Source organism: Loxodonta africana, chromosome 8 (assembly GCF_030014295.1).
Source record: "Loxodonta africana isolate mLoxAfr1 chromosome 8, mLoxAfr1.hap2, whole genome shotgun sequence".
NCBI classification, from domain to species: Eukaryota; Metazoa; Chordata; class Mammalia; order Proboscidea; family Elephantidae; genus Loxodonta; species Loxodonta africana.
Genome location: NC_087349.1, coordinates 77,531,098 through 77,675,276, shown reverse-complemented (window position 1 = coordinate 77,675,276; position 144,179 = coordinate 77,531,098). Strand labels below are relative to the sequence as shown.

At 37.2% G+C, this 144,179-nt stretch overlaps 1 long non-coding RNA gene across 8 annotated transcripts; it reads right to left on the bottom strand.

Moving 5' to 3' along the window:
- Positions 1-37,355: 37,355 nt before the first annotated feature.
- On the bottom strand, positions 37,356-134,347 carry LOC111749721 (uncharacterized). 8 transcript variants are annotated; one of them, XR_010322704.1, is made up of 13 exons: positions 134,246-134,347; positions 133,961-134,104; positions 112,147-112,253; positions 105,692-105,805; positions 103,128-103,175; positions 86,079-86,242; positions 85,795-85,996; positions 83,700-83,849; positions 81,022-83,432; positions 59,874-60,023; positions 51,489-51,592; positions 42,624-42,759; positions 37,356-38,284 (listed from the first exon to the last, which is right to left on the bottom strand). It is a non-coding gene; the product is annotated as an uncharacterized LOC111749721 (long non-coding RNA). The 8 variants fall into 8 exon arrangements; XR_010322705.1 differs by having other exon boundaries at positions 112,192-112,253; XR_010322700.1 differs by lacking the exon at positions 112,147-112,253 and having other exon boundaries at positions 37,360-38,284; positions 81,022-81,087; positions 83,348-83,432.
- Between the last annotated feature and the right edge of the window lie 9,832 nt (positions 134,348-144,179).

The following is a 144,179-nucleotide window of genomic DNA, read 5'->3' as shown; positions in this document are numbered from 1 at the left end:
TTCTATAAGTTAGGTTAGTGGCTATTTGTGGAAAGCAAGGGGTAGTACCTGGAAGGAGGTAGTGGGGTGATTTGGGTGAGGGTAATGTTCTATTTCTTGACTTGCATGCTAGTTACTTATGTTCTCTCTGAAAAAAAAAAAAAACCCATCAAACTGTATACTTGGATTTATTTTCTTTGTTTACTTTTTGGAATTGTATTAACAAAAATAGGTTATTTTTTAAGGGCCATGATCATGTTTGTGTGTGACCAAAAAAAAAAAAATCCCTCTGGAGGCAACATTGAGGTGAATTAGAAAGGAACAGACTGGTGTTCAGAGGCTGATGTAGTAATTAAGGAAATAAATGATAAGGAATTGAAATAGGGCTGTAGTTCTAATTATGGAGAGGAAAAGCGGAGTATACACTTTTTAGGTGACAATACTGACAAGAGATGTTTCTAGTGATTGCATGTTAAGTAAGAATTAGGGAGCCTAGGATTACTCCAAGATATTTTGCATAGATTATTAGGTGAGTGGTGGTAAGGGCCACCATGTATGGATGAAGAGTTAGTGTACTGCACAATCCTAAAGAGTAACATTAAAATCTCAGGCATCATAAATTTCTGTATTTTTTATGGAAAAAATGCTGGCAAACATCTAAGATACTCCACTTGTCTCACCCCTTCGGTAGCAATGGAGAATAAAGAAAACTGAAGAAACAAGGGAAACATTAATCTGAAGGATTAATGGACCACAACTACCATGGCCTCCACCAGACTGAGTCCAGGACAACTAGATGGTTCCTGGCTACCACCACTGAGTGCTCTGACAGGAATCACAAGACAGGGTCCCAGATACAGCTGGAGAAAAATGTAGAACGAAAGTCTAACTCACAAAAAAAGACCAGACTTACTGGCCTGACAGAGGCTGGTGTAACACACCCTTTTAGCTCAGTAATGAAATCACTCCTGAGGTTTACCCTTCAGCCAAAGATTAGACAGGCCCATAAAGCAAAACAAGACTAAAGGGACACAACAGCTCAGGGGCAAGGACTAAAAAGCAGGAAGGAGTAAGAAAGCTGGTAATAGGGAACCCAAGGTCAAGAAGGGAGGGTGTTGACATATTGTGGTGTCATTAACCAATGTCATAAAATAATACGTGTACTAACTGTTCAATTAGAAGCTAGTTTATCCTGTAAACCTTCATCTAAAGTACAGTAAAAAAATTAATAAATAACAAGATTTTTTTTTTTTTTTTTGGAAAACAGTAGTAAAATGTCTTATTCTGAAAAGATCTGATTATAAGATCTTTTTTCCCCTCACGGATGGAGGTAAAGTAGGAAGGCACATTTTCTAATTCAAATAAATGTTCCCTATGTTTTTTTTATGGGCTATAGTAGCCCTGATGATGGTGCTGGACATTCAGAATGAGAAAAGGAATACATTTGCCTAGGTGGATGAGAAGGAAAAAAGAACAATGAGCTTTTAGCTCTTATGCTTGCAATGTTCATGGAATATTTAGTTAGAGATGCACCACGGGAAGGTGAACATACACGTATGAGTTACAGGAGGCTGGTCAGGGCTAGCCATATGTATTTGGAAGTCATCAGTGTGTAGGAGTTAATTCGTGCTCTGAGCAAAGATTACTCAGCAAGAGTTGTAGAGTAAAAAGCAAAGAGGACCAAGGACAAAATCCGGAACAACCCTGTAATTTAAAGGGTGGAAGGGAATAGGAAGAAATCTAAAGATGATGCTGAGAGGCAGGTATGAAATTAAAACTAGAAAAGAGTGGTGAAGAAAAACTGTAAAATATAAACTGAAAAATGTTGTTTGGACTTGGTAAGTAGGAACCTCTGCAAGAGCAATTTCACTGACATGATGTAGGTAAAAGTCAGTTGAGTAAGTTGAAAAAGGAGTGGGAGGTGGGAAAATGAATTTTTTTTTTTTCTAGAAGTTTGGTTATTAATGGAAAGAAAACTAGAATGATAGATGATGACTCAAAACAAATGGAGTGTTTTTTTTTTTTAATGGAAGAAACTTAAATATGCTTGTCTGTTGAGAACCAGTCAGCAAAGAACTTGAAAAGAGAGAATTTGAGAGATGGGTCAAGATCCTGAAAGAAATGGAAGTGTCGGTGACCCAAAACATAAGTGAAAAAGTTGACTTTGATTCTGAGATGGGACACGTCAGCCTGAACTTACAGCAGATGAATTTGATAATATGAGTGATATGAAATGGGAAAATTTATTTCCGAGCCTTCAATTTTGCCCATAAAATTGTATGGAAATTCATGTGCCAAAATTGAGAAACAATACAAAATGGTGGGCACTGAGTTTAAAAAGGATGGTAAGTTTATAGTAGTTATGGAGTAAACGAGAGACTGAACTGATGAGGCAAAGTAATAACAGAATTGCTGAGGGAAATTAACAAACATCTGCATTTAGAGGCCATCCATTTTCATAAAAACCAAACTCCACAGAGGTGTAGTCACTCTCAGCAATGCTTAGCAGCTCTGAAGATGAGGAAGTGTATTGTGATCCTTGGTGGGGGGGATTCAGTGTATAGATGATACAACTTGGGAGAGGAGGGGGTTGAGGCATTACCGAGACAGTGGTTTAAATGATGCCCCTGGGGAGCAGATGAGAGTGAGGTGAATAAGAACCTTTTGGGCTTGCAGGAAGGGAAGTTATGGAGAAGGACTAGAGATCAAGATGATCAAAGAGGAAGCATCTTGGGAGTAAGCTGTGTGAGGGCACAGGAAGGAAAGGGTGCTATGGTCAAAGTGTGAGTTCTTGTAGTTATAGATTTTGGAGATGGAACTGTTCCAGTTAATCATTCATTGAAACAAATGGCCCTGAGAGTTGTTACTGAAGTAGCAGAAACCTTCTGTAGAATGAATTACACAAAGGAACTATGAGGTTACAGTGAAGAAGGAATCAGCCTTAGAAATGCTTCAGCTTCCCCAGCACACTAGTAACAGCCATTATTAGAGGAGAAGATTATAACCCAGGCATCAGAATCCTTGATAAATGCTCAGAATAGTGGAAGTCAGTAAAGGCCAAAGGAAAACTTGGTTCACAGTAATTAAACTCAGTGATGTATATATCAAAGATGATGGTGTAAAAGGGTTGAAAGGGAAGAGCATGGATTCAGTGCTGTTGAACTAGGAGAATGTTTTTGGAGAATTTTAGAGAGGCAGCTTCTTCTTAAGTGAGTTACAAAGAAAGCACTACCCTCTGAGAACAGTCAGACTTCAGAGAAGGCAAGTAGCTGGCGGGAGCACTCTGCAAAGAGGTGGAGTACAAGGAAATTTATTTCTGATGGAATAGGGGCTTAAAACACCGTGGGCTGGAGGAGGAGGAAGGTTGGCAATGAGAAGATAAATCCAGGGAAAGAAGTATGGAACAGTGTGGCAGAGTATAATAGAAGATAGGTTGCAGATTATATATAACAGATTAAGCACTTTTGCATTTTGGACAGTGGCTAGAGATATCACAATGAGAAAGAAGTAATTAAACAGTTTTCAGTATCCAAGTGGATCTTTTGCCTCAAGGTGTTTGTGTTATAAAATATACCTTCTTCCAAGTGCCTGGGTAACATTTGAGCATTACAGGCAACTGTCTCCTGTTGTCCATGTAGGCGTGAAGAGATGTGCTTAGCAGTAAAGTAGAATGCTAGGTTCTTGGGGTACCCTGATAGCCAAGTGTGGTCAGCAGCCCATATTGGGAGAATCAGAAATGAAGTAGGATGTTCATGGTGTTTTGGGATCTTTTTTCTCACATATCTATAGCCAGGAAAAATTACATTTGTTATTCAGAATGACGGCCCTAAGGCTACAGAAAATTCTCAGTGATCAAAGAAATATTTAATAACATTCTTCCAAGAACAAACATTAACAGAGCATAGGTTGGGCTCTGTCTGATAATACTGGGAATTCAATAGTCAACATGATTTATTTCCTGCCCCCAAAGAACTTATAGGAGGCAGACGTACAACAAGGCATACTCATATATTGTACTTGATAAGCCAAGCAAGTGAACAAAGATTATTTTAAAAATTAGTTTCAAAAAATGGCTCAAAATAAGTTATTTGGGGATTAAACACTGGATACCCAGAAAATTCATTTATTGAAAAGATCATTCCATTTGAGAAAGCTAAACTATGAATAACATTTCTTAATGGTAGACTAAAAACAGGTGACAAGATAAAAGACTGAATAAATCTTTTGGGTATGCAAAAGAAGCAAAGTACATTGGTTATGATGATGTCTGAACAGTCATGACTGTTGAAATCTATTAGGATATCATCACGAAGTGCTAGTGAACATTTACATGAGCACGCAGAGATCAGACGTGAAAGAGCTCCTGGCTGGTGTGAAAAGGAAACAAATGAAGAAGAAGGTATAGACTGAGGATTTTTCTTTGTTCCTACTTTGAAAATCATTCACCTACATAGTAGAATGCCTGCCATAAAGGTACCCAGAATGAAATTATAATTCTAAGAGTACCTCAGCAAAGGGAATCATGCCTTCACCATTTAAACATACACCCTCACACATACTCAGATTGAAGAATTACTTCTTCAATCATCTTTGACTAATATCAACTAAACCATATGTTACATAATTGGGGAGCTTGTTTGGGAAAATAGTTGTATAAAGGCCAACCTTATAGCTACAAATCAACATTGACATCAGTAGTTGTGAGTCCAGGAGGGGGCTTATGATGGAATTTACCAACTTGCTGTAAGTACATTTAAGGTCAACAAAATGTTTGGCTTTAATTCTGAAGAGACTTAATTTCCATTGCTTGCCTAGACTTTGCACCTTTAACGAATGCAACAGAGTCTTAAAGTATTAGTGCTAAAAGAAACTTAGAAAACGTTTCGTTCTACCTGCGTTTTTTTTAACAGATTAAGAAAGTGAAGGCTAGGAAAGTTAAATAACTTGCAAAGGTCATGACATCAGTTAGCCTTGACTTCATATAGAGGAAAATTTTAATGTAAAAATAAATATTACTTTGGCAACAGTCAAAAACATAAGAAGAAACCCCCAAAACAAAAATCTGTTGCCGTCAAGTCGATTCCGACTCATACTTGAAAAGAAGGGAATAAATGAAAGAAAACTGGCTATTTGGGCTTGAAATGTCTTATTCCTTTTGTAAATCTCAATTGGAATACTCCGAAATTAGAGTGTTTTGGTTAATTAAGTGTTCTGGTTGACTATATGTTTAACCAAAAAAATCTTTTCCTTCAATCCTTCATGCTGAAAAGATTTTCTTCAAGTCAGTAGAGAATTTTCTGGCCTTCAAAAAGAGAATATGGTACATCCAAGGAAATCATTTCCTTATGTCTGAAGGAGGAAATTTTCTATTTCTTGTGCTTACGCCTACCATGGCCCTTTTAATGCTCTTCCTCATGTTGTGGCTGCCTTCTCATCCCGGGCACTCAATGCACAGATAAATCCCTGAGATCCCCCACCTTGATGGAACTTTGCCACGTGAGCCCACACTCCATAAGAGGCTCCCAAATCTACCTGCTGCACATTACAGTCGAGAGCTTATTAAGCATAAAATAAATAAAGCAAACTGGGTTTGGTTTATTTATCTGGGTATTGTAATCATTGTGTACACCAAACACCCTAGGTGATTCTTACGCAGCCAAGTCTTGTACCTCGTGTTAGAGCACAATTTTAGATTAATCCCTCCCTGTTTACTCCGATGAAAATGCAGTATTTGTGTTGGATGGCTTTTTAATTATTGTTGTTTTATTTTATTTTTTGATTTTCAAGGTGTCAGTGGACAGAAACCCAATAAAACTAATCAAAGCTTCTACTAGTCATTAAATTCTTCAAAATTTACCTATCCCAGGGTAATTTGCAATTTAGCTGCTAATCTGTTAAAGTCAAATGTTTGATTCTAAGGCATAAATAGCTTAAATGGAATTTTAGGCCCAAAAGCAGCCAGGAAGGGGTGATATTTGGAAGAAGGAAGAATTATAACACACAGCTTATTCTTAAGGCCAGGTCTGATTTTTGCAATCCTTGGAATGATCATTCTGAATGGAAATTACTGTTCACCAACTTCATGAACTTATTTATTTCCATCCTTATCACAGAAAGAATTTCAGTCCACCTTTAAAGGTACATCAAATATAATTTAAAATATATAATCTAGAAGTGAGGAAGAAAAAGAACATAAAATAGAGCCGAGATGAGATCGAAACATAAACACTTGCCAAAAAATGTGAAGAGCTATGATTTTTTAAAAATTCATTCATTCATTTATTCATTCATTCACAAGTTATAAGTATCCACCATTATTCTGGCAGCAGATTTTGCGGCTATGCAATGTTACAGTCCTACTGGTTGTTCGTAGCTGGTGTCTATTCTGACTGATTGGTGCCTAAGTCTTACTATTCATTTAATATTTTGAACATTGCCCCTTAGTGCTGAGAATACAACACAGAGAAAACAAAAATGGACCCTTACTTCATGGGCTTCTAGTCCATCAGACAGATAGACATATATACTATAAGAAATTACAATACCCAAAACCAAACCCACCGCCATTGAGTCGATTCCGACTCATAGAGAAATTACAGTAGAATACAGTAAAATCCAAAGGAGCCCTGGTGGTGCAGTGGCTAAGCACTCAGCTGCTAACCAAAAGGCCAGTGTTATGAACCCACCAGTTGCTCTGCAGGACAATGAAGTGGCAGTCTGCTTTGGTAAAGATTACAGCTTTGGAAATCCTATGGGGCAGTTTTACTTTGTTCTATAGGGTCACTGTGCATTGGAATTGACTCTATGGCAACGGGTTTGGTTTTGGTTTTGGTATGGGAAAGTCAAATACAGTGCATTAAAGAAACAAAATAAAAAGAAAACTATAGCAACAAAACAAAACAAAAACATTAGTATGAATTAGAAAGATAGGCAGAGGCCAAGTCATAAACGGCCTTGTAACAACATTTGCAGGGAAGTTTGGACTTGACCTGACTCTTAACTGGATTTTAAGCAGAGGAATAAAATGATGAGAGTTGCACATTAGAAATATCACTCTAATAAAGTGTAAAATATCTCCTGCTGCCCCCACCTGGCCAAATTCCACCAGTCAAGACCTTGCTTAGGACTCTGAACACAGACCAGTTCTGAAAAGCAATGGTTAATATGGGTTTCTCTGAAGCTAGAATGCCCAGTTCAAATCCTGACTCTAACAATGAGTAGCCGTCTTACTGTGGGCAAGAAACGAAAACATCTCTGCACCTCAATTGCCTTGTCTGTAAAATAAGTTTGAGTCTGAAACCTTATAGCTGTGAGGATTAAAAAAGTTAACTCAAGTAAAATTCTTAGAACCTTGTCTAGTACTTAGGAACTCTCACTGGGTGCTTATATACAGCTTTTTCATTCTTATGACAACACTTTAAGGGGCAGATCATTATTCCCATTTTACTTTATTTATAATCTCTCATTATGCTTTTCACAGTATCAGACAAAAAACTGGTTTTTAGATTTAATTAACTTTTTTTTTTTTTTTTGGAATTCCTGTCTATTCCTCCCTGTTTTGATTGTATTTGGTAATCAACACTCATTTTGGCTTTACTTTCTTTTTTTTTTTTTAAGTCAGCCTAAATTTGAAAGTTTCAGTTAGTAAAAAGCATGCATGATTCATGTTTACACTGCCTTGTCTGACCCTCAATATGTCATCCCTGAAGCGATAGAGCCTCTTCTTTTAGGTAGAAAAATAAAGCGATATTAGCATTTCCTATGTGTCTAGGGAGCTCTGGTGGAGCAGTGATTAAGAGCTTGGCTGTCAATCAAAAAGTCAGCAGTTTGAATCCACTTTGGAAGCACTACGCGGCAGTTTTACTTGTCCTATAGGGTCGCTATGAGTCGGAATCGACTCAAAGGTAGTGGGTTTGGTTTTGGTTTGGTATGTGTCTAAAACAGTGAAATAAGATGAGTTCTGTGTAGTTTGCTGTAGAACGTGTCAGATCCCTAAAGTTGAAGTAAGTGCCAGTGAGATCCACTAGCAGGTTGGTCTTCTCTGGCCTGACATTTTATACAACTTCTGTAGAAGGAAAGGAGTAGCATAACCTGGTTGAGCTAAGACCTGCCAAACTCAAAGTGATATTGAAATAAATATTTCAGCAGACAAAATATGCAGGCTGTCTATGAAATTTGGAAAACATCTGTGGGAAGGACACTAATGAAACTTCCACATTTTTTTTGAATTTGAGGTGAAAACAGAGCACTGGGCAGGTGGCACATACTTTGTAAAAGGCATCACTGAAACCAGTGTGCTTTATGTCATTGTGGTTGGACATGATGAATTAGTAAAGGCTTTTTATTAGGAATTTTAGTTAACAGAAAATATAATTTCAAAGACCCACTTTTTCTCTGGATGATAAACAGCACGTAGTCACTAAATGCTTAGCGAAAAGGAGCCTCATTTAAGACGCTGCCTTGTTGTTATTAGTTGTTGTCGAGTCACCTCTGAATCATGATGACCTTATGTATAATACAATGAAACACTGCCTAGTCCTGCATCATCTTCACGATTGTTGGTAATCAGACAATGTTCTGTTGTGCTCCATAGGGGTTTCATTGGCTAATTTTTGGAGCCTTGCTTCCTAGTCTATCTTGGTCTGGAAGCTCTGCTGAAACCTGTCCATCCTGGGTGACCCTGCTCATATTTGAAATACCAATGGCACAGTTTCCAGCATCGTAGCTACATGCAAGCTAAAGCCGTACGACAAACTGACAGATAGTTGGTGGGATGCCGCCTTAGGTTAGGCAAACCAGATGGTTTCCCATCCAGGAATTAAATCACAGCACCTCTGAAATCTTTCCAAGCTTTGCCTTTATTGAAAAATCAGAACTTACTAGGCTTTACTTTTTGTAATTGTAGGCCTACTGTACCTTATACCAAAAAACCAAACCAAACTCACTGGCTTCCAGTCGATTCCAACTCATATCTTACAGATTTTTACATTTCTGACTAGTCCCTTTGGTTTGAAGCTGCTTTTAATCATCTATTTTTATTCTCACTCCACCTTTGATTTGGATATTTTTTCTTGGATCCTTTTTCTCTTCTTTTCTTTCTTTTTTTTTTTGCAGGAAGGTCTTTGGGGGTACAACTTAACTCAGAATCAAAACTCACCTCCACTCTATTCTCCAGCCCAGGGTCTAAAGAGTCCTATTTAACCCACTGGATTCAGATTCAGGTTTAGCATAGAAGACAAATCTGAACTCAGTTTTGGGTGACACGTCATTGCTCTGTGACAGCCTTTAAGGCCACGGGAAACCAAGTATTGGTTCCTGTTGCAGTAACTGTGTAGGCTATCTCAGTTTCAACATCCCCTTTTCCCAAATCCATATAAATGCTTCCCCTGCAGTGATTGTTTATCTGACTTTGTTCCACTGTATCAGCATGCTGTCCAGGCCTCTGAGATTATTCTCCCAGATGTGTTTAAGGAGCTCTGGTAGAGCAGTCCTCTTTATATTATCCAGTGTACCCTAAAGCAGAGCCCTAGTGTTGCAGTGGTTGATAAGTGGCAGCTAACCAAAAGATCGGCAGTTAATCCACCAGCCACTCCTTGGAAACCCTATGGAACAGTTCTGCTCTGTCCTATAGGTTGCTATGAGTCGGAATCAAGTCCACAACAATGAGTTTGGTTGGTTTGGCACCCTGAAGCTATAAAATAGAACAAAATGTGCTCAGTAAGAGCTAGGCTCTGGGGGCATCAGATCTGTACTCTAACCCAAGTCTTCCACCAAGGCCTCAAACAACTGACTTTTTAAATTATTATTAGAGTTTTTTAAAAGTAAACTTTCACTGAAGTGTATTATATACATATAGGAACCCTGGTGGCACAAACCTTTAAATATTTGGCTTTTTTTTTAACTGCAAGGTTGGTGGTTTGAACCCAACCAGAGGGTCAATGGGAAAAAAACCTTGCGTTCTTTTTCCATAAAGATTGTTGTTGTTGTTAGGTGCCGTTGAGTCTTACGCGCTAGAAAATCTGTAGGACAGTTCTACTCTGTAACATGGGGTCGCTATGAGCTAGAGTCAATTTGACGGCACCCAACAACAACAACAATATACATACAAATCATGTAAAGAGTGATAAAAATTTCCAGAGGGAACACCAGTATGTAACCAGAACCCATATCAAGAAAGAGCCCCCAGAATGTCTCCTTGTGACACTCCCTCCAGTCACTACCCTGAACAGTAACCACTATCCCAACCCCAAATGCTGTCGATTCTTTGACCCTGTATTTAACCTTTCTAAGCCTCAGTTTCTTCATTTTTTTTTTTTGTGAAGCCTCAGTTTCTTCATATGTAAAATCAGGGAAACTAGAACTCCAACTTCCAAAATTTGAGGATTAAATGAGATATCCAATACAAAGTAATTTGAAGAGGATTTGATATATAATAAAAATTAAGCTCTTAAATAGTTGGTCTTATGATTTCTTTTGATTATTTTTTTGTCAGTTGTTTCAGATTGGTCTGTTACCCGCCTGCCTGACTCAGTGGGCAAGCCCCATCTCTTTTCAAGACTGAAAGCAATTTTTCTTACAGCCATCCAGGTTTTGTATCTGGTCAGAAGAGGTGGAGTTGCTGCAACTGTCACGTAGAGAAGAAAGGAAAAAGTGATAATACACACACAGGTAAAGAGTGGGTCTGTCTTGAAGAAGTACGGGAAATTTGATTAGCAGAACAAAGAAAAAGAATAGAGTGGGAATGAAGTGGGTTTTGCTAGCAAATAGTAAGGGGAGAGGGTCAAATACTAGATTTCCGAAACCGTGGACATTAAATACAAGTTGAGCAGCCATGAAACCATGGCCATGAAAAGTTCTGATAATGACTAGACATTGATGCAGAATCAGGGACAGGAACTCTGGTGGACTCTTAACACGTCAATAATAATATACCAAAATAATCAATATATCAATTAATATATCAATTTATTTTTAGGAGTAGGGTATTTTCAGCATATAGCTTTTACTGAAGGCTTGGCTCCATGCTTCCTTGAAGGTGATATCATCAATTTTTGAGGTATAGATTCACTTCTAAGAATCTCTGCCTTCACCTCTGGCCATCCAGAAATTTCTTTCGTGTTACCTCTCCTTTAACCTTCCAGGCATTGCCTGGCTCTCCTGATTATAGTTGATATGCCTCTATCTCCCTCGCCAATTGAATACCATTCAGGGCCTTGTGGGTCAGAGGGAGATGTTTCCTGGCCTATTCATATTTTGCCCTGCAAAACTCCTTCATCCCAGATTTTGTAAAGCAGCCTAACAATGAACTAGAGACATCATTTCTACTTTTGCACAGAGGTGAGTTGTTCATTTTGGGAACCCAGAGCTGCTAGTTTAGAGCCACCATACATGATAGGACTTTTTTTCTCTATATCCTTTCACAGATCAGGGAAGTAGGTTGATTAAGACTTAAGAAGCAGCACAGGTAAATGGAAAGCCTGTTGCTCTTGTTGTTGTTGAGTGCCATATAACCCAGGAAATAACAAGCTCTGAATAAAGGTTCATTTCTTTAGCTTTCCCTTCTGTCAGACTCTGAATAGCAGCATAGGACAATATGCAAAGAGTGCTGGCTTAGTTGTCTAACATACCTAGGTTTGAAACCTTGCTCTGCTGCAGAATCTCTTTGATCTTGAGCAATTTTGCAACTTACCTGAGTCTTAACCTCCTGTTTTTATAAAATAGGATTGCTAATACTTACACATGGTATTGTTTCGAGGGTAGATAAAGTTGTTTACATGCAGTAGTTGATCTTATGCAGAACTTGGCAGAGAGTGGAAAGCAAATATATCAGGTCATGTTAATGATAGTAAGAATCTTCAATTGGCTCTGCATTCTAAATTATTTGTATTGCCATTAATGTTCCTTAAGCTAGAATTAAAAATAATAATAACAACAATTATACTGCGTCCTTCCAACATGCTGGTGGTGCGGTGGTTAAGCATTTGGCTGCTAACCAAAAGGTTGGCAATTCAAATCCACCAGCTCCTTGGAAACCCTAATGGAGCAGTTTTACTGTGTCCTATAGTGTCGTTATGAGTTGGAATCAACTTGACAGCAGCAGTTTAAACTTCACAATTACCCTTTGAGTTTGGTATCTCAGGTCTATAATGGAAAAACTTAGACTAAGTAACTTAGCCAAAGTCACAGAGGAGTGGGGGGGAGTGGGCTTTGAACTCTAGAAGTTTGCCTACAGCGCCCTTGATTTTAACCACATATCCACACACCTATTTTGCTGTTCTGCTTGTAGAATCGGTTTCAGAGCTTGTCCAATATATCTGTAACTTATAAATAAATAAATAAATAAATACACCACATACACATGGTTTTGCAAAGTGCATGGTTTCAAGGTTTTGATTCTGACACACCTGCCAAACATGTGTCAATGGGATGTGTGAGGGAGGTACTTGGGTTTAAATGGTTCACATTTAATTTTCATTTGTATTTTCTAAAGTTTCATGCTTATTCTTTTGAATTACAAGTAGTAACTGACACTTTAAACTGTCTGACTAATGCCATTCTTTCATGAGATAAGTATAGTTTTTCAACATGTTGGTCTTACAAACTGCCTTCCATGATATTCATGCTGTTGTTGTTAGGTGCTGTTGAATCAGTTCCAACTCAGAGCTACCTATAGGACAGAGCAGAACTGCCCCACAGGGTTTCCAGGGAGTGGCTGGTGGATTTGAACTGCTGGCTTTTGGTTAGCTGCTGAGCCCTTAACTGTTTCACCATCAGGGTTCCAAATATTCATGCTATCAGGTCAAGTTCACAGCACTTGAGAAAAATGATTAAATTTATTGGTGATCAGTTCAGGACCAATTAAAATTGTCAATGTTCAAAACAAAGCTAATGGAAGTTTTCATATAAGGGTGGAAGCCTGGAGATGGAAAGTGTCCTACCATGTATACTTGTTATTGGATATTCAGATATTAGACTTATTACAAACAAAACAATTCTTATTATGAACTGATGTTCTATGCTTAATAGGAATGACAATGTCATGTCTCCCACTTGCTTATCCTATAGTTTCTTCTCTCTTAACCCCTTTACATCTGAAGTTACCATTATTTCCTTTCTAAGTAATACAACTCTTCACATGAGTTTTCCTGTCTTTGGATCACTCAGTCACATCTGGCACTACTCTCCAACTCCTCCGTCTTAATCACCACCTCTGTTGGCTTCTAAGACATTCAACTTCCAATTCTGCTTCTAGTTGTTGAAAGTTTGATGTATGCCAGGTACTCTCTGAGCTCTCGGAGACAAAGAATAATCCCTTTGGGCCTTTCCCTCAAGATTCATAAGGTCTTATCAGGAGGTATAAATAAAGGGGTGTGGTACAGTGAAATAACAGAAGCATGTACAAGGTCAAAGCACACCCAGAGGCAGGAACAGTTAACTCTATGGAGGGGAATTTCAGTAAGGAGTTGGCCTTTGAGCTGTTCCCTGATGGTTCACAGGACCTGCCATTGTTGCACCACGAGGAGGACACTTCAGGCAGGAGGAACAGCATGAGCACATTCAAGGAGGCATGAACAGTGCACCACCATGTTTAGGGAAATAGTAGTTTCCCATTTCTAAATGATAAAGGAAGATGGAGAATTCCAGAAACATAGGCTAGAGAGGTACTCACAACTCAGACTGAGAATGCACTTTTATGCCTGTGAAAAATCACCAAATTATTCTCATTTATTTGTGCATTCATGCATTCATTCATTCAAAAAAATCCTTGAGCATTTACGATGTGCCAATCTCTGAAGTAGGCCCTGTGCAAATAATACTGAGCAACATAGTGTAAAGTCTAGTGGGGAAGACAGACCCTTAAGCAAGAAATTAGATAATGTGTGATTGAACAGGGACCCTAACCTAGGCAAACGGTTCAAGATAGGCTTTCTGGAGTAACTGATGTTCAATACAAGGGAGATGAGTAGGAGTTAGGCAGGTAAAGACTGTGGGGGCATGAGGTGGAGGAGGGGAATGATTAAATAAGAGAAAACAGCCCCTTCAAAGGTTTAAAAGCAATGGGGAGCTTGGTGCATCTGAGTAACAGAAAGAATTTCAGTATGACTGGAACTGGGGGTTTTAGGGACAGAGGCTTAGGGCTTGGTGGCAGAGGACTAGGGGCTGCTTGCAATGAAAGCCCTAGTAACCATGTTTAGGAGTTTACACTTTAAGAGCAAAGAAGGACCTTCAGGAGGTTTGAGGCAGGACATTTTTGAAAGATTACTCTGGCAGTATGACAGAGGATGGATTAGAAGGGAGCAAAATCAGCGGCTATTAGATCAGTTAGACTAATGGGCATAGTAATAGCAATCATAAGTAAAAATAATGATAATAAAAATCCTTGCTGACAATTCAGGTAGTCCCTGACTTACAACAGAGTTCCATTCTGACAGGGTTCTATTCCAACAGCTCCATCGTAAGTCAGCTCCGTCGTAAGTCAAATACCTCATTTTTTTCTTAGTTTTCATTATTATTGCCTTTTATTATCAGTATCTTTATAAATCCAATCTTTATTTGTCTTTGGGGGTTGGCATAAGAATGATAACATCAGCAAATTACAAACTGCATCATTGTGTGTAGTATTATTACTAATGATAAGATGTACAAAAAAAAATCAATAGTCAAGTGCAGTTCAACATAACTCAAATATGTCATAAGTTGGGTATTACCTGTATAGGCTTATTATAAACCAGGAACTGTTTCAAGGGCTTTTTTTTTTTTTTTAAACACTTTTAATCCTAACAACAAACCTATGGGGTAGATACTAGCCCCCTTTACCAGATTAGAAAACTGAGGTCCAGATTAAGCATTATGCTCAACGCCATACAGTTGGTCTAGCCGGAATTAAAATCCAAGCCACCTGGCTTTTAGGATAATCTCTAAAAATTATCCTGATTAATTGTGATATTGGCAGGAACTAAAGTAGAACAATGAGAGTTTAGAAAGGTGGGTAGAAATAAGAGAAATCCTGGACAGAGAATCAATAGGATTGAATAAGGCAGTGAGGAATAGAGAAAAAAATACTTCAGTTTTTACCCTAGCAATTTTTTTAAATACTGTGTTCGTATTAACACTCAACAGGAAAAAATGGCTCTCTGATACTCAAAATATCAAACCCAAACGCATGCTAGGATTTACAATTCTCTGACAATTTAAAGCTCTCTCTTATCATTCATTAAATGAATAAACATTTATTGACCTGCTATGCCCCAAGTTCTGGAAATTGCATGGCATATGTAGCTCCTGCCTCATGGATTACTTAGAGAATGTGTTCCAAGTCTGATTGTGAGTTTTGTACATTTAGTGTCAACTATTCAAAAGCAAGGACTAGATTATATATTTTCTGAATCCAATGCATCTGTTACAGTGCCTTAGATATTAACTAAAAAATAAATATTAAATAAATGATGAATAAAAGATATTTAAATCTCAGCAATTTACAATAGTTTATTTTAAAGCACATGGTGTTACATGTGTCTAAAAATGAAAAAAATAAACATCGTATATATTTTGTTTATCCTTTTTTTGTGGCCCAATAATGAAAATGCAATTCAGTATTTAAGATAATACTCTTTGTATCATATTTATCAACATTTTCATTATCTATCAAATCCTGTCATTGTTGTTGGTTGCTTTTGAGTTGTCTCCAACTCACGGAGGCCATGTGTGCAACAGAATGAAGTGTTGCCCCGTCCTGCACCATCTTCATGATCCTTGATATGCTTGAGTCCATTTTGACTATTGTATCCATCCATCTCATTGAGGATTTCCTTCATATTTTTTTTGCTGACTCTCTATCAAACATGATGTCTGTTTCTAGCAATTTGTCTTTCTGGCTGACATGTCCAAAGTAAGTGAGACAAAGTCTGCCATTCTCACTTCTGGCTTTATTCCTTCTAAGACTGATTGTTGGTTCTGGCAATCCACAATATTCTTCACCAACATCACAATTTGAATGCATCAATTCTTCTTCTGTCTGCCTTTTTCACTGACCGACTTTTGCATGCATATGAGGTAACTGATCTGAATTTAAGTAAACCCTTGGAAATAGTTGCCTGGTCAGCCAGATAAGCTGATAGGAATTTTCACTGAGTGATACATTTTGCAAACGGATTGTCCTATTGACATAAGAACAGCAGTAATTTAGTCACTACTGTTTAAAATGCATCAACTTAATTGGAAAAGTTGTTTGTTAAATTCTTAGAAGAATTTAAGTGTCTTAAAAAAAAAGGCTGATCACATAATTTTGTTAAAATTTCATAGTTTCTTAATGAGTTTGAAGATTTGAACTATGTATTGACATTCTACTTTGAAATAATAAACATTTTTGTTAAACAACATGAACTCTAAAAGCTGGGACCTTTATTAAGTTTCCAAGGATTTACAGCCAGAAGGAAAGGTCTCATTTCAAAATTGACATGGACTTATTATAGAAAAATATAAGTTTTGATTGTCCTGTGTTCGCACTTTTTTATCTCCTGGTGAGGATGAAGGGTACCAATTGCCAAATTATCGTATCCAATAGTCTTTGCATAAGTACTGGTTACCTTCCTGGTGAGCGTTCCTTGGCTCCAATTTTAGATTCATCAGTTTGTCAAGAACCAACTTTTCATTGTATTTTATTTTCCCGATAAGGAATACGTTTTCCTTCAAGAAAAATTTGAAGACTTTCTGGTCACAAAGTTGGGTGAAACTTACTTATTATACATTTTGAGCTAGAAAGAAATAAGAAACTTAGATACAAATATTCTCAATATTTTATATCCCGCCCCTCACCACCCCATTCTTTCTTTTCTCAAATGTTAAAGACCGGCTTTGAAGGGATTTTTTTTTTCTTTTCAATAACTACATTTTGAAATGTAATTTCAGCTAGAAATCAGCTAAACTACAAGTCAACGGGATCTTTTACCTTACCAATATTTTAATTTGTATCCTAGCCTTTCTGTGTTAACACCTGTAGTTTTTCTTGGAATATTGATCAGTAGTAAAAAAAAAAAAAAAGTAGTAACTTAGCTAAATAAAAATGAAATCCCAATATAGTATAGTTCCTCACACTCTGACTCAATTTGTTCTACTTCAGGTACTTTATCGCTGATCTCCATATTTCAAATTTTTTTAAAAGCACAGAAATATGCTATCCAAGTTACAAAGCTTTAGAAATGTTTATTAGACATTCAATTGCATGAGGAAATTGATCTGAATAGTTTCCAAGTTTTGGTTCATCGTAATTTTGATTTGTTGTAATCCAGACTCCATGAGTTTATTTAACTTTGGGAGTGTGTTGTGAAGATGTGAAAATCCTCAGCTTTGCTTCGTACTGAGCTGAATTAATGTTCTCGTATTCAGACAATTCTTCAATCCACATCATGTCTGTTAGAGGAGTATTTGAACTATTTCGATCCATAACTTAATATATTTTCTGACAAAACATCATTGACACATTTCTTTGGTATCATGAATTAACTTTTCCTAATAAATTGTTGAAAATATACCCCTCCAAAAAAAAAAAAAGATCCTTTTTGTAGCCCATTGATTTTTGCTGTATAGCAAGAAATGATTTATTTTTCTCCCTCTGCGTTTAGTTCTTCACTAAGATGATTGTTTACAGCTTGTGGAGTGCTTGACTCAGTTCCCCTCTCCCTCCTTACATCACTGTAGGCAGGGTGCACCTAATAAGACTTAGATTCCTCTAGTAAGAGCCCATCAGGCAGCTCTTGTTTGGTGACTCTGTACGCATACTGTATAACAAAAGAAAGATTTCTTTTCTCCCACAGATAGCATGGCTGAAGTTGATGGCCTAGAGCTAAATTGAAAACATATTAAACATGTATGAACCCGTTGGGCCCAAACTCTCTAAAATGATACTGTTGTGTCATTATGACTTTACTTTTCCATTATGTTTGTTAAAGATTTATGATTTAATGAATCAGGGCCAACCATAGTTTAGGAATAGAGTCCCTGGGTGGTGCAAATGATTAACATGTATGGCTACTAACAGAAAGATTGGAGGTTCAAGTTTACCCAGAGATACCTTGGAAGAAACGACCGGCAACCTTCTTCTGAAAAATCAGCCATTGAAAACTGACACACAAGGGTTTCCTTGAATCAGAATCAACTCCATGGGAAGTGGTTTATAGCACAGTCATCCAGCATCCCTTGGTATCATCTCTAACCCATTGCTGTTAAGTCAATTCCTACTCGTAACGACCCTATAGGACAGAGTTGAACTGCTCCATAAGGTTTCCAAGGCTGTAAATCTTTTCAGAAACAGACTGCCACATCTTTCTCCTGCAGAGTTACTGGTGGGTTTGAACTGCCAACCTTTTGGTTAGCCATGGAGATCTTAAACACTGGACCACCAGAGCTCCAATCATCTCTAGATTACTTATAATACCTAATACAATGCAAATGCTATGTAAATAGTTGTTATACGATACTGTATTGTTTAAGGAATAATGATAAGACACAAGGCAAACAATGCTCAAGCAAGTGTTGGAGAGAGACTGAGGATCTGTGGGAGGCTACAGCAGGGTATGCCTAAACATCATTTCATTCTAGTGGATTCAACATAGTGCTCTGTGTGTGGCAGATTCAAGTTTTGGTTTTTGGAATTTTTTTTAATATTTTTGATCTGTGGTTGGTTGAATCCTTGGATGTGGAGCCCTCAGATATGGAGGGCTGACTCTATGTGAATAAAATAATCAGAGTCAACAATCAGGGCCTGGGTAAAACAAGATGTCAGAAACTCCCAGATGATGGCAGTGTGGTCCTGATCAGGAGAGGCCAGACCCAGGGGTTTGGGCAGACCCCTGAATCTGGTGGAAGTTGGAAGATGGATGCAGTGCACAAAGGAGATGCTAAGTAGAGGGATCCATGGTGCCAAGTATCCAGAAAGCAGATCCAGTATAAGGAGATTCTTACGCAGGATGAATAAGCCTCAGAATATTAGACCAGTCATGGTTGGAGTATGAGATAAAAGGAAGTCTAAATGAGCAGGCACTGGTCACAGATAGACAAGTCAGCAGTTTTCAGGGAATTACTGCAGCGCTGTGGAAGTAAGGGGCCAGGCACGAGGGCAAGAATCAGACAACAACAGAGGCTGGGCTCAAAAGTAGGAATCCAGGCTTGGAGAGTTGAGGGTCTACAAAATCAGGGCTGAACCCAAAGCAAGAATGATGCAAGTAAGGCTGCACGTGAACACTGTTGAATAAAAAAGTTACTGTTGAGTCGACTCTAGCTCATGGGGACCCCATGTGCATCATCAGTGTAGAACCATGTTCCATGTGGTTTTCAGTGGAAGTAGATCACCAAGCCTTTCTTCCAAGATGCCTTTGGGTGGACGTGAACCTCCAACCTTTCAGTTAGCAGCCATACACAGTTAATCATTTGCACCACCCAGAAACTTTGAACTGTTGAATAAACTGCCAATATGCCCTGTAACCCCTAATAACTATTCACCACGGCACGGTTTTGCAGGCCAGAGCTGAGCAGGCATGCAGGGGCTTAGCAAGGAAGGCTTCTGGGTTCAGAAAGTTAGAGGGTAAAGATATAGCCAGGCCAAGTGTAGAGTCATACCTTGAAAACTAAATCTGACAAATGAACTGTCTTTTTACTGATTCTACCTTTTTAAAAAATATAAATCTTAAAAAAAGAAAAAGTATAAATCCTGTCAGAATTTGCAGTTTCACGGCAGAAATGTACCACTAACCTTCTGTTTTTCTCTATCTGAATGAAGCTGTGAAGTCTAGTAAGTTTGTCTTCTGTCTTGGTCTCCCATTTATGCAGCATTTTCTCCTCTCTGCTACAGTTATCTAGTGTTTCTTTGTTGCTTCTTTTCCCCTAAAAACAATGTGGGATTTAAAAGCCAACTATTTCAACTTTTGGTTGAATAACTGATTAGGATGTAAAGTTTAGTCTTAACGCGTTACCTTAAATAAGTGGCTTCCTTTTAAATAGGCTCTTTGTTTCAACAGCTTGAAAATATGATTTTTCCTCTTAATAGGGGAAGTGGGAAAAGCCCTCCTGTGAGTCAGTAGCAGTCAAAGGTTTGGGGTGGGGGTGGGGCACTGAATTTGTGCATTAAAATTGCCTTAGCCCTGCCCCGAGTCAGAAACTGATGGCTGTCTTTTAGAGAGGTTTGGAAGTGTGGTGGAGAAAGGTAGAAAATATTCTTTCCGGACAATAGCTTGGAAGTATGTGGAGAAGTATGGGGGATATTCTTTCTCAAAAATAGCCCACAGTTGGCCAGCGAGGCTAAATAAAAGGCTAGATATCTTCTTCTGAAAATTAAGACATGGAGAAAGCAATGAGCTGTTTTCACCACTGTCTTAGTTATCTAGTGCTGCTATAACAGAAATACCACAAGTAGATGGCTTTAACAAAGAGAAATTTATTATCTCACACTGTTTACAAGGCTAGAAGTCTGAATTCAGGGTGCCAGCTCCAGCGGAAGTCTTTCTACTCTGTCAGCTCTGGGGAAAAGTCCTTGTCATCAATCTTCCCCTGATCCAAGAGCTTCTTAGTGCAGGGACCCCTGGTCCAAAGTTTGAGCTCCCCTCCTGGGTTCTTCATTCTTGGCGATAGAAGGTCCCCCTGCCTCTCTGCTCACCTCTGTCTTTTGTATCTTAAAAGAGATTGACCCAAGATACAATCTAACCTTGTAGATTGAGCCCTGCTTCATTAACATAACTGTCCCTAATCCTCTCATTAACAATATAGAGGTGGGATTTACAACACATAGGAAAATCACATCAGATGACAAAATGGTAGACAATCACAAAACTGGGAATCATGGCCTAGCCAAGTTGACACACATTTTGGGGTGACATAATTCAATCCATGACAACTACTTTATTAATTTTTTTTCCCTAAATCAAAATTTTATTTAAAGAGCTCCAAAAATACATGCTAGTGATCAAATTATCATTAATTTATACTCAGGAAGTATGAAAACATACAAATATTCTTGTCCAGAGAGCACTACTACTTTGTTATAAAGTGGCATATTTTTGCAAGTAAATGCAGGTTGGTTCCTGCAAGATTAGGCAATTGTAGTTTAAACATGAGCAAACTAATTTATTGGTCATGGCAAGGATTCAGCTTCTCGGAAAGTATAGTCATCTTTAACCTTTCCATTGTTTATTGTTATTTATCTGACAATGGAATTTAAATTTTAGATATTTTCCTTAAACAATGGTAATCCAAAGGTAGTATTTTCCAAAGGCGTTTAGAATCCCGAAACTTAATTCTTTTCCAAGCACGAGGGAAGTAAATAATCCATTTTAGGTCTTTTTCCCTTTTCTTCCTAAATAAAGCCTTTCCACTTTTGCAGGCCCAGACTCTGTGGATTTTGGTTACTTCTCAACAGGTGTTTCTCATTTCAAGTATGCCTTAAAGTAGAGGCAAAGGAAGTTTTCAGTGTTTGGTTAGCTTTATTACTCTAGAAAGAAGGTTTAATTTGTTCCTTTAAACTCAACACACTCGCATACAAATAAACATACTGATTGAGCAACCTGAGGCTTTGAAGTTATTAAACTGACATGTAATTTCAAAATAAGCATGCCTTTACTCTTTTGAAGATTTGGGGGAAAAAGCTGCCATTATGATGTAACTTTCCAAATGTACCCTCTCTAGGTCGATATCTACATGAAAATATTTACCAAGCCATTGAATCTGCATCTCTATGAGGACAACATGCCATTTCTGATGGGAGTTCTAGAACTTTAGCAACAGGAACTTAGTTCTGCTCAAGTTATTTTCAGGATGCCAATCCAGTGTAGTTGCTTATTGTTTCTCGACTATGGATACACTGAAATGATTTTATATTGTTCGAAAGCTTTATCATTTATCAAAATAAATTTCAAATTTCCCTGTTTTCTTCTTGTCATGGTTATTTTCATGAAAACGAATTGTCCAGTATGCCTTAGAACATTTGTAAAATTGTTGAAATCATGTACTCATCTAAACTGGCTTTAAGTTAGCTTTTAAATTGAATCTAGGAATGTGCAAGTTTTCAACATAAGTCTAATGTTTGATATGAAAATTTGTTTAGATTCCATGTTCACTTTTAAAAATTCATTAGAGATTGCTTGATATTCCGTCTTCAGAGGCTATTATTTTAATAACGAATTGAATTAACTAGTAGGTTTTTTTTTGTATCATGGGTTTTCTCTTTAACACATTTTTATTAACTTATAATTAATCCTATCAAAAACATTTTTATTAAATGAAACTGCAAGAAATCACAGATCCTGTTACTTTCTGAGTTTGACAAGTATAGACACTCCAGTTTGATCTCCTTTCTCATTCTCAAAAATATTTTTGCTTCATATCACTAACCATGCTTAGGTTGTCACATTGAAAGAATATTTTAAATGCTATATTTAAACTGACGCAGTTGGCAAGCCCAGAAAGAAACAATAGTGCTAAGAGCAAATAGATGTCTGCATGTGGGCAAGAGTTTTCCTCTCTGAAGAGAAAATAGATAGTAACCACAAGTTGCCAGAGTCTGACATGGTGGGCCAATACCCATAAACCAAAAACCAAACCCATTGCTGTCGAGCTGATTCCAACTCATAGCAACCCTATAGGACAGAGTAGAACTGCCCTAAGGAGTTTCCAAGGAGCACCTGGTAGATTTGAACTGCCAACTTTTTGGTTAGCAGCCGTAGCTCTTAACCACTATACCACCACAGTTTCCTATAAAGAGATAAATAAATTTAGGGAAGTCAGAAAGTAAACTTTGAAGGAATGGTGCACTCTTGGGGTTTAAATTTAAGGTGTCACTTTAATGCCTCCTGCAATTAATTTCAGATTGTTTCTGTCACTCTCTCTGGGCAGAAAGTTGTTACAACTGATCAAACTGTTAGCAACTGGGTTAACCCTCTAAATCACTCATCTTTGGTGATTTGCTCAAGTAGTATGTCCCATGTATTATGTATATGATTTACTGAGCATTTTTTTACAAAAACTTTACAGCTTTTAAGAGACAATTTGTCATCTCCCAAAGGATTTGTACTTCATAAGTATTTTCCAAACTTCTGAGTTATGTGCTTTGGACCTATCACCAAACTGGACTGTGGCTATACCAGTAAAATTGATACCTCATTTCTTTGTGGATCCTCCTTTTCTGAGCTTCTTAAAGTCTACAGTCATTCTCTTTTATAGAATATATATGGGACATGAGTTTAGGACCTCTTAAAGGCAATTAAATATTGTAGATATGATTCCCACTCCTTAGTGTCATGTAGTCTGAAACAGAAAAGCAAACATAGACTTTTATAAACATGAAAAGGGAACATTAGCTAAAGGATTCCAGGAATTGACAGAATACCAATTGAGATGTTTCAACAAACAGATGCAGTGCTGAAAGTACTCACTATTGTATGCCAAGATATTTGAAAGACAGCCACCTGGCCAACTGAGTTGAACGGATCCATATTTGTGTCCCTTCCAAAGAAAGGGGATCCAAAAGAACATGTAAATTATTGAACAATATAGTTAATACCACACGCAAGTAAAATTTTGCTGAAGAGCCTTCAAAAAACAGCTGCAGCAGTACATCTACAGGGAACTGCCAGAAATTCAAGGCAGATTCAGAAGAGGATGTGGAAGGAGGAATATCATTGCTGATGTCAGATGGATCTTGGCTGAAAGAAGAAAGATGTTTACCTGTGTTTCATTGACTATGAAAAGGCATCCGATTGCCTGGATCATAACAAATTATGGGTAATATTGTGAAGAATGAGAATTCTAGAACACTTAAACATGCTCTTGAGGAAACTATGCTTAGATCAAGAGGCAGTTGGTCAAAGAGAACAACGGGATACTGTGTGGTTTAAGATCTGGAAAGGTGTGTATCAGGGTTATATCCTTTTACCATGCTTATTCAATCTGTATGCTGAATAAATAACCCTAGAAGCTGGACTATATGAAGAAGAATGCAGCATCTGGATTGGGGTAAGACTCATTAATAACCTGCATTATGCAGATGACACAACCTTGCTTGTTGAAAGTGAAGGGGACTTGAAGCACTTACTGATGAAGATCAAAGACTATAGCCTTCAGCATGGATTGCACCTCAACGTAAAGAAAACAAAAATCCTCACAATTGGACCAATCATTATAAATGGAGAAAATACTGAAGTTGTCAAGGATTTCATTTTACTTGGAGCCACAGTCAACACTCATGGAAGCAGCAGTCAAGAAATCAAATGACGTATTGCATTGGGCAAATGTGATGAAAAAGATCTCTTTCAAGTGCTAAAAAGCAAAGATGTCACTTTGAGGACAAAGGAACACCTGATCCAAGCCATGGCATTTTCAGTTGCCTCATAGGCACACAAAAGCTGAACAATGAATAAAGAAGACCGAAGAAAAATCAAGACCTTTAAATTATGGTGTTGGCAAAGAATATTGAATATATCATGGATTGTCATTTTTTTTTTTTTTGTCATAAGAAAGAACAAACCTGTCCTGGAAGAAGTATAGCCAGAATGCTCCTTAGAAAGGAGAATGGCGAAACTTTGTCTTACATACTTTGGACATGTTTTCAGGAGGGCCAGTCCCTGGAGAAGGAAGGGTATCATGTTTGGTAAAGTAGAGAGTCAACAAAAAAAAAGGAAGACCTCAATGAGATGGATTGACACAGTGCCTGCAACAATGGGCTCAAACTTGGCAATGATTGCAACAATGGTGCAGGACCCATCAGTGTTTCATTCAGTAGTACACAGAGTCGCTGAGTCAGAACCAACTCGACGGCACCTAACAACAGCATAAATACCAAAGAGCATCATTACATAACTGCCAAACCACTGAGAATCGTGGCCCAGCCAAATTAACCTGAACTGTCACAGCCAGCTTTATTCTCACCTCACACCTTGTTACTGCCCTTGTTAATGCGAAAAATAGTAGGATAGTAGATTTTTCACTACTGTTTTAAATGTGGAGTGTTGGATAACGAGACAGTCTGTAAGTGAGAAGTAGGTGTATATCTATATTTATATATATACATTTATAGATTTATGTAGGTATAATTGGTATATAATAAACTTTATGCAAAATGTACTATTTGAGAAGTTTTGACATATGTATACACCTATGAAACCTCACCACGATCAAGTTGATGAACATAACCATTGCTTTTAAAATTGTCCTCATGTCCCTTCGTAATCTTTTCCTTCCTTCCCTACTGCCTGCCAGGCCCAGGATACTATTGATCTGCTTTCTGTAACTATAGATTAGTTTACCTTTTCTAGAATTTGGTCTGAATGTAATCATACAATCTGCCCTGTTTTGTCTAGCTTCTTACCCTCAGCATGATTTTTTTTTTCCATATTTGTTGCTATTTTTGTGTGTTTTAAAAGTTTATTCCTTTTTATTGCTGAGTGGTAGTCCATGGTATGATACACCACAATTTCTTTACCCATTCATCTGTTGATACACATGTAGGTTGTTTCCAGTTTCTGCCTATTACAAATAAAGCTTTTATGAAGAGTTGTGTGAAAGTTTTGGTGAGGACACATATTTCGTTTCTCTTAGGTAAATTCCTAGGAACAAAATGGCTGGGTTGTACGGTATGTCTGTATGTGCAACTTTTTAAGAAACTGTCAAATTATTTTCCAAAGTAAATCAGACAATATACACACATGTAAAAATCATGCATATACTGGGAATTACCAAATACAAACTTTGAAATATATGTGAAAAATATGCTGAAAAAAAACAGATATTGAGATTGAGCATTTCACCAGAAATCTAATGTTTTTATTAAAAAAAAAAAAAAAAACTAGAGCAGAAAAGCACAACAACTGAAATTCCTAACTCAATAAGTGAGTTTCACAGCTGTTTAGATATAGCAGAAGAGTGAGAGGATTAATGAACTGTTGGGAAAAATAAATAAATAAAAGCTACCAACTTAGAATGCTGTAGTCAGTGAAGCTATTCTGTAAAATGAAAATTAAGTAGGGATATTTCTGACAAGTAAAACCCAAGAACCATAATCTTCAGTAGGCCCACACTAAAGGAAGAAAAAAGGGAGTTCTGCAGGTAGAAGAAAAATAATTTTTAATGGAAATACAGAAATAATGAAGAGCAGTAGGAAGGATAAACATGCAGGGAGGCCTAAATTTATGTCAACAATAATAATAATTTTGGTAATTTAAAATGTATACAGAGATGAAATACATGATATCAAAATATAGGAGGAAGGTAAAGATAGTTTATAAGTTTTGAGTTTCTTGGATCATCCAGAAAGTGGTAATGATATTAATTTATACTAGATTCTAATAGGTCAAAGATACATGTGGTAATCTCTTGGGAAATCACTAAAAGAATGTATAACTGAGATGCTAATAGAGGGAAATGAAATAATAAAGTACGCTTGATTACTCCAAAATTAGGCAACAAAGGATGGAAAAAGAATCCAAGAACAGATGGAACAAAGAGAAAACAATAGATATAATAGAAATAGATTTTATACAATTTATTGCATATTGTTATATATTATATACATTGTATATTTTCCACAATTGTATATTGTACATTATAATATGTTATAATACTGTTCTACATTATTGCATATTGTTCTAAAAAATTATGTATTGATCTAAAATTCTTGATTGTAGAATACATATAAAACAATCCTATGAAATAAATGTTCTTTCTCCATTTTATATTCAAGAAAATGAAAGTTTGGGAAGTTAAATAACATAATAGATGTTTGTAGTTGAATTTAAGTTCAATTTCAAACCTCTTTAATTATAACGTTCATGGTTTTTTTGTGTTTCAGCATGAAGTCACCTTAAAGATATGATAGTTTCTAAGTAGTACATTATTTTTCCCTTTTTATTAGTATGTTTAAAAAGTCATGTAAAAGTTGGTATATCAATAAAAAAAAAAATAGTATTTTAAAAATTAAGAGATAAACTTCACCTACAATTCTATCACCTCAACACATCTATTTTATTGTGACTATTGGTTTCCTGTAATTTTGACATGCATACAGTACAATCATATCATCTTGTATATGATTTTTTTACATATACTTAATGTTTAATTTATATATTCAAATTCACATCAAGTTGTCTGCCTGAAATTTGTTATTCCCGTATTATTGAGCATTGGGTATTTCCTATTGAGCTGTGTGCACATGTGTGTAGTCACTATATATGATGACATTTTGAATAACTTTGTCTCTGATTTGTTACTATTATTTTCTTAGTTTAAATTTACAGGAATAAAATTACTGGAAGACTGATACAAGCATTAAAATTACTCTTGAATCATGTTGCTTTGTTAGTTCTATAACATTTTCTACCAATCCTCAGGTGTACACATTTTACAGGTGAAATTAATTTTAGTACTATATTTTATTAACTCATATACAAAATATTATCATTCACACATGTAATCAATATAAAAGTTATTGATGAGGTTTTCTTATTGTTCATTTTGTGCTATCTTGAAATCCAATGTGTTGTTTATACTTACAGTACGTTCGATTTGTATTAGCCACATTTCAAGTGCCTAATCAGCCACGTGAAGCTAGTAGCTATCCTATTGAGTATTTAAGCTGTAGATCTAACTTACCTGTTTTTCTAAATCACCACAAATTATTCCATTATTTATTAAATATTGTTTCATATGGTCAGTATACATAGCCCAGGTGGCACAAGCAGTTTGCGATCAGCTGTTAAGGTTGGCGGTTCAAACCCATCCAATGGCCCCATGGAAGAAAGGCCCGGTGAACCGCTTTTGTAAAGATTACAGCCAAGAAAACTCTATGGATCAGTTTCTGTCTGTTAACACATGAGGTCACCACGAGTCAGAACTGACTTAACAACAGTGGGGTTATGGTCAGTATAACTGAAGGGGTGCTGTTTCATACAGTCAGTATTAACTGTGATGTTCTGTTCTTTTATTTTCTCAACAAGAACTAACCGAACCGACAGACGCAATATTCTCCTTGTTTATTTTGTGACTTTGTTTTACTTGATAGGGTTTATTTCCCAGAAATGCATTTTCCTGTGACTTTGAGGAAGATTTAAAAATCATGGAGCTTTCAAACATCACAAGAAAAAGCAGTGCAAAGAGTCACGGTTCTCCTTCCCTGCACTGTTGTTATTGTATTCTGTAGCATCAATTCTGACTCACAGCGACCCCATACCACAGGGTCGAACTGCCCCATCTGGCTTCCTGGGCTGAAATCTTTATGGCAGCAGATCGCCAGGTCTTTTCTCCCACAGAGCAGCTGGCGGGTTCAAATCACTGGCTTTTCAGTTAGCAGCCAAGGGCTTAACTACCATGCCGCCAGAGCTCCTTGCCAGAAAAAGAAAATCATGAGTCTTTAACAACATATTGACTCTTTTCCAAGTCCTTTTACTACATGCAAGTAATAATATTATCCCATGAGTAACAGGTAAGTAAGGGCTCACATGCTAAATACTTAGAAAATATTTCATCAGGAATACAGGTGAAATATTTTGTTTTTGAGATCATGCAGTCTTGTCAATAAAACAATAAGAAACAGTTTATCACTTTATAAAATAAATTAACTTTCAGACAAAGCCAGAGCACTATTAGGCCTTGAACAAATTCAAGCATGAACTAGGATAGTCAGATAAATTCTGAGCTACTTGTATCTTTACCTCTTTAAGTGAGTCCTCAATGCTAGTAAATATGAAATATTTACAAAAGGCTATCCTTTGAAGTTTAGTCCAATGCTACAAAAGATCAATATGAAACTGATCATTTCTCAGAAATTTATCTTCTGTATTATACAAATAGTTTTTTCTCCTCAAAGGAAACCCCCAATAAAGTAAACATTTCACTGGGTTAAAAGAATTTCAAAACTAGAATAAATAACATCTCTTCATGTTATCTGAGACACTTTTTAATAGCAAGTCTCTTATTTATCTCCTGTAAGTTTAACTTCAGGTTCAGATGTAGTTCAGGCAAATCAAATCATGTAAACAAGTTACGAAGTAATTTAATTTCCTCATGTCATGTCTATAATGTAAACTTATCAAAATAAGCTAACCAAAGGTCAGAGAGGGTACACTAATCAAGTTGAGTTAGAGAAGACTTTCTAGATATATTCAAAATAAACTGTGAAATAAATATTGAAGGTTATTTTTACTGATTTTTATGCAGGTTTTAGCTTTTGGGAAAAGCTTGATCTATGATAATCAAATAGCTGCATAGTGAAATCTATCCCTATATGTTTATTTATATATGTCTTACCACAAAGAGTATTTAAGCTTCAAATAAGACAGCATAGCACAAAAAAGAAATAGGTATAAAAGAAAAATATATATATATAGCCAGAACTAAGGATAATATGACTCCTTCCAATGTCCTCTTCACTAATAAAAGGTGGTCACACATTTGCTGTTAGCTTTCTAACATCCAATTAGTAAAGGAAAACTGATCAGTTACAGAATTCAGTGTGCCTAAGAGAGAGACTCAAATAAATTGATTAAGATGAAAAAACAAATTTTTTTTCTGGTGCAAACACCAGAAGGACAGATTCTCCCTACTGTCTTCATGAGATGGACACCACGTAATGCAATGAATAACGACATTGCCTATACACTACAATCCACATAGTGGAGAATTTTGTAGAGCTCATCACATCACAGGATAAGAGGACAATCAACTGATTTTTTTTTTTTTTCCTGAACTTACCAGTTAATTTGGTATGATATGTGAAAATAGGAATATATACTGTGGAAAAGTGTTGTGGCTGGTACAAAAGGTTAGTTAATGCACTTGGCTGCTAACCAAAAGTTTGGAAGTTAGAGTCCACCTAGAAGTACCTCAGAAAAAGGTTCTGGTGATCTACTTCCAAAAAAATCAACCATTGAAAACTCTGTGAATTCGGTTTTACTCTGGCCCACATGGGGTTGCCATGAGTCAGAATGAACTCCATGGCAACTGGTTTACTGGTATAGTGGAAAAACAACAGTATGGTAGGTAGAATAAGGCAACCATAGATTCCAGTTGTGGCTCAGCCACTAATTAAATTTGTTACCTGGGAAAGTCATTTAAATATTCTAGGTTTCGGTTTCCTCGTCTGTAAAATAATGGGAATGATTTCTAAGGTTCTTTCCAACTCATAATTTTTTATGTTTCTAAGAAAGAAGCCACGTGATTTACAGCTAACTTGAGAATCAATAATAAGGATAAAACACCTTTTACTATCACTGTCTGGAAAGTCATTATGAAACAAAATGAGAAAAAGTGTTCTCTTTAGAATAAAACAGAAACTGTCCCCATGCCTCGCTTAGTAAAACGTGAATATATTTTAGGCTATTATATACCTATAATTTATAAATAGGTGTGCCCACATCATTAGCAACGATGTATAGGTCTTTACTGGCATCTACACACAAGTACTCAGAAACGTTTCAGCTACACGTGGGTTTCCATCTCTCAAAAACAGATTATATTTCAACTCACCAAGGTTTGGGAAAGAATTTGACATAAGATCACTATGAAAAATCAACTAATATTTTATGAGCTTTAACTGTAAACTATATTATTCTATGAATTGTGGGAAGTATCAATTAACACATACGTAGCAATATTGGAAGTTTTAAAGTCTCTTTTAGCACTGCTTCTTTCACTTGCCCCTGTTAGGATATTTTTAAAAAATGTATGTATGTGATAAATATATTTATTTAATGCTCTACTTTTTAAACTTCAGTAAATAGCAAATGGCATTTCAAAAAGTTAAAATTTTGTGGTAAACAAACAGCAACGACAAAAAAAGTTTATTTGCTTTTTTACTGATAAGGATAAAACCAGTCAAGGAAAACCTTCTCTGATTTAAGTAGCATTAGTCCGAGCCCTCTGGGTATTTTAATCCTGCAGATTACCTGGCAGTTACATTGAGAATGCTGAGCATTGTTTATGGAGAGTTGAGTTTTTGTTTATGGGGATGGAAAGACTAGCAACGGATATCGGTGATGGGTGCACAATATGATTAATGTGATTGGTTTTTCTGAATCGTACATGTGAAAAATGTTGAATTGGCAAATGTCATGTCATCTATGTTTTTACAATTTTAAGAAAAGAAACCGTTGTTGGTTTGTCAGGCTAAATTTTTGAAATGGGAGCCATATTTCACCTTGCATATAAAATTTACATTTTTGTCTTCTCTCAGATATGGAAGCAAAAGAAAATTTGGAATTTTTCATAGCTGAAATTCCTATAATTGATGTCGTTCACGGCTACAGCTTCCAGATGTAGTTCATGGCTACAGCTACCGGCACTCAGTGGGAGGCACTCCACCCTGTAAGTGTGACTGTAGAACGCGTATTCCAAGCATATGGAAAACTCCTGGTAGTCCCAGTCCCTCCCCTACTTTACCTAAAGCTCAAGATACTTGTCCTTTAGTTCTTGGAACTTGAGGAGATAAAGACAAGAAGCTTTCTGCTACAAGTGAAATTAAAATCTTTCCATTTATTCCAGGACAATGCTGGTCAATATTCAGCCTCTTGGCCCAGTTTTAAGACCCCTCTTTTCTGTATCCCAGTGAACTTTTGCCTAAATCTGATACCCACCTTTATTTTCCTAGACATCACTCTTTCTCAACTTTGACCTTCTGATCTGCCTTCCCGGCTCTTACTAAATGTCCTAGTTTGGACAAAATATTTGCTAATCCTACATCTGTGGGTCACCTACTATAAAAGTAATGAATTGGAATTTCTCGAGCAAACAGGACAATTACCAATTTTAACCTGCATCTGATTATAGCTTTCCCCAAAAAGAAATCCAGAAAAGTTTAATCAAAGTTTTCCAATAGACTGGTTGACTGAAATGAATGTAGAGACCTGGATCGGAAGCCAAAAAATGAATAGAAGAAAATACAAACTAGAAAACTGGCTTTCACTAACGAAAGAATTTTCCAACTTTAGATGTTCTTGTACCTTTGAGGCAATCTGGTGTATGTGGTTAAGAACATGGACTCTGGTGTCTCTCCTTGCTCCATCACTTACTATCAGTGAAACATTAGACAAAGTTACTTAGCTGCTCTGAGTCTTAGTTTTCTCATTTATAAAATGTGAAATATAATGGTACCTTTTTCATAGAATTGATGTGATATATAAACAAAATCTTTTTTAAGCATGGAACTTGGCTGAATAAATGTTAGCTATTTTTTTATGTTGTACTATAGAAACCTTGGTGGCGTAGTGTTTAAGTGCTATGGCCACTAACCAAAGGGTTGGCAGTTCGAATCCACCAGGTGCTCCTGGGAAACTCTATGGGGCGGTTCTGCTCTGTCCTATAGTGTTGCTATGAGTTGGAATTGACTCAACGGCACCGGGTTTGTTTGGTTTAGGTATGTCGTACTACAAATCTGTCTTGGAAGAAGTACAGCCAGAACACTCCTTAGAAGTGAGGATGGCGAGACTTTGTCTCAAGTAACATGTCATCAGGAGAAACCAGTCCCTGTAGAAGGACAGCAAGCTTGTTAAGTAGAGGGCTAGTGGAAAAGAGGCAGAACTTCAATGAGATGGATTGACACAGTAGCTGCAACAATGGGCTTAAATATAGCAACAATTGTAGGGATGGTACAGGACTGGGCGGTGTTTTCTTCTGTTGTAGGTAGGGTTGGTATGAGTTGGAAGAGACTCAATGGCACCTAACAACAACAAACAACAATATTGTACTATATGCCATCTTTCCAAGAAAACTAAACTTCCTTTTTTTCCCCTTCATTTTTTATACTCCTTTGGCATACCCAAAACCCTGGTGGCGTAGTGGTTAAGTGCTACAGCTGCTAACCAAAAGGTCAGCAGTTCGAATCTACCAGGTGCTCCTTGGAAACTCTATGGGGCAGTTCTACTCTGTCCTATAGGGTTGCCATGCATTGGAATTGACTCGACAGCAATGGGTTTTTTTTGGCATACCATTTGTATTTAAAATAAGATCAACTCTACATTACAAGCATTAGGATCTTATTGAACACATAATATTGGAAAATTGAGTTTTCATTTTCTTCTGGATGAAAACTGCAGCAAATAATTTGATTGGTATAGTATCGATGGTACTGACTTTTTTTTCTAACAGTGATTCAGGGTTTATATAAATAGCAGAGGAATGAAGGAAGAAAGGAAGGAAGGGTGGGAGAGACAGGAAAAACAAAGGAAAAAAGAGAAAGTGGGAGATGAAGGAGGCTAGGAGGAAGGAAGGGATGAAGGAATTTTTACATGGATTGCTCTTGAAGGTAGGACTATATACATTCACCTATGTTCAAAATTCACTGTCTGCTTTCAAGGGAGCACTCTGGTACCGAATCCAGAAGCAGTATCTCAGTCTCTGTTATGGATTGAATTGTATCCTCCCAAAATGTGTGCCAATTTGGCTAGGCCATGATTCCCAGTATTGTATGGTTGTCCTCCATTTTGGATTTCTGATGTACTTATCCTATTGTCTTAAATCCTAACCTCTATGATGTTAATGAGGCAGGACAAAATCTACAGGAATAGATTATTTCTGGAGTCAATCTCTTTTTTAGATATAAAAGAAAGAAGTAAGCAGAGAGGAGAGGAGCTTCATGCCACCAAGAAAGAAGTGCTGGGAGTGAGCTCATCCTTTGGTCCCTGTGCTGAGAAGCTCCTAGACTAGGGGAAGATTGATGACAAAGACCTTCCTCCAGAGCTGACAGAGAAAGAAAGCCTTCCTCTTGAGCTGGTGCCCTGAATTTGGATTTCTAGCCCCCTAAACTGTGAAAAAACTGTGAAAGAATAAAATTCTGTTTGTAAAGCCATCAATTTGTAGTATCTGTTATAGCAGCACTAGGTTAACAAGATAGGACCAAATACAGTTAGTACAAGATTCCATCAGAAATATTCGAGTCCGAACATGAACTCTACCACTTACCTGCTGTATGAAATTGAGAAGATCATTTAGCTGTCTTAAGTCACCCAGTTTCCTCATATGCATAAAGGTAACAATAATTATTCCCATGCAGTTGTTCTAAGAATTAAATATAAATCACTTGGTACACACTGGGCATTTGATAAATGCTATCTCCTTTTGCTGAATATGCAATTTATTCAAACATACTATAAAAGAACAGGCAAACCAAGATTCTCTACCAGATAGAAATATTCCTGAACTGTAACTTCTTTTTGTTTCAATTATAGTTCATTCTGTACAAGTGTGTAAGACATGCTGTTTTATGTTACTGTTTCTTTGAACTCTGTTGAGACTTGCTTTATGGGGTTAGTTTTTTCTGATATTTATACCTGTTTGATCTATTAGTTACTGGTAGATTGTCAATTTTTGCTAGTAACTTTGTCAATTTTTACTTTATATATTGGGAAGCTTTCTTATTAGATTCATACAAATCCAGAATTATTACATATTCCTGCTGAAATTAAGCTTTTTATCATTATGTGGTGATCCACTTTAATAATGCTTGTTTGCTAAAAGACTATTTTCTTCTAGTATCCTTTACTTGGTAAACACCTGGTATATCTTTTGCTGTCTTTTATATTCAACCTTTCTGTGTCCTTAGGCTTTACTTGTCTCCAGTAAATATTATGAGGAACTCTGTGCTATTCAGCATAGCCAACCCATATTGTTAGGTGCTATTGAGTTGGACCCTATGTAAAAGAGAAGATAACACTGACCAGTCCTGTGCCGTTCTCACAATCGTACTCATGCTTGAGCCCATTGTTGCAGCCACTGTGTCAATCTATCTTCTTAAGGGTCTTCTGCTTTTTCTCTGACCTTCTACTTTACCAAGCATGATGCCCTTTCCCAAGGATTGGTCCCTCCTGATAACATGTTCAAAGCACTTGAGACGAAGTCTTGCCATCCTCCCTTCTAAGGAGCATTCTGGCTGTAATTTTTCCAGGACAAATTTGTTCATTCTTTTGTCAGTCCATGGTATATTCAGTATTCTTCCTCAACACCATAATTCAAAAGCATCAATTCTTCTTCAGTCTTCCTTATTCACTGTGTAGCTTTCACATGCATACGAGGCGATTGAAAATATCCTGGCTTGGGTCAGGTGCACCTTACTCCTCAAAGTGATATCTTTGCTTTTGAACACTTGAAAGAGGTCTTTTGCTGCAGATTTGCCCAATGCAATACAGCATTTGATTTCCCGACTGCTACTTTCAAGGAACCCTGGTGGTAGAGTAGTTAAGCGTTTGTCTGCTAACCGAAAGGTCTGCAGCTTGAATCTACCAGCTGCTCCTTGGAAACTCTACGGGGTAGGTCTACTCTGTCCTATAGGATCTCTATGAGTTGGAATTGAATCTATGGCAATAGGGCAGGTGGGAGGAGCTTTCATGGGCCTTGGTAGTGGATCCAAATAAAATGAAATCCTTGATAAATTCAATATTTTCTCCATTTATCATAATGTTGCTTATTGGTCCAGTTGTAAGGATTTTTGTTTTCTTTATGTTGAGATCTAGCCCACACTGAAGGCTGTAGTCTTTGATCTTCATCGGCAAGTGCTTCAAGTCCTCTTCACTTTCAGCAAGCAAGGTTGTATCATCTGCATATTGCAGGTTGTTAATAAGTCTTCCTCCAATCCTTCTGCTACGTTCTTTTTCATATAGTTCATCTTCTTGGATTATCTGCTCAGCATACAGATTGAATAAGCATGGTGAAAGGATATAACCCTGATGCACACCTTTCCTGATTTTAAACCACACAGTATCCCCTTGTTCTGTTTGCATGGCTGCCTCTTGGTCTAGGTACAGGTTTTTAATGAGCACAATTAAACATCTTGGAATTCCTATTCTTTGCAATGTTATCCATAATTTGTTATGATCCACAGTGTTGAATGCCTTTGCATAGCCAATAAAACACAGGTAAACATCTTTCTATAAACCCGAAAAAAAAATTTCTATAGACACATTTATTTATCAGATATATAATTCAGATATATATATATCTGAGAAGCAAGAATTAAAATATATTGTAAATCCTAATCAAAATAAATGAAAAATACCATAGATACTTTGAAAAAATGTGATCTGTATAAAAAAGAAATCTTCACCCCAGGGGACTAATTCCTCAAGGGAATCCTGATTTTATAGACCGAGGTATTTTACAAATGGACAAATGGAAAGGAAAGTTTATGATGAAAGAATGGTATAATATTAATAATAAAAAAGATTCAGTTACCAAAGAGATGAGTCACTAGAATGTTTAACAGTCAAGCAATATAAAATGGGTTGTTTCCTAATTCCTACTTGGTTTAGCAAAGAGGAAAGCATTACTGAAATATGCTTGTAGGTAGCAGGAAAACATCACACCTCAATAGCTGATATTCAAATAACAAAATAGAAACACAGTATTAGGAAAACTGAAAAAAAGCTAAAATATTTCTTCCTGGTTTGAGTTTGGAGCTCTAAAAAATACTTCTTGCTTATTTTAAAGAGAGAGAAAGAGCTGGGGAAGGAACTATTTCTATACAAGTAAGTCATTTTAGAACAGAACAGAAGACTTTAAAGTAGTGTTTCTCACCTTTAAAAAAAAATTATTGCCTCAAGGAGTCTTTAGATTTTTTTTCCCCTAATCTCCTGCCCTCATATAATTTTAATACTTTAGATACACTGTACATCTGTTTATATCTGCAAAGTACATAAATTGTTGAAAGGGTGACAAACCATTTTAGTATCCAAGATTTTGCCCCCCAAGAACCATTACCCCCCACCTCTGTTGGGGGAGAGTGCTATATTGTTCCCTGAAAACTTTTTCTCATAGACCTTAGAGTATGGGGGTGGGAAGTGGGAAGTGATGGGGGCTCAGATTAGAGGAATATAGCTAAGGAAGCAAAAGATTATTCTTCCTGGCTTTTGTTATACTTGGGTTCCTCCTCCCCCCCCACCCCCCGTCATTGTTCTGCTGAAACTTTTGACTGTGAAGCACATATTCAAATCCATTGTCATGGAGTTGATCCTGACTCATAAAAAAAAGACTCATAGCGACCCTATAAAACAGAATAGAGCTGCCCCAAAGAGTTTCCAAGCTGTAAATCTTTACAGAAGCAGACTACCACATCTTTCTCCCATGGTGTAACTGCAGCTTAGAACCGCCAACCTTTAGGTTAGCAGACAGTCTTTAACGGCTGCACCACTAGGGCTCCTGTGAACCTTAAAAGAAGAAGAAGAAACAAAAAGAAAACACTTTTAACCCAAATACCTTAATTTTAGGGAAATATGATGGGGAAAAATGGGTACAAAATATTAGTAACAATTCCAAAAGATACTCTCATAATTGATACAATTAATACCACATCTGAAGGTCAAATTAAGTGTCACTTCCACTTTCTAAAGCATAATCATCTGCCAAGATCCTCTTGCAACCAAGATCAGAGTCAGTTATGAAATTATTCTCAGTCTGTTTTGATGAGATAGTATGATCATCTTGGAATCTTGGTCTCCAGGTCTCAAGCCAATCTTATAAGTCTAGAGTTGGGATTTTGAAACATAAAACCCACTGCAGGAACCTGATAGAAAAATGGCATTTGGGTATCTCTATCTAAATTATGATTATCTTGAATTCATGAAGTGTTCTATCTTTGCATAAAAGATCCCCATACAGTGGGTCTGAAAGCAACAATTTAAGGTGACTTCACAGCATTTTACACTGAGGCTTTTCTCTGCTAGTCTACATCAGGTTTGGTTGAAGGAGGGGGCATACAGACAAACAAAAGAGGGCAATTTCCCAGGACTGAAGACGGTGACATGACTCAGAGCATCTGTGCATACCCAAAAGGCACTTATCCTGTGAGTGAATTCTAAGAAGGAGAAATGAGTAGCATTTTTATTTTGTTTCTGTAAAAATAAACTGTTACTATCACCATGGTGAACTCCAATTATTTAATCCTATGCCCCATTCACATCCTGTGGTCAACTACAATTTGTGTGTGCAAGCTCTATAATGTTTAGGGTTATCTGATGAGACAGGTTTCTGTGGGGGGGAAAAAAGTTTGTTTTCAATGAAAAATGTGCTTAGGCCTCTCAAAGATTTTTATTGTAAACCACCCTCGTGAACATGCAGAGAATTTTCCTCAAAGAATCTACATAGAAAGATAAAGCTACAAGTCTTCTTTTTCCCAGGAAAGAGGTTGCAAGAGGATAATAACAACATGTTAGCAGGGCAAGAGGGAGCTAGAAGAAGAAATTCATGAGGATGATAATGAAGAGGGAGATTTTTCTAATGTTTTTCCCATCATCAATCGTTTGCACTTCTGGTCTGTGTGGCTTCTTTGGAACTCTTGTGCAACATGGTCCTACAATCAAACGTTGTTTAAAATATTATTTTAAAAGAAGTACATAGCTTATAACAATTGTGAATCCCAGCTTTGAACAAAGATCTATTATTGAAAGCTCAATGGCTTAGCCAATTTTAAATTTTCCAGGAGAGGCAGCGTGTTTTATGCTACATTTCCATAATAAATTTTCAGTCAGTTCATTCACTCAAGTACTGATCTAATCGTCCATCCAAACTCTTATTCTTCCACCCAGCCTTGTAATGAACATGCTCTTATTCCATATTAATCAAAGTGCAAATTCCTTGGCTTGACAGAGGAGATATTTCCTAATTTAAAATCCATCTAAATTTAATGGGTAACTCTCTTGGAGCCTAAGCTTTGCTGATTCTGAGCATTTTAGTAGGTGCCCTGGTAGAACAGCCTGCTGGCAATCAGTTCACTTGATCATTTTATTACCATTTACTTGTTGCTAGTACTGGTTCAGAAGTATTTTCCTTCTAATGGAAGGGTGTGTTAGATTAGACAGGGAAATTGGCCCAATATCAAATCTCAATTGTGAGTGCATCCTGGTATCTGTTAGTTAGCCTTGCTCAGAGCCTAGATTCACATCTGTATCTTAGAAGGAGCGAGGTTGAAAGTAAAAATGGAAGGACCTGTTTTCATTCGTAACTCCACAAAGCATTGAGGCACAAAACAGCACTGCATAATACCCACGAAGTCAAGAACTGGCCCTTTGAACCTCCTGAGTTTAAATAAGCAATGAAATGATTGAATGAATAACTTCTAGGGAATATAACCATAAAATACAATATGTAAATATATCCTAAAATGCCCCTAGCTCTTTTTCATTCCCCCCAATAAAATGTAATATTGTTTTGACCTTTCACAAACAAATATCAATATAAACTAGAAATCTTCACTCATGTTTTAAACAACCAATGGCTTCTCTCTTAAAACTCGGATCATTTCCATATAGTATTTTGGTACTTCCCCATAAAATTAATATGAAAATTCAGTTCAGCAGAAGTGGCTTAAAGGATTATCTTTCTTTCGGAATTTCCAGTTTTTCTTGTTTTAGACAGAAAGTACCACAAATTTAACCCTTCTCACAGTACATCTAGTCGTTTACTTGTAGGATTGCCTAGAATCTGAACGTCAGAAAATTTTCAAACTAATAAATGACAAAAAACTCAATTGAAATTAAATTTTTTCTGGAAAAAGAAACATTCAAATGTCAAATACAAGTTGTTACTCAGTAAATTAAATATTTGAAGAGAGTTTTAGATTATTTAAATTTTTATCCCTGTTCCCTCCATTTTTTTTTTTTTTTTTTTTTTGGCTCTAGTTACAGGACTGCAGCCTGCAGTTAGTTGCTGTATTTAATCTAATTTTCTGCTTATATTCATTTTGTCTGTCTTCTAAAATACCAGTGAGACCAGGGTGCATTTCTAGACAAATCCAATAAATAAATACATTTATATTCTTTTCTTTTTAAATATGTATTACATACACACAATGGTTTAGTGCATGCTTGGATGACAAACATATGGTAAATATGGTTATCTCAAAAAAAGAATCATGTACTCCTATTTATTTTCCAGATAGAATATGTCTTCAATTGTAATTTCCAAGAGCCGGAGTATAACATCAATATTGGAAACCCCCAGAGAGAAAAATAAAATTAATAGTCCAATCTGAAATATTTTTGCATCTAAAATTACTCTTACATGGAATTAGCAATGATAATTGAATATTGGTAACATGGCAGGCGATGAGTAATTTTTAAAGCTGCCTAAATTTGTAAAGAAGACAATATAATATGTAATTTCTGGCCCACTATATAATTATTACTAGAAGGTAAAACTGATCACGCCAGTCAATGTGGAATTTAAATATCAGTTTTATTAATCATCAATTATATTTCTATATATTGGAATTAACTACTAGGATTTCTAAAATGCCATATGGTTATGACTGAAATTAGTAACTATATTTACTATGACATGAGGATGACTCAGGGCTCCTCAGACAATAGCTGCTTTGTCTGGGTCAGTGGACTCATTGTTTCCATTAAATAGCTGTTTACGGAGTGCAATGAAATGTATGCCATGATATCTTGGCTAGCAATGCCCTCATTCACTGTTAGGGTGGGTAAATCTCTTGTTTACTAGAGTGCTGTCATTTTTATAATCTTAGTAAAAGTCAAATGAAATAAATAGTATCTACTTCAAATCATATGGGAATAATAATTTTAATATCCTGCAGTGACAAAAAAGAAATTATATTGCTTTTGCTATAAACACCTACCAGATTCCTACATGAATTTTTCCATTTAAAAAATACACACCACTTAATATTTTAGAAACAGAAATACCAGTTAATCAAAATCATATGAAACATATTTCTCTAAGTGATAACGCCCAAAAGTCAAACATACTAGAAATAATACTTTATGGATATCATCTTAAAATAATACTACATTCTTTATTACCAACCTCTTGTCTTTCTTACATAAGAGATTATTTCAGTAGCTATTGAACTAGAAGCATTCTTACTGCTATAAAATGTTTAATGATGATTAATTATATTTTAACCTAATCGTATTCTAGTAAATAGCCCAGAAAATCAGCTGTTTCCTCTAACTTAACGGACACTCTTCAGCTAGACAGATTCTTATCAGCACTCATTTTTTTTTTCCATTAAGTGCAGAGTATTTATAAATACTGTATGTACAGTTTATTCACAAGTACACTTATTAGAAGCAAATGTTTGCTCTGTAGCACTAGTTTTTTTCTTGAGGCTCTCTTCTGAGCTTCATATTCTTCATATTCTAGATTTTCCAAGGATAAGGAGGAAAATCCAGTACCAGAAATATATATTAACCCAAAGAGGCATTCAAAGAGATCTCTCCATAAGGAATGCCCTAATCTGAAAGGTCCTCTTGTTGGTGCTGGTTACTGAGTAGAAAACTCCAGGAGGAAGTGTCCCTGGGAATAGGCCCGCCCAAAAAATGCTAAAAGGTAATTTCTTTTTGATAGTTGTCTTTCTTTTGTTTCCATATGTGGTAGAAAGTAACAGAGGCTTCCTAAAACATTATTTTCTAATGACTAAAGGACAAAGGGTCTCTATGAGTCGGAATCGACTCGACGGCAATGGGTTTAGATTTTCTTTTTTTTAAAGGACTTAAGTATGTAGTTCCTGATGTCATTTGTACTACAGTCCTACAAACCTTAGTTAAAAATTAATATAATTTCTTCTTTATTTATCCACTCATTCATTTATTCCACAAACATTGAGACTTGTAGGAGAGATGAATTAATCAACACCCCTGTCTTGGGAGAACTTAATCTCACCTCCTCTTTCTCCCCATATTCTCTCTCAGCAACACTGACACACTTTTGAGAAATTAGGAGGATAAGAAGTAATGATGACACTGTAAATCTCTCAGTTGAGTTCCAACTTGTTAGTTCCAACCACAAACCATGTATGTTAATCAAGGTTGTGCTCAGTTTTACAGTCACCTTCAGGAAGTAATTCTGAGAATTGCATTGCATAGCTCAAGAAGCCTTCTCTGTTTTCGATGCTTCAGTTAATTCAGCGGGCCTCAAAACTGAAACGGAATCATCTGTAAAAACTCAGGCTTTGAAGCCAGGGTATCACATTCATCTGTCTCATCCATGCCCTGTTAGCCATTTCAGCTGCCACGTTCAAGGTCAGGCTCTCACCTTTCACTTAGATACTCAAACTTTCATGTACATAGAACCACCAGGGGGCTTGTTAAAAACAGAGCTTCCTGGGCCCCACCGCTTGGGAGCTGAATCAGAATCTCAGAGGTTGGCCTCAGGCATTGGCCTTGGAATTAGTTCTACAGGCAATTCTCATGAAATCCAGAGTGAGACAACTGAAATAACCTAATTGTCATTAGCGTTTTCAACATTTCTTCTAATCTGCCTTATGTATTTTTCTAAAATGATCTTCTACTCAAAAATCTTCAATGCCTTCTTATTTTCAAATGAATTAAGTAAAATATGTTTGCCCGCCTTTTAGAACTTTTTTAAAAAATTGTAACCCTAGCCAAATTTTTCAGTTTTATCACTCATTCCTACCTACCCAAAACCTATGCTGGATTACTTGCTGTTTCCTAAATATACGCTATGCTCTTCTACCCTAGCTTTAAACATTCTTTCCCTCTTCTTGTTAAATTCTTGCCAGTTCTTCAAGTCTAACCCAAATACTCTCCCCTTCTTAAAGCCTATGCTGGTTAACCCAATCAGACACAATCTTTCTCCCTCCTTTGAAGCCCTGAAACCCTTTATACTTATGATAGTGATCACATTATGCCTTTAATTATACTTACGTTTGTACTTGTTATTCTCCCTTCCAGGTCATAAAAGAGTCTATGTAAAGAATTGTGTCTTATTAAACACAGTTGATACTTAATATATGTTCGCCCAATTAATTTTCTTTTAGCTCTTGATCTTGGTGGAAATATTCTGCTGAAATCAAGGCATAAAGGGATATTAATTGTTTTACATCTCAGGTGAACACATATTATCAACTGTAATTAATAATTTTGTCTTCACTTTAAAAAATTTTTTTTTTTTTTAATAATTTTGTCTTCACTTTAGTCACCTCATAATTAGGTATATTGCCATTTATAGGATGTTGGCACCTTTAATTTTCTCCAATACAATTAAATATTGAAAGGCACTCTTGTAAAAATATTGACAGGTATACTCTTAAAAAGATTTCTGATTAAGATTTTTTTGTATGTAGTAATTATGAAATATTAATGCGTACAAGAGACTTGAAAAGAGGGGAGAATAAGGGAAGCAGAGTGTTAAAAAGAAAAAAAAAATCGTGCTGATACATCCGTAAATTCTTTATTTATACCATGCTTCTCAATGCAGGTTGAAAATCTATATTCTTAAAAAAATGAAGTATTATATATTTTTTTCTGATGAATGGGAATTTAAAAAAAAAAAGGAAAAAGAAAAGAAACTTTTGTGTAAATGTTAAGCAAAAGTACTCCAGGTGTGGCTTTCGATGTGAAGAGAAATAAAGCAGATGACAATAAATTGATCACCCAGTGCAGAAAACAATTAACCAGAAATTACAGGTAGTAAAGAAATAGGAAATATTAGAAGGAAAGAAGTAAGTAACCATTAATTAAAAGCAGTAAGAAATAAAGGGATTAGAGCAACAGAATTGTGTAAACCAATGCTTATAAAAGTAATTTTTTTGCTTTCTTGATAATCAAAAAATTAGCCATAAGAATATTTTGAAAAGAACTAAGTTTTCAACTCTTAAAATTTTCCATTTTCCTTAGAATCTTAATCTATATATTAACCATGAGGTGCACTTCAAAGAATAGAAACCACTAAGGGAAGTTTTCTGAAAGAGGCTAAGTTAAAAAAAAAAAAAAAAAAAAAATTAAAAGTAAGAAGATTAAAAAATAATGCATGTAAAGTACACATTTAACATTACATAAACATACAGATGGGATAACATTAGTTTATGAGATTCAAAGTAAATATTTTAAATATAATTTTACTTATTTTTTTGCTGCTATTGAAAATATACATAGCAAAACACAGACCAATTCAACAATTTCTACATGTACAACTCAGTGACCTTGATTACATTCTTCAAGTTGTGCAACCATTCTCACCCTCCTTTTCCGAACTCTTCTTCCTTCATTAACATCAACTCATTGCCCCCTAATCTTCTGATATAATCTTTTCAGTTGCTGTTGTCAATTAGATCCCATACAGATATTAAAAAAATCCAAACCCTTTGCCTTCGAGTCGATTCCAACTCATAGCAACCCTATAGGACAGAGTAGAACTGCCCCATAGGATTTCCAAGAAATACCTGGTAGATTCAAACTGTGGACCTTTTTGGTAAGCAGCCGTAGCTCTTAACCACTATGTCACCAGGGTTTGCCCTATATAGATAGTTCTTTAAAAGAGCGGGATGCTCAAGGCAGACATTCTTATCTAATTAAGCTATACTACTGTTTAAAAAAAAAAAAATTTTTTTTTTTTTTTTTACTGTTTGGTTTAAAGAAGACTTCAGGGGATATTTTTGGTTTAAAGTTTAAAGATTTTCTCAGGGCAATAACTTTGGGGGTTCATCCCGCCTCAATGGCTCTGGAAAGTCTAATTTGACTTTTAAAGCCCATATTTACTAACATAATCGACTCCACGGCAATGGGTTTGCTTTTTTTTCTTTTTGATGTTTGGAGAGCTAGAGGGACTGGGGGAGTAATAAACATAGAATGTCTAACCGGTATATACATTTATTTTTTAACGAAGTGAAAGAAAGAATACAATAATATCCCTTCTCATGAACAAGTGAGACTAGGTGGCAGAAGCGGTTCGTGATGGGTTGCTGACATAAAGGTTGACAGATTGAACCCATTCAGCAGCTCCACAGAAGAAAGGCCTGGTGAACTTTCATAAAGATGACAGCCAAGAAAACTCTAAGGAACAATTCTACTCTATAACACATGGGGTCACCATGAGTCAAGTGCCAACTTAACAGTAGCTAACAATAACTCATGAACAAATTTCAGCATCATCGTTGATTTTCTGGTATACAGCCCCTGAAGAAGGTACAGTTGGACCAAGGGGTGAGCCTCCAAAATGTCAGCATTCTTCAAAATATAAACACTGCAGTATACTTTACCAAAATGTGGAGTTTTATACATATACATGCATTGATTTTCCATTGCTTATGTAACAAATTACCACAAAAGTGGCTTAACACAACACAAATTTATTATTTTACAGTTAGATAGGTCAGAAGGCCAGCATGGATCTCACTGGACTATATAATCAAGGTGCCCTGAAAATACTAATAAGAATTTAGAACATTTTAGTAAGTTATCAAATGCATATACAAGTGTGTTATGTGTCATATGTTGTTGTTGTTAGGTGCTGTTGAGTCTCTCTGACTAATAGTGACCCTATGTACAACAGAATTAACCCCTGCCCAGTCCTACGCCATCCTCACAATTGTTGCCATGCTTGAGCCCATTGTTGCAACCACTGTGTCAATCCATCTCATGGAGGATCTTCCTCTTTTTCACTGACCCTCTACTTTACCAAGCATGATGTCCTTCTCCAGGGACTGATCCCTCCTGACAACATGTCCAAGGTATGTAAGATGCAGTCTCACCATCCTTGCCTCTAAGGAGCATTCTGTTTGTCCTTCTTCCAAGACAGATTTGTTTGTTCCTTTGGCAGTCCATGGTATATTCAATATTCTTCACCAACACCACAGTTCAAAGGTGTCAATTCTTCTTTGGTCTTCCTTATTCATTGTCCAGCTTTTGGATGCATATGAGGTGATTGAAAACACCATGGTTTGGGCCAGGCACACCTTAGTCTTCAAGGTGACATGTAGTCATATAGAGATTATAGTTTGTATTAGAGAAGAGAAGACGGACATTCCAATTTGTATTACCATCTTTGTAGTTTATACCATGCTATTATCAACACAAAATCAAGCATGAAGAAATTTAGACATAGTCCAGCATCCTTATTTTAACATCGTTTTCTCCTAGATTACCATGAGTTTTTAAAAGTCTAAGGCTTACTTACTTGTGCCTTTAGTTATTCTGCTTGTGATATATGTTTGATATATGTTTTTGTTGTAATGTGGCAATTTTAGGAACTCTCTAAGGTGTTGTGGATTGAAGCATAGGAGATGTTGAACTTGAAACTTCGAATTTTTCACGAGAGAGTGGTTAGTAATATAGAACAAGGGAAAAAGAAATAAAAGGAATGTGGACTCAGATCTGCTTTATTCTTGAACTAACCAAGGCAAGAAGTAACTTCTGACACTTTGGAATGGAAAAAGCCATGAACAAAATTATATAAATGACAATGCAACAGGGTAAAGACTCCAAATAGCAACACACACTCTTTGTTGTGCACAATGAGTTACAGCCCTCCACTCAGGAAACCCCACAATGACATGCTGTTTTCATCACACATGTCTACTCAGATAAACAAATCCAACACAGCTGTGAGTTCACAGAAAGATGTCCCTACTTTTGATTCGAACTCTTCTGCTCAGTGTTAAGAAGAAAAATGAAAATCTGGATTGACTGGTTTCTATCGGAGGTTGTGTGGGGCAAGCATGAAGAACTAATTAACTACATTTAATATAACTCTTGATGACCAAAGTAAATTAAATTTATATCAGGAAGTATTAGAACAAATTTGTTTTTTTTCTAAATGATGAGGTGCTCTGAAATAGCATGACGTGGTCTTGTTCTAAAAATGATTTAACTGAGCTCATAATCTCACATTTGACTGTATAAAGATCCCCACTGAGACATAAAGGAATGGATTAAGGCATTCTCCATACCTATTCCATCTTGTTATAAATCCATTTAAACCCACTCAATGTCATCTAAAGCACATTCGAAGAGACGTATATATTACGCTTGTCTATTATACAAGATACCAGAAATTTTTTTCCCCTCATACATTACTTGATTAAAGCTCAGATGTCTTTGCCAGAGCTGACTGCATCATCAGAGAATGCTTTTAGGAGATTCTCACATAGTTCATAAGGGAATATTGGATGTTGAGCTAGCTGTAATGTAACAGTAGCAGCAGAAAATGTCAAGCATCAGTTTCAGGCACAATTCAACGGTGAGACAGCTCATGCTACCAACAGACTTCTATTTGGACAATAATCCTTTAGATGGCTTGTCATCCAAGTACTTTAGGAGGCATCTTTTTCTCCCTGTTATGTTTCTGAGACTTCTAAAAGTAGTAGACATAAATAGAGACCTCTCCTTTTCTCTCTTCCTGATCCTAACCCCTCATTTCACATATAGCTACAAAAGTGTAACAGTATTTTAGAAAAGGAAAAAATGAAAATCTCAAAAGGTGAAATTGATTGGACACAGGTGAGTAAGGACAGGAAATGAGAGAGAAAAATCACAATAAAGCTATCCAGCATAAATCTTCAACGGAATGCAGATACCTGTGAAATTGATATCGCCAGTCCTAACCCTTGATGTGTCCCAAATGTATGCTTCCAATGGCTGCCAAATATCTACAGCTAGATATCCTTCAATAGCCATTTTTCACAAACAGAAATAATTATTTTTTTCTTCCATAATTTTTTTTTTTTTCTATTGATGCTGTTTCTGTCACTTTTACCATCATCCTTCCCAGGCTACGAATCTTGGAGCCAACTTTTATTCACTTCAAGGCAAAATGTTTTCCAGACTTTCAGATTCTTCTAGGTGTTGTTCAAATTTCCAGAGTTTAGGCCCATTCTAAGAGCTTAATAACTTCTTGTTTGAGCTTGATATTGTAGACCAAACTGGGAAAGACTCGTATTTTTAATGCGATATTAGAAACCATAAAATAAAGTTTGAAAATATTTAGTGGTGGCTGGGAAGTGACAAAAAAATTTTTTTCTTATACAATCTAAAAATACTACCCTTTCTTCACTACCCAGCTTACGGCTGATTCACACTGTTACACGTTTTCTGAGTTTCCAACCCTGATGTTCCTCTTCCGACGAACCTCGATAATATGACAACCTTAGGCTGCACCAGTTGGCTCATAACTACGCTGCCTCGCTTTGCTTTTATAGTATAGTTAGTCTATACTTCCTAACTAGATTTCAAGCTCTGTGAGTCCAACAACTGGTCTTTAGAGCTTCACCAGGTCTAACACCGTCCTAGGCACACAGCAGTCGTTCAGTATTTCCTGATTCATTTACTGCGATAATAGTAGCTTCATGTTTGGCTGAATTATAACTGATTCAGCAGATGCCAGATCTGATCTGATAGTAGTATTTCAGAAGTTTGTAACCACAAGCAGAAGTTGGTAATACCAAAGAGAAAGGGGGTGGAAATCATTTATTGGACATAAGGAGTTAGACCATGCATCAAAGCAGAGAAAGAAAGGCAATTTTGAGTAGGTGGAAGGTCAGCCATAGTTCATGGCCAAATATGGGAAGGTCAGTAGTTTTAAGGAAATGAAGAGCCAAAGACTAGAGCAAAAGATCTGAAGTTTGGATTTAATTGAATTAAGGTATTTGTGTCCCAGTGTTTCCTGTTTAAAATTTTTCTAGGCTTTTTTTTTTTTTTTTTTTTACTTTTTCTGTTTTAGCATCAGAAAGTTTTATGGTCATAGCTATTTATATCTCAGATCTTTCCATATACATGCTATAACTGCAATGCTGGCATTAACGCCAATATCGGCAGTGACCCTGAGAAGTTAGGCTACCTTGGGATAATCTATGGGTTTGTGGAAGGTTGCAGTATGGTAGTGACATCAAGAGGTGTGGTTCATGTCTCCTAACACCCTAGAATCTATCACCTTGATGCAATTTCATGGAGCTCTTTCATTGTTGGTTTTTGTAGTGTATAAGGTAATATAACAGCTGATGAAGGATTTACAAGGAGACATTGCAATGTATTCCCAGAAATGTATGATTATCTTCTATTGAACACCAAGGAATCATTTTGGCTGAAGATGTGTTTTTCTGTCTAAGTGAAGAGAATTAAAGAAATGTGCTTTCTTCCCCACAGAGTACATTTAAATTGTGCACATTTTCAAATTGTCTCTTGGAAATGTACGAAGGGAGCTGTTTGTTGTCTTGCATCATTGGATACGGCATTTTCATTATGCTCTAGGAAGATATAAAATAGATTATCTGACTCAGGACACAGTATGGAAAGTAGATTAACCAGACATGAAATTGAAAATCGGTTAAGCCATACTCAGTTTACAGCTCTCTTTTCTTGTTTTAGTTTGGAGAAAGCAAAGTTATTTTAGCGTAATGAACAGATGCATTATTGGGGTAACAGATAAACCCCACACTCTCGGCTGCTTAACATAATAGATATTTATTTCTTGCTTGTGTAAAATTCAAACCAGTTGTTTCTGGTTGGGACATGTCTCTTCCAAGCAATGATTCAGAGACCCAGGGTCTTGTGGCTCCACTATCTTTACCCTGAGGCCTCCAACAGTTTGGGGCTCATCTGCTTCAAGACATAAGGCTAAGAATCAAGAATGCAGAGCATTGGGTGCAGGAAGTCTTCATGGGCCAAGCCTGTAAACAGCGCACATCACTTCCATTCACATCCCACTGGCTAGAATCCAGTGGCCTGGCCACACTTCACTGCAAGAGAGGCTGGGGAATGCAGTCTAGCTTCTGGCTGTGTCCCGGAAAGATGAGATGTAGGTGTGATGATCAGAAGGTCAGCTCTGCCCCAGCAGACCTGGGAAATCCAAGGGTGTGAGGAAAATTGGTCTGACAGTATTGCCCAGCATTAAAGCCTGAAGTCGAGGTATTCAGTTAGGCAGGTGATGGAATCATGTAGTTGTGAGGTGTTGGAGGCCTGTACTAGGAGTGGAACCAATGACAGTGAAGAAGAGGGTCAAGAATGAGGACATCTGTAAGATCATGCCAGCAAAATTCTGTGACTAAGAGAATATAGAGAGATAAAGGAGAAGGCTAATGACTACCAGTGACTATACCCTATACCAAAGGAAGCAAGGAATTCTCCCGGGAGTTACGACATACTATTTCAGAGCATAGTGGCATAGTGGTTAAGAACTCAGCTACTAACCAAAAGGTCAGCAGTTCGAATCCTCTAGTTGCTCCTTGGAAACCCTATGGAGCAGTTCTACCCTGTCCTATACGGTCAATATGAGTTGGAATCTACTCAACGGCAAAGTTTTGTTTTGTTTTTTAATAATAAATGGTGAATACCACAAATTTAACTGCATTTTTTTCTGTATTTTTACTTATAAATGTTGTCGTTAGGTGCCATTAAGTTAGTTCCCACTCACAGCAACCCCGTGTACAACAGAATGAAACACTGCCCAGTCCTGTGCCATCCTCACAATCGTTGCTATGTTTAAGCCCTTCGTTGTAGTCACTGTGTCAGTCCATCTTTTTGAGGGTCTTCCTCTTTTTTACTGACCCTCTACTTTACCAAGCATAATGTCCTTCTCCAAGGGCTGGTGCCTCTTGATAACGTGTTTAAAGTACAAGAGAAGTCTCACCTTCCTCGCTTCTTAGGAGCATTCTGGCTGTACTCCTAAGACTTACGAATAGATTCCCCAAATATTTTTAAAATATCATAAACTCTCATAAAACTTTGTGTTCTTCATAACCTGCTGTCCTGGCCATTTATTCTACAGAAAATATTCACGTTGTGTAAGATCTACTATATAAGCTGTGGGCTGTTAGCTTATGTCTTAAGATGCATGTATCTACCAGACTGAATAGCATCTACACTGAACAAGTATTTAGGCTAGTTAAATGAATGACAATGTCATCTAGTTTATATAATTTACTACCAACAAACATTATAAATTCTTTTAGCAAACATCTTTTGAACACCTACTACATACTGGCACTGTGTTTTACATTGGTAGTACTGAGGCAAAAGATATGAGCTCTGCCCTTGAGGAGGGTTTGCTAGTTGGGCAAGGAAAGAGTATTTTATGATATGCTGTGGGAACACAGAGGGAGAAGTGTTTTGCAGATTGTAGAAACAGCTCACATTAGAGCCCATCAATGGGAACTACTTGACTGCCCAATGGGAGCAGTTGCTCCAGTAAGTGCTTGGAATAACATTGTAATTTCCCTGAAATTAAAAAAAAAAAAAGCTGAATTTAATCATTAATTATTATCAGCTACAAAAATGCGTGCCAAGCCACGGCTCTCCAAGCTTATGTGTTTGTTTTTCTGTCCTCTTGTGGCATTGTAAGTAACTGCATATTCTATCTTTGGTGGCCGCTCCTGAACAGAACTTCTTCAGTTATACACAGGTATACCAGACCTGGAAACAGGGTGAAGGAGCTCCTTAGACTGACTTTTCCAGTGACTAAGTGTATTTGTCACTAAGGCTCATCAAGGCTTTAGTTTTCACCTTGTACAATTACTTTTATCAAAGTTTCTTCCAGTTCCAGCTTGAAGTCACATACCTCCAATATTTTGACTGAGTTTATATTTCTCCTAAGGACAGTTCTCTTCAATGTAGTATATTTGATACTATCCTGATGTTTATACAGTTATGCACATGGAAATAGAAGAGTGTACTGGTTATGGGTGTGGGCTGTGAAGTCAGACTGAGTAGGTTCAAATCCTGCATATTACTCTCACTAGCTGTGTGACAGCATACTTCTCTGTGTTTCATCTGGAAAGTGGAGATAAAAATAAGACTTACCTCCATTGGTTGATATGAAGATTAAACGAGGTAGGTCAGAGAGTCCTAAACCTTCTTCGTTCATCCTTAGTTTCTCAGTAATTCTTTCCACTGTGTCCCTAGGCCTAAAGAAACACCTAACAGTTATTAAGTAGTTATTTCCAAACAACTTAATAAATATTTATGTGCTAACTGTAGTATTTATTTGAAAAACAAAACAAAACTATATTTTCTCTCAGCATCTGCTGAAAGCCAAGCTTTGCAAAGATACAACATCACCGAAAAGGATATGGTGAGATCTAATGTTGAAACTGTGAAAAACCTTGAACTAGAAGTTCACACATTGTCCAACAGATACGAAGCATCACTATGTTTTCCTCAAACATTTGAAATATCCCCACAGCCAATTGAGTTTCCTGTAATTCTCCACCGGTACAGAGTTTGGGAATCATAGAATTCCTGCAAAGCACTGAAAACAGTGCCTCACACACCTGCTTTCAATAGATGTTTGCTGTTTGTCCGTTTTATTTCTGATACAAACAAAACCCGTAGAGGTAAGTTTAAGTTTTATTACAACTGCCTTGAGCTTCCATAGATGAGGTATTTCACCCCCTGATGTGAGGAAGTGGAGGAAATGGAATTTCCATTCAGGTTTTTCTGGATTGAAAGCCTATATAAACCCTTTCCAATATACCATACTGCCTCTTTTACTTCAAGACCCATGCTGATAAATTTAAAATTTTTATCCATGTGAGTAGCATATTAGTCAGATAGGTATTTTCCCCAGTAGCTGAAGAGCAACCCCTGTATTATAATAGTATCAATTGATTTTTTATTCCAAAACAGGAAGTGTTTCAAACAAATTGAAAAGCACTGAGAATGATATATAATTTTCACTAATATTTTACAGATGTTAATAATTTGCAATATTTACATCAAAATCTTTTAAAGAAATGAAACATAAATAAAGCTCTGCCCTAAATTACCACCCTCTACCTTCTTCATTTCTTCCTCCCCAGATGAAATCACCACCCTGAAGCTGGTGTCATTGCTGAGCACATTTTTGGTTTTTTGCTGTACATGTACATTCATACTGTCTACTAATCATGCTTACTCTGGAAGGGCAAGATCTTTAAGTTTAAATTTATGTTTTCTCTCGTTGTATCCCTAATGCTCAGAACAGAGCCTTGCACCTGGCAGTCTACAGGTTTTCCGAATGACTAAACAATAGAATAGTCATTCATCCTTTTAAAATATACATAGGTATTATTGTACTATATATTACATTTTGCTTCTTATTCAACGTTATGTTTTTGAGATTAATCATATTGATGTGTAGAAATATAGTCCATTCATCTTAACTGCTATATAGTATTCTCTTATATTAATAAATAGTATATTATCTATCTAGTTTTCTAAGTATGTTTGATATATACTGTATTAAAAACTTGCTACATTACATATCACTGTACAAATTATAATAACATTGAGATATTTTCTCATATTTGTCAGGCATAAATTATTAATATGATAAAGCTAAGTGTTGGAAATTACTCTTATACATTGCTGGTAGGAGTTTGGTAAGTCTTAATAAGGTTTAATATATTCAGATTCCGTAATCTAGCAAAGGGAAATTCTAGCAATAAGGACTGTGTAGATAGGCAAGGACTGGGTACAAGTATGTTCAATCTCAATTTTAACAACAAAAAATGATTTCTTATTTTCTTTTGGTCATTTACTGATGTATAACAAAACCACCCTAAAACTTGGTATCTAAAAACAACCATTTATTACAATCATGAATTTTGTGGGTCAGTGATACAGAAAGGGAAGAGTGTGAACAATTGTCTCTGTCCATGATGTCTCTCTCCATGATGTCTGAGGCCTCAGCTTGAAGGCTGGGAGGAGGAATAATCTGGAAGCATCTTTAGTCACACACGGCTAATGGTTGATGTTGGCTGTTAGCAGGGACCTCAGCTGGGGCTGTTAGTCAACACGCCTACACATGGCATCTTCATGTGGCCTGGGCTTCCTCACAGCATGGTGGCCTCGATCATCTTATACAGTGGGTCAGAGCTTCAGAGAAGAGTGTGCCAAGAGAACCAGATAGAACTGTGCTGCTTTTTATGATTTAGCTTCAGAAGTCACGTGACAGTCCTTTCACCATAGTCACGGTTCCATCCAGATTAAAGCACTTCTACCATGGACACCAGCCCATCCAGATTAAAGTAGAAAATACATAGACCTCATCTCTCAGTGGGACAATGGGAGCAGTATCAAAGTCTCATTATAACACAATCGTATGGGTTGGGAAGATTGTTGTAGCATTTTTGGAAAAAAACAAAACAAAACATCTGTTACATCTCTCATACCTTTCTTCTTACCTTTCCTCTCTTTCCCATCTCCATTGTCTTCCCTGAAATTACATGCATTAGGACCTCTGAATAAATTCTATGTTTCATATATATTTCTATTTATAACTTTGTCTCTAACTTCGTGTTGTCTTTTATTATTATTTCCTTGTGTAGGATAGCATTTTCGCCCCTCCGCTCCCCTGAATCTCCACATACTATTATGTCAAGCATGTTTCCCTAAATGGTTTTGTTCTTTGATGGTAATCAAGTGAAACGAGCATTTACTTGCGCTGTTGTTGCAGGCCTTTACCTGTTGTATTATACATGGTTATCTTTCATTCTTTGGCCTTTCACTTTTACAGCAGGTTCTTCCTTTGTTAGGAAGGGCTAGAAAACCTTAGTGTTTGTTGCATCATTGTTCTACTATTCCTTGATAGAAAAAAATATCTCATGCCTCACGTGTTGTAATTGTCTCATTTGTAGCAAATGGATGCATGTCTTTTGAACTGCCCTATATGCTCTGGACAAACTCAGAATTTTCTTTTAGTTGGACTTTATTTTTAAAAATACTGTCTTCTGAAATAAGTTGTTACACTCGCAGCCTAAAAAAAATTACATTAGAATCTTTTAACATCAACTCAGAAAACCCTTGTTCTTCTAAAATAGATTTACTTTTCTTTAGGGGTTTCCCCATGGGTTGTGGTATCTTTCAAATGCTCTACCTAATCTTAGGGATTTTCCAACCTCGTCAGCAGGCTTGATACTTAGAAATGAGAATTTTAAATTATGTGTGTAGCTCAATATCTTCTTTTCTAGATCATCTAGGATGTGCAAGGCTTTACTAGATAGTTAATTCTAGAAACTATGTTTGGCCTAATTAACAGAATAATACCTCTTTCTCTTTCTTCTCACCTCTTGAAGCCCTTGACTCTACTGTTTTCTATTTTAGAAAATATCTTGACTCATCTATTTTCATTTCAATCATCTTACTGTATTTTTTTTTAATATAAGCAGTGCAAAGATTTTGTGGAAATAGTAAACACAGAAAGAGTAAAGAAGAAAGGAAATGAGAAAAGGAAGAAATTAAATGGTAAAACTACTTAAATCAAAGAGTGATTGAATTAGCTTTGCCTGTTGGGCAACAGGTGTTTTCCTTTCTTAACACAGATTTCATTCCAGCCATTCAAACTCCTCAGCATTCCCCAATCTACCATGCCCTTTCATGTCTCTCTCTCTTTGAACATGTAAGGATGATCTCTCAAGTGACCTTCCTCTTTCTACTGATGAAACTTTATTCTAGGCTCAAATGTTATTTTCCTGTGTCAGACCACTGTTCTTGATCTGAGTATATTATTCTCTTCACACCACAGTGATTGTTATTTACATGTCTATCTCTCCCACTAGGTTCCTCAGGGGCTGGGCCATTTCTTACTCATTTCTGTAACCCTACTGCCAGACAAGTATTTGCTTAATTCATGTATGATGAATGACTGAATTTATGACCTTGAATAAGTTACTTAGTTTACCTATGCTTTCTCCCTTGTAAAATGGAAATAATAATAGTATTGATTTAAAGGATTGAAGAGGATTAAATTAAATAACCTGTGCAGAGCACAGTGCCTGACACATAATTGGTGTTCAGTAAAGATTTAGTTTTGTACTTTTGAAGAATAAAGCAGTCAATCACCAAAATACTATAATAATTATAAAAAATGGCCATGAAAATGGATGTTTATGTTTTTTAAGTTTTTCTATGAAAGCCTATTTGCCAGGTGGTCTAAATACCAATGTTAAACAAATAGACTTGTTTACTACAACAATGAAATATCTTTCTACAGAAAGAATTTATGAAGGGCCTTTTCTGTGACAGAAAAGCCAACATGCCATCATCGAGTGCCCACAAGGAAAAAAATATCTGGAACAATTGCTAATACCTCTGGCCATCAATCTAAGCCCTCTTTGGCTCTGGAATCTCGTATTTTTTTTCAGCAGACGATTTATCAATTTCTTCCACTGCGTAAAATAGCATATATATTTCATGGTTCAAATTTTTCACATTAGAAAATGCAGGATAGATTAATTTACTTACGGTAGCTGTCTTAAGACGGCTGTCATAAATAAGTAAAGCTTACAAGAATCAGGCCATGAACTGTTGTTTCGGCTTCTAAGAGCACAGCATGCATTGAGGACAACTTTTCTTAAAATTAACATAAGCAAAGGAATTAGAGATTCTGTAAATCGGGGCTCCAGTTTTGTTTTCTCAGTGGTGAAAAACGGAGGGGCATTCACACACATAAGACAGACACAGAATTTATCCTTTGGATTTGAAAGAAGTCCATTTCACTGTCAGCTGAGTTTTATATTAAGTATTTTCTAAATAACAGACGTGTTCAGAAAGATAGTAAATACCACATTACAGATACCATGCATCCAGGATTTTACATATTAAAATACATTCAATATCTTGGAAGTAATAATAGTCCATAAGCAAAGTTTTATGTGCATATATATTGTGCACATAGGCTAAATTTATGCCACACTAGCAAACAATAACCAAATCTCAATGCCTTTACTCAAGAAAAGGCTATTTCTCATTTTTCTCATTTATGGAATGTCTACTGTGGATCTGAGAGACCCAAGAGAAACTGTGCTTCAGGCGATGTAGGCTTCTTTCAATCATTGGTCCCGTTATCTGCTCACAAGCCCTCCTCTGTGCTTGCTGCAGTTGAGAGATGACAGCATATGGGGATCTTACACCTGCAATTAAGTGCTTCAGCTCAGAAATGATGTGTTAACCATTGCCACTGAGTCAATTCTGATTCATGGTGGCCCCCTGTGTTACAGAGTAGAAGTGAGTTCCATAGGGTTTTCTTAGCTGTAATCTTTACAGAAGCAGATTGCCAGACCTTTCTTCTACAGCACAATGGGGAGGGTTCGCGCTGCCAACCTTTTGGTTAAGAGCTGAGAGCAAACCATTTGTGCCCCCCAAAACATTGGTAATTAAATGCCTCACCCCATAATATATCATTTACACTCACAGCTCATTGGGTGTTTTCCATATGCCTTGAAGAAAAGACCCTGACATTGCTAAAAATACTAGAAATGTCTATTGTGGGATTCTGCACAGAACCTAACAGAGTGTTTTTCCCATACTAGTCACACTGCATGTTGAATTAACTCTAAATTCAACTATTCAAATATTTAGTCTTTTATTTGAATTTTGCATATGAAGCTGGGGTCATGGCATATGCTTTCCCAGCTCAAGTCTAGATTGTGCCACTATTGAAATTCAAAAACGTCTTGGCAGCCTGGAGTAATTGTAAAGTGAGACACAGTTACTCACTTTGGTAGGCACCAAAACTAAACCCGTTGCCGTTGAGTCAATTCTGACTTATAGTGACCCTGTAGGACAAAGTAGAACTGCCCCACAGGATTTCCAGGGAGTTCCTGGTACACTTGAATGGCTGACATTTTGGTTAGCAGCCATAGATCCTAACCTCTACGCCACAGACCTATCAAAAGTCCATTTGCAGGAGGGATTGAGACAGCTAAGAGGGAGCTCACCCTAAAGAGCAGAGAGTTGGAAAGATGATACTGGTCCAGTACAGAGCAGTAGTCACTGGAGAAGAAAGAGTCTGAGTAGTTTTTGGGTGAGTGGTGCTCTAAGTATCAACTGAAAGTATCATCTTACTATATTAATTCTTGGAAGCATTGAGGCACAATCTTCTCTACTTTTGGTACCCATTTAACCAAACACGGTACAATAAAATGCAAGGGGCTATCTCCAAAGCTTTAACTCTGAATGGGACTTGACACCTAGAAGGCTGAAAAATCAATAGCAGGAGCTGGCACTGCCTGGTGGTATTCAGTGGAAGTGGACATAGTGCCAGGCAGTAGCACTACTGACTAGGCGATGTAGAAGTGCCCAGATAATCACGGCCGATTTGAAAGTGACACTGTCCAGCAAAAGCAGTCAGTGGCCCAGCAGGTAACAGCATGACACAGAATGGGGCCAAAGCAGAATAGTGGGGAAAATGTATAGGTACTATAGGGTAGCTAAGAAGAGTTCAAGGTAGTGCCTTGTTCAAATCTACTTTACCAGACAATAGCACCCATCCTACAGCTGCTGCAAGTGTTGGCTGCTTAGAGCTCACAGTTGGCCCCTTTCTAGAGAATTATCCTCAGTGGAATAGAAGTCCTCTTGTCTAGGAAATTAGGACCCTCTCCTTGGGGCAGCCTGTAACTAATGATTGACCTGGGTATAAAAAAGTTTACAAGCTTGCCTCAATGTGGGATCAACTCTGAGTCCTACTCAAAGTCCAGAGCTCCCTTTGAGATCAGGCTGAAGCTACATTTAAACTGAGACACATCCTTGCTCAGCTCCATCCCTTGCACTATCCTGTTCTTTCTTTCTATCTCCATTGACCTGAAGCCCAGAGCAGTCTCTGCTTCTAGAAATACACTGTGAACAGTGAAGAAATATGAGCAGTTTCTATGGAGCACAGAGAATAAAGACATTAGCTTCTTCAAAGTAGAGGAGACCCTCTGAGATCTGCTGAGTGTAGAAAGAAGAGGCATTCAAATGAGGAGGAAATCATGTTTTAGACTTCCCCTTTCCCAACCTTTTGCTCTCATCATTGTTTCAGCTTGGGAAACTTACTTCTTTCCTCAAGTATTGCATATCTTACTCATCGCGTGGGTCCCTAGGTGGTGCACACAGTTGTCGGGAATTAATTTTTATTTTCTTGACTACTCATGAGATTTTCTATCCTTTGCACATTTTTTCATGAGATTGTGTATCCTTTGCACATTTTTTCTATCTGGTTGTTTTTGATTTACAAAAGTTCTTTGTCATATATATGTGCTACAAATATCTATTTCAGTCTGAGGCTTATCTTTGCACTTTGTTTATGGTGGATTACTTTAAGATCCAGACTTTTCCTTTTAATGTGGTCAAATATTTAAGGCTAGTTTTTTATATTTGTAGTTTTTGTTTATTTTCTTTTAATTCTTTCGTATCCCAAGTTCATAATTTCAATATTTTCTCCTATATACTTAAAATGTTATTTTTCTTATTTAGGTCTTAATACCCGTTGGCATCCAGCCAATTCTGACTCAAATTTGCCCTATAGGATAAAGTAGAACTGCTCCATAGAGTTTCCAAGGCTGTAAATCTTTAAGGAAGCAGACTGCCACGTCTTTCTCCCCTGGTGCGGCTGGTGGGTTCGAACCACTGGCCTTTTGGTTAGCAACCGAGCGCTTAAGCACTGCCTCACCAGAGCTCCTTTAGGTCTTACTTAATACATCTTAAAACTTTTTTGTATTATATAAATGTAGATCTTTTTTTTTTTTTTCTAGGTTCTTGTGGGTCACTTAAGAATAAGCTTTTGGAATCAATGGAGAAATAGAAGCAAAAGCGAGACAGATGGAACTCCTTTTGGAAACAATTGAGAAATAGAAGCAAAAGTGACACAGATAGAACTTAAGATATCAACTTTATTGCTAATGAAGCTGACAGGACAGATAGCTTAAGATCTGAAGCTAAAGGATTTGCTAACACTAACTCCTAAATTGGACTGAACTTACTGACTCAGCCACTAGCGCAGCCACTAGAACCCTACACCCCCCTTAGTTCAGTGGCAGATTTATATAGATGAGAACAGATAAGACTGTATCCTCTTAATCAGCTGGCAGCTCCAAAGACATAAGTAAAGAAGTGGCTGAGCAGAGCATGCTCACCAACTTCTCTCAAACTTGCCAACCAAATGAATCACTCTTCCTTTCAAGATGCAGAGTCACTAAGGACTAGAAAAAGAGAACAGAAGAGTTATTTTAGCTGAAGGCTCTCACACAAAAACATAAGAAGTGAAGGATAAGAGTCTTCCTTCTTAATATGTGAAATAGCAATGGGCACATGAATTCAAAAACCATGTACAGATTGGGGGAGGAGGAGCCATGCTCAACCGAAGTTAAAAGTCATAAAAAAATGAGATTGAAAGAGCAAGATAAGGGAGAACATCTAGCCTTTTCAAAATGGAAACAGCAAACTTACTTTTGGAGTTCCAGTTCCAGTTGTCCTGTGGCCTGCCAGTACTTTAGTTCTTGTTTTTGGATGCCTTTATTTGCCTATTGTGTTCTTATAATAACTTGATTATCACCCCACTTCCTGGTAGCAAATTTAGTTTTCTTACAACCAAACGATCTGCAACAAGATTACAAGAAAAATGAGAAAACAGAGCAGAATAATACCTACATCCATGAATTTTAGTTATCAAACTTTTTCAGAAGATTCTAGGTTATGGTTATCTTACCTACATCATTGAGTTCCTGGATGATGCAAATGGTTAATATGCATAGCTGCTAACTGAAAGGTTGGAGGTTTGAGTCCAGCCACAGGCACCTTGAAAGAAAGGCCTAGCGATCTAATTCTGAAAAATTAGTCATTAAAAACCCTATGGTGCACAGTTCTACTCAGACACATGTGGGATCACCACGAGCTGGAATCAACGTGATGGCAACTGATTTACATTCATCATTTATTTGCAATGCCATTCATTACACAAAGCAAATTTCATGTGTAATGACTTGTGTATTCTTCCCAGTTACACTTTATGTTTCTATTCATCACTTTCTGCTTTAAAATGTAAGTGAAATATTTCTATTTAAAATAATTTAATATAAAGAAAACACAATAAAATACATAAATGGAAGAAATAATCACTAAATGGAAAAGAAGAATATTAATAGAATGCTGTAAAAAAAATCTAGAGACCAGTTTTCTGTTTGTTTGTTTGTTTGTTTTTAGTTCTCTACAGAAGTAGAGGTGTGAGGACAAATTACTCATCTGAGGACAAATTACACTTTTACTTAAAGAGGAAGAGTTCAATGAGACTTTCGGTTATGCAAAGGTTAAGAGCAGATTTTACTGTGGAATGAAACTCTTCAAGAAAATGAAGGAACTCATAGCAAAGGTAAAATTTTCTGACTAAAATGTATTCTTGGAGGAAAACCTAGTTAAAGACTGTTCTGTAGACAAGTGGGATAGTGAGTTGGGTTATTACTACTAGGTATTAAGAAAAAGTGTATGTGAGCTCTGAAGACTGGAGAAATTGGGGAAATCCCCACTACTCAAAGTATGGCAAAAGTATTGATTATATAAGCATATCCGCTATAACAATAGACAGGATAAGTGGCTCTTTTGGAATTTTACTTCTTAAAAGAGTTAAAATGTCAGAAACAATTTGGTCTGCTTTAAAAAGTGGATGAAAACAGTTACCTGAGTGACTCTCAAACTCCTGATTAAATTGTTATACGAATGGGTATTAGCTAAAGAGATAATATATTACAAACAACTGTGTTTATTCCAGGAATGTAGGGGTATTTTAACATAGAAAAATCAATCAATGCTCACAAACATTAACAGATGAAGAAAAGTTACACAAGTATCTTGATAGATGTAAAGAAAATAATTCAACATCAATTTACAATAACAACTTTTAGCAAACTATGTATGGAATAGAAATTTCTTAATCAGATAGAATAGTCACTGACTTCTTATTATGAGCTTCTCACTTTATGGTAAAATATAGAAAAATTTCCACTGAGATCAGTAATAAAACTGGATTTATAACTTATCTGTCATCACTGTTCTTAATACTGTATTAGAAATATTAGCTAGTACAATTGAAAAAATAGAAGGCAAAAGGTTGAAAGTGAAGATATAAAACTGTCATTATTTTTAGACGATTTGATACTATACATAGAAAATGGCAAAAAAAACTATATTCAAACTATTAGAATTAATAAGTGAATTGAGTAAAATCTCGATATAAAATCAATGTACGAAATCAATTGTATTTTATCCTCAAAAGTTAAAAATAGAAAATAAAATTTTAAATTAAGCCATTTACACCTAAAAAATAACTTAGCTAGGAATATATCCAACAACACACATGCAGGTACAAAGCACTACTGTCTCACACCATATACAACAATCAATTTCAGATGGATTGTAGGTATAAAAGTAAAATGCAAAACACAAAAGCTTTCAAAGGAAACTTAGGAGAACATTTTTATGACCTTGAGGTAGGCAAGTATTTCTTAAATAAAATTCTAAAAAGGCTTAAGAAAAGGAAAAAATCTATAAATAAGGCTATCCTAAAATTAAGTTTCTGTTATTCAAAAGGTGATTAAGACACTGAGAAAGCAAACTACATGAAATTTTTTTATAAAAGCATTGTCAAAGAATGCGTATCAAAGACAGGTAGCAAATAAGAAAGAAAAAAAAAAACAAGCAATACAACATAAAACAGGCAAAACCCTTGAAAGAGCAATCCATAAAAGAAAATATCCAAACAGACCCCACATATATAAAAAAGGCACTTCAGTAGTCATAAGTGAAAAGAAAATTAAAACTGCAATGAGATTACTGCATACTTACCAACAAAACAAAACGCCAAATGCTGGAGATGATTGGAATCAAAGAGGTTTTCTTATTGCTTGGCTGAAACTATTAAAGCTACTAAAGACACACATACGATAATCTTACCATCCCATTTTTAGGCATGAACTAAACAGAAATTTTTAAACAGAAATACATATGTGTGTTCACAATGACAAGGTTTATGACTTCATTATTTGTAATAGCTCGAAACTGGAAATGTCCATAACAGTAAAATGGATAGATAAATTATAGCATATTGATACAATGGATTACTACACAGTGATGACAATACATAAATGATAGCTGTAGCAACAACGTGGATGAATCTCATCCACGTTTTAAGTGAAAGAAGCCAGAGACAAAAGAGTCCATTCTGTGTGATTCTACTTACATAAAGTTGAAAAAAAAAAAAAAAAATCAGGTTTGTGGTTACTTTGGGGGTTAATGGTCAGGAGGGCAAGTAAAGGGTCTTCTGGAGTGTGCATAACATTTTCTAGTCTTTGTATTGGTTTCACACAGATGTCATCACTTTTTGAAAATTTCACCAAGCTGTGCACATGCGATTTGTGTATTTTCCTGTCCATACATTACACTCCAATAAAAGTTTATTGGACAGTATTTTCTGAAGATTCATGTTCAAGATTTTCTAAATTCTGATATTCACAATGATTCACAGTTGAATATTTCTTTTGGAAAATTCCTTGAAGAATTCCAATTGTCAATGGAGAACAGGAACAATTTCTGCTGTATACATTCTTTTTGGCCAACTCAACTCAGTGAAAATAAAATACCAATCAATCCATGTATGAATTCAATATAACTGAATGATCTAGTGGATTGGAGTTGCTGGTGAAATTCAGGACTACTGTTTCTATCAGAAGGTCTCAAAGTTGATTTTTGCTTCAGTGTTTCCCAAGGAGAAGTAGATAATGGCACATTTATGTCCTGGAGGGTATTCAGCACTGTGTTTTTACAATGACCAGATTCCCTTATAGAGAGATAGTATTTTACCATCACAGTTGTCCTGACAGTATTATGTTCCTACCTAGACTTTTTCTTGGACAATTTTTCCGTACCTACTGATATATTTCTTTATACCCTTAGAATTCACATAAATATGTGTTGCTCCTAGCATTATTTTTATTGGCCTATGTATTTTCTGGCGATATATATGAAAGGCTGAAAAGTACTTCTTTAATGAATTTAAATGAAAATGATAAAATTAAGGTTTTCTTTTTAGCTAAAATCCTCTTACTAAAGGGAACCATCAAAGATCTTGTTAGTTACTTCCGAAATTGAATTTTTTAAACCAACTAAACTTTTTGGTGGCTAGAAAAAGTGACACCAAGAAGGGTAAGTTATAGTTGAAGAACCCTCCTAGTCTGAGAGGAAGTTCAACCTGATTTTATTTCAGGCATTCTGTGATTCAACAGAGCTCACTCAAAACTAGAAAGAATGTTCTCTAGAAAGAAGAAATGTTCTCCTTGCATCTCATTACTTGGCTCTAGGTTGAATCCAGATTAGGGTTTTGTACATTTCATAATACCTTTACAAAGCAGATAAATTCCAAGATAACATTTATAAAATTTTTATAAAATTGTTTTTATTTTTAAAATTTCCATCAAAACCAAGGCTCTTTTCTATACATTTTGGGCATAATTCATTAGTAGAAGGCACTGAAATCTCATAAATTTTTTCACAATAGGTATGGGCTGCATTAACTGGTAAATCTTATATGAGTAAATATGAAATCATCAAAAAATATTTCTCTGACCTTTAGTGATTTGAGATCTATTTTCAAAGACATACCCACTAAAATGAGTTGTGAGACACTTTGGAGCCCTGCTGGCACAGTGGTTAAGAGCTAGAGCTGCTAACCAAAAGGCTGGCAGCTCAAATTGCCAGCTGTTCCTTGGAAACCTTATGGGGCAGTTCTACTCTGTCCTATTGGGTCCCTATGAGTTGGAATCAACTCGACATCAATGGGTTTGGTTTTTTGGTTTAGTAAAAGGTAGAAAACAATAAAATATCTCATTTGCACCCTTTTATATTTATTATATTAATGAATCATAGGGCAAAAATTATCTTCTCTGAAATGCTGAAGAACTAGTGTGCAAAATATTTCATTAAGTTAAAAGGAACTACATATATAAACAGGTGGACAATGAACAAGGAAGACTAAAGGAGAATTGACACCTTTGAAATGTGATGCTGGAAAAGAATATTGAATATACCATGGACTGCCAAAAGAGCAAACAGAACTGCCTTGGAAGAAGCACAACCAGAATGCTCCTTAGACGGAAGAATGGCAAGACTACATCTCACATACTTTGGACATGTTATCAGGAGGGATCTGTCCCTGGAGAAAGACATCATGATTGGTAAAGTAGAGAGTCAGTGAAACAGGAGAAGACCCTCAACAAAATGCATTGGCACAGTGGCTGCAACAATGGGCTCAAGTATAACGATTGTGAGGATGGCGCAGGACTGCGCAGTGTTTCGTTCTGTTGTGCATAAGGCCACTACGATTCGGAACCGACTTGACAGCACCTAACAACAACAACATATATATAAATGGAACAAAATTAGCCTTTTTATATTTAGGCAATAGATTTTCATAATTACATGAAAACCTAACATAGCTAAGTTCCTAGGAAGACAGAAACTATTCAGTCCTTCTACTACAGGAGTAGGTGTATAGCTATGTATAGTTGTTGATTCTTTGATTCATTCATTCATGTCTTCATTCAATTCCGGACAGTGTCCTGCTTGGGATATAAAAATAAGTAAACTGTGATCTATGCCCTCAGGTGGGAGACAGACGTGCAAGCAATCAAACACACTATAGTGACATAAAGCTGTGGGGGTACAAATATCAAATGCAGTGGTAGAATATGAGGAGAAGCTACATCTGGGGCATCAGGAGAGCTTTCACAGAGAGTGTTCTCAGTGTAACCCAAAGTCAGCAAATCTTAGGGAGCAAACTCAATTCAGATTCTTACTTGGGGTCTGGGTTTCCATCAGGGTCCTCATTGGAGGTCTTCAGAGTGCAATGAAGTGTACTCACATTCCCAGACAGACCCCTCGAACCTGATTATTAAACTCTCCAGCCTTGTTTTAGTTCTCTAGTGCCGCTATGAGTGTTGCTATGAGTCAGAATCAACTCAACAACAATTGATTTTAGCGCTGCTATCACAGAAATGGAAACCCTGGTGGAGTAGTGGTTAAGAGCTACGCGTGCTACCCAAAAGTTTGGCAGTTCGAATCCACCAGGTGCTCCTTGGAAACCATATGGGGCAGTTCTACTCTGTCCTATAGGGTCACTGTGAGTTGGAATCAACTCGATGGCAGAGTTTGGTTTTTGGTTTATTACAGAAATACCACAAAGGGGTGGATTTTAACAAATAGACATTTATTTTCTCACAGTTTAGGAGGCTAGAAGTCTGAATTCAGGGTGCTACCTCTAGGAAAGGGCCCTGGAGGCACAGCGGTTAAGTGCTCAACTACTAACCAAAAGGTGGGTGGTTTGAACCAAGATTCGGACCTGCCAGCTGTTCCATGAGAGACAGATGCAATATTAAGAAATTCGGAAGACAGCTACCTGGCTAAACGGCTGGAAGAGATCCATAGTTGTGCCCATTCCAAAGAAAGGTGATCCAACAGAATACAGAAATTATTGAACAGTATTGTTAATATCATACCCAAGTAAAATTTTGCTGAAGATAATTCCAAAGTGATCGCAGCAGTACGTAAACAGGGAACTGCCAGAAATTCAAGACGAGTTCAGAAGAAGACATGGAATAAGGGACATCATTGCTGATGTCGAATAGATCTTGGCTGAAGCAGAGATACCAGAAAGATGTTTACCTGTGTTTCATTGACTATGCAAAGGCATTCAACTGTGTGGATCATAACAAATTATGGATAACATCTTGAAGCACTGTAATTCCAGAACATTTAATTGTGCTCATGAGAAACCTGTATGTACACAAAGAGACATTCCTTCAAACAGAGCAAGTGGTTACTTCGTGGTTTAAAGTCAGGAAACATATGCGTCAGGGTTGTATCTATTCACCATACTTACTCAATCTGTATGAGCAGCAAATAATCCAAAAAGCTGGGCTATATGAAGAAGAATGCAGCATCAGGATTGATGGGAGACTCATTAATAGCCTGCGATATGCAGATGACACAACCTTGCTTGCTGAAAGCAAAGAGAACTTGAAGCACTAACAGATGAAGCTCAAACACTGCAGCCTTTAGTATGGATTACACCTTAACATAAAAAAAAAAAAGAAAATCCTCAAAACTGGACCAATAAGCAACACCAGAATAAATGGAGAAAAGATTGAAGCAGTCAAGGAATTCATTTTACTTGGATCCACAATCAATGCCCATGGAAGCAGCAGTCAAGAAATCAAACAATGCATTGCATTCAGTGTATCTGCTGCAAAAGACCTCTATCAAGGGTTAAAAAGCAAAGATATCATTTTGAAGACTATGGTGCGCCTGACTCAAGCCATGACATTTTTAATTGCCTCATACACACTCAAAAGCTGGACAATGAATAAAGAACACGGAGGAAGAATTGATGCATTTGAATTATGGTGTTGGTGAAGAATATTGAATATATCATGGAGCGGCAAAAGAAGGAACAAATCTATCTTAGAAGTACAGCCAGAATGCTCCTCAGAAGCGAGGATGGTGAGACTCCATCTCACGTACTTTGGATATACTAACTGAAAGGATGAGTCCCTAGAGAAGGACATCATGCCTGGTAAGGTAGAGGGCTAGCAAAAAAGAAGAAGACCGTTAAGGAGATGGATCAACACAGTGGGTTCAAACATAGCAATGATTGTGAGGATCATGAAGGGCTGGGCAGTGTTTCGTTCCGTTGTGCACGGGGCCACTACATGTGGGAAACAACTCGACACTCGACAGCACCTAACAACAACAATTCAATCCATAACAAGTCTCTACGTACATTTGCAGCTGAAATTTCCAGAGGGCTCAAATCAGATTGACTTTCAGGTATTATGTAATTGGGTAATCACCTCAAATGACTCTTTTGGGAAATTACATTGAGCTTTAGAATAAAGTCACAGAGCCAGAAATAGATGGGGGTGGGGAAGTTTCTTAAGTCGCAGTTTAGGGTAATGGAGTGTATAAAATACTTTTCCTTCAACAACCTTTGTCTATCTTAACACTGAAGAAACTCTTTGATGATTCAAAAGTCGATGATACTATTTTCCCACTAGCTGGTGGTTTCTTAAGTTTTCATTTCTGAGTAAGAATAGCGGAATGAGGGAGCTGAATTTAGTTTAAGACATTATACCAATGTATTCACAATACATATACCTATTAGAATAGTTAGGTACTCTATTTAGTAGGCCATCCAAATCAATGAAACCTTTATACATGTTATAAATATATATTTCCATTTCAGTGGTTAAAAAACCCATTGCCATCGAGTTAATTCCAACTCATAGTGACCCTATAGAACAGAGTAGAACTGCCCCACAGGGTTTCCAAAGAGTGCCTGGTGGATTCGAGCTGCCAATATTTTGGTTAGCAGCCAAACTCTTAACCACTATACCACCAGGTTTCCAAACTATCACAGACGAGTCAATTCCAACTCATCGTGATTACTATTTAAAATTGTGTTAAAATATACATAACAACAATAGGAGGCGGAGGCAAGATGGCGGACTAGGCAGACGCTACCTCGGATCCCTCTTATAACAAAGACATGGAAAAACAAGTGAATCGATCACATACATAACAATCTACGAACCCTGAACAACAAACACAGATTTAGAGACGGAGAACGAACTAATACGGGGAAGCAGCGATTGTTTCCAGAGCCCGGAGCCAGCGTACCAGTCAGGTACGGCACAAGCACAGAGAGCTGCTCCACCCCCCTGAACTAACCCCAGGAGGGGGACCAGCCAGTTCCTCGGGCAGCGTGGGATGCAGCCGGTAGGAGAAGTCCCCAGGAGGCAGTGACTGGTCTTGGAGCAGGAAGAACAGAGTCCCAGCTGGGGAACCATCCCGCTGGGATTTGGACTGGACGCAGGTACGGCATAAACACGGAGAGCTGCTCCACCCCCCTGAACTAACCCCGGGAGAGGGCCCAGCCAGTTTGCGCAGGCGGCGTGGGACGCAGCCAATAGGAGAAGTCCCCGGGAGGCAGCGACTGGTATTGGAGCGGGGAGAACAGCGTCCCAGCCAGGACACTCGGTCACGGCACAAGCACGGGGAGCTGCTTCCACCCACCTGAACTAACCCCGGGAGGGGGCCCAACTGGTTCGCGGAGGCGGCACGGCCAAGCGGCTGGAGGGGCGAGAAGTCCCCGGGAGGCAGCGACTGATTTTGGAGTAGAGAGTGCACTGTCCCAGTAGGGGAGCCTTGACGCTGGGCGTGGGGCTGGAAGCGGAGGATCTGACCGTGACTCCAGCGGGCCAGACCCCCCGGGGGCAATCTCCACACAGCCAGCACACATAGGCGACGCGCCCGTGGGAATCTCAGATATAATAGTCATTCCAAGCAAGACAAGCAACTCTGGCTATATTCTGAGGTGCTACTCTCCTATCTCTCTGGTCCCTCCCCCACCCTCCCCAGGCGGCTTCATTAACATCCCAATAGCCTGAGTCAGAGGGAGAACTCTGATAGGGATCTGACTGCATTTTTTTTTTTTACCGGATTTTCTGGAAAAACTAGTTTCCCAGTGATGGCTCGGAGACAACAATCCATATCAAACCACTTAAAGAAGCAGACCATGACAGCTTCTCCAACCCCCCAAACAAAAGAATCAAAATCTTTCCCAAATGAAGATACAATCCTGGAATTATCAGATACAGAATATAAAAAACTAATTTACAGAATGCTTAAAGATATCACAAATGAAATTAGGATAACTGCAGAAAAAGCCAAGGAACACACTGATAAAACTGTTGAAGAACTCAAAAAGGTTATTCAAGAATATAGTGGAAAAATTAATAAGTTGCAAGAATCCATAGAGAGACAACATGTAGAAATCCAAAAGATTAATAATAAAATTACAGAATTAGACAATGCAATAGGAAGTCAGAGGAGCAGACTCGAGCAATTAGAATGCAGACTGGGACATCTGGAGGACCAGGGAATCAACACCAGCATAGCTGAAAAAAAATCAGATAAAAGAATTAAAAAAAATGAAGAAACCCTAAGAATCATGTGGGACTCTATCAAGAAGGATAACCTGCGGGTGATTGGAGTCCCAGAACAGGGAGGGGGGACAGAAAACACAGAGAAAATAGTTGAAGAACTCCTGACAGAAAACTTCCCTGACATCATGAAAGACGAAAGGATATCTATCCAAGATGCTCATCGAACCCCATTTAAGATTGATCCAAAAAGAAAAACTCCAAGACATATCATCAAACTCACCAAAACCAAAGATAAACAGAAAATTTTAAAAGCAGCCAGGGAGAAAAGAAAGGTTTCCTTCAAGGGAGAATCAATAAGAATAAGTTCAGACTACTCAGCAGAAACCATGCAGGCAAGAAGGGAATGGGACGACATATACAGAACACTGAAGGACAAAAACTGCCAGCCAAGGATCATATATCCAGCAAAACTCTCTCTGAAATATGAAGGAGAAATTAAGATATTTACAGATAAACACAAGTTTCGAGAATTTGCAAAAACCAAACCAAAGCTACAAGAAATACTAAAGGATATTGTTTGGTCAGAGAACCAATAACATCAGATATCAGCACAACACAAGGTCACAAAACAGAACGTCCTGATATCAACTCAAATAAGGAAAGCACAAAAACAAACAAATTAAGATTAATTCTAAAAATAAATAAATAAATAAAATAATACACATAACAAGGAATCATGGAAGTCAATAGGTAAAAGATCACAATAATCAAAAAGAGGGACTAAATACAGGAGGCATTGAACTGCCATATGGAGAGTGATACAAGGCGATACAGAACAATACAAGTTAGGTTTTTACTTAGAAAAATACGGGTAAATAATAAGGTAACCACAAAAAGGTATAACAACTCTATAACTCAAGATAAAAGCCAAGAAAAACGTAACGACTCAACTAACATAAAGTTAAACACTATGAAAATGAGGATCTCACAATTTACTAAGAAAAACGCCTCAGCACAAAAAAGTATGTGGAAAAATGAAATTGTCAACAACACACATAAAAAGACATCAAAATGACAGCACTAAAAACTTATTTACCTATAATTACCCTGAATGTAAATGGACTAAATGCACCAATAAAGAGACAGAGAGTCACAGACTGGATAAAGAAACACGATCCATCTATATGCTGCCTACAAGAGACACACCTTAGACTTAGAGACACAAACAAACTAAAACTCAAAGGATGGAAAAAAGTATATCAAGCAAACAATAAGCAAAAAAGAAGAGGAGTAGCAATATTAATTTCTGACAAAATAGACTTTAGACTTAAATCCATCACAAAGGATAAAGAAGGACACTATATAATGATAAAAGGGACAATTGATCAGGAAGACATAACCATATTAAATATTTATGCACCCAATGACAGGGCTGCAAGATACATAAATCAAATTTTAACAGAATTGAAAAGTGAGATAGATACCTCCACAATTATAATAGGAGACTTCAACACACCACTTTCGGAGAAGGACAGGACATCCAGTAAGAAGCTCAATAGAGACACGGAAGATCTAATTACAACAATCAACCAACTTGACCTCATTGACTTATACAGAAATCTCCACCCAACTGCTGCAAAATATACTTTTTTTTCTAGTGCACATGGAACATTCTCTAGAATAGACCACGTATTAGGTCATAAAACAAACCTTTGCAGAGTCCAAAACATCGAAATATTACAAAGCATCTTCTCAGACCACAAGGCAATAAAACTAGAAATCAATAACAGAAAAACTAGGGAAAAGAAATCAAATACTTGGAAAATGAACAATACCCTCCTGAAAAAAGACTGGGTTATAGAAGACATCAAGGAGGGAATAAGGGAATTCATAGAAAGCAACGAGAATGAAAATACTTCCTATCAAAACCTCTGGGACACAGCAAAAGCAGTGCTCAGAGGCCAATTTATATCGATAAATGCACACATACATGAAGAAGAAAGAGCCAAAATCAGAGAACTGTCCCTACAACTTGAACAAATAGAAAGTGAGCAACAAAAGAATCCATCAGGCACCAGAAGAAAACAAATAATAAAAATTAGAGCTGAACTAAATGAATTAGAGAACAGAAAAACAATTGAAAGAATTAACAAAGCCAAAAGCTGGTTCTTTGAAAAAATTAACAAAATTGATAAACCATTGGCTAGACTGACTAAAGAAATACAGGAAAGGAAACAAATAACCCGAATAAGAAATGAGAAGGACCACATCACAACAGAACCAAATGAAATTAAAAGAATCATTTCAGATTATTATGAAAAATTGTACTCTAACAAATTTGAAAACCTAGAAGAAATGGATGAATTCCTGGAAAAACACTACCTACCTAAACTAACACATTCAGAAGTAGAACAACTAAATAGACCCATAACAAAAAAAGAGATTGAAACGGTAATCAAAAAACTCCCAACAAAAAAAAGCCCTGGCCCGGACGGCTTCACTGCAGAGTTCTACCAAACTTTCAGAGAAGAGTTAACACCAATACTTCTGAAGGTATTCCAAAGCATAGAAAATGACGGAATACTACCCAACTCATTCTATGAAGCCACCATCTCCCTGATACCAAAACCAGGTAAAGACATTACAAAAAAAGAAAATTATAGACCTATATCCCTCATGAACATTGATGCAAAAATCCTCAACAAAATTCTAGCCAATAGAATCCAACAACACATCAAAAAACTAATTCACCCTGATCAAGTGGGATTTATACCAGGTATGCAAGGCTGGGTTAATATCAGAAAAACCATTAATGTAATCCATCACATAAATAAAACAAAAGACAAAAACCACATGATCTTATCAATTGATGCAGAAAAGGCATTTGACAAAGTCCAACACCCATTTATGATAAAAACTCTTACCAAAATAGGAATTGAAGGAAAATCCCTCAACATAATAAAGGGCATCTATGCAAAGCCAACAGCCAATATCACTCTAAATGGAGAGAACCTGAAAGCATTTCCCTTGAGAACGGGAACCAGACAAGGATGCCCTTTATCACCGCTCTTATTCAACATCGTGCTGGAAGTCCTAGCCAGGGCAATTAGGCTAGACAAAGAAATAAAAGGTATCCGGATTGGCAAGGAAGAAGTAAAGTTATCACTATTTGCAGATGACATGATTATATACACAGAAAACCCTAAGGAATCCTCCAGAAAACTACTGAAACTAATAGAAGAGTTTGGCAGAGTCTCAGGTTATAAAATAAACATACAAAAATCACTTGGATTCCTCTACATCAACAAAAAGAACACCGAAGGGGAAATAACCAAATCAATACCATTCACAGTAGCCCCCAAGAAGATAAGATACTTAGGAATAAATCTTACCAAGGATGTAAAAGACCTATACAAAGAAAACTACAAAGCTCTACTACAAGAAATTCAAGAGGACATACTTCAGTGGAAAAACATACCTTGCTCATGGATAGGAAGACTTAACATAGTAAAAATGTCTATTCTACCAAAAGCCATCTATACATTTAACGCACTTCCGATCCAAATTCCAATGTCATATTTTAAGGGGATAGAGAAACAAATCACCAATTTCATATGGAAGGGAAAGAAGCCCCCGGATAAGCAAAGCATTACTGAAAAAGAAGAAGAAAGTGGGAGGCCTCACTTTACCTGACTTCAGAACCTATTATACAGCCACAGTAGTCAAAACAGCCTGGTACTGGTACAACAACAGGCACATAGACCAATGGAACAGAATTGAGAACCCAGACATAGATCCATCCACGTATGAGCGGCTGATATTTGACAAAGGACCAGTGTCAGTTAATTGGGAAAAAGATAGCCTTTTTAACAAATGGTGCTGGTATAACTGGATATCCATTTGCAAAAAAATGAAACAGGACCCATACCTCACACTATGCACAAAAACTAACTCCAAGTGGATCAAAGACCTAAACATAAAGACTAAAACGATAAAGATCATGGAAGAAAAAATAGGGACAACCCTAGGAGCCCTAATACAAGGCATAAACAGAATACAAAACATTACCAAAAATGATGAAGAGAAACCAGATAACTGGGAGCTCCTAAAAATCAAACACCTATGCTCATATAAAGACTTCTCCAAAAGAGTAAAAAGACCACCTACAGATTGGGAAAGAATTTTCAGCTATGACATCTCTGACCAGCGCCTGATCTCTAAAATCTACATGATTCTGTCAAAATTCAACCACAAAAAGACAAACAACCCAATCAAGAAGTGGGCAAAGGAGATGAACACACTTTTCACTACAGAAGATATTCAGGCAGCCAACAGATACATGAGAAAATGCTCTCGATCATTAGCCATTAGAGAAATGCAAATTAAAACTACGATGAGATTCCATCTCACACCAACTAGGCTGGCATTAATCCAAAAAACACAAAATAATAAATGTTGGAGAGGCTGCGGAGAGATTGGAACTCTCATACACTGCTGGTGGGAATGTAAAATGGTACAACCACTTTGGAAATCTATCTGGCGTTATCTTAAACAGTTAGAAATAGAACTACCATACAACCCAGAAATCCCACTCCTCGGAATATACCCTAGAGATACAAGAGCCTTCACACAAACAGATATATGCACACCCATGTTTATTGCAGCTCTCTTTACAATAGCAAAAAGTTGGAAGCAACCAAGGTGTCCATCAACAGATGAATGGGTAAATAAATTGTTGTATATTCACACAATGGAATACTACGCATCGATAAAGAACAGTGACAAATCTCTGAAACATTTCATAACATGGAGGAACCTGGAAGGCATTATGCTGAGCGAAATGAGTCAGAGGCAAAAGGACAAATATTGTATAAGACCACTATTATAAGATCTTGAGAAATAGTAAACCTGAGAAGAACACATATTTTTGTGGTTACGAGGAGGGGAGGGAGGGAGGGTGGGAGAGGGTTTTTTATTGATTAATCAGTAGATAAGAACTGCTTTAGGTGAAGGGAAAGACAACACTCAATACATGGAAGGTCAGCTCAATTGGACTGGACCAAAAGCAAAGAAGTTTCCGGGATAAAATGAATGCTTCAAAGGTCAGCGGAGCAAGGGCGGGGGTCTGGGGAACATGATTTGCGGGAACTTCTAAGTCAATTGGCAAAATAATTCTATTATGAAATCATTCTGCATCCCACTTTGAAATGTGGCATCTGGGGTCTTAAATGCTAACAAGCGGCCATCTAAGATGCATCAATTGGTCTCAACCCATCTGGAGCAAAGGAAAATGAAGAACACCAAGGCCACACGACAACTAAGAGCCCCAGAGACAGAAAGGGCCACATGAACCAGAGACCTACATCATCCTGAGACCAGAAGAACTAGTTGGTGCCCGGCCACAATAGATGACTGCCCTGACAGGGAGCACAGCAGAGGACCCCTGAGGGAGCAGGAGATCAGTGGGATACAGACCCCAAATTCTCATAAAAAGACCATACTTAATGGTCTGACTGAGACTAGAGGAATCCCAGCGGCCATGCTCCCCAGACCTTCTGTTGGCACAGGACAGGAACCATCCCCAAAGACAACTCATCAGACATGAAAGGGACTGGTTAGCGGGTGGGAGAGAGAAGCTGATGAAGAGTGAGCTAAGTATATCAGGTGGACACTTGAGATTGTGTTGGCAACTCTTGTCTGGAGGGGGGATGGGAGGATAGAGAGAGAGGGAAGCCGGCAAAATTGTCAAGAAAGGAGAGACTGAAAGGGCTGACTCAAGACGAGGAGAGCAAGTGGGAGTAGGGAGTGAGATGTATGTAAACTTATATGTGACAGACTGATTGGATTTGTAAACGTTCACTTGAAGCTTAATAAAAGTTATTAAAAAAAATATACATAACATAAAATTTATCGTTTTAGCCATTTCAAATTATATAATTCTGTGGCATTAACAATGTACTTAATTAGTGATTTTTTTTCGATAGTAGAAAGTTCTTTAGGTATAATGTCTAATTTAATCTTATATACTAAGAATTATTCAGCTTTACAGTTGAGGAAGCTGAGGCTCAAAGACATTACCTAATTTGTTGATACTCCTAAAGAGGGTAAATAGCAGACCTGGGATGTAAACTGAGTTTTGTCTGGTTGTGATACCCTCATGCTCTTTCCTAAGTACTGACTAGACTTATTCAGGCTAAGACAGGGTTTCTTACAGAAATCAGGACATATTAGTGTCAGAACCACCTCGGCTGCTTGTTAAAATGCAGACTCCCGGGTTCCACATGGACTGACTGAACCAAAATCCCTGCTCTTGACTTACGGAAAAGTTTTTTTAATAAATTGCATAGCTGATTCTTACCTAAATTAAAAATGTGAGACCAAAGGCCTAAATAAATTTTCTTCATAGTTACTCAATACATTTAAATTACTCCTCCCTATATTTTTATAGTTACATTTATATATTTAGACATGAAGTTAGAATTCAAGACCTGGGTTACCTCCAAAGCATACCTGCTATACCACAAGGCTGCCTCCTCCTTTCAGAAAAGAAAGGAGACACTAATGTGTGTTGAGTTAGTCAGTAACCTTCGTACAAGTAGGAAAGGATAAAACTGAATATTAAGTTGGACTTTAGAATTTTGAGCTCTGATGCAGAGTAGGTATCCTTCCACCTCCAAGATAAGAAAAAAAATAAACACCATTGAGGTGCTATAATAGAGCCACCACACACACACACACACACACCCCACACACACCCCACACACACCCACTGCCGTCGAGTCAATTCCTACTTATAGGGGCCCTGTAGGACAGAGTAGAATTGCCCCATAGTTTCCAAGGAGCAGTTGGTGGATTCAAACTGCTGACCTTTTGCTTAGCAGCCATAGCTCTTAACCACTCTTCCTATATATATAAATAGAGCCAGTAGTCATTGAAATCTTCCGTATGAGATACCGCAGCACATTTTCCCTGAGCTACTGTGTGAGAAGAAAGGATTACTTTAGGATTCTGGAATCTGGGCATGGTGAGATAAAACAAGGTAACTATAAGCAGTGGGGCACTTCAAAGCACAGCTTCAAGCGATGTAGGGCAGCTGCAATCTTCTGGGAAACAGTAGCAGGAGATGAAGCAGTTTGGCATGCAGGTTGAACAAACAATGGGTGAGGAGGACTTTGGCGAGGTCACTGACAAGTCCTACAATGAGTACAACAGCTGAAAATTCAAGAAAAGGATTTACATGGGCACAGGTATAAAGGAGTGTTCCTCATCCCTTGTTTGGTCGGTTGAGTCATCCACAGAACTTGCCCCAAAACAGTTATTATCTTGTTGCACTGTGTTTTAGTAAGAGGCACTACAATGTATAGTAAAATCATGGAATCTTGGAAATGATAAACTTTTAATAAAAGAAAAAACTTTTGAAAAACCGTGGTATCCAAACACATTGTTTAGCAGGTGAGAAAATAGAGACTCATAGAAATTAAATGTGTTCCCAAAGTCGCAAGGCTACTTAGTGACCAGTCTGCACAATCCTCAGGTTTTAATTCCCATTCAGGATGCTTTACAGTGCTCATGGTGTTTTTGTTAATTAAATCCGAGTTGCTAAATTTTTAAAGCTAGTTACAGAGAATGACCATATCTCTAATTTTCAAAGAAATGGAGTGAACTTACACAGAATCCCAAATTACCCTGAACAAAATTGAAGTTGTCAAGATCTTACAGAACCCCTGGCCTATCCTTTGAGACATCATAGGTCTACAGTGGTCTATAAACCTGTATACATCTTTCTCATAGTGTAATGCCTAATGGCGATACCATCCACAACCCATCACGGAGATGGCACAGAACAGACAGCATTTCATTCTGTTGCACAGGGGATCACAGCTAACAACAACGTCTAATGGAATAAACTATTGTAACAGTGCCGTTTTCAAATACTTATCAATTATTTTAATTTAACTGCTCAGAAAAGAATGCAAAAACTTCAAATTCCTTGAATAATATTTTTTCTATATATTTTATTGCTTCCTTCAAGTCTCTGCTCAGTTTTTACTTTCCCAAAGAGGTCTTCCTTAAATACCTATTTTAAATTGCCAACCACACCATGCACTCCCCACCCCTTAGGTACTTACTAGTCCTGCTTTATTTTTTTCTCTAATTATTGCCATCCAACAAATAATAATCGTGTCCTTTTGCTATCATCCCTGAACTACAACTAAAGTCTGTGAGGGTAGGAATTGCTCTGCACCCCCAGCAGATGAGTGCCAAGTACATTACAGGTGTTCAGCAAATATTTATGGAACAGACGAATGAACATAAAAATAAAAAATGTACATTAAGTGTCTTGGCCTCATACAGACTGGACATTTAGGATCTAAATAAATTTTGGACAAATATCTTAAGTTTTTGCTCTTCCTTGGTATATTAATTATAACTTGAGGTACAGGCTTTGACAGCATACCACAACAACAAAAAACACAAAGATAATAACTAAAGACTAATTTAAAAGAGCAATTTGATTTTTTTAAGTAGTTGGCTTTTATAACATTTAAACAAGTCATCAATAGATTTACTCAAAATTTAAGTTTTACTTCATTTTTTTCTTCATGGATGTATAAGAGACTCCTATCCTTCTTCAATGACATTGTTAAACTTTTCAGAAATCATCAGAAATTTCTTAAAACCTAAGCACTTTAAAAGTACTCTGTAATTTATAACTTCTCATGACAAAATTTGCTTTTATTTTTCTTCTTAAAAGACTAGATAGGAGCTTAAGGGACAGTGAGTTTATGTTAATGGGGGGAACAACCCAGAGAAGGAGGGCGAGGATAGCTGCACTACTCGAAGAATATAATCAAAGGCATTGAATTATACATGTAGAAACTGTTGAATTGGTATCTGTTTCACCGTGCATATTCTCAACAACAAAATAATAAAATCATAAAAAAATAAATAAAATCAATGACAACAAAAACAGTTCTCTGAAACACTTGAAGAGAAACTGGGATGCAGTCTGTATTCTTGTGGTCAACATGATCCAGGTCTCATGGCAAGTTCTTCAGTTTGTCCCTGTCCCCAACTTAGAAACTCTGTGCCACGTTTATTAATCCAGCTGTGTGCTCTCAAACACTCACTTTCAAAACATCTCAGCTGCAAAACACGGCTAAACAAAACACCTTCTACAAACACTGCCAGGCTGTGAATCACGTACTATCCGTAAGGTAAAAACAGAGACCTTGTGAGCCTGGGACCTTTTAATGTCAGGGGTTGGTGGGGGGTGTGTCCTTCTTATCTCCTCCCCGCCCTTCATTTCTTTGGATACTGGTTGAGAACTGCCAAGCCCCTTAGGCTTGGTGTTGATTTCTCTATGGTGTCCTTACTGGAACTTTAGTTTGAAGGTTATGCAGAGACACAGCAGGAGAGGCTTGAAGGAAGGTTTCAAACTTGTTTCTTACTACTTTGTATGGAGAAATACATATATTTAAGTAGTCCCTTCAAACTGAAACCCGGGTGGTGTAGTGATTAAAAGCTACAGCTGTTAACCAAAAGGTTGGCAGTTTGAATTCACCAGGCACTCCTTGGAAACCCTATGGGGCAGTTCTACTCCATCCTATATGGTTGCTATGAGTTGGAATCAACTCGATGGCAGTGGGTTTGGTTCTGGTTTTCAAATTGAGTTCATGCTCAGAGCAAAATCCTGCTAATATAAGTTACCCTTAATATTGGTTCTAGAAATAAAAATGTAAGTCCCTTAATTCTAATAATTTGGAGAGTTAACTGGATAAGTAGTAAGGGAGAATCATTTCCTAGTCAGAAATCTGAACTCAAGAAGTTGACTTACTCTATAATTGTTTAATTATTCTTATTTTAAACATTATTCTCGGAAGGCATTTCACTTGAAAAATAATCATGTGTAGAAATACTCATCAAATGGCTGAATGCAAAACCTATGCTGCTAGAAGAATATTGGTGGGAGATGTGGAATTTCAATAGTCATTCCTAAAGGCTGGAAACCCTGGTGGCATAGTGGTTAAGTGCTACGGCGGCTAACCAAAGGGGAGGCAGTTCGAATCTGCCAGGCTCTCCTTGGAAACTCTATGGGGCAGTTCTACTCTGTCCTATAGGGTCGCTATGAGTCAGAATCGACTTGACAGCACTGGGTTTGGTTTTTGGTCCTAAAGGCTATATAGGAATCATCAAGGATTAATCTGTAATTTTAGTCCCTTCCCAAAATGAAGTTTTGTTAAAGTTTATTTTAAATTTCATTTCTACTTAGTTGGAGATATGATCTGGACAAAAAGTCTTGGTGACATGGAGTGGGTTGGCTGCCCCTTCACTTTTTCTTAAAAACTCTTGAAGTTAAGTGATGGCAATGGCGGTCACAGAAACAGCCACTTTTGTGGACCAGGTTCACGTCATATTCTGGTTCTCGAGAGCCCTGGTGGTGCAATGGTTAAGCACTCAGCGACTAACCAAAAGGCTGGTGGCTCGAACCCATCCAGTGGCTCCACAGGAGAAAGACCTAGCAATCTGCTCCCATAAAGGTTGTTGTCGTTGTTAGGTGCTGTGGAGCTGGTTCTGACTCATAGAGATCCTCCGTACAACAGAATGGAAGAAACCCAGCCCGGGCCTGTGCCATCCTCACAATCACTGCTATGCTTCAGCCCATCCTTGCAGCTGCTATGTCAATCCATTTTGTTGAGAGTCTTCTTCCTTTTTTGCTGATCCTTTACTTTATCAAGCATGATGCCCTTCTCTAGGGACTGGTCCTTACAGACATGTCCCAAGTACTTGAAATGAAATCTTGCCATCTTCGCTTCTAAAGAGCATTCTGGCGGTTATCATTTGTATTTTTTAATCATTTTTCAAAGAACCAGGTTTTGTATTTAAGTTCCTTTCTACTCTTTTGCAGTTTTTAAATTAGTTTTTGTCTTTATCTTTATGAATTCCTTCTTTCTATTTTCTTTTGTTTCATTTTGTGTTCTTTTCTAATTTCTTAAGGTCAATGCTAATTTAATTTCTTTTGCTTTTATCTGCTTATAAAGAAATCATTTATGGCTGTAAGTTTTCTTCAATTACAAGTTTCAATGTGACCTATAGTTTTTGGTATGCAATGTTATTCTTACTGATTTCTAGATCACATGTATATTCAACTTATATATTTTCTTCGATAAAAGAGTTATATAAAAATATGTTTCTAATATTCCAGGTATTTAAGTTTTTCTTATTTAAAATTTTTTTCAATTAGGAAGTTAAATTATAAAAGGTCTAGTCCTGAATTTTTATTTAAGGTTTTATTTGTGGCTAAATACAAGATTAGCTCTATATATGCCCAATGGATAGCATAAAAATGACTTGCCTAGGAATGAAGATCAGTAATTTATAGTTTATACTTGAGGAAGAGTTTCAGTCTCTTCTGAGAATTCAGACAAGCTCAATTAGAATAACTGGTTAACCAGAATGTGTTTTACTTTTCTTGGTTTTCCTTCTTTATCCCTTGGTTAAAATGCTAATAAATAGTGATGTTACTGTAAAACAGCAAAGTCAATAGAGGCAGGCAAGCAATATAAAATAAGGGCTAATAAATGTTAAGGTACTCAAGAATTGCCTACCTGAATCCTCTGCTTTACACTTTGATTTAAGCACTTAACTCTTTTTAAATTTTATACTCAGGCAACCTGAGGATGCAAAAAAAAATAAATAAATAAGTCAATTATTTTTCTGATACTTTTTATATTAGGACTTATTTTAAAATTTGCATTATTAATGGTACTATAAAATTCTTAAAAAAAAAAACCCAAAGTCTATCTCCAATATTCTTGCCAAAAGAAATTCACAATACCAGGGATGGCTGCTTTGAAAGAAATAATTTTGTTCTTGCAAAGATTTAAATTAAATTTCATTTGTCATTCAAGTCTTACTAACAGAGGCAAATTCAGATTTGGGGGAACCTAGCACTTTTTCAGGTGCCATGGTGGCACAGTGGTTAAAGGGCTCGGCTCTTAACTGAAAAAGTTGGCAGTTCAAACCCACCAGTCACTCCGGGTAAGAAAGATGTGGCAGTCCTCCATAAAGATTGTTGTTCTTGTTAGATGCCTTCAACTCAGTTCCTACTCATAGTGACCCTATGAACAATAGAACGAAACACTGTCTGGTCCTGCACTATCCTTACAATCCTTGCTATGCTTCAAGCCATCATTGCAGCTACTGTGTCAATCCATCTTGTTGAGGGTCTTCCTCTTTTTTTCTCACCCTCTGCTTTACCAAGCATGATGTCCTTCTCCAGTGACTGGCCCCTTCTAACAACATGTCCAAAGTATGTGAGATAAAGTCTTGCCATCCTTGCCTCTATAGAACTTTCTGGTTAGACTTCGTCCAAGACAGGTGTGTTCATTCTTCTGGTGAAACCCGTTGCCATGGAGTTGATTGCCACTCATAGTGACCCTATACAGCAGAGTAGAACTGCCTCATAGGGTTTCCAAGGAGCAGCTTTTGGTTTTGAACTGCTGACTTTTTGGTTAGTAGCTGAATGCTTAAACACTGGGCCACCAGGGCTACATTTGTCTGATCATCCATGATATATTCAATGTTCTTCACCAATACCATCATTCAGATGCATCAATTCTCCTTTCTTCTTCAGTCTTCCTTACTCATTGTCCAGTTTTCACATGCATATGAGGTGATTGGAAATACCATGGCTTGGGTCAGGAGCGCCTTAGTCCTCAAAGTGACATCTTTGCTTTTTAACACTTTAAAGAGATCTTTTGGAGCAGATTTGCCCAATGCAATACATCTTTTGACTTCTTGACTGCTGTTTCCATGGGCGTTGATTATGGATCCAAGTAAAATGAAATCCTTGACAACTTTAATATTTTCTCCATTTATCATGATGTTGCTTATTAGTCCAGTTGTGAGAATTTTTGTTTTCTTTATGTTGAGGTGTAATCCATACCGACGGCTGTGGTCTTTGATCTTCTTCAGTAAGGGCTTCAAGTCCTCTTTGTTTGCAGTAAGCAAGGTTGTATCATCTGCATTTTGTAGATTGTTAATGAGTCTTCCTCCAATCCTGATGCCCTGTCATTCTTCATATAGTCCAGCTTCTCAGATTATTTGCTCAATATACAGATTGTGTAAGTATGTTGAAAGGATACAACCCTGACACACGCATTTCCTGACTTTAAACCACACAGTATCCCCTTGTTCTGTTTGAATGACTGCCTCTTGGTCTATGTACAGATTCCTCATGAGCACAATTAAGTGTTCAGGAATTCCTGCTCTTCGAAATGTTACCCATAATTTGTTATGATCCACATATTCGAATGCCTTTGCATAATCAATAAGACATAGGTAAACATCTTTCTGGTATTCTTTCCTTTCACCAAGATCCATTTGACATTAGTAATGTTAACTCTTGTTCTACATTCTCTTCTGAATCCGGCTTGAATTTTTGGCAGTTCCCTGTTGATGTGTTATGCAATATGCAAATGCTTTTGAATATCATCTGCAAAATTTGACTTATGTGTGATATTAATGACATTGTTTGATAATTTCTGCATTCGGTTAGATCACCTTTCTTTACAATGGGCAAAAATCTGGATCTCTTCCAGTCCATTGGCTAGGCAGCTGCTTTCCAAATTTCCTGTCATGGACAAGTGAGCACCTCCAGTCCTGTATATGTTTGAACCAGGAAGTTCTCTGCCTCTGGGAAATGCTAGGATAGATTGACGCATATGCATTGAGGTTTGTGTCAGAGTGTCTACAATGCACACATTATGAATTAAGAAAATGCACCTCTGTATAAAATAGATGAAAATCACATTTTCAGGATGACAGTAAATAAATAAATAAAATAAAAAAAGAAAAGAAAAGAAGCACACTGTTGCGCACTGTTAACAATTGGAAGTTAAAACAGAAAATGTTGAGAAAACAAACAAATACCTTATAAACAACGTGATGGAATATTTTAGGACTCTGGGAAAGAAGTAGTGAGCTTAAAATAGTTTCCAGTGAGTTGTTTAGAGGCCTATTTAAAAAAAAAAAAAGTTGTTATGAAAGTTTTTTTTTCTTTCAATGAAAATCCAGGCCCCGTTTGAAAGCACACATGTTACTCTGGTAAAATTACTAAAGATCATCAGAAACTAAAATTCAGCTTAAAGTTCTGTCAAATACAACATATTAATCTACTAAAAGTGCATTTTAAATATGTACATATAATTTGGTCATGAGAAGCAAATAAAGAGCTTCATGAGAATATAGCTGATTTGGTGATTAGTCATCAAATGGTAGATACCTTGGGGCTGTGACAGAAGAGGGTGGTGTTTAACTTTCCCAGTGTGATGATGCAGACACTGATTTTCTGAACTGTCCTTCCCAGAGTTTAAGGAGCAAAGAGTGGAGAAGGTTTTCAAGGCCTGTGCTCCTTGATATCCTCTTCAAATACCTCATGGAAAGAAAAAAAAAAAACAAACAAGGAAGCTCATTTCTTTAGGCTCCTGAGCTCTTCACTTTAAAGTAGATGCAAAGAAAAGATGCAATAAAATTTTGTTCCCTCAACACTTAACCTCAACAGATCACAGTCAACCAGAAATTCCAACTTGTGTATTTCTGACACACATAAGCTTAATGTGAGTGGCAAGCCTTGGCCCATTTTCAGCAGTCAGTGCAGAGAGAGAAGTTCAGCTAAGATTTCTGATAAGAAAAGTTAGTTACATCCTTGTCTCCTAAACTGAAGGAAATATTAGGGATGGTGTTTAGAAAGATAATTGCTCCTTTTTTGTGTTCAGATCTCCTTGCTTAAAAAATTATTTCAAATACCATGTCTCTTATTTTATATCTAGTGTGGGGCTGTCTTAGTCATCCAGTGCTTCCGTAACGGAAATACCACAAGTGGATGGCTTTAGCAAAGAGAAATTTATTTTCTCACAGTGTAGTAGGTTACAAGGCCAAATTCAGGTGTCGGCTTCAGGGGAAGGCTTTCTTTCTCTGTGGGCTCTGGAAGAAGGTCCTTGTCATCAATCTTCCCCTGGTAGAGGAGCTTATAAGGCACAGGGACCTCACGTCCAAAAGCTCTACTTCTAGTGCTGCGTTCTTGGTGGTATTAGGTCCCCAACTCTGCTTGCTTCCCTTTCATCTCTTGAGAGATAAAAGGTGGTGCAGGCCACAGCCCAGGGAAACTCCCTTTACCTTGGATCAGGAAGGTGACCTGAGTAAGGATGCTATTACAATCCCACCCTAATCCTCTCAACATAAAATTACAATCACAAAATGGAGGACAACCACATAATACTGGGAATCATGTCCTAACAAAGTTGACACATTTTTGGGGGACACAGTTCAATCCATGACAGGGACCATTGGAGCTCTGATGACACAGTGGTTAAGAGCTCAGCTGCTATCCAAAAGGCCAACAGTTCAAATCTGCCAGCTGCTCCTTGGAAACCTTATGGGTCAGTTCTACTCTGTCCTATAGGGTCGCTATTAGTGGAAATCAACTGGACAGCAATGGTTTGGTTTTGGATGGCGCCATTGGGTTCTTTAACTAATGATTGGTGGCTTTACAATGGAGGCCTGTCTTAGAATATATCACAATCTCATCATGATGCCCAGTGCTAGTCAGAAAAGCTGGGTGGAAAGCCACCGCTGCCCAGGGCACCATACCGTGACAATCATGTACACATCAGGCACACAGCCCACAGCATGGAGTTGCAAAGTGCAGCTACCACTTCTATGCAACCCACATAAATATTAGGGAATTTCATTAAAAAATCCCATGTCTAGCACTCATCCTTGATGACAATGGATTAGGGCTGATTAGCTGCCGTGTTTTTAGCTAAAGCCTGTTAAACTCTCCTCACCATTCAGTGTGGTCTTACACTCAGTCTACATCAACCTATTTGAGCCTATAAACATTTTAGTTTCCAAAATCAATCCTGGCACCTCTAATGTAATACACATCATAATAGATTATAGCATAGGTTCTACCTCGATAGAATCTATCTCTGAGTGACTATTGAGACATTCATTCATCAACAAGTATTTGTTGAATGAATATATCACATTGGCTTTTATTCACCTGTGAAAACACTCTGGCTCTTCTTCTGCGTTCCACAAGATGAAGCAGTTACACTCTCAACTTGTTTAAACAAATAAAAACAACTTGCCTGAGCTTTTTACATCCATCACAGTATAAACCACATAAATTATTTAACCCTTAATCATAAACTAGCTCGTGTTTTTTTGTCCACTTTCTTGTATATTACTCTTTTCTCTCCAGTGAAACTACAAATCATCAAAGTCAGGATGTTTGTCTTTTGTATCTCTCTGATCCCCCATGGTGTTTTGTACACTGCAATAATGCAAAAAGTACATGCTCGTTTATTTAAAACCTTGTATGAAGCAGAAACTTCCCAATAGCCTTCAACAGTGATGATGTTGCGATGTCTGAGACCATCCTCTTCTGCCCTCTCTTCCTTCATAGGAAGAATTCAAGGCTGAATCACTCAAAGCAGTGCCAGCTATTTTTTCTAGATTTATCTTCTATTGGCTTCTTTCCCTCAACTCACAAGCCCAACTCCTTTGAAGCAGGCCCTGTCAGAGATACGATAATGATCAAGCTGTGATTACAATGAGTACACAGCACTACAACACAACACTGGTTACTGGCACTTACATGTTCACACCAGGCCCTGCCAACCACATGTGTTCCAGTCCAAGGAGCTTCCTCTCAAACACAGGGCAGGTTCTCATGCTGCTCACGCAAGAAGATGAATCAAAAGCCCCAAAGGCAAGTAATAAACTCTCCTCTTCTTGGCATAGACCATACATTAAGATGGGCTGAAAATGATTCCACAAACATAGATAATCATCTAAAGTGAGTATACCCAGACTTTAATAGATTGAAGTAGACTAGGATAAAATGGAAGTTTTACTCTTTGTTCAGTGGGTTCAGGTGGAATGTGACCATGATGCAATAAATATGACTTAAGGAAGTAGATACGTGAGTCTAAGCAATCTGGCCTTTGCTCTGATATTTTAGTTACTTTTGCTTCATATTATGCCACTATAGTACATAGTTCATAGCAGGTGTCCAAGAACTATTTGTTGGAAGAAACTATTATATCATTACAAACAGTTAAGAAGTCTTCAATAGGATCCAAATACTCATATTAGAAAAAAGAACAGTCAGTTTTAGAGAAGGCCAAGTGGTTGCTGGTATAAAAAACAGTACCTAGATTCATACATAATTTAGAACAAGGTGATTTTAAAATCAAAACATTATCATTTCATCATAAGTAAAAACAGGGAAGAAGACTATATATGACATTCTCTGTTACTGCATAGATCAAGGATTATTGAGTCTCTCATAGGTGGGATGCTAGCAATGCTGTTTTAATGTGTTTAAATACATCAGATTATCACTTGAAGTAGAGCCCTTGTAGTGCAGTAGTTAAGAGCTAGGCTGCTAACCAAAAGGTAGGCAGTTTGAATTCACCAGCTGCCCCTTGGAAACCCTATGGGGCAGTTCTACTCTGTCTTACAGGGTCGTTATGAGTTGAAATTGACTCTACGGCAGCAAGTTTTTTGGTTTTTGGTATCACTTGAAGTGATAATCGTTTTAGTAGGTTAGGAAGTTAGGAAGTAATGGACTGAAGGAGAATGTTTATGTGGACTTGATTTTTATTATTTCCTTTTTCCCTTCATGATTCACCAGCAACAATGCTTTTATGGTTCTATAAGGCAACTAGTGGCATTGAAAGGAATCAGGAAGAAAGGTCCAGACCTCACATATAATTGTCGCCAATGAGTTCTGAGGATTGCTAATCAGTGTTAATGGTTTAAATATTATCCTTTGATTTCCTACAAAACTGATTCTTTCTTAAAAACTTTTTCGTTTTTGAGAATATACACAACAAAACATACACTAATTCGATAGTTTCTACATGTACAATTCAGTTACATTGATTACTTTTTTTCAGTTGTACAAGCATTCTCACCTTTCTTTTCTGAGTTGTTCCTTCCTCATTAACTTAAACTCACTGTCCCCTAAGGTTCCTATCTAATATTTGAAGTTCCTGTTGTCAGTTTGATCCCATATACATAGTTCTTAAGAGAGAATAATGCTTAAGGCAGACATTTTTTACTAGTTAAGCTGAACCATAGTTTTTTTTGTTTGTTTGTTTTAAGAAGACTTTGGGGGATATTTTTTGTTTAAGGTTTAATGACTGTCTCAGGGCAATAGTTTCAGGGGTTCATCTAGCCTCCATGGCTCCAGAAAGTCTGGAGTCCATGAGAATTTGAAATTCTGTTCTGCATTTCCTCCTTTTGATCAAGATTCCTCTATAGAATCCTTGATCAAAACGTTCAGTAATGGCAGCCAGGCACCATCCAGTTCTTCCTGTCCCATGGCAAAGGTGGCAGTTGTTCACTGGGGCAATTATTCACACATTCCACGTTCTCCTCCTATTCCTGACTCTCGTCCTCTGTTGCTCCAGGCGAATAGAGACCAATTATTGTGCCCTGGATGGCTGCTTGCAGGCTTTTAAGACCCCAGGCACAACAAACTAGGAGGTAGAACAGAAACATTAAACACATTAGGCCAATTAACTGGAATGTCCCATGAAACCATGACTGTAAACCTCCAAACCAAGGAACCAAATCTATGAAGTGTTTGAATGTACATAAGCAGCCTCAACAGCTACTCTTTTTTTTTCTTTGTCATCATTGTATACGTTATGTGTTATCTATCACACCTTTGCCAATTTAACTTTTTACAGGTGTACAACTTCTTGACAGCAATTACAATAATTAGCTGTGCAAACCTACGCTTAGTAAGTGCTATTTTCAAAACTGATTCTTGATCACAGCTCAAATTCTACTTCCATAGTGGGGCCCCTTTTGACTATCTCCTCTAAATACTACTCCTCTACCAGACCTGTTGTACTCCTATTTTACCCAATTTTATTATCTCTTTAGTTCTTATATTCTGAAATAATAACTTTTTTGTTTACTTTTTTGCTTGCTACTTTCCCCAGTACAAGTTCCAAATCACAGGAACATTTTCAGCCATATTTACCACATAGTAGGTGCTGAAGAAATTTTTGCTAAATTTTCAGCCATATTTACCACATAGTAGGTGCTGAAGAAATTTTTGCTAAAAAAATCCTCACAACTGGACCAATAAGCAACATCATGATAAATTGGGAAAAGATCGAAGTTCTCAAGGATTTCATTTTGCTTGCATCCACAATCAACACCCACGGAAATAGCAGTCAAGAAATCAAAAGACACATTGCATTGGGAAAGTCTTCTGCAAAAGCCTTCTTTAAAGTGTTGAAAAGCAAAGATGTCACCTTGAGACTAAGGTGCACCTGACCCAAGACATGGTGTTTTCATTTGCCTCCGGTGCACATGAAAGCTGGACAATGAATTAAGAAGACTGAAGAAGAATTGACATCTTTGAATTGTGGTGTTGGAGAAGAATATTGACTATACCATGGACTACCAAAAGAATGAACAAACCTTTCTTGGAAGAAGTACAACCAGAATGCTTCTTAGAAGCAAGGATGGCAAGACTATGTCTCACATACTTTGGACATGTTGTCAGGAGGGACCAGTCATGCTTGGTAAAGTGGAGGGTCAGTGAAAAAGAGGAAAACCCTCAATGAGCTGGGTTGACACAGTGACTGCAACAATGGTTTAAGTATAATAGTGATTGTGAGAATGGTGTAGGACTGGGCAGTATTTCGTTATGTTGTACATAGAGTCACTGTGAGTTGGAACTGACTCGATGGCACCTAATAACAACAACAACAAAAAATAATGAACAAATGAGCATTAAATGTTTTCAAATATCAAAATCACTATATCAAAATTAAAAATGTTATTCTTTATTAAATGCTTTTTTAATCATTTGTTAAAAACATTGTTTCAAGTACATATGCCTAAAGTATTTTTGAGCATTGCCCACTCTTGATTTCACTTCTGAACATTGCCTCATTTCTCAGCTTTACCCCGTTGTTGTTAAATCACTTCTGACTCATAGCAACCTTATAGGACAGAGTAGAACTACCCCATAGGGTTTCCAAGGCTGTGAATCTTTAAGGAAACAGGCTGCCACATCTTTCTCCTGCAGAGTTGCTGGTGGGTTCAAACTGCCAACCTTTTGGTTAGCAGCTGAGTGCTTAACCACTATGTTACCAGGCCTCCACTTCTCAGCTTTAACCCATCCCAACTCAGGGGTGGGGTAGGAGGTGGGGACATGAGAGGTACAGGGATGCAGTAAGTCTCAAAGGAGGAATATGTATTTGTGTTTCACAATTTCTTTGGTAACAAAAAAGCAGAAGTTTGATGTTTTGTTTTATACGCCACAGTAAACAACTGATGACCTCAGCTAAAACACTTCATTTCTCTGACTCCCTTAGGGTATCTAAGCAGAAGCCATTGAATGGTTCTTCCAGGAATGCCCTTTACAGTGGGTTGACTAAGCTGGGAGATGAGCCTTCTTACCTTTCCTCCTTCCTCTTTCCTTCTGGGAAGAGGACAAATGCAATGGCTATAACTACATAGGGGAGCTTAAGAATGGAAGCCACACATTAAGGATAAGGGAACTGAGCTGAGAGATAAGGGTCTGGACCATTGGATCACTTATGGTGTCGTGGGACCACCACACCATTGCTAGATTTCTACCTTTGAGATTTTTTTTTTTTGGAGAAGAAAAGTTGTTTCAGGACCATTATTTGGGTTTCCTTTTGCCTTGTTTTGTTTTTTTTCTTGTGCTCTCCAGCCAAACCTATCCTAATCAATATATCATCAAAAGGGCTGCAACTAAGAGCAAATAAAAGTTATCAATTACGTCTAACCTGCCAAGTTAAAATGGCTGTGCCTAAAAATCATGTACTCTTTACAAATCAAGTATTTTTAACCTGAATTGCCTCATTTGTCATTTTAACCCTTAACAAAATACCTCATAAATTAGTTAAGGGTGGTCTCATCATACCCATTTATCAGATGAGAAAATGAAACTAAGGAGGTTAAGTCAGTTATCCAGGGTAAAGTAGAGCACAAATCAACTGAACCTTAGCCTGGGGCTGTTTCCAGTAGGGCACGTGGCCAATTGCTGAAATACGCGTCAAGAATTCTTACATATGCCTTTTAATGAAGTTCATGATCTAGTTCCAGATTTCCTCTTTGATAATGACACCTTAAAGCTTAAGCATGTATAAAGGAGCTGACAGTAGAGTTTCTATTGTCACCAAATGATTTATTAAAAATATTTCTATAAATACTAAAATCTCTTTCACAGATAAAATACATAAGAAATAGATATTGCAGCCAAGGAACAAATTCTATTTCAGGCACTGGGCAGAAGATAAAAGTTTTCAACTCAACAATACGAGGCCAAATAACTCACATGGTAGGTGTGAGACTATACAGTAAGACAAGGAAAGGGTTCTAGCTGGATTCTGCCAACACTTGGTACCAAAACCAAATAATACTCCATCAAAAACCATGGAGCCATTTGCAAATTTATTGAAAAGCAATCAAACAGATCACCATATAATTGATCCAATATATTTAAGGCAACCAGATTACATACTATTTGATTTATCAGAGTCACCTAACAAATCAAGTTGTATTAATACTATAAAATCCATTTGCTGAAGGTTTTTTCATAAAAAAGGAAGAAAATTGTCATCGATTAACTATAGATATTTAGTAAAATGAATCTTTCTTTATGCTTTTGTGTTAACATGTTCACTACTTCATGGACGAGTAAATTTAGAACACAGAATTAAGAGGACTTTTTTTTTTTTTTTAACCTTTATAGAGCTGGCCTTTTAGGTTGAACTTGTAACTTTACACCTTAGTGGGTAGCCTCATAGAAAAGGAAACCTATTTTTCTTTTTTCTGACCAGAGCCTGAGAGATTTTTAAACATTTTGGTCACTGACTTATTTAATGATACAGTGGGTGCAACGATGGGCTCAAGCATAACAACAACTGTGAGGATGGCATAGGACTGGGCAGTGTTTCGTTCTGTTGTACATAGGGTTATTATGAGTCAGAATGGACTCGATGACATATAAAAACAACAGCAGCAATTTATTTAATCTCTTGACTGTGAATTTTATAACAGTATCATTATTTTTTCTGGATATAAAATAAATGACAGCCAGAGTCCCTTCCTATTACCTTTTAAAGCATCACTATTTTGAGATCTCAGCCCATTTTGGAAACATCAACCTGGTAAAGAAAAGGAGCAATTCTTTTGTAGGGTCTACCTACTCTAAGTAGTACTAAGACTCCACCGTATTTTTACGCAAATAACCTGGGCCTTCTCCATTTGTTTGCCAACTGCACCCTCCCCCTCTCGAGGTATTTTAGTAAGCCCATTATGCTATTTTTTTATAGCAACATGTAAAATATGAAACCCATGTGAATTTCTTCACTACAGATTAGGAAATAAGCACAAGCAAGCCCTGCTAACCTTGTTTACTGGATCATCCCTAACTGCCAGGGATTGTAAATTTGAAAAGAGACTTTAATCCTAAAAGAAGGTGCTGTGGGGTTGGACGAGACAGATTCCAGCCATACCTAGAAGCAGAATCTTTGATGTGGTGAAAAACAATGAAATTGTTCACTACTAAGCATACCTTGCTGATTGGTTAATCCACCCCTGCCTGGAATGATCCATTATCAAGAAAGTCAAGGTTGATGACTCTTGAATATGTGACCAACAGTGTCCAGACATGGCTACTCCAGGCATGAAATACTTTACCCTCATGGCTTACCACACCACACCACGCCCTGTTTCTCTGTGTTTCTCCTTTGGTTTATTTTTCTCTAATGAACATGTTAGGACTCAGCTAGAGATACCTATTTGCAAATTGACTGGCTTGCCAATTATGACAACTTAAATATAAGACTCAAGAATTTCATTAAATTTATTATTTGGAAATGTTTAGAATTCTTCATGTGTTAGGTTATTTAGCAAATACAGTTAAAATGCAATTAAAAAGCATTCAAATCTGATTCCTTAATTCCGATAGGTGAAATATTTCTCCTTCGTAGGCTTTGATCCTTAAAGTAGCCACTGCATTGTTCTGAGGTACAATTGTTTTGCCATTAGACACATGTGATTCGATTTGAAGAAAAATCACATCACTATTTATCACATAAACCTTTGTAGACCATATAAAAGAGCATAAAGCTTTGTCGTGCTATCAGTCACTTCTTATTCCTGGAAACATAATGGCATGCCACATACAGAAAATTCCATGCACAGGTATAGCCAGATTTCTATCCTCAAACAGGCTCTGAAAGCTGCCTGACTTTTCACTAGGAAAATAAAGGATAAAACTTACCTAATAACATTTTTATAAGGTCGAAAAAATTGTATTTCTCTTTATAGATTGATACATGGTCGCACATATTTATGTGTGTGTGTGTACATATGTGTGTATGTATATACATGTATATACACACATACGTATGTATTAATACATAAATATAAATAGAAAGGTATGCATACCTATGTTCAGATATGCCCATAATCTATTCACAAATATCCATCCTCTCAATGCAGCCTATAAAATGTAAATTACAATATATGTCAGTTACATGCTCATAAAAATTGTACCTTCATATTTGAGTGTGATGGTACAGATGATGATTATCTTTGTGAGGATGGTGTTGAAAATATCAGACCATGAATAAGATTCATTATGTTAACCACATCTTTAAAATACCACTTGATTTGAGACTTTGAGAAGATTGCTTATTGCTTTTTGCTGCATCCGATTCGGCATCGGTGGGAGATACTCCATTGTTACCTCCCACGTGTAAAATTCTCATTTGGATCATACAACACAATGAGAAAAACATCCGGTGGGCTGAGGCACACTGAGTTGCTGCAGAATGAAAGCAGAAACAGAAAGGCCTTCAGGGCCTTTAAGTAGGGATAGAAACTCTGTTGATTTAGAATTTAGAAACATTTATTTGTAGTTAGGTTTGCCAAACTGGTCACAAAACACAAGGTAAACATAGAAAAATTAGTTGCATTTCTACATACTAGCAATGAACATATAAAAAATAATAATAAAATGTATCATTTACAATCACTTAAGAAAATGAAATACTTCAGTGTAATTCTATCAAAACATGTACAAAATTTCTACGCAGAAATTACAAATGCTCAAAAAAGAAGTCAAAGAAGGCCTAAATAATTAGAGAGAATACAGTGTTCATGGACTGAAAGACTCAACACAGTAAAGATGTCAATTCTTCCTAAATTGATGTATGTATTAAATGTAATTCCTTTCAAAAGCCCAGAAAATTTTTTTGTTAATATAGGTAAGATGATTTTAAAATTACATGGAAAGGCAAAAGAACTAGGGTAGCTAAAGCATTAAAAAAAAAAAAAAGAATAAAGCAGGAAGAATCAGTCAACCAGATTTCAAGACATTGTATAGCTACATTAATCCAGACTGTGGTATTAGTGAAGGGATAGACACATAGATCAACAGAACAGAATAGAGAACTCAAAATAGATCTACTTAAATATGCCCAACTTTTGACAAAGGTACAGGAGCAACTTGACGACAGGATAGACTTTTCAACAAACAGTACTGGAGCAATTGGACATCAATAGAAAAAAAAAAAAAAAGAATTTTGACCTAGACTTTAAACATTACCTAGAAATTAACCAAAAGAGATTACAAACATAAATGTAAAACATAAAATTATAAAACTTTTAGGAAAAAAACTTAGAAGATCTTTGAGATCTGGATCTAGGCAGTGAGTTCTTGAAATCAAAAATATAATCCATGAAAGAAGAAAGTTAATAAATTGAACTTTATCAATATTAAAAAGTGTTTGCTCTTTGTAAGATCCTGTTAAGAAACTAAAAGGCAAGCTACAGACTGAAAGTATTTGCAAACCTTATATCTGACAAAGGACTAGTATTGAGAAAATGTGAAAAATACTCAAAATATAATAGCAGAAAAACAATGTAGGACATTGTCAAAAGACATGAACAAATATTTCACTGAAAATGATAAGCAGATGGCAAACAAGCACTTGAAAAGGTGTTCAACCTCATTAGCCATTTGGGAAATTCAAATTAAAACCACAATGAGATAATCACTATACCTTTTTTCAGAAGAGCTAAAATAAAAAAATAGCAACAATACCAAATGCTGATGAGGCTGCAGAGAACTGGGTCACTCATACATTGCCAGCGGGAATGTAAAATGGTACAGTCATTCTGGAAAACCGTTTGATATTTTCTTTTGAAAAAAAAAATGCAACTACCATGTGACACAGCAATTGCACTCCTGGACACTTACACCAGAGAAATGAAGATGTATGTTCACACAGAACCCTATACACTACTGTTCATGGTAGTAGTATTTGTAATAGTCCTAAACTGGAAACAACCCAAATGCCCTTCAATAGCCGAATGATTAGACCAACTGTGTGCCATACTAAGTAGTAACACAGACTGAATTATTGATACATACAACTTGAATTAATCGCCAGAAAATTATGCTGAGAAAAAAAATCCCAAAAGGTCACATACTGTATGATTCCACTTACAATGTTTTAGAAATGACAAAATTATAGGAATGGAGAATAGATTAGTGGTTCCCAAGGATTAAGGATGGGTTAGGGTTGTGGAGCAGGAAATAGAGGGGAGTGTGTTTGGGCAGCACAATGGATCCTTGTGGTGATGCAAATGTTTTATATCTTGACTGTATTAATGTCAATGTCCAGGTTGTAATGTCGCACTTCAGTTTTGCAAGTTGTTACCATTGGAAAAAACTAGGTAAAGGACTTGTGAGGTTTCTCTGTTTCTCACTGAATGTGAATCTCTAATTATTTTACATTAAAAAACAAAAACCCCCACAACCTCTAGATTGCTTCATGACTATAACAATTCTACTACTTTACAGCCAAATCACATGTACAAGTTAACCCTTTTATGCCTCACCTATAATGACATTATAGATTTTTTGGTAAAGATTAGATAGCGAATGGAGTCCCTGGGTGGCACAAACAGTTAAACACTCTACTCCTAGCAGAAAGGTTGACAGTTTGGACCTGCCTAGAGGTGCCTCAGAAGACAGGCCTGGTGATCTGCTTCCAAAAGGCCACAGCCTTGAAACTTCTGTGGAGAAGTTCTATTCCTCACACATGAGTCACAATCTACTAGATGGCAACTAACAACAACAACAAGGTAGTTAATACCTGAAAATATAGAAAACATGACCCAGAACTTGATATATGCTCAATAAATGTTGCTAATTTTTGTTATTATTATTACATGTTTTTCAGAAGACAAAAGCTTTTATTTATCCTCTAAATAAGCTTTTTATGGTATCCTATTTTTTTTTTTTTATATAAAAACAACCAAATTACCCAAAACATACATGGTCTACTTAAGAAAAGAACAGGAAAGAGAAAGTTTATTTTTACAGCCAAGTGGATTGCTCACAAATACACACACACAAAAAACCACTAATTTCTTCTTGTCCTCACCACCCATAAAATTAAAGAATTTAAAAAGCAAAGATCATTAGATGGGGGGGGGGGGAAGGAAAACCCAACTAGAACTGTATACATAAAACACACTTTAAAATGTAAAACATGGATAAATTGAAAATAAAAATGATGAAAAACATATATCGTGAAATACTAATCATAAGAAAGTAAGAGTGGTATTTAATATCAGACAATGTGAATACCAGTACAGGGAATGGAGAAAGAGTTCAGAAACAACATATATGATTCATTAGTTTTAAATTGAGGCATCGAGTCAATTCAACTAGGAAAATCTTTTGTTTAAAAAAAAAAGGTGATGAAACAACTGCATAACTGTATGGAAAACATGAACATTGTCCTCTATCTTACCCTATACTCAGTAATTAATTTAAGATAGATCACAAACGTAAACATAAAGGACAGAACCATAAAGCTTCCAAAAGAAAACAAATTATTTTGCATGCCTTTGAAGTAGATAAATGTATCTTAGAACACAAAAGACAAACATTGATAAATTGGATGGGATCAAAATTAAAATTTTTGCTTATTAAAAGGAACAGACTGAGAAAAATTATTCACAGTGCATACTATATTTTTTGCAATTAGCCTCCTCAAGTAAATAACACGCATACATATAATGCAAGGAAATGATGAAATTATGTTAAAAAAAAAAAAAAAAGTCCTTGAAAGAACAACAGGGTAAAAGGGCTCACAATTCCTGATCTAAAAACATATTTGAAAGCCGCAGTAAACAAAACAGACTGGTACTAGTATGATGATAGACATATAGATTAATGGAATGGATTTGTGCATCCAGAAATAAACATGTACATCTATGGTTAACTGATTTTCAATAACGGTACTAAGACCATTCCAAGGGGGAAAGGATAGTCTCTTTAATAAGATTTCCTTGAAATTCCTAGATGTAATAAGATTATACTGGGATTTCCACATACAAAAGAATGAACTTGGATCCATACTTCACACCATATACAAAATGTATCAAAGGTCAAAATGTAAGACCTAAGACCATAATACTCTTAGGAAAAAACAAAGAACTAATGCTTCAGGTCTTGGTTTTTAACAAATGGAAACTTCAATATGACACCGAAAGCACAAGCAACAAAACACAAAATAGATGAATGGAACCCCATCAAAATTAGAAATTTTTGTTCATCAAAGGACTTAACAAAAATTACAGAGAACTTACAGACTGGGAGAGAAACTTTGGGAACCGTATATCTGATAAGGGTTTAATATACAAAATGTAAAAATAATACAAACAACTTAACAACGAAAAGACAACTCAAAAAATGGGCAAAGGGTTTGTATAGACATTACACCAAAGAAGAAATACAAATGGCCCATAAGCACAAGAAAAGATGTTCAAAGCTATTAATCAGTGTTGTTCCTGTTAGGTGCCTTTGAGTCGGTTCCAGTTCATAGTGACCTGTGTAAAACAGATCAGAACACTGCCCAGTGCTGCCTCATCTTCACAATCATTGCTGTATTTGAGCCTATTGTTGCAGTCACTGTGTCAATCCATCACTTTGAGGTCTTCCCCTTTTCGCTGACCCTCTACTTTACCAAGAATAATGTCCTTCTCCAGGGACTGATCCTTCCTGATAACACGTCTGAAGTACATGAGATGAAGTCTTGCCATCCTTGCTTCTAAGGAACATTCTGGCTGTACTTCTTCCAAGACAGATTTGTTTGTTCTTCTGGCAGTCTGTACGACAAAAACAACCCACTGCCGTCAAGTCAATTTTGACTCATAGCAACACTATAGGACAGAGTAGAACTGCCCCATAGAGTTTTCAAGGAGTGCCTGGTGGATTCGAACTGCTAATCTTTTGGTTGGTAGCCGTAGCTCTTAACCACTATGCCACCAGTCTATGTGTACTCAATATTCTGCACCAACACCAGAACTCAAAGCATCTATTCTTCGGTCTTCCTTACATGTTGTCCAGTTTTCACATGCATAGGAGACAATTAAAAACACCATGGCTTGGGTCAGGATCACCTTAATACGCAAAGTGAAATCTTTTTAACACTTGAAAGAGGTCTTTTGCAGCAGATTTGCCCAGCGCAATACATTGTTTGATTTCTTGACTGCTGCTTCCATGGGTGTTGATTGTGGATACAAGTCAAACAAAATCCTTGACAACTTCAATCTTTTCTCCATTTATCATGATGTTGCTTATTGGTCCAATTGTAAGGATACTTGTTTTCTTTATGTTGAGGTATAATCCCTACTGAAGGCTGTAGTATTTGATTTTCATCATTAAGTGCTTCAAGTCCTCTTCACTTTCAGCAAGCAAGGTTGTGTCATCTGTATATCACAGGTTGTTAATGAGTCTTCCTCAAATTCAGAAGCTGTGTTCTTCATATCGTAGTTTCTCAGATTATTTGCTCAACATACAGATGGAATAAGTATGGTGAAAGAATACAACACTGACACACAACTTTCCTGATTTTAAACCATGCAGTATGCCCTCTTTGGCATATTCTGTTTGAACGACTGCCTTTTGGTCTACGTACAGGTTCTACATGAGCACACCTCCATGTTCTGGAATTCTCATTCTTTGCAATGTTATCCAGAATTTGTTATAAGCAACACAATCAAAAGTCTTTGCATAGTCAATAAAACACAGGTAAACATCTTTCTGGTATTTCCTGCTTTCAGCCGAGATCCATCTAACATCAGCAGTGATAGCCCTTGCTCCACATCCTCTTCAGAATCTGACTTGAATTTCTGGCAGTTCCCTGTTGATGTACTACTGCAGCCATTTTTGAATTATCTGCAGCAAAATTTTACTTGCATGTGATATTAATGACATTGTTTGATAATTTCCACATTCTGTTGGATCACTTTTCTTTGGAATGAGCACAAATACGAATGTCTTCCAGTTGGTTGGCTAGGTAGCTGTCTTCCAAATTTCTTGGTGTAGACGAGTAAATGCTTCAGTGTTGCACCTATTTATTGAAACATCTCGATTGGTTTCCGTTAACTCCTAGAGCCTTGTTTTTCACCAATGCCTTCAGTGCAGCTTGGACCTTTTCCTTCTATACTATCGGTTCTTGATAATATGCTACCTCCTGAAATGGTTGAATGTCGGCTGATTCTTTTTAATGCAGTGACTCTGTGTATTCCTTCCATCTTCTTTTGACACATCCTGCATCATTCAATATTTTCCCTGTAGAATGCTTCAGTACTGCAACTCAGGGCTTGAATTTTTTCTTCGGTTCTTTCAGCTTGAGAGATCTGAAGTGTGTTCTTCCTTTTTGGTTTTCTAACTCCAAGTCTTTACACATTTCATTATAACACTTTGTCTTCTCGAGCCACCCTTTGAAATCTTCTTTTCAGCTCTTTTACTTCATCATTTCTTCCATTTGCTTTAGCTATTGTACATTCAAGGACAAGTTTCAGAGTGTCTTCTGACATCCATTTTGGTCCTGTCTTTTTTCCCTGTCTGTTTAATAATCTTTTGCTTTCTTCATGTATGATGTCCTTGACGTCATCCCACAACTCGTCTGGCCTTTGGTCATTAATGTTCAATGCATCAAATCTATTTTTGAGATGGTCTCTAAATTCAGGTGGGATATACTCAAGATCATACTTTGGCTCTTTTGGACTTGTTTTAATTTTCTTCACCTTCAACTTGAATTTGCATGTGAGCAATTGATGGTCTGTTCTGATGTTGGCCTCTGGCCTTGTTCTGACTTATGATATTGAGCTTCTCCATCATCTCTTTCCACAGATATTGATTTGATTATTGTGTATTTCATATGGTGAGGTCCATTCATTTAGTCACTGTTTATACTGTTGAAAAAAGGTATTTCCAATGAATAGGTCATTAGTCTTGCAAAATTCTATCATGTGATCTACAGCATCATTTCTATCACCAAGGCCATCTTAGTCATAAGGGAAATGTGAATCAAAACCACAATGAGATATCACTTTATGTCAACTAAGATGGCTATGACCAAAAAGCAAAACAGAAAATGCCAGATGTTGGCAAGAATATGGAGAAATAAAAACCCTTATTCATTACTGGTAGGATTGTAAAATGCTACAGCTACTGTGGAAAACATTTTGGTGATTCCTCAAAAAGGTAAACGTATGATTCAGCAATTCCACTCTAAGGTATATGCTCAAAAGGCTTGAAAAAAAGGACTCAAATAGATACCACATTTTCACAAATAGAGTGCCCCCAAAATAATGCACACACATATATAACTTGAAGAAATGACGAAACTATGCAAAAATGCTGGTGTAGTGTGCCTGTGCCTATACAGTGCGTGTCTCATGACTTTTCCGGGACTGAATTTCAGCCTCATTCACCATCATTCAGTAGTCTGAAAGTGTTGCTTTTGATCATATTTGTATAATAAAGGTGTAAGCCATGGTCAAGAAGTTATGGATCGAGTTTAAAAAATAAACAATTTGAAGCCTGTTCATAAATTACGTGCTATCAATTGAAGCGTAAACAAAGTGAAACCTGCACTGGCATAAATGGCATCGAGTAGTTATCAATAGGAATCTCAGTTCAATCTGCACCGACATTATCACAGCCATCTTCCAACTCTGGCTTTTAATTCGAGGAGTAAACAAAGCAAAACTGATACACAATCGCTTTTGGCTCAACTGTTGAATGCAAAAACCTTATCAGATCATCTTAAGCAGAAACCATTGAGCTAAGTTAGGCCTGTTTATTTCATAGTCTAATTATGTCTTATTGGTGCCAATGTCTTTAATCAATGATCGCGAGTCACCTTAGTCATATACTTGCAAAATATAAAAAGACCCTTGCTTCTGGTGCACATCACATTTGAGTTTTGTGATCTCTTTACTAGAACTGGTGGTCTAGTGGTTAAGAGTTCGGCTACAAACCAAAAGGTTGGCAGTTCAAATCCACCAGATGCTCCTTGGAAACCCTATGCGACAGTTTTACTCTGTTCATTAGGGTCACTATGAGTCGGAATCCACTCGACGGCAACGGGTTACTAGAACCAGCCACGTATCGATTATATTGTGCACATTTTTTCAGCATATAAATCTAAATCTTAGAACCCTTTAGGGTCATCTCAGTAATTAAACACAAGTCCTACACCACTGACTTCAAACTGAAAGTCTTTGGGAGGGCAGAAGAAACAAGCAACTGAGGAGCAGCAAGAGAGTTCAAGGTTGGAGAATCATCCATTCACCAATGGAGAAAAGAGTAAAAGGAACTGGAGAAAATGAATCTGAAAACACGCACGTCATGGGCCCAAAGCAAAATGGCCTGAGTTGGAGAACGACTTGAAAATGAGTGGATTATCTCTTGAAGGGAACAAAATCAAGCAGTCTCTACTGTCGAAATTCAGATCAAAGTGAAGCTTCTGGCAAATTAAAGAGGAATCCCAGATTTCAAGGAGGGTTTCACCTGGAATTCTAAATTCGTGAAAAGAAATGGCCTTTCCATGAGAATGAGAACTGCTGTAGGGCAGCAACGTTTGGATGAATGGGAGCAAAAATTGTCAACTTCCTCAAATTCATTGCAAAAGAAATCTCTGAACTCCATATCTCTGCAATGGACATAATTAATATGGATGAGGTTCCTATGCCTTTTGATATTCTGGCCACCAGGGCTGTAGCTGCTTCAGGTACAAAAACTGTAGCCATTACAACCCCTGGGCACCAGAGGGCTTGCTTTCCGGTAGTCCTTGGTTGCACTGCCAGTGGGGTGAAATTAAAGTCAATGGTGATTTTCAGGAGAGTTACCATGCCCCTTGAAAAACTGCCCACCCTTGTGGTTGTTCACTGCAATGAGAAGGGATGGATGGACTGTGATGTTATGAAAGTATGGGTAGATGAGTATTACTGAGCCAGGCAGGGGCGACTCTTTTCAAAGAAGTCTTTACTAATTTTGGATGCCTTGGCTCCTCACAAGAAAAATAAAAATGTTCAAAATTATATTAACTCGGTGGGTATCCATATAGCAGTAATACCTGGTGGACTTACCTGCAAGCTGCAGCTGCTAGATATAGGGGTCAACTACCCTTTCAAGACTCGTGAGAAGAGAGTGGGATGAATGGATGTAGTCTGGGATTCATAAGTTCACACCACCAGGAGAACTGAAACTGATGACATTTACAGAAGTCCACAAATGGGTGGCTTCTGCTTGGGGGAAAATAACCCCAGAAACCATCCAAAATAGCTTCAGAAAGTCTGGGATTGTGTACCAGCAGAATATCTGTAATGAAGATGAAGGCGCGCCAAAGGCAGTGATGATGGTGACATCAGTTTGGAAGTCACAGAAGAGCAGGCAGCTCTGAGATATTTCAGTGATGATAGTCATGAGGGATCAGACTTTGAAGGGCTCCAGGAGTTGAATGATGATGATGATAATGAATGAATAAACAAAAATGGCCTATTTTAAGACAAAAACACAGTTTCTTCTGGTGAGTTTTATTGATTTCCAAGACATTGTGTCTTGGTTATCTAGTGCTGCCATAACAGAAATATCATAAGATGATGGCTTTAACAAAGAGAAATTTATTTTCTCACAGTCCAGTAGGTTATAAGTCCAAATTCAGGGTGTTGGCTCCAGGGGTTCTCACTCTGTTGGCTCTGGAGGAAGGTCCTTTTCATCAATCTTCCCCGGTCAATGAGCTTCTCAGGCGCAGGGACCCCGTGTCCAAAGAATGCGCTCTGCTCCTGGTGCTGCTTTCTTGGTGGTCTGAGGTCCCCAACTTTCTGCTTGCTTCCCTTTCCTGTGGTACAGGCCACACCCCAGGAAATTCCCTTTACCTTGGATCAGGGAGATGACCTGAGTAAGGGTGGTGTTATGATTCTACCCTAAACCACTCAACATAAAATTACAATCACAAAATGGAGGACAACCAGACAATACTGCGAATCATGGCCTAACCAAGTTGATATACACATTTTTGGGGGGAGATAATTCAATCCATGACACATTGATTATCAAACATTATGTTTTAATTTAAGACTTTTGAAAGCAATAGAATATAAACAGCATCTTGTTCTTATAGATTTAGGCCTAGAATCATCTCTGATTTACTAATTTCTAACTCCTTGCACATTCATACTCTGGTTTCAACACGGCATCCCATTTCCATCACAAGTCCATTCAGTTCACCATTGGTTATACTTGGTTTAGGAAAATACCTACCTTAAATGAAATTTCCATGCGATCAGTTTTATCCCAATAATATGAAATCTGTTGAACAGAAAATAAAATTGTAAAAATTTTAAAATAATAAAAATAAAATGTTTTACATGTTGCTGAATTGAAGTTGAATTCAGCAACATGTAAAAAATATTGGTACAGCATGCTTATGCAAATAATGCATGGGGGGATGCATGGTTTGCAAAAATGTATAACGCATATGCTATTTGCATAAAATTATGGTAGCCTGTGCGGTTAGAATGATCAAATAGATAAGTGCATCAGAAGATCTGTAATACCTTTTTCTCATTTACCTGGTAAGGAGCTAGAAAAGTAAGACAGTTAAGACAAATCTTAAAATATTATATCATCTCCTGAGTAAATCATTGGAAGTCCTGTTGTGGAGCATGAAGCTACTTTTTGAACAAGAATGCTGTGAGCATTGGACTAATTTTCATTTGTCCACTCCAAGGCATCCTTGGCCTTCACCCCCAAACTTTCAGGGAGACTATTCATTAGAGAGAACCCCTGATGGGGCAACAGTTAAGCACTAGGCTGCTAACTGAAAGGTTGGCAGTTAGATTTCAGCCTCAGAAACCCTATAGGGCAGTTCTACTCTGTTCTACAGGGTTGCTATGAGTTGGAATCAACTTGATGGCAACAGGTTTGGTTTCCGATTTATTCACTAGAGAGTGATAAGGCACATTAAAAACATTAGCCAGATCTAAAAGAAGCGTACAACAAAAATTCCTTGAATAATTGTGATAAATGTAGGTCCATCATCAAAAAATTATGTTTTCTCTTACTCTATATTATAAACAACTAGAATCATGCCATCATTGTTTAGAAAGAGATAGCAGGGGGATTTAGCAGAATCTCAAAGTATGTATTTTAACAGTTGGCCATAATTAGAAGTTTTTTATTTGCAATCTGCTTGATATTTTCCCCAGAGAAGTGTAGGTACATTTATTTATTTATTTTTTTAACTAAAATCTAGTGTGTTACCCTCCTTTAAAATCTTATATTTAGCAGTAATTTTAGACAGCAAGATACAAAATTTGGAGGAAGTATTACAGGAAAAGATGTTTGGGAAATGCACCAACCACAAAATAACCATAAACAAAATTTAAAAACAAGCAACAAATGAGAAAAAAATTAACCACAAAGAGTCGATGTCAAAATATGAAGATGTTATGCAAATTGATAATGACAGCATTATGACTAAGTGGTAAAATAGGCGAAGGACATAGTTTATAGGAAAAAATTACAAATGACTTTTCAAATATGTGAAAAATTCAAACTCATATCAAAGAAAAGGAAATTAAAACTAGGAATTATAATTTATTAATTTGTTTTTACTAAGAATACCTAGGCCTTAAAAATTTGCAGGATAAAAGTACTTCTATACATTGTTGGTAGAAACAAAAACATGAACACTATTTCTGGAGAACAAAAATTAAGAATCTTAAAAAATATTTGCATATATTAACTCATTAATTACACTTCTATAAATCTATTCTAAAAAAATAATTAGCAGTGTCTTCTGTGGTTTTCTTTTAAAAGTAAAGTTATTCTCAATAAATATTTGAGGTGTATTTATGAAGCCCTGAGTTTAGAAGCTCCTTAGGTGTTGTTTTAGATGAATGAAAATTACCATTAATTTTCTGGTACCTATGCACAACAAAACAAGTTAAGCTGCCTTTTCTTACAAAATTGTGTCTCAATGAGACATTTCCTCTATACCGGAGAAACAAGAATCAATTTTGACTGCTTATTATTTTGGGAAGTTATCCTGATATTATTGCACTGACTACCCAAATTGCATTATCCTAGTTCATCAATTAGAATTGTATTCAGCAGCATGTGATATAAAATTAAAATTATAGTGATGGGGTTTATTTTTTCTTAAATAAAAAAAAGTACAGATAGACCCTCCAGGGCTGGTACAGTGGTTCCACAATGTGGTCTGTGTCTTGGGCTTGTGCTACCATCCTTATCATATGGTTTTCATTTTTTTTTTTTTCCCCCACAAGATGGCCACTCCACCACCCATGCTCCAGGCAGGGCAAGGGAAGAAAGAACATCAGCAGCTGCCACCCAGGTGCGTAGCTTATTGACCAGAATGGTGTCATATGACCACTTACAGCTGAGGAAGAGGCTGAAAAGTTAGTTTTATTAACTTTTACAGACTAATGGAAGTGGCAGGTAAGGGAGAAACGAGTTTGAAATAGATGTTGGATCAGCCAGTCCAGCAGGCAAAGAAGTAGCATTACTAATGACTGTCTTCCAAACCCATTGCTGTCAAGTTCATTCTGACTCATAGCCACCAGTCCTACAGGACAGAGCAGAACTGCCCCATAGGGATTCCAAAGCTGTAATCTTTACAGAGGCAGACTGCTACATCTTTCTCCATTGGAGCAGTTGGTGAGTTTCAAACTGCCGACTGTTCAGTTAGCTACTGAGCACTTTAACCACTGCACCACAAAATCTCCCTAATGGCCGTCTTCAGTGGAATGAAAAACAGTACAAACTGATTAGCCCCAGCAAAAATTGATGTAGGCACATACCTTCTCTTGGGCGAAGTGAATAACAACAGCATCGATAGGGTAGCCAAGAGTAACACTAAATATACAAAACTACTTTGTGTGAAGTAGACAGCAAATGTAGAACTGAAACATATTCTGAAAAAGAAAACGGGCACAAAGAGAATTAGCCTTTTTTTTTCCCCCATACCAAAAAAAAAAAAAAAAAAAAAATCATACTAGGATCAATAGCCTAATTACAGGATAGCAAATTTAACAGCTGCCAACCCTCTTCATTTATGTAGCTCACTCAGCATGTGAGGAAAACAAAAGGGAAGATTCAACTATGATTGTGAGCTGGCCTTTACTAGAAACAGTCATCTGAAGATGATACCACAGATCCATAATTAGCAAGGAAGGCTTAATTCTTTCCTCATTTACTGTTTATTGAGAACAAACATGTGTCTAGTTCTGTGTATTGGGGATTAAGTAATGAGTAAGACACAGTCTTCTCAAGGAACTCAACATCCCAAGTAAATGTACTCTGAATTTTTGTTTATTGCTATATTAATTTAGGGGGCTAGATGATCCAAGTGATGTAAAATAATATAGAAAATTGTTCTAACATCAAGCTCTTAGCCTCTGTTTTATGTACTACCCAAACTATGAATACATTGTTTTTCTACAATATGGGCACTTAACACTTAAGATGTGACTTACTGACTTTTATTGGATAAGAGCCGGAAAATAATTTTCTTGAAGCTAAAGTCTGAGGAATTACTTTAAAGTGTCGTTATCGATGTCGGGTGCTGTTAAGTCAGTTCCAACTCATAGTGACCTTGTATACAACAACCAAATGCTGCCTGGTTGTGTGCTACCCTCACAATCATTGCTATGTTTGAGCCTATTGTTGCAGCTACTGTGTCCATCCATCTTGTTAAGGGTCTTCCTCTTTTTGAGTGACCTGCTACTTTACTAAGCATGATATCCTTCTGTAGGGACTGGTCCCTCCTTGTAACATGTTCAAAGTATGTGAGATGAAGTCTTGCCATCCTCGCTTCTAAGGAGCATTCTGGCTGTACTTCTTCCAAGACGGATTTGTTCGTTCTTCTGGCAATCCATGATATATTCAATATTCTTTGCCAACACCATAATTTAAAGGCCTCAGTTCTTCTTTGGCCTTCCTTATTCATTGCCCAGCTTTCCCATGCACATGAGGTGATTGAAAATACCATTGCAACCAGGGAACTAAAAGACCTATACAAAGAAAACCGCAAAACACAACTGCAAGAAACCAAAAGGCACCTACATAAGTGGGAAAATATATCATACTTATGAATAGGAAGACCCAACATTGTGAAAATTTCAATACTACCCAAAAATGCAATCCTAATCCAAATTCCAACAGCATTCTTTAACGGGATGGAGAAAAAAATCACCAATTTTATGTGGAAAGGGAAGAGCCCCTGGATAAGCAAAGTATTACTGAAGAAGAAGAACAAAGTGGGAGGCCTCACACTATCTGATTTTAGAACATATTGTATAGCCATGGTAGCCAAAACAGCCTGGTACTGGTACCAGAAGAGACACATAGACCAATGGAACAGAATTGAGAACCTGGACATAAATCCATCCACCCATGAGCAGTGGATGTTTGACAAAGACCCAAAGTTGGTTCAATGGGGAAAAGACAGTCTCTTTAACAAATGGTACTAGCATAACTGGATGTCCATCTATAAAAAATGAAACAAGATTCATACCTCACACCATTCAAAAAACTAACTCAAAATGGATCAAAGACCTAAATATAAACCTAAAATTATAAAGATCATGGAAGAAAAAATGGGGCAACGCTAGGGCTGTAATACATGGCATAAATAGTACACAAATGATAACTAAGTATGCACAAACAACAGAAGAGAAACTAGAAAACTGGGAGCTCCTAAAAATTAAACACTTATGCTCATCAAAGGACTTCACTAGAAGAGGAAAAAGAGAACCTACTGACTGGGAAAAAATTTTTAGTCTAATCTCTAAAATCTACAGAATACTTCAACATCTCAACAACAAAAAGACAAATAATCCAATTTTTATAAAGTAGGCAAAGGATATGAACAGACACTTCACCAAAGAAGGCATGCAGGTGACTAATAGGCACATGAGGAAATGCTCATGATCATTAGCCATTAGAGAAAGGCAAATCAAAACTGCAACGAGATGCCACCTCACACCAACAATACTGGCACTAAAAAAAAAAAAAAAAAACAAAAACAGAAAATAACAAACGCAAAACACTTTGGAAAACTATATGGCATCTCCTTAAAATGATGGAAATAGAAATACCATACAATCCACAGTCGCACTCCTAGGAATATATCCTAGAGAAATAAGAGCCATCACATGAATAGACACATGCACGCCTATGTTCATTGCAGTATTATTTGCAACAGCAAAAATGTGGAAACAACCTAAGTGCCCATCAAGACATGAATGGATAAACAAATTAGGGTACAAACACACAATGGAATACTATGCAATGATAAAGAACAATGATGAATTTACGAAACATCTCACTACATGGATGAATCTGGAATGAATTAAGTCAGTCACAAAAGGACAAATATTGTATGAGATCATTATTTTTAAGCCCCCACATATCTGTCAGTTTGTCATACTGTGGGGGCTTGTGTGTTGCTGTGATGCTGGAAGCTATGTCACCGGTATTCAGATACCAGCAGGGTCACCCATGGAGGACAGGTTTCAGCTAAGCTTCCAGACTAAGACAGACTAGGAAGAAGGACCTGGCAGTCTACTTCTGAAAAGCATTAGCCAGTGAAAACCTTATGAATAGCAGCAGAACATTGTCTGATATAGTGCTGGAAGATGAGCCCCCCAGGTTGGAAGGCACTCAAAAGATTACTGGGGAAGAGCTGCCTCCTCAAAGTAGAGTAAACCTTAATGATGTGGATGGAGTAGAGCTTTCGGAACCTTCATTTGCTGATGTGGCACGACTCAAATGAGAAGAAACAGCTGCAAACATCCATTAATAATCGGAACCTGGAATGTATGAAGTATGAATCTAGGAAAATTGGAAATTGAGAAAAATGAAATGGAACCCATAAACATCAATATCCTAGGCATTAGTGAGCTGAAATGGACTGGTATTGGACGTTTTGAATCGGACAATCATATAGTCTGCTATGCTGGGAATGACAACTCGAAGAGGAATGGTGTTGCATTCATAGTCAAAAAGAATGTTTCAAGATCTATCCTGAAGTACAACGCTGTCAGTGATAGGATAATATCCATACCCGTACAAGGAAGACCAGTTAATATGACTATTATTCAAATTTATGCACCAACCACTAGGGCCAAAGATGAAGAAATAGAAGATTTTTATCAGCTGTAACAGTCTGAAATTGTTCAAACATGGAATCAAGATGCATTGATAATTACTGGCAATTGGAATGTGAAATTTGGAAACGAAGAAGGATCAGTAGTTGGAAAATATGGCCTTGGTGATAGAAATAATGCTGGAGATGGAATGATAGAATTTTGCTAGACCAAAGACTTCTTCATTGCAAATACCTTCTTTCACCAACATAAACGGTGACTATACACATGGACCTTGCCAGATGGTACACACAGAAATCAAATTGACTACATCTGTGGAAAGAGACGATGGAAAAGCTCAATATCATCAGTCGGAACAGGGCCAAGGGCTGACTGTGGAACAGACCATCAATTGCTCATATGCAAGTTCAAGCTGAAACTGAAGAAAATCAGAGCAAGTCCACGAGAGCCAAAATATGACCTTGAGTATATCCCACCTGAATTTAGAGACCATCTCAAGAATAGATTTGACTCATTGAACACTAGTGACCACAGACCAGACGAGTTGTGGAATGATATCAATGACATCATCCATGAAGAAAGCAAGAGGTCACTGAAAAAACAGGAAAGAAAGAAAAGACCAAGACGGATGTCAGAGGAGGCTCTGAAACTTGCTCTTGAGCGTCGAGCAGCTAAAGCAAAAGGAAGAATTGATGAAGTCAAAGAACTGAGCAGAAGATTTCAAAGGGCCTCTCGAGAAGACAAAGTAGAGTATTACATGAGATGTGCAAAGAGCTGGAGATGGAAAAACAAAAGGGAAGAACACGCTCGGCGTTTCTCAAGCTGAAAGAACTGAAGAAAAAATTCAAGCCTCGAGTTGCAATAGTGAAGGATTCCATAGGGAAAATATTAAATGATGCAGGAAGCATCAAAAGAAGATGGAAGGAATACACAGAGTCATTATACCAAAAAGAATTAGTCGATATTCAAACATTTCAAGAGGTGACGTATGATCAGGAACCGATGGTACTGAAGGAAGAAGTCCAAGCTGCTCTGAAGGCATTGGCAAAAAACAAGGCTGCAGGAATTGATGGAATATCAATTGAGATGTTTCAACAAACAGATGCAGTGCTGGAGGTGCTCACTCATCTATGCCAGGAAATATGGAAGACAGCTTCCTGGCCAACTGACTGGAAGAGATTCATATTTATGCCTATTCCCAAGAAAGGTGATCCAACCGAATGTGGAAATTATAGAACAACATCATTAATATCACATGCAAGCAAAATTTTGCTGAAGATCATTCAAAAACGGCTACAGCAGTATATTGACAGGGAACTGCCAGAAATTCAGGCCAGTTTAAAAAGAGGATGTGGAACCAGGGATATCATTGCTGATGTCAGATGGATCCTGGCTGAAAGTAGAGAATACCAGAAGGATGTTTACCTGTGTTTTATTGACTATGCAAAGGCATTCGACTGTGTGGATCATAACAAACTACAGATAACACTGCGAAGAATGGGAATTCCAGAACACGTAATTGTGCTCATGAGGAACCTTTACATAGATCAAGAGGCAGTTGTTCGGACAGAACAAGGGAATACTGATTGGTTTACAGTCAGGAAAGGTGGGTGTCAGGGTTGTATTCTTTCACCATACCTATTTAACCTGAATGCTGAAAAAATAATATGAGACGCTGGACTTTATGAAGAAGAATGGGGCATCAGGATTGGAGGAAGACTCATTAACAGCCTGTGTTATGCAGATGACACAGCCTTGCTTGTTGAAAGTGAAGAGGACTTGAAGTACTTACTAATGAAGATCAAAGACCACGGCCTTCGGTATGGATTACACCTCAACATAAAGAAAACAAAAATCCTCACAACTGGGCCGATGAGCAACATCATGATAAACAGACAAAAGATTGAAGTTGTTGAGGATTTCATTTTACTTGGATCCACAATCAACAGCCTTGGAAGCAGCAGTCAAGAACTCAAAAGACGCATTGCATTGGGCAAATCTGCTGCAAAGAACCTCTTCAAAGTGTTGAAGAGCAAAGATGTCACCCTGAAGACTAAGGTGCGCCTGACCCAAGCCATGGTATTTTCAATCGTATCATATGCATGTGAAAGCTGGACAATGAATAAGGAAGACCGAAGAAGAGTTGATGCCTTTGAATTGTGGTGTTGGTGAAGAATATTGAATATACCATGGACTGCCAAAAGAACAAACAAATCTGTCTTGGAAGAAGTGCGGCCAGAATGCTCCTTAGAGGCAAGGATGGTGAGACTGCGTCTTACATACTTTGGACATGTTGTCAGGAGGGATCAGTCCCTGGAGAAGGACATCATGCTTGGCAGAGTACAAGGTCAGTGGAAAAGAGGAAGACCCTCAACAAGGTGGATTGACACAGTGGCTGCAACAATGAGCTCAAGCATAACAACGATTGTAAGGATGGCACAGAACCGGGCAGTGTTTCGTTCTGTTGTGCATAGGGTCGCTATGAGTCAGAACCGACTCGATGACACCTAAGAACAATCACAACAACATTATTTTAAATAGTGTATAAGACCACTATTTTAAAAACTCAAAAAAAGGTTTACACACAAATAAAAATAATCTTTGATTATTATGAGCGAGAGGAGAGGAGGTTTACTTTGGTGAATGGAAAGACAACACACAATATAGAGGAAGTCAGCACAACTGGACCAAGGCAAAGTCATAGAAGCTTCCTAGACTGCGTTACTGGGGCTGAGGCCTGGGGGTCATGGACTCAGGGGAAATCTAGATCTATTGGCATAACATGGGTTCATAAAGAAAATGTTCTACATCCCACTTTGGTGAAGTAGCCTCTGGGGTCTTAAAAGATAGTGAGATACATCTATTGGTCCCAGCACGTTTGGAGCAAAGGAAAATGAAGAAAACCAAAGACACTACAAAAATATTAATCCAAAGGACTAATGGGCCTCATAAACCACAGCCTCCACCAACCTAATCCTCGAAGAACTAGATGGTGCCTGGCTACCACTATGGACCGCTCTGACAGAGATCACAATAGAGGGTCCCAGACAGACGAGAAGAACAATGTAGAAAAAAATTCAAATTCACAAAAAAAGACCTGTAGAACAAAATTCAAATTCACCAAAAAAAAGGCCAAGCTTACTGACCTGACAGTGACTGGAGGAACCCCCAAGACTATGGCCCCTAGTCACCTTGGTAACTCAGAACTGAAGCTGCTCCCGAAGTCGACCTTCCAGCCAAAGATTAGACAGGGCTATAAAACAAAGGATAACATACTTGAGGAATGTGCTTCTCTGTTCAATCAAGTATATGAGATCAAATGGGCAACACCTGCCCAAAAGCAAAGACTAGAAGGTGGGAAGGCACAGGAAAACTAGATGAATGGACACTGAGAACCCAGGGTGGAAAGGAAAAAGGGGAGCGTGCTGACACATTGCAAGGATTGCAACTAATGTCTCAAAAAAAAGTGGGTATAAATTTTTTGAATGAAAAACTAATTTGCACTGTAAACTTTCACCTAAAACACAATAATTAAAAAAAGAAAAAGAAACTTTTGTGGAACAGTTCTACCCTGAAAAACTAATTTGCACTGTAAACTTTCACCTAAAACACAATAAATTAGAAAAAGAAAACCTCACGGAATAGTTCTACTCTGTAACACGGTGTCGGGATGAGTCAGAAACAACTCAAGGGCAAAAGGTTTGTTTTTGTTCTTTCGAATCATGTAACGGTGGCTCTGTTTAGCATTCAGAGTGCCACAGGGCAAACCCAGCAAGAACCCAGACAGAAGGGGGATCTCCACCATCCTCTAACTCTCCTAAGTGCAGAGGTTATTAACCCCTCTAGTCAGAAAGAAACTCTATGGGGCAGTTCTACTCTGTCCTATAGGGCCGCTATGAGTCGGAATCGACTCGACGGCACTGGGTTTGTTTGTTGTAGTCAGAAAAGTAGCTTGACATTTGGATCCTTTTTCCCATCTAAAAACTGTTTTCCCATTTTATTCCGTATCACTTATTGGAGATACAATCACTTTAAAATGTACTTAAATACATTGTACTTAAATACATTCAAAAAATATTTAAGAACATGCATTTATAATACAAATTATTGCCTTGAAAAAAAAAGTGAGAGATTAAGAGTGTGAATCTGGGAGCAGAGGTGAGGAAGCGTACTATATCCATGTAAGTAATATTTCAAAGGAAGAAATAACAGGACTTGAAGACAAACAGATGTAGAAAATTTGTTTTTGCTTTTTTGTGATAAAAAAAATTCTATTTGACTTTTGTTTGCCTTCTCTCTATTAATTTTATCCAACTCAAAAAAAGGAAGAATAGTTTGCTCCAAAAACAAACAAAAATTTGAAACAATAATTGTCACCAAAATAATTCAATATAGCCTAATGGTGAAGCACTGGATTTCTACTCCTGATTTTGCCACACGATACCTGACAGATCAAGAAACTTATCTTCATAAAAAAAATGCATTGAATCAGTGTCATCAGCTCAAGTTTTTATAAATCTGAAAAAGCTTAATGTTATTTTTCTCCTGTTGATATTGATGAAATACTTTATCATGAAAATATAGGAAGAACCCCATGACCTTATCAATAAACAATATCGTTGGCCAATGAATGGTTGTGTGAACAAATTCTTTATTTTATATGTATATATATATATATATTCTTAATACTTCTCATACAGTTTCTAAGCAACTGTCAGGCATTTTTGTAGTAAGTACTGGACCTTACAGTCATGTTTAAAAACAGATTTACTTAAAGTGCCATTAAACAAATGTAATGTGAAATATAAATTTTCTTTTAGAAAAAATGTTCATTATAAACGAGCAGCTATGTAAGCCTCTCCAATAGCATTGAGAGATTTCACCAAACATCATTACTGGGGCTTCCGAACCACAGCATTTCTCCTTCCATCATGTTCTAAAAATCTTTGAAATACGAAGTATAATTCACAGTGTTCAGACCTTTCAAATTCATTTGCCACAGAGAATTTCACATAAAGTTGCCTGGGGTTGTTTGAAAAACACATCAAGATTTAATCTAGTGCTTATAATTGCTACCTAACCAATCAAGTAGTTATAAAAACATGTTTCCTCTTCTAGATTTATTCGTGTTAGTAACCATAGATTGATCTTTTGAGCTGGAACACACAATTGTACTGCTTATTAAAAAAGAAGTTAACAGAATACATTCTTGGTCTATATCAGTACAAGATGTAGGGGGATGTTTTATAAATAGCCTTTCTCCTTGGAAGTGAATAATATTTTACAGTAAGAAGGCTAATATTGGCAAATAACTAAAAATATGTCTAAAATTCAACTCTGACCTCTACCCATTTCTGTTCTCCCTTTCCTTCAAGGCAAAACAGTAGCATTCGTACAAAACTTAAAATGCTAGGCTTTCGAGTTAAGGATTAGATTTGTGTATAGGTAGGGTAATTCAGGACTTGAATAACTTTGAGCTCTGAAAAATGTGTTCCAGAGAACTGAATCACCCGTTTTTATACACCAGCAGGATGCATCGCTGCTCATAAGAACACCTTCAATGGAAGTCCATGACTCAAGTTCAATTAGAGATGACAACTATGTTGTTTTGTTGCCACTGGTTAAATTCTGAAGTCTGTTTCTAACTTCTAAATAAATTGTCCAGTCAACGTAACTATATAAAAACCTTTTTACAAATGGCTATTAATCTAGTAAACACTATTTGAATATAGCTGAATATGTCACAGTCCAAACCAAGCCACTGCTTGATTAACATTTGGAGAAATAATGACATTTTATTGTTGTGTGCAGAAGGGTAAAGTACACTACAATCTGCCAAGTATTTGCATTGAGTTGCTATTAGAATTCCATAAATTGCTAGGGTCAACAGGAACTTAAAAGAAATTATACTCAAAGCATTGGTACACCACTTAGCAAAACAAACAAAAAAACACCTTTAGTCACAAAAGATTAATAAAAATCTCTCTCCAGTTCTGGGCTGCACAATTTTAGAAAGTTATAGAATTTGAAGCAAAATCAGAGGGGAGCCATGAAAATGATTAGAAGATTGAAAAACTGAATCTAATAATAAGGATAACAGAAACATTTAGACAGAGACAAGACTAAGTAAGGACTTAATGAACTTCAAGCTAACCAAAACAGTTGAACAGCTGGCTTCTATTGCTTTCCATTCAAGGCTACTATTTATTATCCCACAGTAGCTAGAAAAGAGAGTGGTAAATCTTTTTTATTCTCTGTATTTTCATAAGAGAAGGCAACAAATTCACTTAAAAGTTAAAAAAAGAAACAGTTGCCTTCAAGTCAACTTCGACCCATGGTGACCCCATGTATGTCAGAGTAGAATTGTGCTCTATAGGGTTTTCAGTGGCTGATTTTTCTGAAGTAGATTGCTGAGCCTTTTTTCCAAGGAGTCTCTGGGTGGATTGGAACCTCCATCCTTTTGGTTAACAGCCAAACACGTTAACCATTTGTACCTCCCAGGAACTTCAACGTATTAAATTCAAGGACTTTTTTACGTGTTATGGAATATATAAATGTCATTGCAACATTTCTGTCATGGATTGAATTTCGTCTCCCCAAAAACGCATGTATCAATTTGGCTGGGCCATGATTTCCAGTATTGTATGGTTGTCCTTCATTTTGTGATCGTAATTTTATGTTAAAAAGGATTAGGGTGGAATTGTAACACACTTACTAAAGTCACATCCCTGATCCAATGTGAAGGGAGTTTCCCTGGGGTGTGGCCTACACCATCTTTTATCTTACAAGAGATAAAAGGAAAGGGAAGCAAGTACAGAGTTGGGGACTTCATACCACCAAGAAAGCAGCACCAGGAGCAGAGCATATCCTTTGGACCCAGAGTCCCTACGCCTGAGAAGCCTTTTGACCAAAGAAAAATTGAGAACAAGGACCTTTCTCCAGAGCCAACAGAGAGAGAAAGCCTTCCCCTGGATCTGACGCCCTGAATTTGGACTTTAAGCCTACTTTACCATGAGGAAATAAATTCCTCTGTGTTAAAGCCATCCATTTGTGTTATTTTTGTTATAGTAGCACTAGATGACTAAGACAATTTCTGTCACTTAGTGTCTAAAATTTTTCTTCTAAAGGGTTGTCTCTGTACAGTACTGGACTCGAATCCTTCACTTTAGATCCCCTATGCATATGGATACCAAGTAATTGTCATAAATCATGGAATGTTAGAGACTTTTTTTTTTCTTCCTTAACATACAACAGATTCAGATTGTTATCTAATGAAACTCATCATAATTATAAAATCTTTTTATTTCCATTGCTGATCATAGGTCTAATATCATTTGTTTCTATTTCCAATAAACTACACTTTTTTTTTTTTTAGTAGAAAACTGATTATACCTGCTATTGAATTTGAGGCAATGACTTCAGTAGATAAAATCCTGTGTTGGCTTAGGACTCTGGGCGGCGCAAGCAGTTTGTGATTGACTGCTAACCTAAAGTTGGCAGTTCAAAACTACCCAGAGGCTCCATGGAAGAAAGGCCTGGAACACTGCTTCTGTAAAGATTACAGCCAAGAAAACCCTACGGAGCAGTTCTACTCTGTAACACATGAGGTCTCTATGAGTCAGGGGCCAGCTCGATGGCTGCTAGCGACAACAACTGTGGCTTATGCCTTGACCCCATCATCTGATTTCTCAAGAAACCCTGATATTATATCTCACCTGAAGTGTTTTTTATAGAATAAGACTTAAATAAGCATTCAGTTATCAATCCACATTATAAATTTACATATTGAATATAAAAAATATACCTCCTCCATGAAAATTCTGATATTGAATCTCACCTTTTGTAAGCTCTCTAGTACAAAAACAGGCACCCCAATTGACAAAAATTTTCTGAAATTTCACAACACATATAAACATCAAGCTTATCACTACCCTATTTTCTTTTACAAATTTTAGGTATCTCTTATATTTGAAAATGTAGTTTGCCCAGAATTCCAGAGAATGGGGTTTGGGCCAAGTCTGAAGACCACATTTTATAAAACATACAAATTCCAAATTGCATGCCAAATTTCACTGCTGTTAGCTTCCCACAATATTCTAAAAAATATCAGACAAACAGGCGTCAGTATGATTAATTTTGATGATTACTTTATTTTTTCCTTTGCACAGTGACCTCTGGAAGCTCTGAGTTCAGTTGAATATGCTTCGAGTCTCTTCATTTAACTGAAGTGTTTGTAAATAAATGATATCTTTTCTCCATTAACATGTCTCCATCTTGACCTACAAGAGTGGATTGTATGGATAATCTCAGATGACTAATTTGTCTTTTCCTTTAACCCACTGTAAGGGAGCATAAAAGTGCACAGAAACACAGAAATATGTTTTAACAAAACGTATACAAATCCAGGAACTCTTGCAGAAAGTGAATTTCTCCTGACTTCAAGCCATAATTTTTTATGAGTTTCTATTTTTGTCAGGAAATCCAAACTCCAACAAATGACAACAAATCATTTGGATTTTGACTTATAGGCTAAAGATACTTTCATTTGTACTACCTCACTTGACTTTCGTAGTTCTATAGCCTAGGTACTATTGCTCTCATATTACAAATGGGGAAACTGATACTCGGAGGTAAATTGTCCACGTCTCATGGACAGGAAATAGCTAGACCTCCACCTTCAGATCCTGGCCCCTGGCCACTCTGACTGAAAATGTGCACATAAACCCATGGACAGATGAAGTCACACACAGATAGAGATACAGATACGCCGAGATCACATTCTATATGTCATAAGGAGGCTGTCTTCAAATTCCAATTTGCTTAAAGATCATTTCTCCAGCTTATGATATATAGTGCTGGCTGAAAGGTGTGTTTGTGCATTTCAAAGAAAAGTGAAATAGTATTTGTACAATTCATTAGAGAGTTCAGTTTATAACGGCAATCAGAAAAATGTCCTTATTATCTATCACCTCTAAAAAATGTAAGATAATACCTGTAAAATGAATTAAAGAGTTTGTTGAATAAATTGGAACCCTGGTGGCATAGCGCTTAAGAGCTTGGCTGCTAACCAAAAGGTCAGCACTTGAAATCCACCAGCCACTCCTGGGAAACCCTATGGGGTAGTTCTACTCTGTCCTACAGTGTCACTATGAGTCAGAATCGACTCGACAGCAGGGGTTTGGTTTGTTTGTTTGTTTAGTGAAAAGTATACTTGTAATCCATCATGTATGAAAAAAGAAGTGAATTTAGCCTACGCAGCAATTATAATTTTTAAAGTAATTCACAAGGTTTATTTCATAATTTAAAACTTATTCAGGGTTTAATTTTACCTGTTATCACATAATGATATCAATTTCTTGCTCAAACATATGCTTAATTTATGTTGGTTAGATAACATTAGCTGTTATGAAAAACTCCAAAATCTCAATGACTGCAGCAGATATTTATTTCTCAATGAAACAGCATACAGTGGGTGGCTTATGAATAGTGGGTGGCTTTCCTTTCATGGTAATTCAGTGTTTCAGGTTACTTTTGCTTATGGATCTTCAATTTCCTATGGTCTAATTTTCCTCCGACTGGGCTAGCAGAGGGGGAAAGAAAGCTTGAGAAAACTCATGTTCCTCTGGCACAATCTATTCCCACACCCTATATAAATGTAAAACTCATGTGGTCGAGTCAATTCTGACTCATAGCAACCCTATAGGACAGAGTAGAGCTACCCCATAGAGTTTCCAAGAAGCACTTGGTGGATTCAGACTGCTGACCTTTTGGTTAGCAGCTGTAGAGCTTAACAACTATGCCACTGGGAAGTAGATGTAATCTTGTTAAGGGTAAAATTTCCAGAAATTGGGGATTAGGAAAGAATGGCAATCAGTGCAAAGCAGAGAAGCTCTAAAGACCCTGAATGTGTGGCTAAGTAGCATATAGGGAGCCCTGGTGGTTCAGTGGTTAAGAGCTTCACTGCTAACCAAGAGCTCAGCATTTTGATGCCTTTAGTGCAGCTTGAATTTCTTCCTTCAGTACCATCGGTTTCTGATCATATGCTGCCTCCTGAAATCTTTTCGGTACAGTGAGTCTGCGTATTCCTTCCACCTTCTTTTGATGCTTCCTGCATCCTTCAATATTTTGCCCATAGAATCCTTCAGTATTGCAACTCAAGGCTTAAATTTTTTCTTCAGTTATTTCAGCTTCAGAAATGTGAAGCCTGTTCTTCCCTTTTGGTTTTCTCACTCCAGGTCTTTGCACATTTCATTATAATACTTCACTTTGTCTTCTTGAGCCACCCTTTGAAATCTGTTCAGTGCTTTCACGTGATCATTTATTCCACTCTCTTTAGCTTCTCTAAGTCAAGAGCAAGTTTCAGATTCTTTTCTGACATCCATTTTGGTCCTTTCTTTCTCTCCCGTCCTTTTAATGACCTTTTGCATTCTTCATGTATGATGTCCTTGATGTTATTCCACAACTCATCTGGCCTTTGGTCTTCAGTGTTCAATGTGTAGCCTCTTTACATCTAACTTACTCATAGAGATATTAATCTTTCCTCATGGAATTGTTGTGAGGATAAAATATAATAATTTTGGTGATGTTTCACACCCAACAGGTAATATACAGTGTAGTATAAGAGGGTGTTCATTATGACAGAAAAAGGCAATCCAGAATCAGCTTGACTTAAGAAAGCCTTCATTACTGGAGGTGAGGAATGACTAGGAGTAAAAACAATGTATTTTCCTTATATTTATCGGATGCTCCAGCCCCTCTGGAATTTCACCTGGGACATTTGAAGAGGAAAAAAAAAAAAATAAAAAGTACCTTTACTGAAATCTTGGTCAAGACATTGAAAGAAGAAAAGCACTTCTTTGATGACCCACAAAGAGGTTGTTTTTTTTTTTTTTCCCCCATTTAAAACCACAAGAGCTCCAGTACCCCAGTAATTATGAGAGTTGGAGGGGACTGGTGGACAATGAGGCACCTGGCAGACGCAGGGCAGAGACTGGGAAACAGATCCTACCATCCAATCAGAATGAATAGGGCAATCTGGAGGAATTCTCAGGAAAACCAGATGGGCTCTTTACAGAGGGCCAAGGTCTTAAATCAGCAAGCAAGGGCAAGGCAAGCAGATCACTATTTATGTTATTTCATTTGTCACTATGTGCTGGTGATATATGGGGAAAAACTCAAAATACAAAAGCATATTATTATGTCATATGATTAGCTACTTTGTAATTTAAAAAACTCATGTCTTGTAATCTCAAGGAGTAAATATTCCTGTGAAATAGGATGTGAAATTTTTCAAACAATATTGCCACACAGGTTTTTTTTTTTGCCCTCGAATATAAAAACGGATGTGAAAAACCTTGCCAAAACACATGTTGCACATACCATCAGGGCTCCTTACTCAGAACATAGTAGCTACAGAATTAATATTTGTAATAAATGAATAAATGTATTAACACACTTTACTTCAGTTTTTCCTACCCAAACTATCCCTTTACAGATTACCGGATCTGTGTGGGTGTGTGCAGGTCACGGGTATGGAGATTCCATCCTAAACAGAAAAAAGCAAACCTCCCTGTGTCTTCCCCTCACCCAAACTGTATTTTCCATGACCCATTACTGGAACTCTCCATAGCAAATACACCAGTTCAGCCTTGTCTTGGGCGTAGATCTGGGTTAAATGTTTGAGCACTTATCTGTATGCCACCATGCCTCTGTGCTAGCTTCTGCCATGCTGACTTAGGTTGGAGGCCACCAAATGGCTGGAGCAGTTTAGTCCTATAGTATATTGTATAAGGTAGGGAGTAAGTGTGTGGAATGAATAATTCACTTTTCAGAGTGCTTGTGGATAAATATTTTTATTGTAATGAGTTCTCTCTTATAGTTAAATTCTAAATATTTTCTTATCAGTAATATTGTGAATTTCAGAGTAAGATTAAGTGCTACTAAAGTGTGGTAAGTGTCTTGATAATTTTCTTTGACAGTTGTAGCATGCTAAACCCACCCCCAGTGACGTCGAGTCAATTTCGACTCATGGCATTTACTATACACAAAACTAGTAGATTATGCACTAGGCAATTCAGGCTTGGTGTGATTAAATTGCTTTAAAGGCACAATTTAAGTTTAACATAGGAATCAAACTGAATACACAAAAATCAAATTGACTATACCTGTGAAAAAGATGATGGAAAAATCCAGTATTGCCACTCAGAACAAAGCTGGGGCCAACTGTTGGATAGACCATCAATTGCTCCTACACAAGTCTAAGTTGAAGCTGAATAAAATTAAAAACAAGTCCACAAGAGCCAAAATATGACCTTATGTACATTCCACCTGAATTTGAATATGATCTCAAGAATAGATTAGACACATTGAACACTAATGACCAAAGATCAGAAGAGTTTTGGGAAGATATAAAGGACATACATGAAGAAAGCAAAAGGTCATTAAAAAGACAGGAAAGAAAGGATCAAGATGGATGTCAAAAGAGAATCTGGGTCTTGCTCTTGAACATAGAGTAGTTAAAAAGAATGGAAGAAATGGTCGTGTAAGAGTTGAACAGAAAATTTCAAAGGGCAGCTCAAGAAGACAAAGAAAAGTATCATAATAAAATGTGCAAAGAGCTGGATTTAGAAAACAAAAAGGGAAGAACATGCTTCACATTTCTCAAGCTGAAATAACTGTGGAAAAAATTCAAGCCTAGAGCTGCAATATTGAAGGAGTCTATGGTCAAAATATTGAAGGATGCAGGAAGCATCAAAGGAAGATGGAAGGAATACACAGACTCACTGTACCAAAAAGAAATGGTCAACGTTCAACCATTTCAGGACGTAGCATATGATCAAGAACCAATGATACTGAAGAAAGAGGTTTAAGCCGCACTGAAGGCATTGGCGAAAAACAAGGCTCCAGGAATTGACAGAATACAAATTAAGATGTTTCAACAAACTGAGGCAGCGCTGGAGGTGCTCATCATACCAAAAGCTTTGGAAGACAGCTACCTGGTCAACAAACTAGAAGAGATCCATACTTGTGCCCATTACAAAGAAAGGTGATTCAACAAAATGCAGAAATTGTCAAACAATATCATTAATATCACAAGAAAGTAAAATTTTGCTGAAGATCATTCAAAAAGGGTTGCTGCAGTACATGGACAGGAAACTGATAGAAATTCAAGCCAGATTCAGAAGAGGACATGGAATGAGAGATATCGTTGCTGATGTCAGATGGATCTTGGCAGAATGCAAAGAATACCAGAAAGATGTTTACCTGTGTTTTATTGACTGTGCAAAGGCATTCAACTGTGTGGATCATGACAAATTATGGATAACATCTCAAAGAACGGGAATTCCTGAACACCTAATTGTGCTCATGAGAAATCTGTACAAAGACCAAAAGGCAGTCATTTAAACAGAACAAGGGGATACTTCATGGCTTAAAATTAGGAAACTTCTTTGTTGGGGCTGTATCCTTTCACCACACTTCTTCAATCTGTTTACTTAGCAAATAATCCAAGAATCTGGACTATATGAAGAAGAACAGGGTATCAGGACTGGAGGAAGATTCATTAACAACTTTTGATATGCAGATGACACAACCTTGCTTGCTAAAAGTGAAGGTGACTTGAAGCACTTACTGATGAAGATCAAAGACTATACAGCCTTCAGTATGAATTTTACCTCAAAATAAAAAGCAAAAATCCTTACAATTGGACCAATAATCAATATCACAATAAATGGAGAAAAGATAGAAGTCAAGGATTACATTTTACTTGAATCCATAATTGACACCCATAGAAGCAGCAGCCAAGAAATCAAACGATGTATTGCATTGGGCAAAAGGCCTCTGTAAAGTGTTGAAAAGCAAAGATGGTAATCTGAGCACTAAGGTGTGCCTGAATCAAACCATGGTATTTTCTATCACCTCATATGTGTGGGAAAGCTGGACAATGAATAAGGAAGATGAAGAACTGATGCCTTTGAATTATGGTGTTGGCAAAGAATGTTGAATATACCATGCACTTACAGAAGAACGAACAAATCTGTCTTGGAAGAAGTACAGCCATAATGTTCCTTAGACTCAAGGATGTCGAGACTTAGTCTTATGTACTTTGGACATGTTATCAGGAGGGACCAGTCCCTGCAGAAGGACATTGTCTTACTTATCTACTGCTGCTACAACAGAAATATCACAAGTGGATGACTTTAACAAATTTATTGTCTCACAGTCCAGGAGGCTAGAAGTTTGAATTCAGGGTGACAACTCCAGGGGAAGGCTTTCTCTTTGTTGGCTCTGGGGAAAGTTCCGTGTCCTCAGTCTTCCCCTGGTCTAGGATCTTCTCGGAGCAGGGACCCCAGGTCCAAAGGACAGCCTCCCCTTCTGATTTTTTCATTCTTGTTGGCATGAGGTCCCTCTCCTCTCAATTTTTGCTTTTATATCTCAAAAGAGATTTACTCAAAATACAAACCTAATCCTGTAATTGAGTTCTGCCTCATTAACATAACTGCCTCAATCCTACCTCGTTAACATCATACAGGTAGGATTTACAATACATAGGAAAATTACATCAGAAGACAAAATGGTGGGCAAACACACAATATTGGGAATCACGGCTTACATATTTTGCGGGACACAATTCAATCCATAACAGACATCATGCTCGGAAAAGCAGAGGTCCAGTGAAAAAGAAGACCTTCAATGAGATGAATTGACATGGTGGCTGCAACAATGGGCTCAAACATAGCGGCAATTGTGAGGCTGGCACAGGACCAGACAGTATTTCCTCCTGTTGTATATAGGGTCGCTATGAATCAGAACTGACTCAATGGCACCTAACAACAACAACAAGTATTATTACGTAAGTTCTAACTTTGTTCCATGAAAATTTGTGAGAATCTCTGGAAGCCCTGAATTTTATTATCTTTCCCATATGCTTTTAAGTGTGGTATTTACTCTCTAGAAAACTAAGCTATATTAAAATTGTCCTCACTGATCATCACTATTCCATGCTTTCAGAAGTCTAATATGATGATGGTAGAATTTGAAGGACATGTGATTTTTTTTTGACTAAGCCAAACAAAAGGAAAACCACTCCTTTTAGTCTCATAGTGTCCTGCTGTCTATTCTACCACTTCCTTTGTGATGAATCAGCAAAAGCTTTAGTATGAAAATCACTGGAATTGTCAGGCACTTACTGGATAAAAAGAGTCTGATCAGCAGCCCGCAGGAGGCACAAGCCCAACAGTGTGTGGCTGTGTAGATGCTTGGAGCTGTGCATTTAACACTCAACTCTACCTCTCCCCCAAACAGGAAGACAATTACTTGGGAAGATGATTCCTTACTTGAGAATATTTAACCTTAGAAAATTGAATTAGTTCCTTCTAATTGTCTCCCATGCTACAACATGCCTAATGAAGACTTCTCAGAGCAATTATTTTCTCCTCAAAACTGACCAAGTAAAGATTTTAGTTTCTCATTTCAGCAATCAAACTTCCTATTATGACTCAAGCATGAGTTGTGCTCTGAAAACCCTGTAATAAATTTGTTCAATAATTAACAGATGTTTAAGACCACCAAATGAAACAGAAGATCTTATTTATGTTTTTTTTTGTGTGTGTATGTATATATTAAAATGCCATAATCTAAACTCTTTTGGTACTTATATAAAATCACCTTTAATTTGAGAATCAGTGGTTCTACTTCTCATCTGTGGGACTGATGGTCTTAAGAATGTCCAAAAACCTTTGGACATATTTTCCCCAACATAATTTCTGAAATATATGACCTTAACCTTTCGTTTAATTTGCAAAAAACTCCAGTTTGTAAATGCCTAGGGATACACAAACAGAAGCATTTATTCCCAAAACTAAGAGCCTTAGGATTTGTCATATAAATCAATTCTTCAGGCATCACCAAAGATTTTATTGGAAGGTTCTTTGCTGCATGTGTGTGCAAGTTTACACACACTGACACTCAGCTGGAAATAACTTAGGCGTAAGTGGTGAGATGTGGGCTTGATGGAGTCCTATATAACAAATGTTCACACCTCTTTTATTTAAAAGACCACATGATGGTTGAAGTAATTCCAAGGATAAGCCCTCCAAGCTGTTTTCAAATCATTAATGCAGGAGATAACAGTGTGCTCAGTAATGATACACTGAAGACTCCATATGTCAGCCCTGCCTGTGGACTGAAACTCTACTTAAGTGATTCTTCTTGTGGTTAACAGTCCAGCACTGAGAATCTCACCAAAATTCTTGACATTTTTACCTGAAAAATGCTTAAGTACATAGCCCAAAAAATTTGAAATAGAATTCTCTTGCCTGGACTGCAATTTAAGAACCCCTGAGCAAGTGGTTGAGAAAGTCCCCTTCTCTGAGGGGGTCTCACAACAGCCATCATCATCTGGATTGATAATCTCCAATGTATTGATATGGAGCCAATTATTCTCATGTTTGTAAAATGGCATCAATGGATATACCTGGCAGGCTTGATAAAAATATGTGGCAAAAATCCAGGTATGTACATATTTGCTAAGTAAAATGTATTGACAGCTATCTACATCAGAGTGTATGTTTTATATTCAACTGTGATATTTCTATCAGTTTTCCATTGTTCAGGATCTCATATTTTCCTTCCAAATAATTGAAATGTATATTTTAAAAGACTGAGGTTACTTCTTAATGACAACTCTTGATCAGCAAAATCGTCAGTCAACTGATTTAATGAGATTTACTATGATAATAAAACTCATTTTCAGAATAGCATATAGCTGCAGAGTTGAAGCAAAATAATGATCAATTTTTTTTAATTTGAAGTAATAATAATAGATATTATCTATGTTAGCCTCATGTTTTAAAGACAGTGACCAAATAGATTTCACAATAAAATAACACTGGAATATTTGAAAAAGATTAAAATTGGATAAAGGCAACTATTGACAAAAATACACTGCCTGTGTACACATTTCTACATTGTCTGGCTGGCAGCCAGCATTAACCCCAAATCAGAAATATGTGCAGAATTCCACGGAGGTGCCAGGGAGGCTCAATTTTCATAGCCAAAAGGTTAACTGGTAGAACTTTGCTTAGAGAAGACAGGCGTGAGAGAATTCAGGGATAAATAGACCCTGACACAATAATGTTGTTGTTGTTGTTAGGTGCCGTCGAGTCAGTTCTGACTCATAGTGACCCTATGCACAACAGAATGAAACACTGCCTGTTCCTGAGCCATCCTTACAATTGTTGTTATGCTTGAGCTCATTGTTGCAGCCACTGTGTCAATCCACTTCATCAAGGGTCTTCCTCTTTTCCGCTGACCCTGTGCTCTGCCAAGCATGACGTCCTTCTCCAGGGACTGATTCCTCCTGACAACATGTCCAAAGTATGAAAGATGGAGTCTCTTATTCCTTGCTTCTAAGGAGCATTCTGGTCGTACTTCTTCCAAGACATATTTGTTCGTTCTTTTGGCAGTCCATGGTATATTTAATATTCTTCGCCAACACCACAATTCAAAGGTGCCAATTCTTCAGTCTTCCTTATTCATTGTCCAGCTTTCACATGCATATGATACGATTGAAAATACCACGGCTTGGGTCAGGTGCCCCTTAGTCTTCAAGGTGACATCTTCGCTCTTCAACACTTTAAAGAGGTCCTTTGCAGCAGATTTGCCCAATGTAATTCGTCTTTTGATTTCTTGACTGCTGCTTCCATGGCTGTTGATTGTGGATCAAAGTAAAATGAAATCCTTGACAACTTCAATCTTTTCTCCATTTATCATGATTTTGCTCATTGGCCCAGTTGTGAGGATTTTTGTCTTCTTTATGTTGAGGTGCAACCCATACTGAAGGCTGTGGTCTTTGATCTTCATTAGTAAGTGCTTCAAGTCCTCTTCACTTTCAGCAAGGAAGGTTGTGTTATCTGCATAACACAGGCTGTTAATGAGTCTTCCTCCAATCCTGATGCCCCGTTCTCCTCCATATAGTCCAGCTTCTCAGATTATTTGCTCAGCGTATAGACTGAATAGGTATGGTGAAAGAATACAACCCTGGCACATACCTTTCCTGATTTTAAACCAATCAGTATCCCCTTGCTCTGTCCAAACGACTGCCTCTTGATATATGTAAAGGTTCCTCATGAGCGCAATTAAGTGTTCTGGAATTCCCATTTTTCACAACGTTATCCATAATTTGTTATGATCCACACAGTCAATTGGCTTTGCATAGTCAATAAAACACAGGTAAACATCCTTCTCGTATTCTCTGCTTTCAGCCAGGATCCATCTGACATCAGCAATGATATCCCTGGTTCCACGTCCTCATCTGAAACTGGCCTGAATTTCTAGTAGTTCTCTGTCAATATACTCCTGCAGCTGTTTTTGAATGATCTTCAGCAAATTTTGCTTGCATGTGATATTAATGATATTGTTCTATAATTTCCACATTCAGTTGGATCACCTTCTTGGGAACAGGCATAAATATGATATACTTAATTTGAAAATATTAGGAACTTATATATTTGCAATACTCTTAAGTGGTTTTCTTTACAGAAGTTTTGATAATCAGGTTTCCAGACACTTCTTCAGATGCTGGCTACTTGGCAATACCCCCTTACTGGATGGTGGACTCTCTAATGGAGCTGACTCTTGGGAAAATAGCTTCCAGTCCCAATGCTAGGATCATACGGAGGGACGGGTCAGCTCACCCCCATTTCTTTCCACAGTAGACATCTTTCCCATTTCCTAAAGAACTCTTTCGGGCACTCAGTAAAGAGTCCAAATGCACTCAGACATGCCTATCACTCTTTGGTCTTTCCCAAAGTGTCTTCCACAGAATCCTAGTTCTATAAGATTCCCGGCTGAAGAAGGTAGAGGAGGGACAATTTCTCTTTGTATCAATAAGCTTAGGAAATATAGCATAAAATCGTCCCTCATGTCTGAAATATTGTAATACAAATTAGTTAATTAAAGATCTCTTCCTTTAAGTCTTCACAAAATTATTTCATCACCTAAACTTTTATTTGGCTATGAACCAAAAACCTATTAACATCCTGAGATTAGCCTTTTGCACACACTTTGGAAAATTCTTTGTCATACCCTAGAGCTTATTCACATGTTCTTTTGTTTCTATTCCTTGCCTCTCCACCCCGCCTCTACCCACCACAAACCAGAAGCGAAGCTCAATTCTCCTTAACCTCTCCCGTATTTGAAGTTTCGTCTCCAGAAACCATCCTTTCCTTACCTTCTCTAGAATCAATATCAGATGTAACTTAACCATTGACTTGGAAATTCTCAACATAGATGAAATTGAATTGATATTTTCCCACATGCCTGGCTTACTAACAAGTTTTGAAATGGGTTGGTGATTAAAGTTACCATGTTAATGAAATGCGTTCCGCTTCACTGTTTTGTGGTTGCAACGATTTCTCTTATTAAGAGTTTACAGTAAAATCCATAGTGCACTTTAATGTCATTTAGCTGACAAATGAATCAATATTGTTCGTTCTCCTTCCCTTTTATTTATTCTAAATTTGGGAGAATAAAATTTAGCAAGCAATTTTATTGCTGTATGTTTCTACCAAACTTGAGACTGCATGCTTGTGTCCTGCTCTGATGTAGCTGGCCTTAAAAAGAACACAGGTGTTCCTTGTGCTAAAGGACCATTGGGTTCTCTGATTTATGTTGCCTCTTCAACCCTTCTGGGAACAGAATCATTTGTTCTTTCATGAGGTTTATAATAGTCATAATGTGAAAAAGAACTAACTTTTTTAGTGTCTAATGCTTTGGCTCTGGAGGTGAATTCCTTGCTGTGAGTCAATGTTCCACCACGTACTCTGTGACCTTTGCAAAGTTAACTTTTCTTAGTCCTGGTTTTATAATGTTAAAAAAATATAATGGTACTAATACATACCTCATAGGGCTACTGAATGGATTAAATAAGATAATAAATGCAAAAGGCTTAGAATATTACCCAGAGCGTGGCAAGGGCTTACTAAACGTTAGCTATTGCTATTGTGGTAGGAAGGAAAACCAAACCTGTTGCCATCGAGTCAATTTGGACTCATAGCAACCCTACAGATGAGTGGAACTGCCCCATAGGGTTTCTGAGGAGCATCTGGTGGATTTGAACTGCTGACCCTGTGGTTAACAGCTGTAGCTCTTAACTACTATGCCACCAGAGACCCTATTATGGAGAAGGAGGTACAAATACTTCAATGTCCATCTGCAAATACTTTCTCTCACTACCTTATTAGAACCAGAATAGCCAGAAGTAGTAAGAAGTTGACTCAGACATACAGAAGGCAGAGATAACATGTTCCTGGAAGTCATTTGAATTGCTCATAATGCCAGATTTTAAGAAATGTGAATATGCACATCGAGAGGCAGTGATTTATGAATTTCTATAAAGACCTGAATAATCAATCCATAACCTCTATATCAGTAAGCACACTTCTGACTGCAAATAATGGGGGAAAAACAACTTACTAAAGAATTTTACTCTCTCATCTCTCCTTGTTGTCTTTGATAAAAAGTCACCTTCTCAGCTTGGCCTTCCTTGATGCAATACTGTACCACCTAGCATGCCATACTCTCTTTGTGTGTTTAATTTTTTTTTTCATTGCATTCACCACTTGTTTATAGAGAAATAAGACCAGTAAGATGATGATAGATAGGTACTTAGATAGATAGGGACATTGACAGAGAGATTTATTTCAAGGAACTGGCTTATTCAATTATGGGGGCAGGCATGTCCAAAATCTATAGGTCAGGAAAGAGTCTAGAGCTTCCACGAGTTGTGTATTCCAAAAATCCATACATAGGTGACAGGGTGAAGATTCCTGCAGTCTTGTGTCCCAAAATCAAGAAACAAAACGAGTGCAGGAGTTCTGGCAAGATGTCTGTTCATAGTCTGGAGACAGAATACACCCTAAGAAAAACTCCATTTTTGCTCTTAAGGCCTTCAAATTATTGGCTGAGGCCCATCCACATTTCAGAGGGTAATCTGCTTTACTTAAGGCCAACTGATTTCATCACATGTAACTACTTCATAACTAGTGTAGCAATGTCAAAATTAATGTTTGCCCAAACAACAGGGTACTATAGCTTAGCTTAGTTGACACATAAAATTAACTGTCACACATGCTATATAGCTTACTAATTTATTCTGTTAATATCTGGCTTTACCTACTCAAATGTAAGCTTCATTGCATAGAGATTTTGCCTGCATTTTATAAGGCTGTATCTCCTGCATTCAGGACAAATTTTGGTGCATAATAGGCCCTTAATAAGTATTTGATGAATGAATGAACAAGAAGCCCAGAAGTAGGACAGATACCAAACCCAAACCCAAACCCACTGCCGTCGATTCCAACTCATAGCGACCCTATAGGACAAAATAGAACTGCCCTGTAGAGTTTCCAAGGAGTGCCTGGTGGATTCAAACTGCCGACCTTTTGGTTAGCAGCTGTAGCACTTAACCACTAAGCCACCAGGGTTTCCAGGACAGGACAGGTACAGGGTTGGTTAAACCAGTAGCTAAAGCATATTATCGAGATTCTGGTCCCTTCCATCTTTCCTTCAGTGCTGGCTTCATCCTGAAGCAACAACCTTATGAACACATGGCGGCCGCCACAGGTCCCGGCATCATATCCTGACAAGACAATACCCAGACGAAGAACCTCAGAAAGCCCCCTTTTCAGAGCCAGAAAACATTCACAGAAGGCTCTCAATAAATAGATTTTTCCTCGTACCTCATTGAGCAGAACTTGATCATTTAAACTAATTTGTGTTAAGGAAAAGGGAATTATTTTAAATATTAGACAAGTCAGGATTTCCCCCTAAAATGGAAAAAATAGATCATGTTCCTTAAGGTGTGAGAGTTGAATCAATTTGGTGTTCTACTGGCAAAGCAAAAAGCCTGGACAGGTGGATAGTGAATGTTTTGAATTGAATTGTGTCCCCCCAAAAGATGTGTTGAAGTTGTAACCCCTGGTACCTGTGAATGTGACTTTGTTCAGAAATATGTTTGGAAATTGAAGATGTTATCAGTTAACATGAGGCCATACTGGAATAGAGTGGGTCCAAATCCAGGGTGAGTGGTGTCCTTAAAAAAGAAGAGAAGGAACACAAAGACACCGAGGGAAGGTGGCCATGTGAAAACAGAGGCAGAGATAGAGTTATGACACAGCCACGAGCCAAGGTTACCAGAAGCTGGGAGAGACAAGAAAGGGTCTTCCCCTAGAGCCTTCAGAGAGAACACGGCCCTGCTAACACCCTGAATTTAGATTGCTAGCCTCAAGAACTGTGAGACAATAAATTTCTCTTCTTGTAAGCCACTGACTTGGTGGAACTTGGTTGCAGCAGTTCTGAGAAATCAATTCTGTGAGTGAGTAAATAACTATTACATCTTCAGAGCTCAGCTTCTATGCGCTATTGAAGAGAGCTGTAGTAAGACTGAAAACTTTGAAAGCAATTTCAAATAATATTGGCCTTGGACACAAACAACAACAAAAAAGCAGACTCACTTTCTGAGTAGAGGGGTTTGGGCTACTTCATATGTAAGCTGATTTAGGGAGGGTCATTCAACAACTCCGTGATGCCTCTGTCAGTTTGTTGTATTGTGGTGGCTTGTGTGTTGTTGTGATGCTGGAAGTTATGCCAGAAGGTACTTCAAATTCCAGCAGGGTCACCCATGGTGGACAGTTTTTAGCAGAGTTTTCAGACAAAGATAGGCTGGGAAGAAAGGCCTGGTGCTCTACTTCAGAAAATTAGTCAATGAAAACCGTATGGATCATAACAGAACATTGTCCAGTCCTGGAAGATGAGCCCCTTCAGAAGGCACTCAAATTATACAGTGGCCACAACAATTGACTCAAGTATATGAACTATTGTGAAGTTAGCAGAGGACCAGGCAATGTTTTGTTTTGTTGTACATGGGTTCTCCATGAGTCGGAGCCGGCTCATGTCATACTCTCCAGATGCTAACTCTGCTTTCAGAAAGACTTTGAGGGGTAGTGACCTAAATAAATACATCTGTGAACTAATCTATTCCAGGAAAATCCACTTAAATTTCAAAATGTGTTTAATATGTTCATGTTACAAAGATTAGTTGCCTTTTTATTGAACATAAACTGTCCCATTTGTGCTGGCCCTTAAAGTGGCCAAGATAACAAAATTAAAAATGAATATTTTTGTTGATGTTAAAAGTGATGTGTTGAAACATTTTAGTGGCTTAGATTCCATCGGGTAATTTTCTGGCTTTTTTTGAGTAGGATAGTAGAAATGAAAAGAATGTCTTCTAGAAAATAGAACAGCATGATCGAATATTTGTTCAAATATGCAAGCAAAAAAATTGAATTTGTATTTTAATTTCTGAACTATACATTTAAAGTAAAATATGCATTTTAAATAATATAGTATAGTTATGAAACTTTCAATATTTTAGCAATGATTATTTACTTTCTTGACCTGCATCTTCTATTTGATTTTTACATATTTTACCTTACTATTAACATCTACAAAAGCAAAAAAAAAAAAAAAAGGTAGAGTCCACAAACATGATAAAAGAGAAATTAGTCTATTTTATTAACATTCAATATTTCTGATTCAGTCTTTGGAGGAAGAGTTAGCAAGTCGCATATTGGCTAGCATGAAATTGTTAAATACCTGTGAATTTAACACTCTTTTTTTTTGTAGGTAATGGACAGCTATCTCAAACCTACCTCTTAAGGAAATAACGAGGGCTTTCCCAGACAAATGTGACCTTTACATGCACCTTACCAGAGTCTATGAGTAATATGCATTATGTAGGAACACAGTCTAATATTTTATTTGAATACCTCAATATTAGTTACTATTGATTCATTTAATTGCCAAACTGCAATTAGGCCTTCCTTGATGGCTTCTCTTTACAAAGATGTCAACACTCCTCCCTGCCCCCAGCATGCCCTATCTCCCTTGTCTGTTTACTGTTTTCCATTGCATTTATCACCTTCTTGCACATGGTGTAATTTACTAATTACAATGTTTATTCACTAGAAGTTAAAACTGAAATGAGAGGGATAATTTACCTGGGTAGAAAGCTATAAAGATCCCGTAAACTTAGCAAACAAAATAATTAAACAACAAAAATTAAACGGGCCAAATTTCTCGCAACACAAAGCCTGTGACATTTATGGTTTAGGTTATCATTATTATGATTTATCTGACAGGCTCGATAAACAAACCAGGTAATAACAAATTTCAACATTCTACACTATACGTCCTGACGGTTTCCTGCTTGAAACAGAGACTATTCTATTTGTTGACCTACATACTGAAGAAATAGAGATAAGGCGAATGATCAAAATCTGTAGAAGGCCAGGATTAAAAAAAAATTTTTTTTTTTTGGACAATGAAAAGATGACTGACATACTTCCACAGATGTTCTGCTGACACCACCACCTAGAATAGATGACTCTGCCCCACAGTCAAGTGAAAAGCTACCTCTGTACGGAAAGCTGAGAAATGTCTCTTCAAAAAAGCAGGCCTCTTTGCTAAATAGTAACAATGACTATTTCATTCAAAAGCATGTAAACGGCTAAGCACTCAACTACTAGCCAAAATGTTGGCCATTCGAAACTACCCAAAAGTGCCTTGGAAAACAGGCCTGGCAATCTGCTTCCAAAAGGTCACAGCTTTGAAAACCCCCTGGAGCTGTTCTACATAAGGGGTCACCATGAGTCAGAATCACCTCAGTGGCAACTAACAAAAACAGAAAATGCCATTCAAGTGTATGTTCAACATAATAGAAAGATTAAAAAATCATGAACATTCTACACATGGTATAGGAAGAATTGCTTTATTAACCAAGGAGATGTCGCTGTCAAAAGCCCTCCTAAGGAGGAATGTAAGATCATATTTCTCACAAAGAAATGTTATCACAGCGAAGAATAAAAAAATTATAAGAATTTTAACTAAGAATCTGCATACCTTTTGATTGAGAGCTCATGGAATGTGTCACTATTCCATGGCTTCAATGCACACCGAGTCTATTGAAGGCAGGGACATCATTAACGCCTTCAGGCAAAGAATCCACAGGTAGTGCTAGGATTAAGGTATCAGGTTCAACAGGTTCTGAAAGCATAGAATGCATTCACACTTAGCCTTTTGGCTACAAATTTCTATAAATGTATTAGGCTTTTCTAGTTCTCTCTTGGTGTTCGTTATTCTATACAAAAGACCACTTACCTTGTACCTCGTCATTCAAGTACTTACCTACAAACAATAATGGTAAACTTTTTCTGAGCTTTTGTTTCTATAGCAAAAAATCTAAGGTTGTAATGTGTTTTCCAGTATATTAACCTCCAACTTTGCTCAGAGACTATCTATAACAGAAGGGGAAAAAAAAAAAAAAAACCAGAAAGAGGAAGTAATTTAAATCAGCTCTGTGTTCTATGTGGTATTTAGGTTGTATTTTACTTTTGTTCTAAAACACTTCAATTTTATTTCTTCTCTAGGTAATGTCATTTCTACCTGGAATTCAAAATGGGTCACGTGTGGAGGGAGCCAACAGGCAAGTAAATATACTGGGTTATTGTTATTTTTGCTAGTTACCTTAGAGTCTATTCTGACTCATGGTGACCCCATGTGTGCTGAGTAGAGCTGCTCCAAGGGTTTTCCACAGGTTTCCGACCTTTAGAAAGCAGTCACCAGGCCTGTCTTCTGAGGCGTCTCTGGGTGGATTTGAGCTGCCAATATCTTTTGGCTAATAGTTTAGTGCCTAACCATTTGCACCACGCAGGACTCCTAAATTTACCATGACCTGGTTAAAAAATAAAAAAAACTCTATTCGGTTACCTAAAATGAAATAGAATTGTCCAGTGACAATCAGATTGATAGGAATTTTTTTTCTTTCATCCCATCATACATGGCTCATAGAGCTATGATCCCCAAAATCATGGATTCATGCTAATATTTGAAAACATAAGCATATAAAACCACCCTTAGAAAGTATTATTCTTCAAACGTGTCATTGGCTACAATAACTAAGCTCAAGGAGATTCAGACATACATATTATGAAGTAAAACAAACAAAAATTACATTATTTGTGGGGAGTTGCAAAATAATCTTTCAATTAAAAGTAGCCCTCCATGTGAAAATACAATGATAGTCCTTTAACATCACAATAACAGGAAGTACTAAGATCTCTGTTACTGGGGGTGCTCAAGAATAGGTTAGATGACCACTCAGCAGGTGTTTTATAACCAGGATTCAAACATATTTAATGGCTGAGAACTGGGAATAAACATTAAGTTTTCTGTCTCTTGAGGTGTTACGATTCATGAGTACCCAAATCCTTTATGAATGATCGCTAATAATTATTCCCTAAATTTGAATAGACTATTTTTTCCAAACAAAGTTTTCAAATAAAACTTCAAAATCAAGGCAACGGAGTACATAATAGCCCCGTCCACGGAAAAAAAAATCTTGATTTCTTTGATGATTGTTTCAGTTCCTCCGACCGAGTCCGCTTCTACACTTCCTGTATGATTTTTTGGTCTCAGAGTCAGTTGATGACTCATCACCTCTTTCTTCTTGAAAAAAAAAAAAAAAGTGGTTTTGGTGTTGTGTAGCTTATATAACAATTCTTTTTCTCTATTTTCTATGTACCTTTTTTAACTTTTAACATGCCGAGTTTTACTTCAGTTAAAAAGAAAAACAAAGATTTTTTTGACCTGTGCAAGGAATACTAAATTTAAAAAACAAAACAAAAAACCTGTTGCCATAGAGTGGATTCCACCTGATAGCAACCCTATAGGACCGAGTAGAACTGCCCCATATGGTTTCCAAGGATTCAAACTGCCCACCTTTTGGTTAGCAGCCATAGATCTTAACCACTAGGCCACTAGGGTTTCCACGAGGAATACTAGGTCTATTGTTTTCCGAAAGTTCTCCATCATAACCTCTAGCTTTTATGACTTCATTTGCCTTTAAGGGGTTCTGAACATTTCACCTAGCAGCTTTTTGTAACATTTCAAAATTTTGTATTTAAGAGACACACAAAATATCAGGACTATGAAGTAGATATTTGTATTTGGGGTATATAGCCCAAATACATTTAACACATGAAGAACTCAATACTTAAAAAAGATAAATGGCTTAGTTATGCCAACACTTAGCAAAAAAGAAGTAGAATTCAGAGTTTTTGAGACTCATTATAATATTCTTTCCAGGACACACTATTGCCCTCTCTGATTTGATACCATGTGAACTTGTCAGAAATAAGTATTTTAATAATGTATTCCCTAGGTCTGGACTATCTTATTATGTATTAATTAACATTATTCTTGTGAACAGATATGTACTGGGTGCCTTGTATGTGCAAATCATTGCACTGAGCTTCAAGACATGGATGGAGGAATGACATATAAATAAAACACTATTTCAACCACTATAAATTAGGTACCTTAATACTTCCAGATAACCATAGAAGTGATGGCACAAGGCTATGCCCAGTAATGACTCTTAATATCCAGAAGAGGACAGAAGCTCCCAGAGTTGGTGATCAGAGTACAGTATGCAGAGAAATAGATCTTAAACAATGCATAGGATTTTAAAAATACTTGCTCTTAAATATAACACAAGGTGTATAAAATGCAAAATGTGAAAAATCATAAGACAAATACTCATGCAACCATGATCCATCATGCCCCTTAGAATTCACCTTCACGTCCCCCCTTCACTCTCCCATGCGTGGAGGTAACCACTACATTAACTTTATGGTAATGATACCTTCGTCTTGCTTGCTACTTTTATTACTTAAGTATGCATCCCTAAAAAATATAGTTTTGCCTGCTCTTGAATTTTATAAAATTGGAAATTGGCAGTTTGTACTCTTTTGTATCTGACTTCTATTGTTCAACATTGTGTTTTTAATATTTACCCATGTGATCCACGGAGTATCTATGTTTACTTTCAGTGCTTTTTTCCATTGTATGAATAAATAATTTATCAATTCACGTACTTTTGAGTTCTTTCTAGGTTTGTGCTATTACAATCAATGCTACTGTGAATTTTCGTATTTTTGTTCCTGGCCCACATGGTCACAGGTTTCTATAAGTATATATAATTGTTGGGTCATTATTTATATGAATATTTAAGTTTATAAGATAATACCAATTGTTTACTAAACAGCTGTAACAATGTTCACTCCTACATGGGTAAGAGTCTTTCCACGGATAGTTGGTACTGTCAGGCTTTTAATTGTTAAGTAATCTGGAGAGTAGTTTTAATTTGTATTTCACTGATTACTAATAAAATCAAGTATTATTTCATATGTTTTTGGCCATTTGAATACCCTCCTTTGTTAAATGGCTGTTCGAGTATTTTGTCCTCATTTTTTTGAGTTGCCTGTCTTATTTATTCACTTACTTGTAAGAGTTTTTTTATAGAGTGAAAATGAGCCCTTTATTGACTGTGTATCACACAGTTGTGTTTTAATGGTTTATGGATTGCATTTTTTTGGTTCTTAATGGGATCGTTTGATGAAGAGACATTCTTAATTTTAATGTATTCTTGTTTATTAATATTTTCCATTCTAGTTAGTATTTTTTTAAAGCGTACATTTTTTGTAGGTAGAAATGAGGGCATTACAGGTTGGGTGAATAACAGACAAAACCACAGAACTAGGAAATTTCAGGTAATGCTTGTATAGAGAAGTCATAGAAAAAAAATCTGGGACTTGCCTGAAAGACCGTGAATGCAAATTAAAATGTCTGAACTTTTAAGCCTTTACCTGTAGGAGAGGAAAACTTAGCTGAGAAGTTCCATGATCAGAGGAGTGCTTTCAAGTGATAAACCTTAAAATGCTACAGACCTAATTGGACAGAAGAGACATTTGGGACAGGGATACCAGCTCATATCACTGTTGTTCTTGATGTTTTTAGGTGACCTCCAGTTGCTTCTGACTCATAGAGACTCTATGTACAACAGGACGAAACACTGCCTGGTCTTGTGCCACCCTCACAGTTGTTATGCTCGAGCCCATTCTTGCAGCCACTGTGTCAATCCATCTCATTGAGGGTCTTCCTCTTTTTTGCTGACCCTCTACTTTACCAAGCATGATGTCCTTCTCCAGAGACTGATCCCTCCTGACATGTCCAAAGTATGTGAAACATAGTCTTGCCATTCTTGCTTCTAAGGAGCATTCTGGCTTTACTTCTTCCAAGACAGATCTGTTCGTTGTTTTGGCAGCCCGTGGTATATTCAAGATTCTTCGCAACACCATAATTCGAATGCATCAATTCTTCTTTGGTCTTCCTTATTCATTGTCCAGCTTTCACATGCACATGAGATGATTGAAAACATCGTGGCTTGGGTCAGGTGCACCTTAGCTTTGCTTTTTAACACTTTAAAGAGGCCTTTTGCAGCACATTAGCCCAATGGAATGTGTCGTCGAATTTCTTGACTGCTGCTTCCATGAGCGTTGATTGTGGATTCAAGTAAAATGAAATCCTTGGCAAATTCAATCTTTTCTCCATTCGTCATGATGTCATTTATTGGTCCAGTTGTGAGGATTTTTGTTTTTATATTGAAGTGTAATCCTTACTGAAGGCAGTAGTCTTTGATCTTCATCAGTAAGTGCTTCAAGTCCTCTTCACTTTCAGCAAGCAAGGTTGTGTCACCTGCATATATCAGGTTGCTAATGAGTCTTCCTCCAATCCTGATGCCCCATTCTTCTTCATAAAGTCTAAGCTTCTCGGATTATTTGCTCAGCATACAGATTGAATACGTATAGTAAAAAGATACAATCCTGACGCACGCCTTTCCTGACTTTAAACCACACAGTATCCCCTTGTTCTGTTCAAATGGCTGCCTTTTGATCTATGTACAGGTTCCTTATAAGCACAATTAAGTGTTCTGGAATTCCCATTCTTTGCAGTGTTATCTAAAATTTGTTATGATCCACACAGTCGAATGCCTTTGCATAGTCAATAAAACACATGTAAACATCTTTCTGGTACTCTCTGCTTTCAGCCAAGATTCCTTTGACATCATCAATGATATCCCTCTTTCATGTTCTCTCCTGAATTGGCTTGAATTTCTGGCAGTTCCCTGTCAATGTACTGCTGCAACCGTTTTTGAATTATCTTCAGCAAAATTTTACTTGCATGTCATATTAATGATGCTGTTCGATAATTCCTGCATTCTGTTGGGTCACCTTTCTTTGGAATGGGCATAAATATGGAGCTCTTCTGGTCGGTTAGGCAGGTAGCTGTCTTCCAAATTTCTTAGTATAGAAAAGTGAGCCCTTCCAATGTTGCGTTGGTTTATTGAAACATCTCAGTTGGTATTCTGTTGATTCCTGGAGGCTTATTTTTTGCCAATGCCTTTGGTGCAGCTTGGACTTCTTCCTTCAACACTGTCAGTTCTTGATCATATGCTACCTCCTGAAACAGTTGAATGCTGATCAGTCCTTTTTGATACAGTGACTCTGTGTATTCCTTTTGTTTTCTTTTGCTACTTCTTACGTGATTCAATATTTTGCCCATAGAACCCTTCGGTATTGCAACTCGAGGCTTGAATTTTTTCTTCAGTTCTTTCAGCTTGAGAAATGTGAAGCGTGTTCTTCCCTTTTGGTTTTCTAACTCCAGGTCTTTACACATTTCATTATAATACTTTACTTTGTCTTTTCAAGCCACCCTTTGCAATCTTTTCAGTTCTTTTACATGATCATTTTTTTTCCCATTCGTTTTAGCTACTCTACATTCTTCAAGAGCAAGTTTCAGAGTCTCTTCTGACATCCATTTTGATCTTTTCTTCCTTTCCTGTCTTTTTAATAACCTTTGGCTTTCTTTATGTATGATGTCCTTGATGTCATCCCACAGCTCGTCTGGACTTTGATCATTAGTGTTCAATGCATCAAATTTATGCTTGAGATGATCTCTAAATTCAGGTGCAATATACTCAAGTTCATACTATGTGGTAACATGAGATTCCAAAACCTCAATGGGTTAACATAACATAGTTTTATTTATGGCTCATATAAAATGCACTCCAGGTCCAAGAGAAACTCTAGGGTAACTCTCCTCCATGCAATGACTCAGCAATCCGGTCTTCTTCAATTTTGTGGATCTATCATCCCAGCATTAAGGGAATATAGTCTTATATCAGCAACCAAATCACATGGCTCAAAAGTGACTCACCCGTTGGTCTTTGCTAACTACCAGTGTGCAGAAAGTATAACACTATGATGTACAAACTAAAAAAAGAGAACCATGGGTAAAAACTAGGAAAGAATTTAGATTTCATATGATAGACCATAGGGTGTTACCTTGGAGAGAGGATAAAATCATGGGTAGCTACCATTCAAAAAAAAAAAAAAAAATTTCATTGAGGGCCTGTTAAATATAAGGGATACTGTCAACGTTACCTTACTTCATCCTCATAATAATCCTGTGACCCAGACATTATGTATTTAATGAATAAGGAAACTGAATATCAGAGAATTCAAGAAACGTACTTTAGACCATACCACTAGAAAATGGTGTGATCTTTTCAGTTCTAAATCTCATCACATCCACAGTATTGTTTTGCCGTTGCCAAGACCTGCAGATTCATTGGTAGAAGATTACAGAAGAAACTAAAGGGTATGTCAGGGAAGGCTGTGGCAGCTTTCTGCATGTGATTGATAGTCTCTATGTGGTGGGAATAGAGAATGCTCAAATATGTGACTATTAAGTGAAACTTTTAAAAAAGACTCAGTATTTGCATGAAAAAGAGAAATAGCGATGATTTCTATTTCAAACCAATCTTCTTGGGACAATGGTGGCATCGTATAAAGAGAAATGAAGGTTGAAAAGAAATTCATATTTATAGGAAAAATCTTAAGTTTGGTTTTAAATATTTGAGGAGACAATGAAACATCTAAACATAAGTATATAAGGATATGAATCTGGATTTTTTGGAGATAGATATTGATGATCTAAATGTGGGCCTTCCTTTACAACACCTCATATAAAATCAATTTCCCTTTCAACTAAGTCACTATCATTACAATACTACTAAGTCGTGCTTGATTTTGCCAAATATTTCTTAAGAATAAAAATATCTTCCTACAATTCTGCAATTTAGCCTATCGTTCCCCAACTTTAAAAGCTGCTATGACTCCCGTTGTCTACAGAATAAAATCCAAACTTCTTAATATGGAAGTCAGGCTTCCAAATCCAGCCCCGTCTACCCTTCCTTTCCTCCCATCACTGTCCTCTACACACCTAAGCTGGTCAAACTGCCTTCCTCTACATTTGAATGTGCTGTGGAGTACATGAATGAATAAACTGAGACTCTTGATTTTTCCCATAATGGCAAAACACAAATTTGTCATAGTACTAGTCATTTAAGTTTTTCTCAGTTTTGTGTCAACGGTTATTAACTATGAAAAATAAGTTGTAAATAGCATATGAAAATTTACTGTCAGGTAAACCCAAATTCACTTTCTGTGAATAGACATCCTTTAGGTAATAATGACTGTTGCTGACTCTTTCAGGTTAAAGGTTTTTGACATATATTTGAACTGGAATCAACATTCCCCCAAGCCCATCACAGCAAAGTAAGTCAATTGTTTTAACAGTCAAAACTCTTTAATTCATGGGCCCAGAACCTGCTGACCAGAGGTCTTTAGTCAATGGGAAGCTATTCCATGATCTGAAAAACCGTTTTCTGTCTTGCTATAAGATCATATACTTAGTCCTTCTGCTCTTATCTTTAAAAAAAAAAAAAATTGTATTTCTTGTAGGCATATTTGTGGACCCTTTGAATTTGGCATGCATAGTGACAGGAGTATTACATATTCATTACTTTGCTTCTCTTTGAGTGATTGCCAAGTTTCCATCTGTGGCTAAGGAGAGCACAAACCGTTCTGTAATTGATAGCCAGTTTGGGAGGTAGGTGAGTTATTCTCTTTCCTTTGTTAATTTTCCTACAAAGTTCATTTCTCAGCACTAATAAAATAATATTCCTTCAGATAAGAATATTTGCTATGGGGATTGTATTTATTTTTTTAAGATGAGTAATAATTAAACTTTCTAAGTCTCCATTTTTTTCATCTTGGATATTCACGTAACCACATACTTGGATGTCTGATGACAACTTAAACTCCCCTTAATAGATATCATGAACTCCTGATGTTTCCCCAGAAATCTGCTCCAACTCAACCTTCCCTATCTGAGGAATGGCAACTCCATCTTGCTCAGGTCACAAACCTTAGAATCATCCTGAATATTGCTTTCTCTCATCACTCCACACTCAGCCTGTGAGGAAATCCTGTGGTTATTACCTTCAAAATAGATCTCCAATTTGACCACGTCTCACCACCTTGGGTCTGGGTTATTATTTGGCTCTTAATTGGTCTCCTTGCTTCCTCCCTGGCCTTCCTTCCAGTCTATTCTAAAACCAGAAGCCAGAATGACTTGCCAATCTGCACAACATTCAATGAGATCATGTCTCTCTGCACTTCCTGCAACGGCCCACTCATTTCACTCAAAGCCAAGTTCAAGGACTTAGCCATGGCCTATACAATCTGCCCCCTTGTTTTCTCTCTCACCGTATCTCCTGTTTATATTCTCTTCAGTCACTCTGTTCAGGCCATTCACTGAACAATACCAGGCATGATTTCTCTTAGGACTTTGACACAGGCTGTCCTTCTGCCTGAGGTGTTCTTTCCCCCCAGAGGACCACATGTCCTACCTCTCTTAAGTCATGGATCAAAATTCCCATTCTCAATGAGATCTACCCTGACCACCCTATTCAAAACTGTGTCTTGGCCCCCAACCCAACATTTGCCATACCCATTAGCTTGTTCTACATTTTTTTTTTCTCTTTTTCTCATTCTCTTTCTCCTCCTCCTCCTCCTTTTCCTCTTCTTTGCCTATAGCACTTTAAATGTATAATATACTATGGTTCTTTATTTTGTATTATTTAACATTTGTCTCCCTCCACTTGAACATAAACTTCACAAGGGCAGGAATCTTCATTTTGTTCACTGTTAGATCTGCAGTGCCTAGAAGAGCAGGTAATGAATAAATATTTCCTGATTGAATAACTATACTTATAAATTACAATAATACCTCACTCACCTAGCCTTCAAGATTGTTACAAGGGTTAAATAAGAACGAGCAAGTATAACAGTTTCATTAACTATTAGGTACCAAATAAATAATGGTTTATTTATGGTTAAAAGTTGAGCTGCTAACCAAAAGGTTGGCAGTTTGAATCTACCTAGCAGCTCCATGGGAGAAAGACCTGATGATTTGTTCCCATAAAGATTACAAGCTAGAAAACTCTATGGGAAATTCTATTATGTCACGTTTGGTTGCTATAGTCAAAATCAACTCAACGGCACCTAACAACAACAGTAATCAACTAAAATAATGTTCTTTAATATTATTATTTTAATGAAAATTTGTGTTAGCACTGTTCCTGATTCCTTTAGAATGAATTTGATTTACCCATACACTGGAATCTTGCTAAAATAGCACAACGAACAAAAAGCTTTAGTCGTAGCACTGGAGAAATCACAATCTCTGAAACGCTAATCTTTTAGGTATGTGCCAGTATTCTGAGTTCTCACTATCAGTCAGATCCTGGATTTAAAATGCATTAGCTGATTTAATCCGCAACTCAACCCTGTGATATAGGAATCATTTTTTCCCAACTTAACAGATGAGGAAATCGAGCTCCAAAAGATTAAATTGCACACTTGAAGTCCATAGTCAGTAAATGTGCTGGTATCCAAACCCAGGCTGTCTGACTCCAAAGTCTTATATAGTCCTCTTATATAGTCCTCTTATGCCACACACTAGAACTGGAAAAAACATCCTTGTGAATTTATACAGACTTATCCCATATGTCATGTTCTTGAACGTACTTGAGCTATTTTGGATGCCAAAGTTATTTAAAGATGGGAGAAAATGATGCCATGTTCTAAACTCAGTTGCTACCCTGTTTCCATTTAGCAGTCAAGCAAACATGGAAAATTCTTGATATACAGTGCAACATATAAAAACAAAGAGTCGAAAATAGAAGTGCCATAGGGGAAAAGTAAAGAAACATGAAACATATTTGAGAGGACCAGGAAGAGTTCATTTAAGGGTAATAAGTTCCAAAATGTTATTAAAAATCAAAACAACAAAGGATCAGGTACTTTTTTTT